We start from the raw sequence: 139390 nt of genomic DNA on the forward strand, positions 1-139390 counted from the left end.
TAACTACCTGCTGCTCCAATTTAAAATCTCCCTGTGCAACCCAGCTTTAGAAATGAAGCAGAAAAACTCATTGCAAAAAGCCAGAAATAGCTGTACCGCTTTCTAAGGAGCCAATATTTATTTCACTGTTCGCATTTTATTGCCACCGTTCCTGATTTCCTCTTTTAGGGAAAGGGCACACACACACACACACACACACACACACACACACACACACACACACACACACACACACACACACACACACACACACACACACACACACACACACACACACACACACACGATTGCTATGTCTGGAGGGATTTTACTATAGAAGTGCAATATTTAAACAAACTTATTTTGCATCTTCAATTGGTCAGAGAGATCGACTAAAATCTCACGGCAACTCAGCTCCAGGGAAAGCTGGGAAGAAACTGAGGGGTGGTTTTGAGTTACAGGTTTTATGGGCACAGAGGGGGGAAAAATCATTCTGGAGTAATTTGGACCAGTTGCCACTCTGTAGAGATTAAGAGCTGGAGATCCACCTAATTTAAATGGGGCATCTTACACTGGACACAGTGGGGCCAGATTCCCAGCTGGTTTAAATGGATACTGAGCCAGTGATTTCCATGTTGATCTGATACAAATACTTTAAAAAAAAACAGTTCTACCCAACTGTCCCACTGCAATTTTTATGGGCAAATTTTCTGAATTTAAGGTGTGTTTAGGCCTCAGAAAGAGACGGACATGGCTGCCTTGCCATTTCCAGCACACTCTGAGGCCAACCCTTAAGCAAGTGTTGAGGGCCCATCTGTGGTTCCCTTGCAGAGAAAGTAACGTCCACTTCCTACACATTTGAGGGCACGGAGACTGAACAGCACCAGCTTCAGCTCACCAGAGCTGTAGTTTCAGTTTATGTTAGATTAATTACAGAAGCACCTGGGAAAATTGAGATGTATGCTGTGCCCAGAGCAAGCTACGCACCCTGCCCCAAAGAGTCCACAATCCCCATGGGGAAAAATGAGGCACAGGGCAGATTAAGTGGCTAGACCACAATCACACACTAGAAGTTTGTAGCAGAACTGGGAATACAACCCCTGGCCAACAGCTCGCGCAGGTTTAAGAGGGACTCGTGTGGAGCTGGGTTTCTGCCGGGGGAGGCCCAAACACCAGAGTGAAGGCACAATAGGGATGGTGTGGCTGACACAGCTCAGCATCTCAATGCGCCAGAGTCCAAAGACTGAAACTGATCTCTGGGTCAAGCGATCTGAGCCGGGCTCCATACAACTTAACGGGGACAGATGCGGCGGGGCTGGCGGCTCTGTACCAGGACAATGGCTTTCCCCATGCCTGCTGCCCTCGCTCTGCTGGGCTGCCTCAAGGAGAGTTTGGCTGAAGCAAGGATTTGGCCCGGAAGACACTTTGGTTTTCACACTTAAAAGCAGGAAAATAGTTGGGTGTATTCCTGCTGCCTCTCTGTGGGTCCACACTGCTCCCTTCTGGCTAGGCGGGTGCGCGTGCAGATCCCCGTGCTGGCTAAGGAGGTGTGCATATGTTTGTACTGCCCTGTGCACGCTCCTGCCCCCTGCTGGCTAGGCTTTTGTGTGAATCTGTGTCCCCTCTAGTGCGCACTCCTCTTTACAAACACCCACCCCACTCACTTTGGTCCCGATGCAGGCCCAACCCGCCGAGGAACAAGTCTGGCGGTTAAAACCACCCAGAGCCAGAACCGAATGCCATCTGCATCATGACGGGGCTTGCAGGGCAGAAAGCCCTTTACCTGTTGGCCTGTGAGTACCTGGCCAGGACCACCACAATCAGTTGGGGGCACACAGCTTTTACAGACTGGGCCCCACTGATCCCTCCTGGCCTGGAAACTGTTGCTTAATTGCACGGGACTCTTTGAGTTCAGCTGCGTTATCCACCCCACTGTGCCTCTGAAGTCACTCAGGAATCCAGATCCCCAGCTGGCATCAATGGGCTTCATACCATTGGGGGTCAATTGGCCCAGATCCCCAGCTGGTGTCAATGGACATCGCTCCACTAGGGTCAGTGGACCCAGATCCCCAGCTGGTGTCAATGGGCCTCATTCCATTGGGATCAATGGGCCCGGATCCTCAACTGGTTTCAACAGAGTAGGGCCAAATTACCCTAGCTGGGGATCTGGCCCCACCCCTGTCAACCCCAGTGGGTCAGTAACAATTCATCCCCCCTACATACCATCCAGCCCCAGAAATATATCAGCATTGGTCCCCGGGCACGTGCAGAGCTGGGAGCGCTCCTGCAGCCATGGCTGTGAACCCCCCTGCTCGACCTGCGCTGTCACGTTTTCTGCGGGGTCTCTAAGGTGCTGCCGTTGATCCGCCTTGCACTGTGCTGCCCGGGCGCCGCCAGCAGCGGGTGGGTGAGGCTGACCTGAGCGTTGCTGAAGGAGGCGATCCGGCCGCTGCCCCCGATCTGGATATTGACGGTGGTGGAGTAGCTGGCCCGATGGGGTCCCGTGTCCCGAGCCAAGTCCACCCTTGCTTTGGGATACTCCTCCGGTGAGCCCGGCGCCCCCATGCTGCCTGCCCGGTCAGTGTATCTGGAACGCAAGCTGGGGACGTCCGGCCACTTGATGCCATCCAGTTCATCAGGGCTGGGACTGGCTGAGTTGCTAGAGGGTGCCCTGAACCCTGCCCTGTCTCCATCCCTAGGGAACGGGGGGCTCTCGGGGTTTCCCCTCGGCCTCCTGCCTGGCTGAGGTAACGTGGCGGAGAGGTGGGAGGTGGGCTGCAGGGGGGAGGAGAGGCGGAGGGTGGAAGGCTGGGTGGGGACGTGCAAGGGGGTGAAGGAGCAAGGCCGCAGGGGGGCGCAGCCACCTCTTCCCACTGCGGGGCGCTGGCTGGAGGGAGGCGGGGAGCACACCCGGGGGCAGGCTGGCGCTGGAGACTGGACTCTGGAGCTGGGCTCTGAAGTGGAGGAGAAGGGGGTGGGCTGCTTAGCCCGGGGGGCCAGGCACATCCCCGAGAGACGGTCGAAGGCCAGCAGCACGGCCGAGCCAGACACCAAGGGGATGGGCTCCCCCAGCCAGCTGGAATCGCGGCAACAGCCCGGGGCAGAGGGCGACCCAGGGCTAGCACAGGGGGAAGGGCAGACACTGAGCTGGGAAGGGTCCCGCTTGCTGGTACAATGAGACCAGGCATTGGCCTTCTCACTGGGGAATGGTGCAGATGGGGGTGCTGGGGCTCTGGAGCCTAGGGGGCCAGGGGGCAGTCTCGGGACAGCTGAGCAAGGAGGCAAAGGCCTGGTGGGTGCTGGGGTCTCTGTCGACGGAGTCTGGGTGCCAGGTGGCCCCAAGGGGCAGGAGGATGGTCTCGGGATGGCTGAGCAGGGAGGCAGAGGCCTGGTGGGTGCCGGAGTCTCTGCTGCAGGAGGCTGGGTGCCAGGTGCTCCCAAGGGGCAGGAGGACGGTCTCGGGATGGCTGAGCAAGGAGGCAGAGGCTTGGTGGGTGCCAGGGTCTCTGCCAACGGAGGCTGGGTGCCAGGTGGTCCCAAAGGGCAGGATGGTCTCGGGATGGCTGTGCAAGCAGGCAGAGGCCTGGTGGGTGCCGGAGTCTCTGCTGCAGGAGGCTGGGTGTCAGGTGGCCCCGAGGAGGCACCATTTCTCTTGGCCAGGCTCTGGCTGATGCAGGAGGCGGCGATGTACCTGGAGATGGCCGCGGCGCTGGAGGAGAGGCGCCGGTGTGCCGGGGAGGAGGTCTGGAGGCGTGGCAGAGCTGGGAGGGGGCTGCGATCCAGGCCGGAGCTGGGCGAAGTTGGAGCTGACCGGGCCACGGAGCGGCTGGGCTGGGCAGCTGCAGCTGAGGACAGCTCCGGGGATGGGTGTGCCACGCCCGTGGCCCGGGAAGGCAGGCGGGTGCCCCAGGACGGCAGAGCTGCCAGGGGCAGGGCATTGCTGTGGAGCAGAGATGAGGATCCTGCAGCACTGGAGGGTGCCGCCGGCGGGATGGGGTCTGGCGCAGGAGGCAGGGACGCCTCTCCTGTCTCGCAGCGGACAGGCCCCAGCGATGGTTGGGGGAGCAGCTCCTCAGTGCCAGGTGGGGAATCCCTGCCCAAAGCCAGGGCCCGCTCCTCTGGCAGCAGGACGGTGATGGGCCCACTCTGCTTCCCCGCTGGCTCCAGGGGGCCAGCGCCAGGGATGGAGGGGCCTGGCCCCAGCAGGTCAGGCTCGGCGGACGTGCCGACACACGCAGGCTGCCGTTCTGTCGCAGGGCTGGGGGAGGCCACTGGGACCGGCCCAGCCACCTCCGGCGCCTGCTGGCTCGGGGCTGCTTCCCAGAAGGGAGAGGAGGCTGCCGTCTCTGCGGAAACCTCCCCGGCGCTCGGCTCACCCCGGCGCCCACAGGCCGGCAGCCCGGCTTGGCAGCCCAGCACCGACAGGCACCCGGCTCCCTCAAAGTCCCCGGCTTCGGGTGTCATGCCAGTTCCACTGGTAGCATCGGGAGCTGGCGGGGGAGAGCTGCCCATGCCGGGGCCTTCCCCAACCGGATCGCCTGGGCTCGGGGGGTCCCCGCTGAGCTTCGGGGGCAGTTCCACCAGCGAGGGGGGAGGTGGAACAGCTGCCGGGGCGGGAAGCTCCTGCCGGGCGGCTCCCGGCTCCTCTGCCGGGGGCAAACCCAGACACAGGGAAGCCAGAAGAGGTGCAGGCCTGTCACTGTGCAGATCCAGGGCGTTCCCTCGGACGGCGGCCACCAGCAGCACGTTCTCCTGGACGCAGTTCACGTGCATGGGGGGCTCACGGATGAGCACATGGCCGTAAAGCCGGGGTTCGCCTGGGGGAGACAAGGGGAGAGGGGTCAGCAGCTCCCTGTCGGCTTACGCCCCTTATCCCCACGTGCAGCCTAGTGGGTAGAGCACAAGCATGAGCTTCAGGAGACCCGGATCCCGGTCTTGCGCTACTCCGGGGTGACCTTGGGCAAGACTGGTGCCTCAGTTTCCCCATCTGTAAAAAGGGGATCCAATTTAACCGCCTTCGTGAAGCACTTGGAGACCTGCTGAGGGGCCGAATATTATTCTCTCGCCTACTACAGGGCTGAGCACGCAGCCTCAATTGACCCCCAAAGCTAGAGGTGCAGGGATCCAAGCAGGACAGAGCCCAGGGTCAGACCCGCCCCCCTGCCCCAAAACTGGTGTGAACGGGTGTTAGGAGCCACAGAAGTCAAAGGAATGGTGCTGATTCCAACTGCCTGGAGATATTACTCCGGCGTTCATCCCAGCTGGGGACCCATCCTGAACTCCTTTGAGCAGGGAACTCCGCCCGTCGTGCGAGCGCACCCCATGCCAGCAGGGGGGCTGCGGTCTCTCGCGCACATCCATATACATTGCTCAGATGGTAGTGTCCCATTTCACCAGAGCCAACACCGCCCCCCACGCTCCGCTTTCCCAGCAGCCCTTCCCATCTGCTGTCAGGCCCCCGCAAGGAACATTTTCTTTGCTGGGCGCCGGTCCCAGGACAGCTGCTTTTGTTCTGACACCGGGGGTTGGGGTCGGGGGGAGGCCATGCTTGCAGGAGGAGCAGCCTGCAGGGGTTACCACCAGCTTTCTAATCTGATCCCCCCAGCAATGACTGTGTGTGCGTGCGTGTGACCGAACGGGACCCAGCTGCGCCTGCGAACGCTTCCTGCACAGAGCTGATGAGTTGCAGGCTGCAGGGATAGTCCCCACCCACTTAGGGGAATTGGGACTAGAACCCGCGTCCCAGCAATCCACCCCCCTACGCATCTACGGCTTGAGCAAAAGGAAAGCCTCACAAGCTGGTCGCTCCTCTTGCACCTCAAGCCCTGCCACAGCCGGCAGAAAGTCCCCTCTGCAGCTCCCTCCACCCCAGGCCCCAGGACAGCTTTGCTCAGGCTCTGCATGCCCATCTCCCTGGGTGGCTCTGCGCCGGCCGCACGCGGCAGGTCACGGCAGCAGGGACCCGTTATCTAGTCCTGGGACAGGCCGGGTGGCTCCGGGGTGCAGTTCGGCCTGCTCTGGTGTCCAGGCACCCGGGACACCAACACTCGGACAGCAGAGACTGACGTAAGGAGGGATCCAGATACACGGACCTGGGAGGCAGGGGGCAGGGAAAGCCAGCGGCCGGGGAGCCGGGGGCAAACAGGCCAGGGCTGCTGGAGTTTCAGATCCTGCCCCAATTTGGACTCCATGTTACCCCATTGCCCTGGGATCCATCATGATTCTCCACACAGCCTAGAGATTTGAAGGAGGGACTGGCTGGCTGGGGGGCAGGGAATGGGGGGCACGGAGCCTTTCCCCTCTAGGGGGCACCGGCTCTGATCCAGTCCAGGGTGGGGGACTGGCTGGCTCGGGGGGGTGGGGAATGGGGCACGGAGCCTTTCCCCTCTAGGGGGCGATAGCTCTGATCCAGTCCAGGGTGGGGGAGCGGCTGGCTCAGGGGGGTGGGGAATGGGGCACGGAGCCTTTCCCCTCTAGGGGGCGATAGCTCTGATCCATCCGAGGGTGGGGGAGCGGCTGGCTCAGGGGGGTGGGGAATGGGGCATGGAGCCTTTCCCCTCTAGGGGGCAATAGCTCTGATCCAGTCCAGGGTGGGGGACTGGCTGGCTCAGGGGGGTGGGGAATGGGGCACGGAGCCTTTCCCCTCTAGAGGGCGCAGGCTCTGATCCAGTCCAAGGTGGGGGACTGGCTGGCTCAGGGGGGTGGGGAATGGGGCACGGAGCCTTTCCCCTCTAGGGGGCGATAGCTCTGATCCAGTCCAGGGTGGGGGACTGGCTGGCTCAGGGGGGTGGGGAATGGGGCACGGAGCCCTTCTCCTCTAGGGGGCGATAGCTCTGATCCAGTCCAGGGTGGGGGACTGGCTGGCTCAGGGGGGTGGGGAATGGGGCACGGAGCCCTTCTCCTCTAGGGGGCGATAGCTCTGATCCAGTCCAAGGTGGGGGACTGGCTGGCTCAGGGGGGTGGGGAATGGGGCACGGAGCCTTTCCCCTCTAGGGGGCGATAGCTCTGATCCATCCGAGGGTGGGGGACTGGCTGGCTCAGGGGGGTGGGGAATGGGGCACGGAGCCCTTCTCCTCTAGGGGGCGATAGCTCTGATCCAGTCCAAGGTGGGGGACTGGCTGGCTCAGGGGGGTGGGGAATGGGGCACGGAGCCTTTCCCCTCTAGGGGGCGCCGGCTCTGATCCAGCTTAGGGGGGGAACTGGCTGGCTCAGGGGGCCGCGGAATCGGACATGGAGCGTGGAGCAGTGGGGAGAGGGGCAGCCACGCCGCAGAGAGCCTGGCATACAGAGTGACACCCTGGGGTGCCCTACAGAGGGGTGGAGTTCTCTGATACTGGGGCTGCCCCGGGCCCCTCCCAAGGCCCCCCTCCAAACAGTGCCCCAGCAGGGGGGTCCTACCCACCCAGCCACAAGCCCTGGGACTCACATAGAGGGAGGCAGGGCCCTGGCATCTCCTCCCGCAGGCTTTCCAGGGTGCCTATCCTGCTGGGTGCCAGGCGGCGCGGCCCGTCCTGCGTCTTCCGGGCCATCTTGGCCCGGCTGATCTTCTCGCTGTACATCCGCGCCAGGGCCTGGACCTTGCTGAGGATCCGCTCCGAGTTCTCCAGCAGGCAAGGGGCAGTGTCCTCGTACAGCCCTGGCAGGGGGGCGTAGCCGGCGGGCGGGACACCATCGGCCCGAGGGACCCCGTCGCCACGGGGCAGCCGGGGTGGGGCAGCCAGATCCGATTCCTCCACAATCCACAGGGGCTCCAGGAACGGTGGGGGCTCACGGGTGGCTGCCGGCCCTTTGCTGCCCAGCTTCATGCGGGGGGTGCGCGCTCCCAGGGCGTCCGCCGCCCCCCGCTCTTTCTCCCGCCACGCCCGCCGGATCTCCGCGCACGACTTGTACTCGGGATCCTGGCTGGCAGGGGGCGGGGCAACATGGCTGGCAGGCTGGCCCCGCCCCTTCTCAGCATCCTCTTGGTTGGCATCAGCTTCGGTGCCTTGGTCAATGAGCTGGCCCCGCCCCTTCCCAGCATCCTCTTGGTTGGCGTCAGCTTCGGTGCCTTGGTCAATGAGCTGGCCCCGCCCCTTCCCAGCATCCTCTTGGTTGGCGTCAGCTTCGGTGCCTTGGTCAATGAGCTGGCCCCGCCCCTTCCCAGCATCCTCTTGGTTGGCGTCAGCTTTGGTGCCTTGGTCAATGAGCTGGCCCCGCCCCTTCCCAGCATCCTCTTGGTTGGCGTCAGCTTTGGTGCCTTGGTCAATGAGCTGGCCCCGCCCCTTCCCAGCATCCTCTTGCTTGGCGCCATGGATGTCTGGGTTGATTGGCTGGCCCTGTCCCTTCCCAGCATCCTCGTGGGCCTCTTGGTTGGCCCCAAATTGAGTGTCTTGATCAAAGGCCGGGCCCTCACCCTTCCCAGAATCCTCTTGGTCGGCGTCATGAGGGGTGGTGTTCTGGTCAAGAAACTGGCCCCACCTCCTCCTAGCATTCTCCTGGCGGGCAGGGTGGGCCTTGGCCCAAGAAGCCCTGCCCCGCTCGCAGTCCATAGCCCCCTCCTGCTGGGGGAGACGGTTGAGGTGGAGCACAGAATCCCGCACCACCCCGGTGGGGGCGGAGAGGGCACCCTCCCGAGCGGGGGCGTCTGGGGCAGCCTCGCCCGCCTCGTAGTAGCACTTGATCTTCTCGATCAGCAGCCGGTCGTCTCGGGTCAGCGGCGAGTCCCGCGCTGACCCATCCCCGTATGGGGGGCAGGCCCCATCAGTGGAGCCGAGCTCCCCGCTGGACGCTTCCCGCCCTGCACGCAGGGTGTTATCCCCTGCCAGGACCTCTGGCTTGCCGGCGGCCTCCTCTGCACCCAGGTCTTCTAGGACACAAAGTGGGGAAGGGCCCCACTCCTCCTTTTGCTCCTCCTCCGATTCGCTCTGGGGGGGATGGCGCGGCGGGAGGGGTTGCGTCAAGCCGAGGCTGCCACAGCAGGGCTCGTCTCCCCCTGTGGCATCTGCCTCCTGAAACTCGCTTCCCTCGGCTCGTTCTTCCAGCACGGCTCGGCTCAGAGGCGGATCCTGGGGGATCAAAGCAGACAACAGCAGGGTCAGAGCCAGGCTGGGGGGATATTTCCCAGTAAAGGATTGTTCCGTCAGAAAACGGTGATCTGTCGAAAGCGGACTCCCGCTGGCGGGAAATGGACGCATTTCTCGCCTCAAAAACACCTGGGGGAAAACGTTTCTACATTTTTTAAATGAAAAATTCCAGTCTTCCGGTTCAAACCATATAACAAAAAATAGAAATAAAAAAAATGAGGTGACGAGGCAGTGGGTGGGTGAATCCTTCACTTCACTCTTTGTTTCCATCTTACAAAGTGTTACCCGGGGCAGGCAGGGCTTGAAAATCACCCCAAAATGCGTTACGTCATTTATGGAGAGTCCCGAGTTTAAAAAAAAATAAAATAAAAAGGATCAAAAGTAAAATGAAACGTTTGAAATGACCGGAAGGGAAACAAATTTCCAACTGGCGAAAATCTTTGAGATTTTGATTTTACGTCCCGATTCGGGAAGGGAAAATGTTTCAATCTCTTGACCCTGTTCCTAGAATGAGCAAAGCTTCCCGTCCAGGTCTAGCTAACAGATCCTTGCGGTTTCACTTAATAATCACACAGCTCCTGGAATCATGGGCTCTCGGGGGAATCTAGGCTTTCATTCAAAGCCCAAAAGGAAATTGCCAGCCCTCCTGGTTGCACAGAAAAGGGTGAAAATGTGAGCTCAGAGCAGAAGACAGAACCCTTGACTTTCATGATTTCTCAGGCAAAAATCACAGGATTTCTCAGCCAAATCTCAGGCTGGGCGAAAGGCTGATGGTGCAGCGCTGGTAGAATTTTCACAAAGCGGTTTTGGATACCAAGTCCCATTTAAGGGAACCGGGAAGAATCAGACTCCAAAGGGCCCAGTTGGATTTGAAAATGGGGCTTTCGCTCTTAACTCAGGTGCTTTTGAAAATGTTACCCATAGGCACGCAGAAGTCTAAGTCCCAGGCTCTGCTCTAACCACTAGACCGCACTTCCCTCAGCCAGAGACAGACCCCACGAGTCCTGGCTCCCAGACCCCCTGCTCTGACCACTAGACCTCACTCCCCTCCCTCAGCCAGAGACAGACCCCAGGAGTCTTGGCTCCCAGACCCCCTGCTCTGACTACTAGACATTACTCCCCGCCCTCAGCCAGAGACAGATCCCAGGAGTCCTGGTTCTCAGCCCAGTGCTCCCTCCACTAGCCAATGCCGCTTCTACCTTCTCTCCCATTATGCCCCTTCTCATGTACCTGTTCTGGCTGTGGAGTGGGGCTCCCAGGGCGCTGCTCCCCTTGCCCCCACGGCGTCTCTTCTGTCCCCAGGTCCCCACTCAGCCCCCTCTGGCTGAGTAGCTCCAGGATCTCCTCGGTGATGGACAGCGGCTCCTCGGCCAGGCAGAACGGGGGTGACTCGGCATCCTCGCCGGGGTCCGACTCCTCGGCCACGCTGGAGTCCAGCGTGCAGACACTACCTGAGAGTGCCAGGGGCGGCGGGGCGGGGAACAGCTCCCCCTCGCTGCCCGCGTGCTGAAAGGGGAACAGGCCCCAGGCTGCTAAGGAGGGCAGTCCTGGACTGATCCCACCCCCCAATCCCTCCCTCCACACAGGCCCCCCAGACCTGGGCACTGGGTGGGGAGAGGAAAGCGAGGTTATTCACCTGTTTTAACCCCCCCTCTCCTTGCCAAGCTGGGGATAGAACCCAGGAGTCCTAACTCCCAGCCTCCCCCCAATCTAACCAATAACCCTCATTCCCCTCCCAGAGCTGGGGATAGAACCCAGGAGTCCTGGCTCTCAGCCTTCCCCCCTCTAATCACTAGCCCCCACTCCCCTCCCAGAGCTGGGGATAGAACCCAGGAATCCTAACTCCCAGCCTCCCCCCCCGCTCTAACCAATAACCCCCATTCCCCTCCCAGAGCTGGGGATAGAACCCAGGAGTCCTGGCTCTCAGCCTTCCCCCCTCTAATCACTAGCCCCCACTCCCCTCCCAGAGCCAAGGAGAGAACCCAGGAGTCCTGATTCCCTGCCACCTCCCACTCTAACCACTAGATCCCACTCCCCTCTCAGAACCAAGGAGAGAACCCAGGAGTCCTGCCCCCACCCCCTGAGCTGGTAGCACAGCACACACCTTCCAACTTCCTACCCTGGCACTGAGACCCTATTGGCAGCAATAAAACACCAACCAGGGAAGGGAAACCTCAGAACACGCTGGCCCCTTACCTTCAATTTGGGGGTGGCTGGGAGCCCCCGACAGCGACCTCCGCACAGAAGAGAAAGAGACAAACCCAGAGTTAGACACCTGAGCAGCCGGCCCCGAAACCCACCAGCACGGACCCGTCTTGGCAAAACAAGGGCTAGCCCTGCCAGCGCCTCCTGGGCTCAGGTCCTGTCCCGGGCTCTTAGGAACATGGGAATTTTCAGATCAGATCAGACTTGGGGCCCATCTACCCCGGTATCCTGCCTGCATCAGAGGAAAGGGCAAGACTCCCCTCTAGTGGGCAGTGATGGGATAGCCAGTGACTGCCTAACCCTCCAGGAAGGCTGAGGTCCATAACTCAGGACTGGCTGCATGTTGGCAACGCAGCCAATTGAGGGGCCCGGTTGGGGGGAGCCCAGGGCTGGGATAGCAGGGAGGCGAGGGAGACTGAGGCGCACCAGGAGAGCAGAGGGAGAGCCCAGGGCTCAGTGGGGGCTGCGGGTCGCGACTGAGGGGCACCAGGAGAGCGGGGTGTGGGATACTTACCGTTCTGCTCCTGCCCCATCTGGCTCAGCTCAGTGGTCGGCTCTAGGGGGAGAGGAAGAAGCGTTAGCCGAAGTCCCCCGGGAGCAGGGAGAGGGCGGGAACACCTCATTAAGGCCACTCAGGTTCCACCCTGCCAGGAAGAGCTGGGGAGGCTCGGGTGACCCGGGGAGCTCCCCTGTGTGGCCCACCCTAGCAGGCGGAATGACAGCTGGGGAAACTGAGGCACAAAGGGGGGAAACTGAGGCACAAAGGGGGGACGAGACTTATACAAAGTCACAGGGGGAGTCTTTGGCAGAGAACCCAGGAGTCCTGACCTTGTTGTTTCCTGCTCTAGCCACTAGACCCCATTTCCCTCCCAGAGCTAGGGAGAGAACCCAGGAGTCCTGGCTCCCAGCCCTTCTTCTCTAACTCACCAGATCCCGCTCCCCTCCCAGAGCTGGGAGTCAGGACTTCTGGGTTCTCTCCCCAGCTCTGGGAGGGAAGTGGGGTCTAGTGGCTAGAGCAGGGGGGGCTGGGTTCTCTCCCCAGCTCTGTCTTTTACATGCCTCAGTTTCCCCATTGGAGGGCGGAGGGGCTCTATCTTCGTAGCCCAATCAATCCTTCCCCTGTCAGCTGAGCCACTGAGGCCCCATTTGCATGAGTTGGGAGGTGCCACCCCCCGCCAGTCCCCATAGGAGCTGGGCTGAGTCCCGGCAAACTCCTCTCCCGCCGTCCCGTGCTGGCTCAGGGGCACTCACCGGACTGCCTGCGCCCCCGGCGGTACTGAGTGGCGCCGTCCGGCTGGACGACGGGGCAGCTTTTGCGGGCTCTCTCCGGGCTGCACATGAATTTGGGCGGCTCTGAAACAGGACAGGAGAGCCCAGATCGGAGAGGAATCCAGCTGCACCCCTGCCTCTGGCTTCTCTGGGGCGTCAGTCAGCCCCCACTCTGAGCTGCAGGAGCTGGGTCAGGATTCCGCCCCCTCCCCCCCAGCTCGAGTGCAGCAGGGTCCTTGCACATGGGGGGCATTAGCGCCAGGACTCACTCCCTGGCACATGGTCCCACGCCCACCCTGCTGGTGTCAAGAGCCCCATGGCGTCCTGGCTCAGCTCAACGGGGCACTGGCCTGGCCTATGGCTGGGAACCCCCCCTTCGGTGCAGGAGCTGTTGCATCCCGCTTTCCCCCCAGCCCCTTCGTACCTGACTGCCGCCTGCCGCGGGGGAAGCCCCAGGCATCCTCCATCCTTGGAGAGGGGGCCGGCGTCTTCAGCGGCTCTGGGCTGCAGCGGATCTCCGGGGAGCCTGGTACAGATGAGGGGTTGGAGCGTCTAATGCCACCACCTCTGCCCCCCTCCCAAATCCTGTCCATGCTTCACACCCCGGCAGCCCCATGAGTCATGTTCTCTGCTCATACCCTGCCCAGTCCCTCCTCCTTCCATCCCCTCCCTTCCCCTCACTCAGCAATGGCCTCAAGGCTACTGGCCTACAACAGAGGTGGGGGGCTGGGAGTCAGGATGCCTGGATTCTCACTCGAGCTCTGGGAGAGGAGTGGGGTCTAGTGGCTAGAGCGGGGGGGGGCTGAGAATCAGGATGCCTGGGTTCTTACTCCAGCTCTGGGAGGGAAGTGGGGTCTAGTGGTTAGAGCCGGAGTCTGGACTCCTGGATTCTCTCCCCAGCTCTGGGAAGGGAGAGGAGTCTAGGTGGGCTGGGAGTCAGGACTCCTGGGGTCTCACTCCAGCTCTGGGAAGGGAGTGATGTCTAGTGGCTAGAGCGGGGCGGGGCTGGGAGCCAGGACTCCTGGGTTCTCTCCCCAGCTCCAGGAGAGGGGGCTGGGTGCAGAAAGCCACTCACTTACTTTGGAAGCTGTTCTCCAGCAGCACTTGCTTGGCCTGTAACAACAAGAAAAGGGGGTTACACACCTGGCTGCAATGCACAGCGCCCCTGTGGGGATAAGAGGGGAACGTGGCCTCCAGGGGCTACTGCACACCTGGCTGCAGCATGCAGCACTCCCTGCAGGGGTAAGAGGGGAGTGCAGCCTCCAACACCCAGTCCCTTGTTGGCCCCTGGCTGTGGCCGGCTGGGGGAAGCAGCCGGGGGCAATGGCTCCATTAGGGATAGGAGTGAGGTCTGAGAACAGACTCCGAGCAGCCAGCGGAGATCCCTTAGCTGCATCCTTCCCCTGCTCACCTTCTGTGGGATAGACGCTGGGTGGTTCTCAACGATCAGGCGCTTCAGGTAATGGATCCACAGCCGCTTCTCTTCCTGGTTCCTGGCCTGCAGAGCGGACGGGGGAAGTAACACCCATAGCTGATTTGCTGCCACCTCTGGGGCGGGGGGTTGGTTATACAGGGACCCCTCATCTGGTGCTGAGATGCAACTACCTCTGGGGTGGGGCGCGGGGGCTGGTTATACAGGGACCCCTCATCTGGTGCTGAGATGAAACTACCTCTGGGGTGGGGCTGGTTATATAGGGATCACTCGCCTGGTGCGGAGATGCAGCCGCCTCTGGGGTGGGGCACGGGGGCTGGTTATACAGGGACCCTCCCCTGGTGCAGAGATGCAGCCACTTCTGGGGTGGAGTGTGGGGGTTGGTTATACAGGGACCCCTCACCCGGTGCTGAGATGCAGCTACCTCTGGGGTGGGGCAAGGGGGCTGTTTATACAGCCCGGCGCGAAGGATCCAAGCCAAGGCGCAGAGGGGAAACCAAGGAGCAAGTGCCAGGGGATCTCCAGTAGCCACAACGTGTCAGGATCTCAGCTGTGTCTGTCTGGCACAAGGACAACACGCCTGACCACAACCCTGGGGCAGTGAGGAGAGCGCCCCCTTTTGAGCTACACCCCACCCGCTGCACGGCGCCCCCTAGTGCCGCATTGGGGAATTGCCCTTCGAACTCATTGCAAGGGAAGAGTCCCGTCCCCTCCACCACACACACACACTCAACCCCACTGCTGAGCCCCTGCCCCCTAGCGCTGCAATATCAGGGGTTGGGGGGCACTCACCTGCACCACGTGCTGCTGCTTGGGGATGGTGAGGTCCGAGATCTTGAAGCTCAGGGGGTCCTTGAGGCTCTCCGACAGGGCCAGGTTACAGCACTGGGGTGGAGGGGGGAGGAGAGCGCAGAATGACCCCCACTCTGGCCACCGGCCCCTCGCGGGAGCAGGAGACAACGCGGGGGTCCGGGTGCAATAGGGGGGAGCTACAGAGGGGGAACAGCTCAGGGGCCGGGAACCCCTCGATGGGGCCCACGTGGGGCTAGTACAGACCCCGCCCCGACCGCAGGAGGTGGCTGGGGAAAGCCAGCAGAGGTAAGCGGGCCCCCCCCGCCCTCCAGTGTATTTGGGGTGCCCCTCCCCCTGCCTAGCCCCCAAAGGATAGGGAGCCCCCGCCCCCTAAAGGAATGGAGTGCCCTGTCCCCTGCTCATCCCCCAGAGCACAGGGACCCCTCACTCGACCCCCAGAGAAGAGAGCGAGCCCTGGCCATGCCCCCCAGGGGATAGGAGTGTCCCTCCCCCTTTCCATCCCCCACTGGACAGGGCCACGCCCCCCGGGACGGGGTGCCACTCCCCCTTCCCCCCCTTTCCCCCCCTTACGAAGATGTGGCTCTTGTAGACGAAGGCCGGCCCGCGGCGCTTGGCGACCAGCAGCATCTTGCTGAAGAGGAAGAAGGCACGTTCCCGCCGCACCCGCTGCACCCGGAACTGCCCCTCCAGCACCAGCTCCCCGAAGGCCTCCAGCTCCGGCCCCATCCAGCCCACCAGCAGCCCCTGCAGCTCCTGGGGGGGACACGGCTGCAGATCAGCCCCCGCGCGGGCTGGGGGTGGGGGGCGGGCTTGGCTGGATGGGGACCCCGCCAAGGGGGTGATCCAGGGGGAAGGGTCCCTGGCATGGGAGGGCTCCGGGGGGGGAGGGAAGCTGGGGGTGCAGCCAGGAAGGGACCAGGAGATGGGGGAGACTAGCTGGGGTCTGCCAAGGGGGTGACCCGGGGGGGAGGAGATCCCATCTGGGAGCCATGAGGGGGTGTGGAAACAGCTGGGGTCTGACCAGGAGGGGCCCTTGGGGGGGGGGCTGAGTGGGGTGGTAGGACAGTGCCCCCCCCTCACCTGCAGCCGGGCGGCGTGCTCCTGCTTGCGCTTCATGTCGTTGATGTACCAGGCCACAGCCGTCATGGTGATGGTGGCTTCCTCCACCGCCTCGTAGCCCGCGCTGCTCCGCTCACAGTGCCGGGCCAGCTCCTGGGGGGTGGCAGGAGAACGGCCCCTCAAGCACCCACCGGCTCCCCGCATGGGCAGCCTGGGGGCCTGGCACAGACGCCAGGGAGAGGCTGAGCTGGGGCCTCCAGGCAACAAGGGCCATGCCCCTGGGGGAGCTCCCAGCGCTTCCAGGGCCTCTCCCAGCAGGGTGCAAGGGGGAGAGTTGCAGGAATGCTGGCTGTGGGGGGAGCTCCCAGTCTCTCCCAGCAGGGGGCGCTATGGGGAGCGGGGCGGGAGCTCTGGCTGTGGAGGGAGCTCCCAGTCTCTCCCAGCAGGGGGCGCTGTGGGGAGCAATGCAGGAGCTCTGGCTGCGGGGGGAGCTCCCAGTCTCTCCCAGCAGGGGGCCCTGTGGGAAGCGGGGCGGGAGCTCTGGCTGTCGAGGGAGCTCCCAGTCTCTCCCAGCAGGGGGCGCTATGGGGAGCGGGGCGGGAGCTCTGGCTGTCGAGGGAGCTCCCAGTCACTCCCAGCAGGGGGCCCTGTGGGGAGCAGGGCGGGAGCTCTGGCTGTCGGGGGAGCTCCCAGTCTCTCCCAGCAGGAGGCCCTGTGGGAAGCGGGGCGGGAGCTCTGGCTGTCGGGGGAGCTCCCAGTCTCTCCCAGCAGGGGGCCCTGTGGGGAGCAGGGCAGGAGCTCTGGCTGCAGGGGGAGCTCCCAGTCTCTCCCAGCAGGGGGCCCTGTGGGGAGCAGGGCAGGAGCTCTGGCTGTCGGGGGAGCTCCCAGTCACTCCCAGCAGGGGGCGCTGTGGGGAGCAGGGCAGGAGCTCTGGCTGCGGGGGGAGCTCCCAGTCTCTCCCAGCAGGGGGCCCTGTGGGGAGCGGGGCAGGAATGCTGGCTGTGGGGGGAGCTCCCAGTCTCTCCCAGCAGGAGGCCCAGTGGGGAGCAGGGTGGGAGCTATGGCTGCGAGGGGAGCTCCCAGTCTCTCCCAGCAGGGGGCTCTGTGGGGAGCGGGGCAGGAATGCTGGCTGTGGGGGGAGCTCCCAGTCTCTCCCAGCAGGGGGCTCTGTGGGGAGCGGGGCAGGAATGCTGGCTGTGGGGGGAGCTCCCAGTCTCTCCCAGCAGGGGGCCCTGTGGGGAGCAGGGCGGGAGCTATGGCTGCGGGGGGAGCTCCCAGTCTCTCCCAGCAGGGGGCGCTGTGGGGAGCAGGGCGGGAGCTATGGCTGCAGGGGGAGCTCCCAGTCTCTCCCAGCAGGGGGCGCTGTGGGGTGCGGGGCGGGAGCTATGGCTGCAGCGGGAGCTCCCAGTCTCTCCCAGCAGGGGGCCCTGTGGGGAGCAGGGCAGGAGCTCTGGCTGCGGGGGGAGCTCCCAGTCTCTCCCAGCAGGGGGTGCTGTGGGGAGCAGGGCAGGAGCTCTGGCTGCGGGGGGAGCTCCCAGTCTCTCCCAGCAGGGGGCGCTGTGGGGAGCAGGGCGGGAGCTATGGCTGCGGGGGGAGCTCCCAGTCTCTCCCAGCAGGGGGCACTGTGGGGAGCAGGGCGGGAGCTACGGCTGCGGGGGGAGCTCCCAGTCTCTCCCAGCAGGGGGCGCTGTGGGGAGTGGGGCGGGAATGCTGGCTGCGGGGGGAGCTCCTAGCCTCTCCCAGCAGAGGGCGCTGTGGGGAGCAGGGCTGGAGCTATGGCTGCGGGGGGAGCTCCCAGTCTCTCCCAGCAGGGGGCGCTGTGGGGTGCGGGGCGGGAGCTATGGCTGCAGGGGGAGCTCCCAGTCTCTCCCAGCAGGGGGCGCTGTGGGGAGCAGGGCAGGAGCTATGGCTGCGGGGGGAGCTCCCAGTCTCTCCCAGCAGGGGGCCCTGTGGGGAGCAGGGCGGGAGCTATGGCTGTGGGGGGAGCTCCCAGTCTCTCCCAGCAGGGGGCGCTGTGGGGAGCAGGGCGGGAGCTCTGGCTGTGGGGGGAGCTCCCAGTCTCTCCCAGCAGGGGGCCCTGTGAGGAGCGGGGCAGGAATGCTGGCTGTGGGGGGAGCTCCCAGTCTCTCCCAGCAGGGGGCTCTGTGGGGAGCAGGGCGGGAGCTCTGGCTGTGGGGGGAGCTCCCAGTCTCTCCCAGCAGGGGGCCCTGTGGGGAGCAGGGCAGGAGCTCTGGCTGTGGGGGGAGCTCCCAATCTCTCCCAGCAGGGGGCCCTGTGGTGAGCAGGGCGGGAGCTATGGCTGCGGGGGGAGCTCCCAGTCTCTCCCAGCAGGGGGCACTGTGGGGAGCAGGGCAGGAGCTCTGGCTGCGGGGGGAGCTCCCAGTCTCTCCCAGCAGGGGGTGCTGTGGGGAGCAGGGCAGGAGCTCTGGCTGCGGGGGGAGCTCCCAGTCTCTCCCAGCAGGGGGCGCTGTGGGGAGCAGGGCGGGAGCTATGGCTGCGGGGGGAGCTCCCAGTCTCTCCCAGCAGGGGGCACTGTGGGGAGCAGGGCGGGAGCTACGGCTGCGGGGGGAGCTCCCAGTCTCTCCCAGCAGGGGGCGCTGTGGGGAGTGGGGCGGGAATGCTGGCTGCGGGGGGAGCTCCTAGCCTCTCCCAGCAGAGGGCGCTGTGGGGAGCAGGGCTGGAGCTATGGCTGCGGGGGGAGCTCCCAGTCTCTCCCAGCAGGGGGCGCTGTGGGGTGCGGGGCGGGAGCTATGGCTGCAGGGGGAGCTCCCAGTCTCTCCCAGCAGGGGGCGCTGTGGGGAGCAGGGCAGGAGCTATGGCTGCGGGGGGAGCTCCCAGTCTCTCCCAGCAGGGGGCGCTGTGGGGAGCAGGGCGGGAGCTATGGCTGCGGGGGGAGCTCCCAGTCTCTCCCAGCAGGGGGCCCTGTGGGGAGCAAGGCGGGAGCTATGGCTGTGGGGGGAGCTCCCAGTCTCTCCCAGCAGGGGGCGCTGTGGGGAGCAGGGCGGGAGCTCTGGCTGTGGGGGGAGCTCCCAGTCTCTCCCAGCAGGGGGCCCTGTGAGGAGCGGGGCAGGAATGCTGGCTGTGGGGGGAGCTCCCAGTCTCTCCCAGCAGGGGGCTCTGTGGGGAGCAGGGCGGGAGCTCTGGCTGTGGGGGGAGCTCCCAATCTCTCCCAGCAGGGGGCCCTGTGGGGAGCAGGGCAGGAGCTCTGGCTGTGGGGGGAGCTCCCAGTCTCTCCCAGCAGGGGGCGCTGTGGGGAGCAGGGCAGGAGCTCTGGCTGCGGGGGGAGCTCCCGCCTGGGCAGTGCTGGGGTCTTTGCTCCGTGGATTCCTCCATCTCACCTCCCCATCACAGTCGCTTCATGCGGGTGCTCGTTCCCAGAGCCCTTTGCAGGGAACCTGCACACCCCACCTGCGCCTCTGCCCACCTGAATCTCCCGCAGCCCGGGGAGAGGGGCAGGGGGTGTCCTCCTGGCTCTAGAGCCGGGGCGGCGGGGCCCTGGCACCGTTGGGGATGTCACCCACCTGCAGCAGGAGATGGTATTTGAGGATCCTCTGGACGGGTTTCAGCAGGTAGGTCTCCAGGGGCAGGGAGTGGCACAGCGTGGCCTGGCGCTCCCGGAAAAACCCCGCCAGCACCTGGTTCTCCATGCACTCCCGTAGCACCGACACCGAGCTGGGGGGAAGACGGGCAGGCTAGCTGGGCACTGGACTGGTAGGTGGTGAGCAATGGGGGACGGTGCCTTCCGCCCCAGCGCTGGGTGAGGGAAAGTGCCCACTTGCCCTGGCACCAGAGGGTGCCCATCCTGGCACCGGGCGAGGAGGCCTGCCTACCCGCCCCGCCTGGCTCCTAACACCCCAGCCCCCTTCCCCAAGAAGGGCTGGGAAGACACACTCGGATCCCAGGGGCTCGTGCATCCTCTCCCTCCTCCCCCAGCCTGGGGGGGGTCCCATCGATCCCCAAGCCCTCCCCACTCCTGGGCTGGGGACACCTACTCACTTGGGGTAGTTCATGCAGTACAAGGTGTAGATGTCAAATTCCTCGCTCTGCAAGAGAAAACGGGGTGTTAGGGGAGGGGGCAGCGCCAGGGAAGGCAGGGATGGGACAGGAGTACGGGGCAAGCACGGTCAGGAGTCGCCAGCCGGGGAGAAAGCCGAGGTGCAGAGAGGGAGGAGGGTTTCACAGCCCCACTCCCAAAGGGCACCCAACTCCCCTGGTGCTCAGATGCGGCTACCTCTGGGGTGGGGCGCAAGGGTTGTTCATACACCAATCCCTCACTTAGCACTAAGATGCATCTGCCTCTGAGGTGGGATGCGGAGAGGCTGTTTATAAGAGATCCCTCACCTGGCACTGAGATGCAGCCACCTCTGGGGTAGGGCACCGGGGCTATTTTTATAGAGATCTCTCACTTGGCTGCAAGATGCAGCCGCCTCTGGGGTGTGGCACTCCCAGCCTAGACTCCGTCCCCACCTGTCTGCTCTACTTTGCTTGGCTCCTTCACAGTTCGTTCCCACCCCACTCTTCCAATCTCCCACTGAAGTTCCCAGACCCCAGATCGGCCCCTCTACTCTGGCTGCACCCCTTGGACCTCAGGTCAGTCCCTCCCCAACCCTCCTCCCTCCCCCCCATATCCCTTGATAACCTGCCCCCCCAACCCCACCCCCGGCAGGCATCGCTCCCAAGATCCCCTTAGTGGAAATCAGTTTGCTCCATCCATCCAGCCTCCCCCACTCCATTCATCCATCCAGCATCCCTCTTTCCCCCTCCAACCCCCATCCATCCATCTGTCCTTTATCCACCCAGCTCCCATCCTTCCACCTCTGTCCCCCCAACCACCCTTCATTCCTGCCCCCTCTCTCTCATCCTTCCTCTCTCAGCCCTCCCCCGCCACAGGGTCCCCCAACCAGACCAGGGGGGTTCACACCCCCTACTGCTCTGCACCAACTCCCCCTAGTTGGGAGGGGCCCCTTTCTCCTTGCAAAGGGCTGTGGGGGCTTAGATGACTCATCCCTGTCCCATCCCTCCGCACCTGTACCCAAAGTGGAACAGAGCTGGAGGGAGCTCATGCAGTACACACCTGGACACACTAGGGGGTGCAGGAGAGGTGGGGAGGGGGGTAGGGAGGGGCAGGACAGGCGGGCCCTTACCCGTTGCACGAAGCACTCAGCGATGGCGTGGGCACTGCTGCTGTTCTCCAGCTCTTCCAGGAGCTCACTGCACAAGGGGGAGAAACAGGGCAGGGGGTGAAGCCGCTGATGCAAGGGGCACACAGTGTAAAGGCTGTTTCTTAGGCAGGGGGATCTGTGTCATCGGGAGACCCCTCTGCACGCACCCAGAAACTGCATCTCCAGATTCCAAATGTGCATGTTGTTTGCATAATTGCACTCCTATACAGGTTGGCACTAGCTGGATTCGAACCCGTGACCTCAAAGTACAAGGTGCTGAGGCCACATCCCTGAGTTGTGCACCTTCCTTTCCTTTCAACGCAAGCAACAGATGCAGGATTTCTGCTGCAAAGGCCCGGTTCCCGCCCACCACCATCATGAAAGGAGAATCCTCACTAGCAATATACGGGCCATGACACACAGCGGGGCAGTGCTGATTAGAGCCAGTAGAGGGCAGAGGCACTCACACATTTAGCAGCCAGGCCAACCCTCTCTCAATGCTTTAAGGAGGGGGGGTGAATTTACACAACAGGTGGGTTCTCCGGATTCTGGACACACCAGGGTTTCACTTCTCTAGGGTGCCCCTGCTGGGCCACTGGGGTTAGGGAAAACTGCGAGGAGAGAGTGCCCCCCAGTGAGCCCTCCCGCTCCCAGCCGCACAGTGCTCCCACGCTAGAATCAGCAGCCCCACGTCCTGTGCCTGCCCCAGAGCCGGGCTCCCTCCCCCCAACCCCCACTGTTAACCCTACGCTTCCCTGGGGATAATGGCGGCTCTTTTCCGAGGGAGCCCCCCAGCCAGACCCCTGCCCTGTCCCTCCCATGGGCCCCCGGTCATCAGCACCCTGAGAACACCCACCCCCGCCCCACGCCCTCACACGGCCCCGCCAGGAAATGAGCTCCGGGAACAGGCTGCAGGGAAAGAAATCAAGCTGCATATGGCAGAAGGTGCGGGGGTGGGAGGGGGAGGGTTCCTCATTGATCCACCCTGCCCGCTCCAACCCCCCCAACCAAACACTGCCATGGGGGGGAACCCATCCCCCACCTCCTCCTTCCCCTTACTCGTTTCTGCATTCATTCCTTCCTTTCAAACCTGCCCCCACACGCACCCTAAACCTGGCTGCAGCGGATACCCTGCAGTTCCCATAGACCTGATTCCCAGCCCCTGCCCCCGCTCTAACCACTAGACTCCACTCCCCTCCCAAAGCTGGAAATAGAACCCAGGAGTCCTGGCTCCCAGCCCCCCTGCTCTAACCACTAGACCCCAATCCCCTCCCACAGCTTGAAACAGAACCCAGGACTCCTGGCTCCCAGCTCCCCCTTGCTCTAACCACTAGACCTCACTCTCCATCCAGAGCTGGGAACAGAACCCAGGAGTCCTGATTTCCAGCCCCCTCTTCTAACCACTAAATCCCCACACCCTGTATTGCAACCCCCGTTTGCACTCTAATGCAGTCGTCCCCCTTCCCCCTCCAAAACTAAGAAAACTGCCCAAGAAAGCGAGGATGCCTCTCCCCATGAAGAGGTGTCCTGGGTGGGGCCTGGGGTGGGGTATGAAAGAATGCCCCCCCCCATCACGCTACTGAGCCCCCGCTCGACATCCGGCTCCTTCCCCTACAGGGTTAAGCACCCCGGGCTCGGCTGTCGGCCCACGCAGCTGAAATACTTAAACAGACGCAGATGGGAGTTCTCGCTCTTACAGGAAACAACCTCCGCCCCCCCTTTCCCCTCCCCCACCCTGAGAATAGAGGTTGGGGGGGAGGGTGGCCCAGAGCCAGCCCTGGCTGCAAACCGAACGCGCCACGCAAACCAAGCGCCCGGCCCCGAGATGCTTCGTTCGCTGCCCCCCGCCAGCAAACCGCTGGGGCATCCTGCCCCCACCCAGCAAAGCGTTCGGATCCCTGGGGGAACAGCTGTGGCCTTTTCAGAGTGAGGAGTGGGGGCCTGGGAGACCAGACTCCTGGGTTCTATTCCCAGCTCTGAGAGGAGAGCAGTGACTAATGGCTAGAGTGAGAGGGGCTGGGAGCCAGGGCTGCTGGGTTCTCTTCCTGGCTCGGGGAGAGGGAGTGGGGCAGAGTTAGATCTCACCACACATAGGCTTAGAGGGGTTCCTCTTTAACCCCATTGTTACAGCAAAGGAGAAACTGAGGCACCCAGCTGGATGCCAGAGGCCCCTGCATCTCCAAGGATGCTGAAACACAGGGGCAGCAAAGCAGAGATACAGCAATAGGCCGAAGAGGGAGAAAGGGTGGGGGGCAGCCCACCCCTGCAGGGAGAGCATCAACTGAAATCTCACTGGACATTTTCCTAAAAGATCTGCTCTGGGAATTATCTGGGGGCAGGTCTCTGGCCTGTGCCAGCCAAGAGATCAGGCTACATGATACCAATGGGCCCTTCTGGCCTTTGGCATCTATGACTCTATGAATAAGCCACTCCCCTCTCTGGGACTCAGTTTCCTCACTCCACCCTTTGTGTGGGAACTCTTTGGGGGCAGGGACTGTCGCTTGTTCTGTGTCTGTGCAGCACCAGGCAGGATGGGGCCCTAGTGTTTCATTTCGACTTTATCGTCATTTGGGTTTGAATTTTAGATTGCATCCAAATATTAAATAAACCATATACCCCATTCAATAGAACATACACACATTAAAGATACTATATATACACGCATCCCATTAAATAGCTATAACATTACATTTCATATTTTAACATCATCTAAAAGTCAAAACATAATGAACTGAAACATTAACGTCAAAATTAAACCTTTCTTGGCATTGTCGAAACAAAACATTTCGACTTCTCCCCGTTGAGAAGTCACTGAAAGTGACACAGTGCCGCGAAACGTTTCAATCTCAGCGAAACATTCTTCAGTGGGAAAACTGTTCCATCGAAAATTCTTCTACCAGGATTCGTCCCGGTGTAGGTTGTGTCCGCCCAGGACAGGAGGGCTCCCTACATAAAGGATGTGGGAGAGCTTGTGCAATCGCCTTTTCTGTGAGCGTTTGCACGGCAGCCGGGAGCGTTTGTGAAAACGTCTCTGATCCCAAAAGTTTCACCAATTAAAAAACCGGCGAAATTCCCCCATGCAAAAATTAAAAACGTTGTGAACTTTGAGAGAGTTGTTTGAGTCAAAGCAAACCATCAGAACTGTTCAATCTGTCATTTAGCTCAAGGTTCCGCCCCGCGCCCGGAAAATTTTGACTTTTGGGGCATAATCTTGAGTTTCGGCCGGAGACTAAAATATTTCAAGTCAATAGTCTAGGCTAAGGTACCTTATGATCTCATTCTCTATGGGCCAGGCTCTCTGATTGGACTACATCTTCCATGATGCACCACTTTCTCCTCTCTTACTGAGGCCATGCTGCATTATGGGAGACCTAGATCCTGAGGTTGCAGGTTCAATCCCCACACGGGGTCACTGTTACCAAAGTTGTAGGGAACTCAGAAATCAACTCAATACCCCCAGTAAGTCCCTCTCCCGATCGTCTCCCATCATTCTCTCCCTGTCCAGTGGGTGCTAGGGGGCAGCAGACTCACCTGTTGAACTCATAGATGTCTTCGATGTTGCAGAACAAAGTGCTCACTTGCTCAGGTTTGAGGGGCAGGTGTCCATTGTCTATGATACAGCCAAGATAATCCTGCAAAACAGGAATGGGTCAGACCCTGGCATTCCCGGAACACCTCTCCTCCCGCAAAGCACTTTGCAGACATCGCCAGGCAACACTGCAGCATCATTTCATCCACGGTGCAGATGGTGGCTGTAGGGCGGGGCATGGCAGCTGTTTATACAGGCATTACTCATCCCAGCACTGAGATGCAGCCACCTCTGGGGTGGAGCCTGGCAGCAGATTATACAAAGACGCCTCACTCAGCACTGAGATATGCTCACTTCTGGGGTAGGCCAGGGCAGTTGTTTATACAGGGGTCTGAAGTCCAACCACCTCTGGGGCAGCACCCGGCAGTGGTTGCATAGCACACTGCACAGGGACCACTCATCCACAGTTGAAATACGATTGACCTTGGGTGGGACATGGCAGTTGCTTTACAGCCACGCAGCAACATTGCTCCGGGATGACACGCCCAACAGTGAAATGCAGAAACCTCTGAGGTGGAGCACGGCAGCTGTTTATACAGGAATCCCTCGCCCAGCAACAAAATGCAACAAACTCTAGCAACAGGGCTCGGTAGCTCTTTATACAGTTGTCCTTCACCCAGCACTGAGATGCAGCCACCTCTGGGGTGGAGCATGGCAGCTGTTCATACTCCCTCATCAAAGAGACACTGCACTGGCTCAGCCATGGGGAAAGACCATGGTGCATGGTGGGAGATGCAGTCTGGCCAAGGTGGATTAATGTTGCCAGCGGCTGGATTCAAGGGGTGGAAAGAGCTGAGCTGAAATCTACATGCAGCATGGACCGGGGCTCCTTTCCCTCCGGAAGGCAGCATGTTTAGGGTGAGGGACTGGGAGCCAGGACGCCTGGGTTCCATCCCCAGCTCTAGGAAGGCGTGTGATATAATGATCAGATGAGGACTCCTAGGTTCTTTCCCAGCACTGGGAGGAGGGGGAGGAGCCTGAGTCAGGACTCCTGGGTTCTTTCCCAGCTCTGGGAGAAGGGAGTGGTGTAAAGATTAGAAGGGAGGGAGGAAAAGGGGGCAGGACTCCTGGGACCTATTTTTAGCTCTAGGATGGGGATGTGCGGTTTGATGATCAGAGCAGACGCCAGGACTCTTGGGTCCCTTTGCCACCCGCTTTGCGCCTCAGTTTCCCCAAGTGAAATAACATTTCCTCCCATCCCCTGAGCATCACCATGCTGAAAGTCCCAGCCTTCGCCCACTCACCAAACACTGTTAATAAACCCGGAAAGAGTTCTGCTGAGACAATCTGTTAAATCATTCTCATTTCAGTGCCAGTGACCTTTCGCGAACTCCCCCGCCACAGCCAGAAAAACCCGCCTGTCCACGTGGAGACTCAGGGCTGGCCAGGACCCAGCACAACTCCAGCTGATTCACACCAGCACTCGCATGCAGGGACCTGCCCTGATCACAAGCCGCGCAACCGAGATTTCAGGGACTTCTGCTGGGATTCTGCCCTGAGAGGAACCCAGGCAAAAGGTGCTGCGCAATCGCTCCAAAAAGATCTACTTAGAGGAGGGCCAGAGGGAACCCCAAACTTTTACAGCCACAATAAGAAATAAAAAATAATCATAAATTTGCCAGATGAGCGGTTTCTCCTCCCCAAAACGCACACGCCGAATACGATTTTGGGGAAAGACCAGGAATTTTGGGAATCCCCGTTTGACTCGAACCGAATTCTTTTCCATTTTTCAGAACGGCCCGCGAACCAACAAGTGGCCCGGCTCTCGTGGCCAGCGCATTTTGGGGACTGGAAGCAGTTGCAACTCCTGAAAGGTTCGCCAAATAAAAAAAACTGGGACATTCCCCTGGGGGGGAGGGGGGAATAAAAAGCTTTGTTAAACGTGGAGAGAGCCATTCAATTCAAAGCAACTTCTCAAAACCACGAAATCACTCCATATGGCTCAACCACTCTCCATTTATCAATGCCCCCATCACTCTCAGTCATTTTGTACCCACCCCTACTCCCCATTATGCTCAGAATCTGTTAGTTCTAATCCAGCCGAGATCAGGGCCCCAGTGTGCTCGGAGCTGTAGAATCCTTCGGCAGAGCTCCCTGCTTAAAAGATGTTACAATTTCAGGCTAGACAGAGTAAAGATGGGAGAGACAGAGGACTATTATCCCCATTCAGCAGATGGGGAAACCGAGGCACAGCGCTTAAGGCCCTCCTTTTCAGAACTGCCAGTCATGGATGCTTAGCACTGCTAATTATTAGGCCTGGAGTGGTTTGCTCATGGTCACCCAGGGAGTCTGCAGGGGAGCTGGGAACAGAAGCCAGTTTCCTGAGTTCCATATCCTCTGCTCTAACCACTGCACATCACTCCCCTCCCCAACCTGCCAATAGAACCCAGGAGTCCTAGCTCCCATCCCTCCCCCCACTCTAACCACTAGATTCCCCTCCCTTACCTGGCAATAGAACCTGGTTCCCATCCCCCCCTGCTCTAACCACTAGATTCCCCTCCCTGAACTGTCATTAGAACCCAGGAGTCCTGGCTCCTGCCCCCCCACCACTCTAACCACTAGATTCCCCTCCCATCCCTGGCAATAGAACCCAGGAGTCCTGGTTCCTATCCCTCCCTTGCTCTAACCACTAGATTCCCCTCCCTTCCCCGAACTGTCAGCAGAACCCAGGAGTCCTGGCTCCCAGTCCCCCTTGTTCTAAGCCCCCATGCTGGGAGGGGAGTAGGGTCTAGTGGCTAGAGCAGGGGGGGCTGGGAGTCAGCACTGTTGGGTTGTACTCCGGGCTAATGCTTAAAACCAAGCACTGGGAGGCCTTTGGTCCAGCACCGAGTCCCAGGGGCCCATGATCCGTTTCTCGCAGGGAGCACGAGTCCAGCTCTGGGATGAGCCGTTTGCTGCCGGGACTGGAGTTACCAGTGAACTGGTCCCCTCAGCTCCCTGCCGGGGAGCCAGCCGCAGGCCTGGATCCAGGCTCCCGGCAGATGCTCCCCGCCCCCACCCGCCAGAGCTCGCATTTCAACCCTTCCTGCCGGAGGAATAACTGGGATTCTTTGGGCCTCTCTGGGGGCAGCTGGGGCCTGTCTGACCCACCAGGGCAGGCGCTGATCCACCGACACTCACCAGGCAGCTGAGCAGCAAATTCCACACACACACACACACACAAATCACTATGATGCTCACAGAGGTCCCTGGGGTCACCTCTGTGCTGAGACAGCGCTGCTGAGTGGCCAGGGGGTTGGGCTGGGCCTCAGGACTCCCCGGTCCTATGCCTGGCTCTGCCCCAGTTTTGCCATGTGACCGTGGGGAAGTCACATCCCCACTTTATGACTCAGTTTCCCCACCCTTTGTCTGTTTAGACTAGAAGCTCTTTGGGGCAGCGCCTGTCTGGGCAGCACCCGGCGCCGTGAGGCCTCGATCTCGGGTGGGGCCTAGAGCTGCTACTGGAAAATCAGTGGCAATTAATATTGTTTATTAATCATATGCATTAGCATAAAGAAACCCACAGCAAAATCGGGGCTCCATTAATTTGGGTGTTCTCCTCCTCCCCACAGCGCCTCCTGATGGGAGAGGTGGGGGCTGGAGCAGCTGAGAGCTCCCCCCACAGCCAGTGCACTGCCCCGCTCCCCACAGCGCCACCTGCTGGGAGAGGCCGGAGCTGGAGCAGCCAGGAGCCCTCCCTGCCCGGAGCCAGCACCCTGCCCTGCTCCCTACAGTGCCCCCTGCTGGGAGAGGCTGGGACTGGAGTAGCTGGGAGCTTCCCCCAAATCCAGCGCCCTGCCCCGCGCCCCACAGCGCCCCCTGCTGGGAGAGGCTGGGGTTGGAGTAGCTGGGAGCTCCCCCTGCTGCTCCCTTCGCTCACCTCCACAATGCTTCTCAGGTCCCGGACGTAAGCCTGCTCCGTCTCCACAATCTCCAGCACCACCCGGTCCAGTTGGGACAGTTTGACCCGGCGTTCCCTGGCTCTGGCATGCCCGGGGGACCAGGCACTGCCGCCGCCGCCACGCTTGGCACCCCCCGGGGGCCCCTCGGCCGGCCCCTCCAGCAGCGCCACCGGGGTGAGATCGAGGCTGATGTCGCTGCCGTTCTGCTGGGCGTCGGGCGGGTAGCCGGCGGGGCAGCCCCCGCCCAAGGCCCCGCTGCTGCCGAAGGCGCTCTGGCTGTCGGGCAGGGAGGCAGAGGAGGCGGAGGAGCTGAGGCTGACGGGCCGCTCGCCGTCCGAGCACACCGTATTGACCGAGGTGCAGCTACCCGAGATGGTGGCGGCGGCCATGCCGCCGGCGATCCCGCTCAGCGAGGACACGGAGGATGGTCTGGCGGCCACTGAGGGGGGAGAGCGAGACGGACGGGTTAGCGGCGCCCACTCTGCTGGGGGATGCCCCATCGCGCAGCGCCCCCTGCTGGAAGAGGCTGGAATTGGAGTAGCCAGGAGCTCCCCTTACAGCCAAGGCTCCTGCCCCGTTCCCCACAGTGCTGGAAGAAGCCAGAGCTGGAGTTACTGGGTTCGCCACCCTGCTCTCGGAGGGGAGTAGGGTCTACTAGTCAGAGCAGAGAGGTGAGTCTGGACTCCTGGACTCCCCCCGCACCGAGCTCTGTCGCTGGGTGACGTTGGGCAAGCTCCGCGCCTCCCCCCGTGCCTCAGTTTCTCCCTCTGTGTAAGAGGTACCCTGACACCCTCCTCCCTCACCACCGAGGGGCGTGCGCATGCGGGTGACTAAACTCATTCCGACGGGACACAACGGGGGAGCCAAGGGGCCACTGCATGGATGCCCAGAGCTCAAGAGGATTTCCCCGTGCCCGCAAGCAGCGGCAACGGCTGGAGGATCAAGGGATTGATTCCTCCTCCTCCCTCCACCTCTGTGGCTCTCCGGCCCAGCGTGGCCGGGAATGGCCGCAGATCTCTCTGTTCAGCCCTTCTCAGGCTGGGCCTCCTGCACTAACAGGAGACAGGTGCACTTTGTGAGCCGGGGGGGTGGCCTTTCTAGTCTCACTGTCCCTCCGGCCCGGAGCCCAATGAGCCAGCTCCATCGGGTGCCCCCGGCACCCGCCCGTGCATCTTGCAAACCACCCCATCCCGGAGCGGCAACCACATTGAGCTCATGCAGCTTCCTCCCGCCGCCCCGCATCCCCCCATCGTCACCTCCGATCCCGGCTCCGTGGGGCTGTGCCCCCATCTGACGTGGAGACGCCAGGGGGACCCGTCCCCAGCTGCACTTCACGCTCCCCGCCCCCGCTCCGTTCTCCAATGCTTCCTCGCCCGCTTTGCACCTTCGAGGCTGTGGTTTGCGTTGCATTGTGGCAGGAGAGGCTTTGTGCACGCTGAGCTCTGCTGCTCACGAAAAGGTTTGCACAAAAATATACATTCGAGACGGGGCCCTGGATTCAGCTAGTCCCTGAGCAGCTTGGCACTGGGTTCTGGTCCTGGGGCATGAGCCCATGTCTGTCATCTGTATTTATGCACTATATACACAGATCCCTCTAGGCACACGCATGCACACGCACACACACACACATCCCACTAAGCACATACCTCTATGCGCATGCATACACACCGCTAAGCACAAACCTCTGTGCACACACACATCTCTAAGCACATACCCCTCTCCGCGCGCACACTCCTCTGTGCACACACACCCCCCTCTATGCACATACCCATATGCGGGCATGCACACACACCTCTGTGCACAGACACACCTCTGTGCACATACCCGTGCGCGCACACATACACTTCTCTATGCACATACCTGTACGCGCGCACACACACCTCTGTGCACACAATCTCTATGCACATACCCCTGTGCGCACGCATGCACACATACCTCTGTGCACACATCCCTGTGTGTACACACACACCTCTGTGCACATACCCGCGTGCACACAAATACACCTCTATGCACATACTCCGGTGCGCACACACACCTCTGTGCACATACCCATTTGCGCACGCACACACCTCAAGGCACACAACTCTCTATGCACACCCACATACTTTGTGCATACACACACCTCATGTGCACGCACACACCCTCTATGCATGCACACACCACTGTACACACTCAGCCCTCTATGCACCCTTGACACATACAGACAGACACACACACACACCATGCATTCGTGCACAAATGAACTTTTCCTATGCACTCACCTGCCACTCACGCTCGCCCCTTGTGATGCGCACACCACGCACATATTATACAAGTGCACCACTGTTTAAACACACAGACGCACAAACGCCTCTATGCACACATTGCCCTATATGCGTACACGGCCGCCTCAGCCACACGCACACATGTGCACTCTCCCCATGCACACACAATTCAAGGCCACTTCATGCATGCGCCCCCACCCCTCCATGCACGCACACACTCACCCCAACCCAGCACCGTGCACACGCACCGGTGCACAAACACCTCTCTGCATGCACGGACACCCCACAGGTACCCACCCCCCATGCACAGAGAACAACGGAGAATTTTACACACACACGCACACCCAGTGGATTTGAACAGCCGCGGGGAGTGTCACACAGACAGCAGTATAACAATACCTCCCAGCTCTCATCATTGGCTGATCTCAGAGCACTCCGTTTTACCGAGGGGGAAACTGAGGCACAGAAAAGGGAAGGGACTTGCTCACAGGCCCCCAGTGGCAGAGACAGGAATGGAGCCTGGGTCTCCTGAACACCAGTCCAGCGCACTATCCACTAGGCCACACTGCCTCTCATCTATGGTGGCACAAATATACAGAACCTTCGCCCTCCCTCATTGCCCGTGCTCCAGGACGGGCCAGTAGGAGCAGGACTCTGGCAGCAGGAGGCCTGGGGTCAGGATCTGCCAGTCCCATGGACTCCAATGGAGCGACAACCATTGACACAAGCAGAGGATCTGGCCCCTTCCAACAGTTCACATCTCTCTGGTCCTTTTCGGTTCTGGCCAGCAAGCAGGTGATTCAAAACGAGCAGCAGCCACAGAGAGGAACCGACTGCACGCGATGCTTTGGCGGGAGGATGTGGGACATGAACAGCTCGCAAGCAGAGACGGTGGGGGGGCAGCACTGCCTGGCTGTCTCCATGCGCCCTGGCAGCGTGCCTTAGTTTCCCCTTTAAAAGCCCCATCCTGATGCTTTCAGATGGGGGGAGCAGCTTCAATGCAGACAACGGCTTTTCAATGCAGACACACTGGGTGGGGTGCACCGCTTGTCTCATCAGTTTCAATGGTGGGGGAAGGGTTAAATTCAATCCCTTAAAGGGCCCATCCACCTCTCCATGCACCAGGCTCCTCGTGCCAAGACTACCGGGAATGCGGAAGTCCTCGGACGACCTGTTTGCTTTTGTCTTCCCATTGGGGGCCTCCTCGATCCAACCAGCTGTGTGAAGCCTGGAGGTTTATTATTCAAATCCCGACCCCCAACTTGCTTGAAGGGAGGGGGGTGGGACTGGCGTATGCCCAGGCTGAGAGGCCTGGCTCCGGCATGGAGTCCGGGACTCCAGCTCTGAAACCACTGCCCCTCTACCACATCCCCGGTCACCTCCTCCTCCAGCTGCCCCCCTTCGGGCCGGGATCGGCATCTTTGGGCCTGAGTCAGCTGCCCCCCACCATCGCTGAGCTCTGGGCTGGGGTTGTGGAGCGGTCGCTTTGACTCCCTTTGCTCTGTGTGTTCTAGGTCCTGCCCGGCTTCCCGTGTCATTTAGAGCAGCCTCTGGGCTGCTCTAACTCACCCCCCCACACACACACACACAGCCCCTTCTACCTCTGGAGCCCCTCTCTTCCTCATCTGAGCTAGGATCGGCACCCATCCCTCTGCCGGGGTGGGTTATTCGGCTCTGAGAAGTGGTTTGCAGCCGGGGTGCGACAGAAAACCCCATTTGCTGCTGCTGTTATTACTCAGCTCTGTTTACGTAGGGCTGCCGCTGAGCACGGGGATCTGCAGGCACAGCTGGGAGATGCTCGTCGTCCGAGTGGACAAACCACGGGGCAGCAGTTTAGGGGAGGGGTGGGGTGTGGGGCGGGTGTCAAGAAAGGCTTTGAAGAAGGCAGGGGATGGCTGGTGGGCTAGGGATGGGAAGATCGTTCAGGGGCTGCAGGGAAAAGGGAATGAGAAAGAGTGTGGGAAGGAGAGAGACAAGGAGCCCGTGAAGCAAATCACAATCACTGTGCCCCTACCTGACAGATGGGGAAACTGAGGCATGGGGGGGAGATTTCCCCAAGGTCAGCCAGCGAATTGGTAGCAAAGCTGGGACTAAAACCCAGGAGTCCTGGCTCCCAGACCCCACCCCTCCCCCATCTGGGAAAAGAACCCAGCAGTCCAAACTCCCAAACTGCCCGCTCTAACTACTAGACCTCACTCCCCTCCCACACCAGAGAATCGGACCCCGTCTCTGATCTGTGCAGTAACCCACCCATCTGCGGGCAGGGCAGATCGTCTCCTCAGCCCAGGAGCTCTGTGTCCAGCCCCACAAGGGGTCACACTGCATGGGGGCCCCGGGCACCAACCTTGATTGCCTGCTTTCTTCTTGCTGCCCCGACGGGCTCCCTCAGGCATGGTGCTATGGTCTCCGACGGACGCCCTGCGCAGAGGGGGAGACAACGCCAAGTCAAAAGAGGAGTCTCACAACCACCTCGCTCCAACCCACAGTCCACACTCGAGTCGAAACATTCAGGTTTCGATTGGATTGGCTGATCTTCCGGGGAGGAGCGTCCTTTACCAAATTTCAGCTGGATACCGGATTATTCTTCCCTCTCGCACCTAAAAGATGCTCTCTGCACGATGGTTGTTAAACAGCTTCTATGCCTAACCCCAGAAGTGGCTGCATTTCAGCATCACGTGAGCAAGCCCTATATGAACAGCTGCAGCGCTTCACCCCAGAACAGGCTGCATCTCGGCTCTGCGTGGGGAAAAACAACCCCCGGGGCACAACGGAAGCACGAGCCACTCAGTGCAAGATGCACCGAGGAGCAGACCACTTTATGGCCCCAGGGCAAGTGCCTCCCCGGGCTCTGCCACCAGGACCAAGCCTCGTCCCATGCAAGCAAGGGAAGAACCCAAGGTGAATCCACGACCTCATGAATGCACGAGCACCTTTCCGCTGCAGACTGGGACATGCACGTGCCGGGGGGTGTGATCCTCGTGTCGCCCTTTCCCTGCACCGGTGCAAATGCAGCCTGGCTGATCTGGGCAGCCTTTTGCTCTGCTGATGTTGCCCCAGGTGCGGAGCGCCAGGGAATCAGGCCCCTCTGCCTGAGGCACATCTGGGCCTGGTGCTCAGCCACTAACTGCCACTGCCACCAGGAAGCTACCTTAACAGAGGAAGCAGTCCAGGCTGAGAACAAGGAGGATAATTGTACTTGCCTTTGCCTTCATGTGCAAGCATCATTACCCCTTGTGCAAACTGTGCAGTGTTGGTGCACCTCACGCCATGCAAACTGCATTGCATGGTCCTCGTGCAACTCCCCCTCGAGCAAACTGCATTGCACGGTGCTGGTGCAACCTTAATGATGCAAAACTGCATTGCACAGCATTGCTGCAAGTCCCCGTCATGCAAACTGCACTGCACGGTGTTGGTGCAAGTCCCCCTTGTGCAAATTGCGCTGTGCTGGTACATCATGCAAGCTGCTGGGGCAACCCTTCTTGTGCAAAATGCACTGCACCCTGTTGGTGCAACCCCCTCTCGTGCAAACAGAATGGTGTTGGTGCAGCCCGCACCGCGCAAATTCTGCTGCAACATGCTGGGGCAATCCCTCCTCGTGCAAACTGTGTGGTGTGGGGTGGATGCCATCTCCCCCTCGTGCAAACTGGTGCAAACAATGGCTTGCACCACCCCAGCTCCCCCGGGGCAGACTCTGGGAGCTCATCGGCGGGAGCAGAGGCCTGTCAGGAACCAGCCTGCCACGAGGAGTCTCACACCTCCATGCCAATCAGCCGGGCCTGGTTCCTGTTCAGCTCCGCTTGGCCAGGTTGGAGCAAGGTCAGGATTGCTCGGCTGCCAGCCGCCGCATGGAGGAGTGTATCACAATCATATCAGGCGGCCCTTCCGCCCTACCACCACCCCCGCGTCCTTCCCTCTTTCCTGAAGTTGCAAGAAACTGGCGAAAGCTGGCACCACTCACGCCCGCTGCCCGCCGGGCGGGCCTATGGCTTTAATTCCTGCACGGCTCACTGCTTCCCCCTATTCATCTCCATGGACCGGGGCACAATCAACACAGGCTGGGAACACAATGCAGCCTATTTTGAGCCCAGTGACTTCAGGCAGACCAAATCACTTCAGCCCTCAGGAGTTTCAACAGTTGTGCGCCACCGGCCGCTGCTGGGAGCAACAGGTGCCCCCAACGCCCGTGGCCCCTGCGATGGCTGGGAATTGATTAGGCAAGATACACCCCGATGATCTGAGCTGGTGACCCACGCCCCACGCTGCAACCAAACCCCAGAAACCATCTGACCAATTGTGAGTTGGGGTGAGGAGCCAAAATCCTTCCTGACCCCCGGTAGGTGGCTGGGTGAAACCCTGAAGCATGAGATTAGATTACAGTCATTAACGCCGAGCAGCAGGGGTCAGGTGCACGTTGAGGGCAATTGCAGCTCATCGATATCGAGACGTAGCAACAACCGTCCCCCTTAATATTCTAAATGGAAGGATCCAAAGGACAAAGATGGGGCGAAGGGGGCAGTTGATGGGACAAGACAGCCTCTCCCCGAAATAAACCCAAATACAAGTAAGTTCCCACCCCTGCCAGCAGACGCAGGGTGGCCTTGAGGTTAGAGCATGGGGCTGCCAGTCTCCAGCTCTGCTACAAACGTCTTGTGGAGTATATTTTATTATTTGGTATATTTTGGTAGGACTTAGCAGCCCCAGATAAGATCCAGGCCCCATCACGTCAGGTACTGCACAGGGTCAGGTCTGGGGTTAGTGGTTTGAGCATTGGCCTGCTAAACCCAGGGTTGTGAATTCAATCCCTGAGGAGACCATTTGGGGATTGGTCCTGCTTTGAGCAGGGGGTTGGACTAGATGATCTCCTGAGGTCCCTTCGAACCCTGATAATCTATGAAACTATTAGGTCTATTACAGTAGCACCTAGAGGTTCCAGCTAAGATTGGGGCCCCATCACGCTGGATGCTGCACAGAGCCAGCCCCGACCAAAAGAACTTCCAGTCCGGTCCACTTTGGAAAAAGGCACTTTGCTTGGTGCATGGGGAGCTACTGTATTTTCAGTCCACACCCTACCTTAATCTGGAGTAACTTCTCCATGTCGATAAGCCCTATAGACAAAGGAAGGATCATCCACCCCATGGGGAAACTGAGGCCCAGAGAGACACGAAGGGCCCTAGATTCCATAGTGAGTCTGTGGCAGCGCCAGGAATCCAACCTGGCTCTCTTCAAGCCCAGCCCGGGGCGGTAACCAGAAAACCAACCTCACGTGGAGTCCCGTCTGCCTCAGTTTCCCCACCTGTACAACGAGCATGAGATCCTTCCCTGTCTCCCACGGCAGTTGTGAGGAGGGCAATAGCAATCCCTAGCACTTTTCATCATAGAAACGTCTGGCTGGAAGGGACCCCCAGAGGTGATTGCGTCCAGCCCCCTGCACTGAGGCTGGACCGAGTTAACCTAGCCCAGCCCTGACCGGGGTGTGTCCAGCCTGTTCTTAAAAGCCTCCAGTGACAGAGATCCCAGAGCTTCCCTCCCCGGAGAGTTCTGAGTTCTCCCTGCTGCCCTGCACAGCAATACAGTTGCCTCCTTGGTCTAACTCTTGTTAGCAGTCACATCTCAAAGAACTATACCAAGGAGGTCAGTATCATTAGCCGCATTTGGGTAAACAGAGGCACGGAGGGGTCAGGGACTTTCCCATGATCACCCAGCGGAGAACACAACCCAGGTTTCCTGTGTCCCAGTCTAGCGCTCGATCCACTAGGCCACGCTGCTCCTAGTGCAACCCATGACTCCTGCCCCAAGGCAGTACCACACGACAAACAGCAACAGAAGAAGCGAGGGGGTTCGACGACCCCAGGGGCGGGCGTGAGGCCCAGCTGCCCGCCAGCAGGGCGGCGGTGGAGAGGATGCCTGCTCCATGCACAGAAACCAGGGTGGGTTTACACTCACTCCCAGCAGTTCCCTCGGGTCGGGTGCCAGAGTCGCATTCCTGAGCTAATGCCGCTTTCCAGATTCCCCTACCCAAATCCCCGGGCTTAAAACAGAAAAAGAGTGGGGGAAAATATCCCCTAATAAGGTCAAACAGGACACCCTCAACGGCAGAAAGAACATGGCCCAGTGGCAGGCTTTGGAGTGGGAATCCAGTCACTGCCGCGCACTCACTCCAGATTTCCGCCGAGACAGCCAAGAGCAAACCTGGGCTCGGTTGGGAATCGGTTCTTGGGTCTCTGGTTTTCACGGACTCCTTGGTGTGGGTTCTCAGTCACGCTCAGGTCCCCCTGGGAGGCTCTGGGGTGGGAACGGCTGCCCTGAGAATCTCCCACCCACACGGGGCCTCCCTGGTCTGCCGGGAGCTGGTGTAAGGGCCCTGCTCACAGCCCCTGAAGTAGGGGTGGATCGGGGCCGCAACCAGAGTGCCCTGCGCTGTGGCTATTCTCTGCTCCCCAGGGCCCAGAAGGAGCTCAGCATGCGTTAGAGCAGCCCTGAGGCTGCACCGAGTGGACCAGGCAGGGCTCAAAATACAGGGAATGCAAACGGGGCCCAAAGGGATCCCGCCATCCTTGCTCCAGGTTCCTAGGAGCTGCCACCTATGGGTCCAGGTGGGGGGGGGGGGGGAGAATAGCCACAACACAGTGCACTCTGGCCACATCCCTGAAGCTAAAACTGCATCTCTCTGGATCTTGTACAGCTCCTGACACATTGTTACAGCTCCTGACACATTGTCACAGCTCCACCATCAATGACAGCGACCAAGACGAAGCAAAACCTGTCCTTCCTGTCATTCCAAACAAAGAAACCCCAAGCGGAAGGATCCCATGCATAAAAAATAGGGAAGGTGCAGGTGAAAATATTTGGTGCTTCCCATAAGACCCGAGCTTCTGGAGTCAAGGGATTTCTTACAAATCTAGCTTGCCTGAGTTTCTAGCCGTCATGTCTTCCGAGAAATCCTTGGAAACATGGACTGAGCGTGATCCTAAGGATTACAAAAACCAGGAGGGAAGTAAAAAGAACCCCAACATTATTCAACATGAAATGTCTCCTTGGCCCCGAACTGAACATCCTCAGAATTCACGTTCCCTGGGAATTTCGTTCTAATGCAGAGCCAAGTTTTTCCCCCAAAAAAGTTGCAATTTCCCACAGAATAGAAATCTCGGGGATCCAGCCCGCTCTGAAAGCAGATCAGACCTGACAGCCAGCCCTACTCTAATCACTAGATCCCACTCCCCTCCCAGAGTAAGGATAAGAACCCAGGAGTCCTGACCCCCAAGCCTGCCCCTGCTCTATCCACTAGATCCCCCTCTCCTCCTGGGAGACAGGCCTAGAACCCAGGTGTCCTGCCTCCCAGTTCCACTCCTGCCACCATCTTCTCCACTTCGACCACCATCACAGCCCCCATCCTCTATCTAACCGGCCTGTGACCTCCCCCACCCCAGCCTGCCACAAGCTAACCTGCGTGTGGAGGTGCGTCCATGCTGCAGAAAGCAGCTGGGAGCCGTGGTTCACAGGGCTGGAATCAGGCAGGGGATTTCCGGGTTCACAATTATCCCTTCAGAGCCAGCGAGCTGGAAAGGACCCAAAGACTCAGCCGTGCCTACGGGGTTCTTATTCCAGGTAGGATCTTAACACCCAGAGGTCCCCAATGCACCTAGGGCTGCACACAGTGGAGAGCTACCCAGCCTCAGCAGACAAAGGAAACACTAGATATTTGCACAGTTGGCAGTGTGCTAATTGTATCTGTATCACACTAGTGACTCAAGCGAGATCGGGGCCCCAGCGTGCTAGGAGCTGCACAACACGGCATGAGAAACAGGCCCTCTCCCAAAGAGCTTCCAGGCTAAATAACCGAGACAGACAAAGGACAGGAGGGAAAAGAAAGATGCCCGTGGCTGCATCAAAACACTTCAGGTCTCATGGGTCCTAACTTCTGGTTGATCCACTCAAGCTAATTAGAACTCAATCCTCCCACTCCCTCAGCTGTGTTGGGTCTTATAGTATTATCCCCATTTTACTGATAGGGAAATTGAGGCACGGAGCTGTGATTCATCCAGTGAGGACCTGCCTACCAGGAAGCTGGTTCCAGGAAACATTGAGACCCCAAGACTGAGAGGGAGGTGGAGAATATCCATGCCTGCTCCTTCTCTGCCCATGGCTGAGCCAGGCTGCGGGAGTGGCGCTGTGATCCCCGGCCTGCCCTGCCTCAGGTCTGTACCGCTCCTAGCACCATGAGGTCTTGCTCAGAGCGTCTCCATGCTACCATAACGTACGCCACGTCCACACACCCTATAGCCCCTCGTCACTTTCTGGCAGCCCCGTGTAACCGGCAGGTGAGGGAGAAAAGGTCCAGCTGTCATTTAGCAACGCTTCCAGAGCGTGCCCCGCTCCGGACGCAAAGGGTTCTCGGATGGCGAACGCTGGGGCGTGGGATCAAACACAAACTGGGCAGGGTGCCCAAAATTACCAAACACACGCAATGCGCAGACATGCCTGGAACCGAGAGGGCAGGGAGATGGGGAAAACTTTCACTCCCAGAGGTTTGCATCCCATGAGCCTCTCACAGGGCTTCCATCAGACCAGGGTTGTTTTACACACACAGGGCCCAGGAGTGACTCCCTCAACGCCATAAAGAAAATCAGGAATAGCACCCAGCAGTCCTGGTTCCCAATCCCAGCCACTAGATCCCATTCTCCTCACAGAGCTGTGCAAAGAACCCAGGTGTCCTGACATCCAGGCTCACCCTTGCTCTCACCACTAGACTGCACGCCCCTGGGAGACACGGGAAGGGAAGTCAGCTCTGCTGACACGCAGCCCTGTGCCCTAACCACCAGGCATCATCCCTTCCCACAGCTTGGGAGTGACCTGAGACCTCCTGACGGTCCCTCTCCTGCTCTAGCCACTAGACCCCACTCCTCTTGGAGACAGAACTCAAGGCTCCTGACTCTTAGTACCATGCTCTTACCATTAGACCACTCCACCAGGGCAGCCTAGGGACCGACGTCAAGCGCAGACCCGGTTGGGTTGGTACCACCCTGCCTCCCAGCCTGGTACATTCACCTTCATTCCTAATCATTGCGCCACACAGCAGCTGGTGCACAACAGTCACCGCGCTCCACCCCAGAGGTGGCTGCTTTCCAGCAGTCACGCACACAAAGGCAAAAATCCTTTGACATCACGCAGAGGCCGGGGTTTTGGCTGCTGTCAGCAGGAGCCAGGTCAGAACCAGGCTGGTGAGGTTTGGCCGGCAAGCACTTTGGAATCCTCCGACACAAGGAACCGGACTCTGCTCCTGGAAGATGCTGGCAAACTGCATGTTGGCTGGCTCCTCCGGAGGATAACAACCTACTAGAGCAGCCAGCTGCGAGTTAGTCCTTTGGCTTTAGCAGCGGAGATCTGGCGCGCCTAGGGCCCCAGGTTCAAGTCCTCCGGCTGCGAGTCTAGTGGCCTCCCTCCACCCCCGACATGGGTCAACTCCACCGGTGCGACTTCAGATTGTCATCTGAAGTGTCCCAAAGCTGCCCCCACCAAAAGGATCTGGGAGGGCCAGATTTGGCTTTCAGGCTCCAAATCTGTTCCCTGGGAGAACCTGTCCCAGAACAGACCAATGCAAATGACTCCACTAGTGAATAGACCCTCCTCCGCGCTGGCTGCCCCTGGCGGATAGAGACAGACAAAGCGAGGGCAGAGTGGAGCTTCCCTTCCTTCCTTCCTTCCTTCCATGTCTGTGGCTCCTGCTGCGCCAGCCAAGCCTGACCTCAAATGAACCCGCTTTGCTCCAGCCCCTCTGGGACGGAGGGGTTGCTGGGGGGCTGGCCAGCAGCACACGTGCACCCTGCTAGGAGCCAAAGCAGCAGCTGCGGTGGGGAACCGGGCTGGCGTCAGTCTCCGGAAAGTGGATCTTCAGGGCAAGTTACTCCTGCCTGCCCTAAGCGTGCTGTGTCAGCCACAGGCATGTGACCCAGACCAGTGCCCCATGCCAGGGCCATCTAGCCCAACCCAGCACCCTGTGCCCAGTGCCCTGCATCCAGGACAGACCGACCTGTCCCCATGCCCAGAACCCCCCAGCACCCCACACCAGGGGTCACCCCATCCAGCACCTCGCACCCAGGAGCCTGCCAACAATCTCCCAACATCTCAGTGCCTCACGCTTGCCCCCCCAACACACACACTTGGGCACCACAATCTGGTTGCAAAGATTTTCCGGGTTTACGCTGCCCTGTCTGCTTGCTTTAATGATTTAAATACCAGGGAAAAAGACAGACGGGGAGACACGCGGTGAGACAGATTTTTCCGGCACCGCTCCCGGACCCTGCTGAAAAAATCGCTTCCTTCCAAGAATGGTAGCTCTTGGCACCGCTGAACCCAATGGTTAACAGCTGGGCTCAGCTGATGCCAGCTCATTTTCTCTCTATCACCCCCTGCTGGGACTGGCATCGCCACCCTGGCCCAGCCTGGAGCTAAAGTCCTAGATTTGAAGGAATATGGAAGGGAGCGACAGATTTCACATGAAGCGCTGGGGAGACCGAGACAGGGATACTGCATCTCGTTTTGGAGTCTACGTTTTAAAAAGGACGATGCAAAAAAAAACTGGGATGGGTGCAAAGAAGAGCCGCTGAAAGGTTCCAGGTCTGGAAAACCCGCCTCCCGGTCAGGGGTTAAAGGAGATTGAGTGAATGTATCCAAGGGACGGTTAAGAGGCGACTCAGTCCTGGTCCAGAAGCACCTCCACGGCGAGTTCTGATACCGGAGAGCAATTTAATTCAGCAGACAAAAGCAGAACGGGATCAAAGAGCTGGGAGCAGAAGGGAGACACATTCGGGCTGGGATGGAAATAGGGGGGCACGTTTTGAACAGGGAGTGGGACTGTCTCCCCAAAAGAGCCGCTCTAGCTTGACTATCAGGGGCTGGATGCAGGACTCACTGGGCGGGGGTCTCTGGCCTGCAAAGGGGCAGATTGGATGGACCCTTCTGGCCATAAGCTCTCTGAAACATGTGGCCTGACCTCCAGCATAGCACAGGATGACAAGTTGGCTCCTGCTCCTGTATATGCGGCCCCCTCCAGGCAGGGCACCAGCCGGGGTCGAATCCAGCCCCTCTGTGGCCACAAACAGCAGCCTCTGCTACCTGGGCGAAGGGACCAGGCCAAACCCCTCCCGTGACAGGGATCCTTCCATTCCCAAAAGTGAGGGCGGCCAGGCCAGACATCCCCCTCTGGGGAAACGTGCCTTTTGCCAGCTTGCACGGACTCCGCTGGACACAAGAGTCTACTCCCATTCCCATCCTAAGATGTTCTGGTGGTGCCACTGCTCGCCAGCTGCTCGGCTGCATCCCAGAGGGGGCTGCATTACAGTGGCAGGTGACGCAAATCCTCTCCAGCGTGTTGCTTCCTGTGTGACAAGGCCAAACCCAAAGGAAGGCCCAGGGCCTCGGTTCCCCTGTCCCCGCAGTGGAGACAGGGATGGGGGGTGGCTTTAAGTCCTCTTGGCATCTCACTGCCTGGTCCCCGACGTCAGCTAGAGCAGCCTCAGGGCTGCTCTAACTCACAATTCACCCCTCTATGAGTGCAGGGTGGGGGGCTGGGGGCAGAGCATAGCCACAGTGCAGTATGCTCTGGCCACACCCCCGAACCATCCCCTATGGACCCTGGGGGGCAGAGAATAGCCACAGCGCAGGGGGCCTCCAATTGCCCCCTATGCTGGGGGGCAGGAGCAGGGCCTTAACACCAACTGCACTCCCGCCGCGGAGGCCTCCGTGCAGTGGGAGATTCATCTCTAGGTTCTGTCCTGTGGAAGGAGCTTGGGGTGTGTGTGGGGTGCTGCCCCCTGATGGATGGAACTGGAACTGCTCTGCTGCAGGTCAAAGCCCCCTATGCGGCCAGCTGCCACTGGGGATTCCCCCGGAGTTCAATCCACCCCCACCCCCCGCTGTGAAGTTCTGAGTGAAGTGTCGGTCCCTCACGTGGGGGCAGCTGAGGGTTTGAGGCGGGGGTGAAGGGAAGGTGGGAGGGACAGGGCAGGGCTGACCCTGCACCCGGGACAATGGGAATGGGGTGCCGGGGGCCGGCCTGGAGGAGGGGGAAGCAGTCCAGAGTGAGGGGGGGCAGAAAAGAGCAATGCCCCGGAGTCTTTCCTAATGGGCTAGAGGCATTTGGACAATGCTGCATAGGCTCCCCCTGTTCTGGGGTGACAGCCCTGGCCAGGCCCCCCGGCCCTGGATCTGCCGGCTCCAGCCGAGAGGCCGAATTTCCCCCCCCACGCGTGTGGGTTGGAGGCAAAGTAGGGTCCTTTGGGAACCAAAGCAGCTGGATCATCCCAACTTTGCCTCCAACCCACGGGCAGAACAATGCAATGCAGAACACACATGGGGGGGCACTTCCCAGCCACCCCCTATAACCTCCTCCCCCCACTGTCCTGTAACAAAAATCTCCCTTCACTCCCGCCCCGAGACCACACACACCCTAGGTGACCCCCCATCCTGGATTTAGCCCCTCTCCCCCACAAGCCCCAATTACCTCCAACACCCACACAGCTCCTCCGCCCCCCCTGCATTCAGAACCACCCTGCACAGACCCCCCCCCCGATATCCTAGAGCAGATTTCCCACTCCAGTACACAGCCCCCCTCTGTCCCCAAGAGATTCCCTCTAGATCTTAGAGAAATTCCCCCTCCCCTAGTACGACCCACTCTCTGGCCAGGACCCCCCTAGATTTCCCAGAGCAGATCCCCCCACCTCAGTCACGGACCCCCCTAGATTCCCCAGCACAGCTCCCCTCTCCCTAGTCAGGGACCCCCCGCTAGATTTCCCAGCGCAGATCCCCCCTCCCCAGTCAGGGACCCCCCTAGATTTCCCAGAGAAGATCTCCCCCACCAGGGACCCCCTTAGATTTCCCAGAGCAGATCCCCCCTCCCCAGTCCGAGACCCCTCTCGATTTCCCAGCGCAGATCCCCCCAGTCCAGCCAGGGATCCCCACTCTCTGGAGCCGGGCTCGGGTACCCCACACCCGCAGCTCCGGCACACAAAGGCAGCCCTGTTCCTGCAGCCCTGAGCCGAGAAACTTTTCCGAGCCGTGTGTGTGTGTGTGTGTGTGTGTGTGTGTGTGTGTGTGTGTGTGTGTGTGTGTGTGTCTGTGTGTGTGTGTGTGTGTGTGACACTCTTTCCAGCAGGCCCCTCGCTGCCCCGGCCGGGGGCTCCCCCTGCTGCCCCCCAAGCCGGACTCACCTCCCAGGCTGTGCGGCGGCGCGGGGCGCGGCGCTCCCGGGGCCCGAGCGGGCTCGGATCCGGGCTCAGAGCGCGGCGGGCGCCCGGCGGCCGGCCCAGCCCATCAGCTCCGCTGGGGGCCGGGGGAACGGCCATGCGGACGGGCGGCCAGGGTGTGCGAGCGAGGGGCGGCCCCGGCCGGGGGCGTGCGGGGTGGGGGGGTGAGTGCTGCGCGCGCACAACTACAGCGGGGTGTGTGTGTGTGTGTGTGTGTGTGCTGCGCGCGCACAACTCCAGATGTGTGTGTGCAGCTAACAAATCTGTGTGTGTAGTGTGTGCTCCGCCCGCACAACTACAGCGGGGTGTGTGTGTGTGTGCTGCGCGCGCACAACTCCAGATGTGTGTGTGCAGCTAACAAATCTGTGTGTGTAGTGTGTGTGCTCCGCCCGCACAACTACAGCGGAGTGTGTGTACGTGTGCTGCGCGCGCACAACTCCAGATGTGTGTGTGTATGTGTGTGCAGCTAACAAATCTGTGTGTGTAGTGTGTGTGCTGCGCCCGCACAACTACAGCGGGGTGTGTGTGTGTGTGCTGCGCGCGCACAACTCCAGATGTGTGTGTGCAGCTAACAAATCTGTGTGTGTAGTGTGTGCTCCGCCCACACAACTACAGCGGGGTGTGTGTAAGTGTGCTGCGCGCGCACAACTCCAGATGTGTGTGTGTATGTGTGTGCAGCTAACAAATCTGTGTGTGTAGTGTGTGTGCTGCGCCCGCACAACTACAGCGGGGTGTGTGTGCATGTGCTGTGCCCGCACATCTCCAGATGTGTGTGTGTATGTGTGTGCAGCTAACAAATCTGTGTGTGTGTGCTGCGCGCGCACAACTCCAGATGTGTGTGTGCAGCTAACAAATGTGTGTGTGTGTGTGTGTGTGTGTGCTGCGCCCGTACAACTACAGCGGAGTGTGTGTGTGTGTGCTGCGTGCGCACAATTCCAGATATGTGTGTGCAGCTAACAAATCTGTGTATGTAGTGTGTGTGTGTGTGCTGCACACACACAACTCCAGATGTGTGTAGTGTGTGCATGCGTGTGCTGCGCCCGCAAAACTACAGACCTCTCTGTGTGTGTGTTGTGTGCACAACTACAGACCTGTGTGTAGTGGGTGTGTGCTGTGCCTGCACAACTACAAATCTGTGTGTGTGAGCTGCACATGCAGAATTACGGATCTATGTGTGTGCAGTGAACAAATCTCTGTGTGTAAGTGTGCAGCTAATCTCAGTTTTGTGTGTGTGTGCAAATCTCTCGGTGTGTGTGTAACCACAGCTCTGTGCTGTGCGCCACAGACCTGTGTGTAGGGGTGTGTGTGTGTGTGTGTGTGTGTGTGTGTGTGTGTGTGTGTGTGTGTGTGTGTGTAACTACAGATCTGTATGTGTGTGTGTGTTCAGGATGTAACAACTTCCCCCTCCAACACACACTGCCTGGGTCGCCTTCCCTTCTTCCCAAGCCAATGCAAGTCCCCCAGGTCGTCTTTGGATCCAGTTGGTAAAGAAAAGCAGGGGGGAGGGAGGTGACACCAGATCCCAGCTGGGAGGGATTGGGGGGGGGGCGGGGGCAGGGGCTGATGGATGCCCAGTTGAAATGTTGAAGGCTGGGCCGGAGGAGGAGGACAAGCAAAAACTCTCTCACACTCACTTTGGACAATTTCCTGTTCACAGGCAGATGCACTGCTGGGTTTTTAACCCCTTTTTTACGGGATTCTAACTGCACATGCACACACAGTCCAGGATCACACACACACACACAGAATGGGTACAGCCAGGCAGCAGGATCTCATACACTCACATGCACACACGGAGTGAGTAAAGGCCAGGCAGTGGGATCTCTCTCTCTCTCTCTCTCTCTCTCTCTCTCTCTCTCTCTCACACACACACACACACACACACACACACACACACAGAGTGAGTTGGGTACAGGCCGGGCAGCAGGACCACACACACACACACAAACACACAGAATGGGTACAGGCCTGGCAGTAGGAACAAACACACACAGAGAGTAGGTACAATCAGGCAGTGGGATCACACATATACACACACACACTATACTGAGATACAGCAGAAGCAGATCACATCCACAGAGTTTGTTGATAGGCTTGGAAGGGTTAGATTTTGATCAGTCAATGTCAGTAATCATCAATTTCATTTTGCACACTCAAAAAGGAGGAAAAAATATTTCCATGGGATGATCACTGGAATTTATGCAGAGGCAAAGTGAGAAAAAAACGCTGATTGAGAAGTAATGAGAGTTGGATTTAAGGACGGTGTACTTTGATGTCGACAAGTTGTGTTTTAATGGTGATAAAGCTTTCGCTTTTGGAATATCAGCTTCTGATTAAATAATTGTCCAATCCCCTCTATTGTCTGATCCTCCACATGAGTTCCCACAATGGTGATAGTTTAAATTGAAACAAATTGAAAAAAAAGGCTTAAAAATAAGCATCTCTATTAGCCACTGAAATGATTAAAACAATCACATTTTTACCCAGCCTAGTTATTAGACAGGCTGCATAATTTTCTCCCTGGAGCCTTGGGTTAATTGCCACTAGAAGCAAATATTTGTATTGACTCTGCAGTAGCATCTACAATTCTTTATTTCACACTGGGTCAAACACAACTACAGAGACAACCTCACCCACTTATTATTGTCCCTGGAGAGGGTTGAAAAATCCAATTTTATTTCAAACAAAAAAAAACGAACAATTTTTAATGACAAAATCCCAAATGAGGCTTTTTGGGTCGTTCCAAACTGACATTTTCATTGGCCACGCGAGTAAAATGTTCATTCCTTTCCAGTTTTCAAAACATAAATTGAAATGAAAATATTGATCTGAAATGAAAAAGTATGGGGGGGGGATTCGTGTGTGATGAAAATTCTAAAATTTTGTCTCAAAGAGTTTTCACAAAACATGTTGAGCTGGACTTAGCTGCATTTTTTATTGAAATAAATAAATTCAGTCAATAAATTTCAGCTAGCTCTAAATATCTGTGTAGCAGCAAGAGGCGCTAACTGAAATCAGGGCCCCCATTGTGTCAGGTGCTGCACAGACACAAAGTGACAGTGCCCACCATGCGGAGCTTACAAATATGCAGAGCACAGAAAGGGAAACTGAGGCACGGAGCAGGGACGTGACTGACCCAATGTCACCCAGCAGGCCAGGGACAGAGCTGAGAATAGACCCCAAGTCTCCCGAGTCCCACTCCAGTACTCTATCCGGGAGGCCACACTGCCTCCGCTGGAATTTACAATCATGCCACTAAAATTGAAACGTTAGCAAAGTCTCACACGGCGCTGAATGGTAGCAGCTAAGGACCTCGACCCAAATCGGAGACAAGGCAGGCAAAAGGGAGAATTGCTCTGCCTGTTTTCCAGCTGGGGAAACTGAGGCACGGGGGCAGGCAAGAGCCAGATTTCCTAGGGCTTGACCCCCACAACAAAAATGCCAAGCACCTGACACACTGAGCCCTATTGAAATATAAAAATCAAGGCCCAGGTACCAAAGAGAGGCCGGATCAGAGCCAGGAATGGACCCCCCCTCAGCCAGCCCTTCCTACCAAGCAGAAAGCCTTTATGATTTTTTAAGGGCTGACCACAGTTATTCGATGTCCCTGAGACAAAGCCCCCTGGCCCCTCCCCACCAGACCTTCAGACATCCTAGCTGCCAAGTCAGCAGTGGGTGGGAGAAAGGACCCATTCAAGGCTGCTGAATCACTAAAATGACGTCAGCTTCCCATCCTAGGCCTTCTCTTCCCCGGGAGGGGTGGCGAATTGGCTGGCGTAGCTATAACGCTCTAGCACTCCCTGGTATAACTGCCAAAGCGGAGTGATTAGTCTGGAGCAGAGCATGGAAATAAGGGGCTCTTCTGGGCTAGCCGTAGGAGCAGGATAATTATTCCAGGGTAGCGATGCCCATCGATTTCCCCAGGTAGACAGGTTCTCAGTGGGGATCGCCCAGGGGGACTCGCCCCCAGCAGCTTGAGGACGCTTGCTCCCAGCAATTACCGACTGATCGGCCTCCACGGAGATGGGGAAGAGGGGGGCAGGGTATGTTCCCACCCCGCCAGAGAAGATGAACGAATCATGCTTTAGCTCTTTCACCCAAGGATCTCAAAGCACTTTACTGATTATTATTATTTATTTTTATTATGGTAGCACCTAGGAACCCCAGGCATGGCCCCAGGCCCCATTGTGCCAGGTGCTGTACATTTTTATTGCTATTAAGTGTATTATGGTAGCACTTAGAGGCCCCAGTCATGGACCCAGGCCCCTATTGTGTCAGGTGCTGTACATTTTATTGCTATTCGGTGTATTATGGTAGCACTTAGGCACCCCATTCATGGCCCCAGGCCCTCATTATGCCAGACTCTGTACATTTTTATTGCTGTTAGGTGTATTACGATAGCACTTATGTGCCCGTCATGGAATCAGGCCCTCATTGTGCTGGGCTCTGTACATTTTTTTTGCTATTAGATGTATTACGGTAGCACTTAAGCGCCCCAGTCATGGCCCCCTGGCCCCCGTTGTATCAGGAGCTGTACAAACATGGAGCAAACAGACAGCCTTTGTCCCAGTGATCCAAGCCTGCCCAACCAGCTCAGGTGACTAACTTGAGCTGTTGCCTGTGTGGCAAAGTTCACACTGCTACTCTGTGCACGCTAGCTGGAGCCGAGCTAGCTCATGTCTGTCACTGCGGCAGGCCCCAAGCTGTAGTGTAGCCGTGCCCGGAGAGACAGCTGGAAGGAGCAGCTGAGATGCAAGTTGTCTGCCTCCTGCAGGAACCCAGGGCGATTTTGGGTCAGGGGAGCAGGCTGAAGAGAATGCTACCGGTGCCGTGAGCAAAAGAAGCTGCTGGCCGTTTTTGGATTCCTTCTGCATTCAGTCGTCAGTTCTTTGTAAATAAACAAAACTGCCTCCAAGAAATAGCCGACTGTCACCAACTTCTGTTGGAACACCCACAGGGGCCCCAGCTTTGACTTGCTGTTCTGGTCAAAAAGGCGCAAGAGTATTGTTAACCTCATTTCACAGATGAAGAAACTGAGAGACAGAGAGAGATGGAAAGTGAATCCTCCCAGGTTCACACAGCGGAGCTGGGAGTAGAACCCATGAGCCGGGGTTTCCAGTTCCCCCTTTCTAAGTACTTCTCAGTGCAAGGGACAGAACCCAGGAGTCCTGACTCCCAGGCCCCCCTGCTCAAACCACTAGACCCCACTCCCCTCCCAGAGCCAGGAATAGAACCCAGGAGTCCTGATACACAGGCCTCCTATAATCACCAGACCAGCCTACCCAATGGATCATTGTTCATTGCTGCTTTTGAACCCACCCTTCTAGTAGCTGGTGCAAAAGACCACCCCTTCCCCCCAGGTTCTTGTTCCGTGTCCATCTCCAAGCACTTCCCCAAGAAGGGGGATATCATTATCCCTGTTTTAAAGATGGGGAAACTGAGGCACAGAGCAGGCACTTGCCCGGCAGAACCAATAAAAGAACCAATATCTCCCGAGTCCCAGCCCAGTGCTCCAGTCACTAGGCTGCAATGCTGTGCATGGGACACCCGGCGGCTAGCCAGCATTGCTTGCACAACCATGAGCCGGATTGAAATCGTGAAGCCGGGGAAATGTCTCTGAACAAGGGGCAAGGGGCTGTAAAACAGCCAAACGTTGTAAAATCCTGCCCTGCTCTTGTCCCAGAGCCTCAGTCCCGCGGGGCAGCAGAGCATGTGATGCAACAGTGGCCGCAGTGAGGCAGTTCCCCTCCAGCTCCCCCCAGGCTGAGTTTGGGATCCCCGGCGCTGGGGAGAACATGGGCCAGAGCATCTCACGCTGCTGGGCGGAAACGGGGTGGAAACTTGGCAACGTGGAATCGAACCATCCCTGCTCAGCCTACGCCCTGGTGAGCGTTCAGTCCCAGCTAGAACTAAGCCAAGCCCAACCTGCTTAGCCGTGGGGGTCAGCCGGGCAGTGGCTTGTTGCATGCCCCAGATTTCCTGTTAGCCCCTGAGTGTGTGGCCCGGGGGCTGTGCCCGGGGGTCCGCAGGGAGCTGGAGTAGGGTGGGGTTTTATTCACTGCTTTTGTTAAAAATTGCTTCTGGTTAGAAGGTTACGGTGCCCAGAGGACTCCCAGGATCAAGGTCCCAGCCCAAGGGATCCCCACCTGCTGCAGGGATGGCTCGAGATGTGTGTGTGTCTGTGTGCATATGTTTGCATGCACACACGTGTGTGCTTGTGCCTGTGTGGGTATGTGCATATGTTTGCACACACGTGCACATGCTTGGGCCTGTGCATAGTATATGCAGAAGCCAGACTCTGGCCCCGACTTCAGCAGTAAAGCTGTTATTTGCTGCACTTCACCTGGTCCTGGAGCGAGAAGCCACTCATGGGATGCTGCTCCAGTTGTGGGAGTAATTGACAGACCACACTTCCCACTCTGCAGCTTCTGGTGTGGGCTGGAAAGCTCCTGCCGCCAGGGAGAGAAGGGGGAAAGGAAATAATTCACAAACTGCTCAGAGTCTCATTCATGAGGGGAAACCATCTCTGCTGGCTGGGACGGGTGCTGAGTAGTCCCAGGTCCCCAATGGCACCATATTGACCTTGGTTATACTGGTCTATAATAGCATGATATTGACCTTGGTTATACTGGTCCGTAACGGCACAATATTGATCTTGGTTATACTAGTCCGTAATGGCATGATATTGATCTTGATTATACTGGTCCGTAATGGCATGATATTGACCTTGGTTATACAGGTCCGTAATGGCAAGATATTGACCTTGGCTATACTGGACCATAATGGCATGATATTGACCTTGGTAATACTGTTCCATAATGGCACAATATTGACCATGGTAATACTGGTCCATAACTTCATGCTATTGACCTTGACTTTGGTTGCACTGGTTCATAATGGCATGCTATTGACCTTGGTAATACTGGTCTGTAATGGCTCGTTATTGACCTCAGTTACTCCATAGTGTGCCCTCACCATAGAATGCCGACACTGATCTGTAATAGCACACAATTGACGTCCACTACTTAGGCCTCAAAGAGTATGTTGTTGATCTTGGCTCTCCATGCCTCAGTTTCCCCATCTGCGAAATGGGGGTGTTGCTACTTCTCTCCTTTGTGAAAAGCTTTGAGATCTAGGGATCATTTGTAAATTGCCTTTGGCTGCTGAGCCACATATAGGTAGCATGGTGGGTGGAGACTGCCCAGAAAGCTGAGTTCTATCCCCAGACTCGAGTAAGTCCCCTCTCCCCCGCTCTGTGCCTCAGTTTCCCCTATTTGCAAAATGAGGGTCGCACCAATGACCCATCCCTGTAAAGTGCTTTGAGATCCAGGGAAGAAGGCTAAGTATCTCCAAAGTGACTGATGATTTGATGGGGATCCAATCTGACACACCTTAAAGGGGCCTGATCTTTGGCACTGGGCACCTGCCCCGCTGGAGAACCTGGCCCCTCTAAGGACATTCACACTGCCCTGTTGTTGTCTCCCCGAGGCACACAGGGAGCCCTTGCCAAGTGGCACCGCCACACTGGCCAGTTGTTGATTTCCCAGCCTGGAAATTAGCAGGCCGTGCCTTGGGAACCTTTACGCTCAGGGAGACGTCATGCCTTTGCCAGCGCCTCATTTCCTGTGTCCCATAAAACCCCAGACTTCCAGGCAGAGCTAAGCCACACGGACCCAGTGCCATAAACCCCCTGTCCTCGGGAGCACTCCCTCTGGGAACGGGCCCTCTGCCTGGCTCAGCCAATGGCCAGCCCCGCAGCCGACCCCCGCGGCTCAGGGAAGCACACAGCACAAGCCCGGAGCCTGGTTCTCAGTGTCGCTAGGCTCTGGAGTGACGCCCGTTTACACCAGCTGGGGATCTGGCCCTGCTGACTCCAACGGAACGAGGCTGATTTCCCCCAGCAGGGGATCTGGCCCGTTTGCACAGCTGGGACTGGCACCTTTCCCAGAAGCCTTTTTTTCAGAGCAGACGATATGTTCGGTGATTTATTTTCTGGCTTCGATCGGAATGGGCCCAAAGGGGCTTTTAAAGGGGCCCTGCCGTCCAACAAGCCCCAAACCCTAATGCTGAGGTCTTGACTCAAACAGCACCAGAGATGGGGTGTCCTGTCCCCCCCAGGTCTGCGCCCCAACTTTAACAGGGCAGTCCCTGGTGCCTCACAGGATCAGGCCCCCGGTTCCCACTGATTTCAACAGGCGCAGGCTGCCAGGCCAGGCTCCCCATCCCGTAAGGGGGCAGAGGGCTGGGGGAGAGGGAGCATTAGTGTGGGGTGGGCCCAGCAGAAGGAGTGTGAAGGGGGCCATGGGTCGGGGAGGACAGGAGGAGGGGCCAGGGGAGGGAGAAAGAAGGGAGGGAGGGGATCAGAGTGCTGAGGGGAGGGATGTATGAATGTTGGGGGGGCACAAGAGGAGGTGGGTGAGAGTTGGGGGGTCACGTGCATGGGTTGGGGGAGGGGTGCTAATGTTGGGGGGCACAGAGGCAGGGGTTTGAGTGCTGGGGCGCTAGGTGCTCGGGCTGGGGGAGGGGTGTGAATGTTGGGGGGCACAGAGGGAGGGGTGTGAGTGCTGGGGGGCCATGTGCTGGGGTTGGAGGAGGAGTGTGAATGTTGAGAGGCAGAGAGGGAGGGGTTTGAGTGCTGGGGGGGCTATGTGCTTGGGCTGGGGGAGGGGTGCTAATGTTGGGGGCACAGAAGGAGGGGTGTGAGTGCTGGGGGGGCTATGTGCTCGGGCTGGGGGAGGGCTGTGAATGTCAGGGGCACAGGAGGGAGGGGGTTGAATACAGGGGGGACTAGGTGCTGGGGGGGTCATGCCAGTCCCCCACTCCTGATGCGGCTGCACTGATTGGCACCGGAGCCCCCCAGCACAGCCAGAGCGAGCCCTGTGGCCTTTCCCACGCCCTGCAGCCTCCGAGCATTGACAGCTGAACTAACAACCACCCGGGCCCCGTGCTCCCTCCTCGGCCCTTGCCCCAGGCTGAGCCCGCAGGGCTGCACTGTCAGTGCTGCAGCTGGACCCCCCCAGCCAGTGCTCCTGCCCCGCTCCCCACAGCGCCCCCTGCTGGGTCTGGTGAAGCTAGGAACTCCCCCCACAGCCAGTGCCCTGCCCTGCTCTTCATAGCGCCCCCTGCTGGGACAGGCTGGGACTAGAGTAACCGGGAGCTCCCCCTCCCCACAGCCAGCGCTCTGCCCTGCTCCTCACAGCGCCCCCTGCTGGGACAGGCTGGGACTGGAGTAACCAGGGGCTCCCCCCACAGCCAGTGCTCCTGCCCCCTACCAGTGCCCCCTGCTGCGAATGGGGTACCTGTGAGCACTCCCTTGCTGACGCTGTCACTGTGCCAAGCTGGGAATGGCCCCCACAACTCCAGCGAGTGCCCCTGAGTCCCAAAACAAGAGGTGAGTCTCCCCGTTCGAGCAGTCACCTCAGCCCTCTTCCCGCCAGCCTCTGCCAACGCCTTGGCCGCCTCCACCCAGCACATTGCGCCTGGCAGTGCCTGCCATCGGCAGCACAAAGACCTGATTCTTCCTCTGGCAGGTCCAGGGAGCTGCACTCGGCAGCTGGGAGTTCCCACTGCGCCAGGCCAGCCTCCCCGAAAGGAAACCAGGCAGCAGCCTGGGAGCCAGGACACCTGGGTTCTCAGCATAGCTCTGGGGACTAGCAAATTCTAGTGGTCAGAGCACAAGGCTGGGGGCCAGGACTCCTGAGTTCTCACCCCAGCTCTGGGGACTAGCAACTTCCAGAGGCCAGAGCACAGGGCTGGGGGCCAGGACTCATGGATTTCTCACCCCAGCTCTGCGGACTAGCAAATTCTAGTGGCCAGAGCACAGGGCTGGGTAGGGTGACCAGACAGCAAGTGTGAAAAATCAGGACAGGGGATGGGTGGCAATAGGATCCTATATAAGAAAAAGTCCCCAAAATCAGGACTGTCCCTATAAAATCAGACCATCTGGTCACCCTAGCTCACTCCCACACCAGGTCCTGACCAGGCATGGGCCGGGAGTGGGGGAATGGAACCTGCGTGCCCCAGCATGACTCTGGCAGAGAGACAATTAACAAAGCGCTCACCAATTTCCTCGCCTTCCCCCCCGCCCTCAGACCGACAATCCTCCGGCGGGGTCAAATGTTTGCACAGAGCTAACTGCAACAGTTCAGGGCAAAACCAACACAGCAAAGCTATTTATAACCGAGCAGGGCAGGGCTCGTCAAGGGACTGTAATTGTGTCTTTGCAGGTCGAGTGCGCTTTCCAGGCAGGAAGATTCAAGTGCTTTCTAAGCCATGGGAACCCCCTCTCAGGTGAGGACGTACAGGGTTTGCTTTTGCCCTGGCACCGGAGCCCTGCTGTCACTGGGGTGGGGCAAGGCGACTATTTATACAACTTGTCCTTTGCTAAAACACAGCCACTTCTGGGGTGGAATGCACACACCTTTTATGTAGGGATTCCTGTCACTGAGATGCAGCCGCCTCTGGGACAGGGTGCAGCAGCTATTTACATAGCGGTCTCATACCCGTTACTGAGATGCAGCCACCTCTGGGGCAGGCAGAGCGGCTGTTTACACAGGAATCAATATCTGTCACTGAGATGCAGCCACCTCTGAGGCAGGGCGCAGCAGCTTTTTATCCAGGGATTCCTTGTCCAGCACTGAAATGCAGCAGCTTCTGGAGGAGGCTATGGCAGCTGGCTAGCGAGGGTTTGCTCACCCAGCAATGAGATGCAGCTGCCTCTAGGCTGGAGCAAAAGGCAGCAGTTTGCACAGGGGTCACTTAGCCAGTACTGAGCTACAGCTGCCCCTGGTGCAATAAAGATACGCCCCTCCCCTACACCTACCACCCTGATCAAACAAAGGAATAGCTACTGCAGGAGATTCAGCATTTGAGGCCTGAAACTGGCCTACACGCCCCTGAAAGCCTCAAGCCACGGCTGGGGCCTTGCATGGGTGAATTTCACTTTAAGAATACAAGCATGTGTGTATACACAAACACACACACACAGAGCGGATACAGGCCAGGCAGCAGCAGGGTCATGCACGCGCACACACATACACTCACACACACACACAGAGCAGATACAGGCCAGACAGCAGCAGGGTCACTCACTCACACACACACACAGAGCGGATACAGGCCAGGCAGCAGCAGGGTCATGCACGCGCACGCACGCACACACACACACACACAGAGTGCATACAGGCCAGGCAGCAGCGGGGTGATGCACACACACACACACACACACACACAGAGTGGATACAGGCCAGGCAGCAGCAAGGTGTCTCTCACACACACACACACACACACACACACACACACACACAGTGCATACAGGCCAGGCAGCAGCAGCGTCATGCGCGCACACGCACACGCACACGCACACACACACACACACTTAAAAGGATCTCAGATCATCACACTGGATTGGAAAGGGGGCACTTTGGCTTGGCTGGGCGCTGAATTTGGAGAGCAGAGATCTGGAGCCGGAAGAGTGAGGATACCAAACTAATTGGGAGAAAAAAAAGTGAGAGGGGGGCAGAAATGAGAAAGAAAAAAAGGGAGGAGTCAGAGATGGCCCAAATGCTGCCCTGCTAACAATGAGCTCCTGCCGTCTCGCGTATTCTTTTTCAGCCCCAAATGTTCCATTGTCGTAGCTGAATGTGAACTCATTGCTCAGGAATGCATGGGGGCCCTTTCAAAAATGTGATTATTCTCTTGAAAGAAAACACGTGTTGGCCCAATCCTGGGGAGCGGGGGCAGGAGGGGGAAGCCGGCATGGGGGCTAAGCAGAGCGATGCTCCGCTCCTGCCTCAGAAAACTGCTGCCGTGCAAAACTCACCACCGCCTTGAGCTGAGGTGGGTATAGCGTGTGAGCGTGCAATGCACACTCAGGTGTGCATATACATGTGTGTGTGTGAGAGAGAGAGAGCGAGCCAGAACACGACAGGGCCTGTCTCCTCCATACAGAAGAGGAGGAAACCTTGGCAGAGACTCGGCTTAGTTCTGGCTCAAGGCACAGATGTGATGATGTTAGCAGCATCTCAGCTGACGCCTGACCTGGATTTCTTCCTTTCCGAAGGATTCACACTGGTTCAGGGCCAGTGAAAGCTCACGGCACCCACGACAATAGCCCCAAGCTCTTATTGAGCACCTGGGATCAGCAGATCTCAAAGGAGGACGGTCCCTTTTTACAGATGGGGAAACTGAGGCACAGGGACTCACCCAAGGTAGCCAAGCAGGCCAGTGGCAGAGATAGGAATAGAACTCAGGTCCTGTGAGGCCCAGACCTGACCACAACCCACTGGGCCACATTCCCTCACTTCTCAGCTCTTGCTCACACCCACAGGGCTGGGCTACCATCACCTGGCACTGTGTATGGTCATCAACACCAGTGTAAAGCGGGTACATGCAGGTCTGATCGGGCAGAGTTTTGCACCCATTGATGCAAATGGCCTGCAAATTGCAGGGTGGCAGAGAATCAGGCCCGGTGCCTGCAGCCAATTCTTTGAACCCATTCCACATTATCGGTGGGTAGAGAGGGATGGTAGCACAGGAGATGGAACGCTGCAGCAGCTCAGATGGATTTCCAATCATGCTGTTTAAAACGCCCTGGGTTGTCTTCACATTTAACTCCAACGCCCAGTGAGCAGTCTGGAGAAAGGCCCTCTTTGTTAAATATGCAACAAACTGGTACCCTATTGGTGCTACCATAAATCAGCTGAGAGCGAGCTTCCCCACAGCAGTGCCCAGCTGTTCAGACTTCCTGACTGGTCGAACTACAGCCGAAAGTATCTGTCCCCCTCCCCCCATTCTGCAAAGACTTTGTTATATTGTGTTGCTAAAGAAACTAGATTATTAGCTTTCAAATGTAGACCCCTCCCACCTGATGTAGTCACCCCCTCCCCAAAAATAAAAATGTCAGTTTCAAATTTACCGCCTGCCCCCGCCCCCAACAACCCCGCCCCACCATAAAAAAACAGACATCATGGTTTCAAATTTAGCTGCACCCTGAAAATAGAAATCTTGGTTTCCAATCTATTCCCAGCCCTGCCACGTATCCTGGTGCCTTTAACCTGGATGAGACCCAGACTAGAAACCGCTCCGGCACATTTCTGGCACACGCTGAAGCTCCATGGACGAGCTATTCCCACAGACCCAGCCCCCGCCCCAAGCCGGCGTGAAAGGGTCAGGATTCTCGAGCGCTTCCCTCAGCCGGACGCTTGGGTTTTCCCCACCTTCCCTGGGCCAAAGCGAGAGAGGGCCGCGAATCCCACCCGACCACTCCCTCCAATGAAGCAACTTTCCCGTCTCAACCGTCGCTCCTGGAGTCCAGGGCTCCGTCTGCGGGCAACAGAATGTTTTGCCTTTTTAAGGCATGGCTGAGAGGGGACCCGCGGTCAGATTACTCACTCCTTGCTCTGGTGGCGTGGGAACCAGCGGCTCGGTCTGAACTCCACCAGTCCTGCTCCTTCCCCCCCCACCCCCTCTTCTCCCTGGGAGAGTTCACACAAGTGCTTTCAATTTAAGAGGGGAGAGAGAGAGAGGATCCCCTGCAGAGCAGACCCAGACGCGCGTGCACCCCCAGCTGACACGAGCTTGTCCCCAACCATGCTGCTATCCTCACTCACGCTACACACCCTGGTGGGCCAGGTGCTGCCCCGAAGAGCTTTCCTTCAACAGACTCAGGCAGAAGTAGCATCCTCACCGTTTGACAGATGGGGAAACTGAGGCACGGGGCGGGGGTGAGGGGAGCAACTTGCCCAAAGTCACCCCACCGGCCAGTTGCATTGCTGGGAGCTGAGTTGAGCTTCCCAGCCCAGGGCCGTAATCCTCAAGGTCAACCTGTCTCGCTGTTTAACCAGCGCTTAGCTTAATATTTCCTATGCACAGCCTGCACTTTGCGTGCTAACCACAGTGCATAGTTTGATAGCTCTCTCTCCCACCACCATGCACATCTGTACGGTGCCCCCTGCTGTGGGGAGTTTGTCCCAGCGGGTCAAACCCAACCTTCCTAGAGCCAGGGTTACAGAAGTGACCTTTTCCCCATCAAATCCAAGCCTGATTTTAGGGTGCCCAGACAGCAAGCATGAAAAATTGGGACAGGGAGTGAGGGGTAATAGGAGCCTATATAAGAAAAAGACCCAAAAATCGGGAGATCTGGTCACTCTACCTGATTTAGAGATTTCTGTTCTATCGCTGATCCATATCACCATACCATCTGGGCCCCTCACTAGCTATAAAGTATATATCCCCACAACCCACCCCCCTGGGGAGCAAGGCAGGGCTCTTATCCACCACTTTACAGATGGGGAAACTGAGGCACAGAGCAGCTAAGTGACTTGGCCACGGCCACACAAGAAGTCTGTGGCAGAGCCAGAAGTTGAAACCAGCACTCCTGAGTCTTCACCCAGCCATCTCTAATGGCTCTAACACTTGGGCTTCATGCTGATGGGGCTGCAAAGCGGGCTCCAGAGCCCCTCATCCATCAATGGGCTTTGGGGTCATTGGTAAAAGCAAGGCCTTGAAATGAGCAGAAAGAATGGGAGGGGGAGCAAAGGTTCCTGCCCAATGAGTCCCCACCCCCAATCTAGACCACCTCCAAAATGGCAGGGCTGCCTCAGGCCACCCAACTGCCCCCTGCCTGTGCAGATCAGAAGAACCAGGCCCTGTTCCCTTCCCCAAGGAGGCAGAGCAGACAGAGCTGTGCTGTTGCGTGAAATCAGGGATACAACACACACCCCCTGATGTCAGAGGTGGCAAAGCAGAGCGGGTGCCTCAGCCAGCTCCCCCGGGGGTGTCTTTGCTTCGCCAGCTCCCCAGAGTGGCTTCTCTGCAGACCAGTGAGCAGAGTTTGGGTCTGAGCTGGATCCATAATGATCCCTGAATTCAGGAAGGTTTGGGTCAGGGGTGTCCCCTTCCCCCACCCCGAGGCTGGGACTGGTGGTGAAATTAGGATCTGGGTCAGAACTTTTCCCAAAGTTCAGGGGTGTTTGGAATGGAACCCAGGAGTCCTGACTCCCAGCACCGCCCCAACCCACTAAACCCCACTCCCCCCCACAGCTGGTGAGAGAACCCAGGAGTCCTAATGCCTATCCCTCACCACACATACTCTAACCACTAGACCCCACTCCCTTCGCAACTCCTGCAAAGCAAACCCAGTAGTTCTGACTCTTGGCTGCCACTCCTGCCTCTTATCCCACTAAACCCACCCCTCCCCTCCCCGAGCTGGGGTAGAACCCGAGTCCTGACTCCTGCTCCAATCACTCGACCTCACTGCCTTCCCAGCTCCTGGGCATAGAACCCAGGAGTCCTGACTCCCATCCCCCCCATCCACCGTCCAACTCTAACCCACTAACCCCCACTCCCCTCCCAGAGCTGTGAATTGAACCCAGGAGTCCAGACTCCCATCCCCCTGCACCGTCCAACTCTAACCCACTAACCCCCACTCCCCTCCCAGAGCTGTGAATCGAACCCAGGAGTCCTGGCTCCCACCCCCGGTTAACTAACATTCTTTGGAAGGCAGGTGAGCCCAGCATCTCCAAAAGCCAGGGCCAGGGGATTTCACATGGAAGAGCTGGGGCCCATAGCAAGTGCTGCAGGGCTCGAGGCCTGGACCAGAAGAAGGTCAGCCAGAGGGGAAAGATGGTGAGGGGCTTGGGAAGTGTTTCGATTTCAGGCCCCATCGCCCTCCCTCCCTCCCGGGCCTGGGCCGGTTCCGGTCAATGTCGGCTGACATCCGTTTCGCCGGCCACACAAACCGTCCATGCCATGGCTGAGATTCGATGTTTGCAGGTAAACAACGTCGGAGAAACGCCGCTTGAGAACCCGTCCCACCTTCGTGCGTGTAAAAGGGGGGAGGGAGACCAGGTGTGGGCAAAGTAATATTTTTCTGGGACTAGATTTTATTTTGTTGGACTTTACTGGACAACCCACCTGGTCTCGCGAATATCCTGGGACCCACACGGCTCCAAACCATCAACGGTGCTGCGGTGAAGGCTACACAAAGCCCGTTGCTACAGCTCTGCTGACACAGCTGCCTTATAAAGCCTGCCCCAACCCTGTCATGCTTAAAAATAAACATTGACATTATCCCTCAACATTATGTTTAACAAAAGAAAAATCTAAATCCTCCAGGACTAACTGTTTCCCACTTGCTGCAGCTCTGGAGGTTAGTATACAGTTATATCTTACCCTCGTACCTCCCCGGGTGACTGAATCCCCACCAAACCATTGCCCAACTGAAACCAAGCAGCAGCTGAGGGCCACGGAAGATGCTGGCCTGCTTGGGACACCGCTTCCCTCCAAACTGCATACGTGTGTCCTAGACCCCCATACCGCATGCAGCTAGTAGCGATTCTCCTTTCGCTCAAGTGGTGGTGGTGGCCCTCAGGCACAGGAAGAGCTGGGTTCTGTCCCCTCTGCAGGCCTGAAATTTGGAGGGGTCGATGTACATGGGACCAGGGAGGAGATTCACAGGACCATGCCTCATTAAGGGCACAGGGTGGATAATACTCAGGAAGCGGTAGCGGGTGGATTTAAATCCAGGGAGAGAATTTTTGCAAAAGCTCTTCTGGTTATTTGTGATTTCTCCCTTGGTGCTGTGTGAGCATGGCAGGGTGTCCATGTGAGCGAGAGGACATGCAGGAGATCACCAGCATAGGCATGGTTATGAGTCCTTCCCACAGGGATGCGTTCAAATCTCGTTGATCGGCGTGCACTCCCCCTTCAGTTCACACAACCGTAAGCATAAGCCCCCACTTGAGACTAAAGGAGGGCAGATAGCAAAGCTGGACTGAATATTGGTTTGGGAAGGGGTAGGGGAAGCGAGACCAGCCAAAAATGAACAGACAAGAACAGAGACCGTAAAAAAGCCAGCAATAGCCTGCGAGCACCACGTGCTCCTGGAAAACGCCAGGGAGAGATATTTTTTTGGCTACAGAGGCTTGGGGCTGTGAGCTAAGGAACTGCTCCAAGCAGGCCTTCATACGGTCCTTGGAAATAAACAAGATCGCATGAAAGAAAATACCAGACTCTAGCCATTTCTATTTCCAGCGGAACATCCCCAGGGCTCTGAAATTGGACTAGCTGCTGGGGTCGAGAAGGGGCAGTCTGGAGATGAGTGTGAGAGAGAGAGAGAGAGAGAGAGAGAGTGTCCTTTTTACCCCAACACTCCTGCACTCCCTGCCGAGATCCATCCAGATAGCTGTAAATGAATGTTTCATTTCCTGGTTCTCTCGTTAGCTCTGTGAGCCACTCACCCATCAGCCTCTTGGCAGCCCAGTGTAACCAGGCCATAGGTGGAAGAGAGGGAGCAGCCAGGCCTGGGCTGAGGGCAGAGGGGGTTGTATGCAACTGAAAGACCCATTTACCTCCATGACCTACTGACACCACCAGGGACGACCATGATGTCAGATGTAGAGGGTGTGACCTCACGCTGGGTGACTGTGACATCACGTTCGGAGGCTGTGATGTCACGCCAGCTCATGCATGGCATCGCACAAGGTGGGGGTGATGTCATATGTGGAGGGGGTGATGTCACTCAGGGTGACTGTGATGTCACATGACCAGGTGATGGCATCATGTCCTTTGTGGAGTGAATGCAGAGCAGTGAGACTATGGGGCTGAGGATACGGCGTCCTACATGGTCCCATGGGATGGCCATGCCCAGAGGGTGTGATGTCACAGGAACGACAGTGACATCCCACGCAGAGGGCATGAGGTGGACAACCATGATGTCACGGAGAGCATGTCATCACTCTGGGGGGGGCCATGACCTCACATGTGACAGGAATGACACCACTCCTGGGGGGGCTGCCACAGCATGTACGGAGGCTGTGATGTCACCCCCAGGGTGACTGGGACATCATATGTGCAACCCTCTGTGGTCAGTTTTCTAGGAGTGCCGACAGTCTAGGGCTGAGAGCAGGGTGGCTTTCGCTGTGCCCTCGCTGGAAACCCCTGAGATCCCCCTTGCTGCCAGGGCTTGCTTGGGGAGCCAGACAGCTGGTACCTTGCTTTAGCACACAATAGCCTTGTCCCCAAATACAGGAGAAATGGGGCTTTCCCAAATTCACCCTTCATGCCACACGCTTGCGCAGGACATTGGCCCAGACGATCCCAGACGAAGGCCCCAAATGCAGTCTTTCCGGGTGCTGCCGGCAGCAAAAAGGGCCAGCTTTCATTTCCTAGGAGGTTCCTAGATTCAAATAACCCTACCCAGAAACCTGGGGAATGAGGAATTCTCGCCTGCACTGCGTCCAGGGCTTGAAAGCAAAGCCAACGTCACTGGGGAGGAGGCAGAGAAAGCGGGGAGACAACTGAATAAACGTGGAAAAGCACCCAATTAATAAATGAACAAATTCTCCAAGGTAGGTCTGATTTCCCACCAATAAAGCCAAGTTCAGACCCCCTGCCTGGCGAATAACTGATTTTTTCAGTTCGGTGGTAGGGCCGAGAAATCAAAAGATGGTCGGTTTGGGTTGAACCAAACCTATCGTTTCCCCAGAATTTTCGGTGAATTGGAAAAGTCCATTCTGGGTATGTTCCAGAGCAGGGATTTGACCCTGAGCTTTCCAAAGCTTGGGTGGGCATCCGAACCCCTGCACTGAAAGGTACCGGGGAAGGGGCAGTGGCACCGGTTTGTGAATCCGTGTCAAATTCACCAATCGTTTTGGCTATTCCAGCCGAATTTCCAGCAAATTAACTATTGGCCCGGGTGACAAAGTTCCTCCTCTACCTGGGTGGGTCCTGCGCTTATTGGCAGATTTGCTCACCTCAGTGATCTTCCCCACAGTCTGGATCAACTCCTCCTGTGTCTGATCAGGAGTTGGGAGGTTTGGGGGGAACCCAGGCCCACCCTCTACTCCAGGTTCCAGCTCAGGGCCCTGGGCTATTTCCCCATGGCCTCCTCCAAACACCTTCTTCATCCTCACCACAGGACCTTCCTCCTGGTGTCTGATAACGCTTGTACTCCTTAGCCCTCTAGCAGCACAGCCTCTCACTCTCAGCTCCTCGTGTCTCTTGCTCCCAGCTCCTCACACACACTTCCTGTCCTCTGGCTCCCCTCCCAACCCCCGTCTGATTGGAGTGAGCGCCTTTTTAAACCCAGGTGCCCTGATTAGCCTGCCTTGATTGGCTGCAGGTGATCTAATCAGCCTGTCTGCCTTAATTGGTTCTAGCAGGTTCCTGATTGCTCTAGTGCAGCCCCTGCTCTGGTCACTCAGGGAACAGAAAACTACTCATCCAGTGACCAGTATATTTGCCCTCTACCAGACTCTTGAACCCCACTGGCCTGGGTCTGTCACACCTGAAAAACATCACCCACTTCTGTCCCACTCCCAACCTGTGCAGCTCAGGTCGCACCGAATCTGAAATTTTATCCTGGTGCCTTGACCTCAAGAACATCTTCCCCTTAGCGGGTGACTTCTAAAGCAGAGGGGGCATCACGTGAACCCCCAACAGATGTGAGGGCAGGTAGCTAGTTAAGCTGCTAGATACCTGCTGTTTGCTTTAAATGGGTCAATGCCGGAGCCTGGGAAAACTGAGAGGGAAAAGGGAGAATGTCCGAAATGAGGAGTGTTCGGCATTTCCAATTTTGGTATGGAAAAAAAAAGTCCATTACAACATGAGTAATAAGAAGAACTGAAAGAGACGTATAAATAAATGGATTATTTTGGGCCCTGGCATTGTGAGTTTGTGACCTACAGCCCCGGCTGGGAAGCCGCGGGAAAGAGACACTTGTCTCGCTAACGAGGCTCTGTTCCTGTCCGAACAACCGGTGGCGCGGGCTGAAATTGGACAGCGGGCCCGATTCTGCCATCATTTCAGCTTCGTATACGGCTCATGGAGTCCAACCCGGAGAGCACAATCCAGTGAGCTTTACTCTGTGCTGGGCCCGCTGCATAACTGGGAGCTGGCTAGCACATCAAGTGCAAAGTACTTTGCTTGGGAAGAAAAAATCAAACACATAATGGCAAAATAGGGACTAACTAGCCAGGGGGTAGCTCCACGGGACAGGAGCTGGGAAGGCTAGTGTGGATGACAAAAAATATGAGCCAACAAGGCGATGGCATTTTAACAGAATGTCACACTGGGGGATATTAACAGGTGCCTTGTACGGAAGACACAGGAGGTAATTGTCCTGCTCTACTCAGCACTGCGGAAGCCACAGCTGGAGGATGGGGTCCAGTTCTGGGCGCCGCGCTGTAGGAGAGATGTGGGCAAATTGGAAACAGGCCAGAGGAGAGCAACAAAAAGGATCCAAGGTTCAGCAAACCTGCCCCAGGAGGAGAGGTTAAAAAACCTAGGCGTGTTTAGTCTGGAGCAAAGCAGACTGAGCGGGGATCTGAGAACAGTCGTCAAATACATTAAGGGCTGTTCTAGAGAGGACAGGGGTCAGCTGTTCTCCATGTCCGCTGAAGGCAGGACAAGACTTAACGGGTGTAATCTGCAGCGAGGGAGATTTAGGTGAGAGATCAGGACAAACTTCCTAACTCTCAGGGGAGGGAAGCTCCGGAACGGGCATCCAAGAGAGGTTGTGGGATCCCCGTCGCTGGAGGTTTTTCAGAACAGGTTGGACAAACCCCTGTCAGGGTGGGGCTGGGTTGACTTGCTCCGGCCTCAGTGCAGGGGGCTGGATGTGATGGCTTCTCGAGGTCCCTTCCGGCCTGGCATGTCTATGATCCTTTCTCTTCTAGGAAGGCAGCCAGTCTCCACCCGAAGAGCTCAAGAGAAGGCGAATGCACTGCTTCCCCTGGAAGTTGGTTCTGCTGGTTAAATCACCCTCACTTGTAAACATTCAGGCCTTATGTCCAACTGGAATGTGTCTGGGTTCAGCTTCCACCCATTGGTTCATGTTGTGCCTTTCTCTACTAGACAGAAGAGTCCATTTACCCATGGGCGTCAGATCCGGAATCACTCCAGTGATTTTGAGTTTGATCCTATGTACACACCACTGTGAATCCAGAGTGACTCCAGTGACTGACTGACTGACTTTCTCCCCCTGCCCCAACCCATGCCACCTGGCTTTCCCCTTATACTCATGCACACAGAGCACACTCCTGTTCTCCTGGAGTCACCTCCATGACACCTCCGCTAAACAAGGGGAAAAATGAACCAAGCCTGAATTAGGCCCAGTTGTTGCAACGTAATGATTCGAGGCCTCCAGTCCTTTGAAATGAACACTGCGGGCGGCAGGAAAAGATGCCATAGCAAAGACCATAAGGACTCAGGCCAGAGGCAGGAACAGTGTATGTGTGTGGGGTGGGTGGGTGAGTGAGTGTATGTATACTGCAAAGTGCATGGGGAGAGGTGTCGTGGTTATGTGTGTGGAGGATATGTGTGTAGGGTAAATGGTATGCGTGTGTATGGTTGTGTGTGTATGTGTTCAGGGTGTGCATGTGTCTAGGTTATACGGTGAGTGTGTGTGTGTCCTCTTGCTGTGCGAGCGTGCAGGGTAAATGGGGTGTGAACATGTGTGTTGGGCTAGGTTATATAGTGGGGAGGTGTACCCGCTGCTCCCTGCTGGAGCAACTGAGACTTTCTCTGTGTGTGTGTGTGTGTGTGTGTGTGTGTGTGTGTGTGTGTGTGTGTACGTACACTATATAGTCTATGTGGCCACTGGGGAGAGGACGAGGGAGAAAATGAACTGCACGTTAACAGGTGTCATTCACGTCGCCTAATGCAGGGCTGCGGGGGACGCAGATACTACACTGATGAGCCAGGGATGAGAAGCTCTATACATTGCAGGAGGTGTGTGCAAGTTGTGGGTATGTAAGATACATGGGGTCTACATGTGAGTTTGGGGGGGTGCATGTGCATGTACAACCTACATGCTGTGTGAGTGTGTGTTTGTAGGTGGTGCTGTGTGTATGTGTCTGGTGAATATGTAGCCTAGGCCCTAGACATTGTGTGTGTGTGTGTTTACAGATGGCGCTGTGTGTATGAGTCTGATGAATATATAGTCTAGATGTTGTGTGTGTGTTTGGTGTATGTGTAGGCTAGACGCTGTGTGTGTGCGTGTTTGGTGTAATAAGCCAAATGCTGTGTGTGTGTCTTTGGCATACAAATAGGCTAGACAAGTGTGTGTGTCTCTCTCTCTCTCTCTCTCTCTGGTGTATGTATAGACTAGACACTGTGTGTGCGTGTCTCTGGTATAGGCTAGACACTCTCTGTGTGTGCGCGTTTGGTGTATGTATAGGCTAGACACTGTGTGTGTGTTTGGTGTACGTATAGGCTAGAAGCTCTGTGTGTGTAGGTGGTGTGTGTGTATGTGTCGGATCTGAATTTTCACACCACTGTGGCTGCAGGAGAGGCGTGGGGTGTGTAAATCTGTTTTAGATTAGTCCTTCCCCCCCACCCCACCCCCGCCCCACAAGAAACTCAGCAAAACAAGCAGCCCCTGGAAAAGTCTCCAGGGTTTTTGCTGACAGTGGGCCTATTAGGCCCTCTATCGGGGAAAGATACAGTAGCAGAAGGTCTGACGTCCTTCCCTTGGTTTTCTACACAGGGGGAAATTTCATCTTAGAATTGGATGCGGGGCTGCGCTAAGATACCTGGATCCCATGACTACAGGTGGTGAAGAATCTGGTGATGAATGTTTTTTCTTCTGAAAATGCCGATTTATCGAAACTGAAGCTTTTCACGGGAAAGTTTCGGTTTCTGGACATTTTTCAAACCACTCCCCGGCCTGCCTCATTTTTTGCTGAACAAAAACAAAGTTGCAAAATTGTCAGAAACTTGGTTTATGATTTTTTCTAAAGGAAACGTCCCGATTCAAAATGGCTTTTTGTTTCAAAATTTGAGCTAAGTGCGATGGTTGTTTTTTTTAAACGGTTAAAACTGAAACAAAATGTTGCTCACTAATCTCAACGGAATGTTTTGCTTGACCCACCCTGAGTGTTTATTTCAGATTTTTGGTTGGTGAAAATTTGAGAGTCTGATTTTTGGGATGGAAATTTTGTTTTTCGATATCTTGAAAACTTTTCCAGGATGGAAACATTGTTTCCCGTCCAGCTCTGCCTGTGACTAGGAATCAGCCTTCTGGAGTCACATGACGACATAAGAATTTCAGGGTTTTTTTTAGTTAGTTTGTAGCCCACATGTCTGCCAAGAAAAGCTTGAAAATGTGTAATTGACTCAGTGACACTGCCTGAGTCTGCAGAGAGCCTGAGCCCATTGTTCTGAGAGGAGTAAACTGCACCTTGCATCTCAATGGGGTGTTGACTCTGTGACCCATACTACCGGGGCCTCAGCTAACCTCACCCCAGCAGCTGGGCTCCCTGCGCAGCAGGAGGAGAAGTGCATAGTAAGCCCAGGCCACCAAGCAGAGAGACCCCCAGATGCTGGGGCAAATTCTAATCAGTGCCTGCGGTTTTTTAACCTTTTTGGCTTTCCACACTGAGCAGATGTCTCCATCTACTGGACGCTTTCCTTAGGGCCTGTGATGAAGTGGGGGGGGGGCGGTTCTTGGTTTTTTCAATTGTTTGCATGCAGTGGGGGTGGGACACAGTTTCCCTGGGTGTTACTGGTTTAACGAGGTGATGGGAGAGGGAGTTTGTTGGTACAGAGGACCAGCGAGGGAACTTGGGACCCCAGCCAGTGACCTGGAGAATGGATACCCCAGTGACTGGTGACCGGGAGGCCCAGCTCGGGAGTCAAGCCAGTTCTGGCCAGTGGGAGGACAATGGGCTGCAGAGAGAGGACCCAGTTGACCTGACCAGCCGGCGCCAGCCAGAGGGGTACAAAGGACGGCTGAGAGGAGAGGAGGCTCAGGCGACCCTGTTTACCTGGCCAGAAGACAATGGACAGAAGTGGGGCTTGGGGCTGGTGATATCAGATGCCCAGCTGGAAAGCAGGGGGGCTCAGGGCTGGAGAGGGAGAGCAGGCAGAGCCCACCTGGATGCAGGGGAGACTTAGATGTACTGTGCTGAGAGAGGCCAGGCCTGAGGGTCCTGAGAGTTTCCTATGCTGTGTTCAGACGCTCAATAAACCCTCCTGTTTTACACTGGCTGAAAGTCGCTCCGGGCTAGAGATCAGGGTGGCATTATTCCCTCTGGGAGTGGAGGCCCTGCGGGTCCAGAGCGAGTGGACTCCCTGAGGGAGCCCACAGCAAGAGACAGCTGTACTAAGGCTCAGCGAGGTGCTGTTCCAGGAGGCAGAGGGGCTTAACCCCCAAGAGAGAGTGGACCCCCGAGAAGGGCTGTCACACTGAAGGGGGTTCTTCCCCCCAGAGACCATACGAGGCCAAGACATGACCCGTGAGTCTGTGACAGGACCCCTTTGCTGGGGCCTTTTTGCTTAGAGGATCTTACCATGTCAAAGGCTTTCAGCTCAGAGGAAAAGCAAGACAGCATGTTACAGCCTCCTGTTCCAACTGGAAATATCACTGGCACGTGGCCTGCACATGGGGCTGAGGGCTTATCTGCAAGGGAACGTTTTTCCACTCTAGGTTTTTCCGCTGTTATTATACTGGTATATATGTTACCGAAACGGTGCGTCCCCACCGCTTTGGTTAAGCCAAGCTTCGGTGACTTCCCTTGTGAGTCATTGCAGCTACATGGCTCTGCACTATGTCGAAATAACTGCACAGATCTCCCAGGGTGCAATGTTCTGCCACCAGGCTCAATACAGTCTGGGATTTCTCTCACATAACTCTGTGGGATACTTACTGGAATTCTGAGAGTTGGAGGAGTTAGACTCACAAACTCCCACAATTCCTTTCCTGGTATCCCATACTTCATCTGAGTTCTTCTCCTGGATCCCCCAAGGGAACTTCTGTTATGCTGAAAGGTCTGAATGGCTGCCATAAAAGGAGGACTTTGACCTACAGACAATCACAGACACTAGTTAAAGCTGATGGGCACACTAACCAAGCTTCTTTCAGGTTAAATGGAAGGAGCAATTAAGCCCCTTTATGGAGTGAGATAGCCGGAAATTATAGAAGCCACCACACAAAGCAATCGGCCACATGGCAAAGATAAGTGGCGTTATTCCATTTGGACAGAGGGGTTTCCCTGAGACTGATTGCAAAAACAAGGGATGGAGTGTGGGGGTTGATTCTTTGCAGCTGCATGTGAGCCAGTAGCCAGCAAGATAAGCAGTTGTGAGCATCATCCAAAAGGGATGAGAGCTCCTTGGGGCACGGGACGAGCTGGAGAGGCAGGTGTGGAAACTGGAAGTGAGGAAATTGCCTATTGTTGTCTGTTCCTTCTGCATTCAAGGAAGCAGGACCATGGGTGGGTCCCTTGTAAATAAATAGGCTTGCAGCAAGGAATAGACCTGACTCATATCTTCAGATCCTCCTCCTACCGGAAACAGTCCAGCAAGGCCCCGAATATTGACCATCCACCAGCTCCGGCCAACGATTCTGTACGGCATCACAGCTAAAGGAGAGACACAGCAGAGGTGGCATCTCATGCATCTATGTGACGTTAGGAAGGGATGCTGCTGGCAAATGGAACCAAGGGACCCCACCCCCGCTCCACCAGTGAGAAGCCCCATCCTGAGTGGATCACACAGCCATGGCTCTCCCCTGCCTGGCATTCGTTACAGCCGTGCCAAGCTGCTTTAAAGCACCAGTGCACGTATAAAGCTGCTGCCCTGCGTAAGCAGCTAATGCAGCTGCCACACTGGGGGGTGGGGGTAAAACGGGACTGAGATCGGGCCATCTAGCAGCCCCCTGGAGCTAGACCAACGCAAGGAAACCCTGCATGCACTCTGGGGGTGCTGGAACCCATGTGACGCCTTGCCACCTCCCTGGGGGCTGCAGAGAGGAGCTGGCCAGAATCTCAGGGACTGGCTCATGAGCAGTCATGCCCAGCGGTTGGAGCTGGAGTCAGTAGCCAGAAATGGGAGCCCAGGCTCAGAACTGGAGTCAGAGCCAAAGTCAGGAATTGGAGGGTCAGGACCCAGTGACCCAGGGAAGACCAGGAGCAGATGCTTTGAGCAGCCACTGAACAGCTGAGGCTGGGTGAAAGAGCCAGGCTGCTGATTCCCACCAGAAGGGGCAGGGTAGCCAACCAGGCAGCCACTACGGGCCAGCTGCGCTTGTTAGGTTGCCCGGAGACCGGCTCTGCGGCAGGCCCTGGTTCCTGACACCGAGTCTCCTGCCCTACCCCGACGCTGGCATCTCTGCACCCCTGAAATTTCAGACAGTTCCCAGCAGTTTGGCTTGGGCTCCCTCTGCCCTGTGTTAATTGGCAGCTTGCCCTGCCCCCTTCCCCTCCCTTCCCCTGGCCCTCCCTCCCTTTTCCTTCTCTGTCACTGATCCCCTCAGAACTCCGCCCAACCAAAAAACGTTTGCTGCCCTCCTGTTGGTCTCTCTGATGGTGTGTTCACCCCTTTTCTGAGTGTGTTTGGTCTATTTGGATGATACAGGGCAGGGACCATCTGCAACCCTGCGCACACAGCTCCCGACGCATGACGGGGGGAGGGGGAGGCCTAGCTGCTACCATACTTCACCTAATAGCAAGGAAAATGTACAGCACCTAGCACAATTGGGGCCTAGTCTATGCACAAGGCTTCTAGGTGCTACCATAATACACCAAAGAGCAATGAAAATGGAGAGCACCTCCCACAAGGGGGCCCCGCTACTGCCTGGTCCTTAGGCACTACCGTAATAAACATGATTAATAGTTAATCTGATTAATAGTTAATCTGATTAATAGTTAATCAAGGCTGTGGCGGGCTGTCTGTGGCCACTAGGCGCTCTGTCCCCCTCATGCGGAGGGTGCTGCCCATGTGGATCACCCAGGAAGGTTAATTTGGACAACCCGGCCTATGGCAGCAGATGTTCTCAGTGTCTGCTTGCAGCACGAGGCTGGAACGCAGGGTGCGGACGTCAGGAGTGGCCTGAGTGCCTCAGCTGCTCCCGTGGGAAACCCCTTGAACGTTCTCTCTCCAAATTGTGTTTCCTTCAGAATAAAACTTAAGGGCCCTTTCCTACTCTCAGGCAAACAGCACCCACTTACCCTGGGGCCGGCTCAGGGCACAACCGATCCCCGCGGTGACAACAAAGAGTCTCGAGGGAGCAGGAATGTTGACTTGGTGTGTACATGGGAGCAGTGCCCAGGCCCATCTAGCCCGGTATCCCGTCTCTGACGGGGCCCAGCCCCCAGATGCAACAGAGGAAAGGGCACGGACCCTTCAAGAACAGACAGGGGATAACCGGCCCTCCCACCCCCATGAAGGGCTCAGCCTTGTCTCTAAAGATTGGTTTAAGCTCTAAAAAAGGAGGTTTAATATCCCTGCCAAGATGTATGTTGTCGTGAATTACAACAATAAGAAAGAAAGAAAGAAAGGGGTGAGAAGAAAGACAGACAAAGGGGGAACTGGAAAGGGGAGATAAGAAAGGGGGAACTGGAGGGGGGGCTAAGAAAGAGGCAATAAGAAGAGGGGCTGAGAAGACAGAGAAGGGGGCTGAGAAGGGGGATAGGAAGGGGCAACTGGAGGGGGGGCTGAGAAAGGGGGGGATAGGAAGGGGAGATAAGAAGGGGGGCTGAGAAAGGGAACTGGAGAAAGGGGGATAGGAAGGGGGCTGAGAAGATGGAGAAGGGGGGAACTGGAGAAGGGGGGATAGGAAGGGGGCTGAGAAGATGGAGAAGGGGGGAACTGGAGAAGGGGGGATAGGAAGGGGGCTGAGAAGATGGAGAAGGGGGGAACTGGAGGGGCTGAGAAAGGGAACTGGAGAAGGGGGGATGGGCAGGAAGGGGGCTAAGAGGGGGGTATGAGAAGGGGGGAACTGGAGGAGGGAGCTGAGAAAGGGAGATAGAAGGGGGAATACGAAGGGGGGCTGAGGAAGGGAACTGGAGAAAGGGGGATACGAAGGGGGGCTGAGAAGATGGAGAAGGGGGGAACTGGAGGGGCTGAGAAAGGGAACTGGAGAAGGGGGGATAGGAAGGGGGGGGCAGGAAGGGGGCTAAGAGGGAGGGTATGAGAAGGGGGGAACTGGAGGGGGAGCTGAGAAAGGGGGATTGGAAGGGGGCTAAGAAGGGGGGCTACGAAGGGGGCCTGAGGAAGGGAAATGGAGAAGGGGGGCAGGAAGGGGGGCTGAGTAGATGGAGAAGGGGGGCAGGAAGGGGGGCTGAGAAGACGGAGAAGGGGGGATACGAAGGGGGGCTGAGGAAGGGAACTGGAGAAAGGGGGATAGGAAGGGGGCTGAGAAGATGGAGAAGGGGGGATATGAAGGGGGGCTGAGAAAGGGAACTGGAGGGGGGAGCTGAGAAAGGGGGATAGGAAGGGGGCTGAGAAGGGGGGATACGAAGGGGGGCTGAGGAAGGGAACTGGAGAAAGGGGGATAGGAAGGGGGCTGAGAAGATGGAGAAGGGGGGAACTGGAGGGGCTGAGAAAGGGAACTGGAGAAGGGGGGGCAGGAAGGGGGCTAAGAGGGGGGTATGAGAAGGGGGCACTGGAGGGGGGAGCTGAGAAAGGGGGATAGGAAGGGGGCTGAGAAGGGGGGCTACGAAGGGGGGCTGAGGAAGGGAAATGGAGAAGGGGGCAGGAAGGGGGGCTGAGTAGATGGAGAAGGGGGGCTACGAAGGGGGGCTGAGGAAGGGAACTGGAGAAGGGGGGGCTAAGGGGGGCAGGAAGGGGGCTGAAAAAGGGGACTGGAGAAGGAGGGGCATGGAGGGGGGCGGAGAAGGGGGGCAGGAGGGGGGCTAAGAGGGGGGGTATGAGAAGGGGGGAACTGGAGGGGGAGCTCAGAAAGGGGGATTGGAAGGGGGCTACGAAGGGGGGCTGAGGAAGGGAAATGGAGAAGGGGGGCAGGAAGGGGGGCTGAGTAGATGGAGAAGGGGGGCAGGAAGGGGGGCTGAGTAGATGGAGAAGGGGGGCTGAGTAGATGGAGAAGGGGGGATACGAAGGGGGGCTGAGGAAGGGAACTGGAGAAGGGGGGCTAAGGGGGGCAGGAAGGGGGCTGAAAACGAGGGGATAGGAAGGGGGGCTGAAAAAGGGGACTGGAGAAGGAGGGGCATGGAGGGGGGCGGAGAAGACAGAGAAGGGGGGATACGAAGGGGGGCTGAGGAAGGGAAATGGAGAAGGGGGGGCAGGAAGGGGGGCAGGAAGGGGGCTAAGAGGGGGGTATGAGAAGGGGGCACTGGAGGGGGGAGCTGAGAAAGGGGGATAGGAAGGGGGGCTACGAAGGGGGACTGAGGAAGGGAAATGGAGAAGGGGGCAGGAAGGGGGGCTGAGTAGATGGAGAAGGGGGGCAGGAAGGGGGGCTGAGGAAGGGAACTGGAGAAGGGGGGGCTAAGGGGGGCAGGAAGGGGGCTGAAAAAGGGGACTGGAGAAGGAGGGGCATGGAGGGGGGCGGAGAAGGGGGGCAGGAGGGGGGCTGAGGGGGGGTCTGAGAAAACGGGGGGAGGGGCTGAGCAGGCCCCCGCGCTCGGGGCTGTCCCTCTTGCCTCTCCCAAGATGGCGGCGGAGGCGGGGCGTGGGACCGCCCTGGGCGGGGCTTAGCGATGACGCCGCGCTGGCTGGTGTGGAGTCTCTTAAAGCGGCAGGCGCGCGCTGACAGGTGAGCGGCAGGTTCAGAGCAGGACTCCGGCGCCAGCCAGGCACCGGGCACGGTGAGCAGGGCTGTGGCCCGCCAGGCGGAAGGGGGCGCCAGGGGGGCAGGGGGCACAGTGGGGCAGGAGCCTGAGGATCGGGGCCATTTATCTCTGGGGAAAGTGCCAAGTGCCTGCCTTCTGTTCCCAGCCCTGGGAGGAGAGCGGGGTCTAGTGGGTGTCAGGACTCCTGGGTTCTATTCCCAGCTGTGCCATGGTTGACTGTGCGACCGCCGGAGTTAGGATGAGGCAAATTATTAGATGCCACAATGATGGGTGGCCTTTTGAGTGCTCCCAGTGAATACCCCTTTTGTGCCTCAGTTTCCCTATCTGTAAAACTGCTAATGCTCCCCTCCTTGGAGGGCATCTGCAATGTGAACTGCTCTTTGCCAAGTGCTGCGAGGTTCCCCAAGAAAAGGGATGGTAGATGGGAAAATCCACTCCCCAGCTTGGATGCTCCTTTGGGCCAAAGCTTCCCAGAGCGGGTCAGTGATTCGGGCTGCCCATTTTGGGGACTGAGCCCCCAAGGGTGCCCACTGGAGGGGGTGGCTTCTCAGCACCCCTCCAAAACTGAGGTAGTTGAAATCAGAGGCCGCTAGAGAAAAGTCTTGAGAGCCAGAGAATGCAAGGAGGGGCACAGGGGCAAAGGGGAGACTTGGCTGGTTTTCATCTGTGCCCAACCCAAAGTGTCTGTTCCTTGCTCGTGGGTCTGAATCTGGTGGCTGGACTTTCTTGGGGCACCGCTCCTGTGCTCATGCCCTAAGAAATTCTGGCGTTGATATCCCTTGCCACCCTGCACCGTCCCCTACTCTCAGAGCCAGGCAGCTGAGCTCGTCTGAGCTGTGATCAGAATAAGATATGGGGCCATTCCCCTCCAGAAGCTGTCGTTTCTGACCCAGCCCTGGAGCAGAGGACTGGCTGGCTAATGAGGGATGGGCCGTTCCCCTCTAGAGGGTGCCAGTTTCCATCCAGCCCCAGACGGACAGTGGTTTCAATAGCTCCTCATGCGATGGATTGGAGGGTTCTCCATCCAGCTCCGAGAGTCCTGACCCCTGCTGCGTGGGCACCACCCAGCCCCTCGACAGCTGTCTCAGCAGAGGAGACAAGCGCTGAAAGGGCTCTGAAGGTTGCAGCTTCCCTCTCACCCAGAGGCAGGATCCGGGAGGGCAGGATTGAGCCCTGCTAGCAAGGGGCTCCCTCCTTGCCCCTGCTGTGAGATGCAGGCTCAGAGTTTGAGGCCCCTGAGACATCATGCCCAACAAAGCAGCTGTCCGGAGTCTGCACAGAAAGGCTGGAATGGAGAGAACTGCCCGAGCTCCTTGCTGGCATGGAGCCGTGTAGCTGGTGGCATTAATCCGCCCTCCTGGCACCTGCAGCCAGGGAGCCCCAAAGTGCTACATGGATGCAGCAGGGGTGAGGGGAAGGAGTACCTGTAATGTACAGAGGGGGAAACTGAGGCAAAAAGAGCAGCAATATGACTGCTCCAGAGCCACCTACTGAGTCCAAGGTACAGCTGGGGATAGAACCTAGAAGTCCTGAATCCCAGCCCTAACCACTAGACTCCCCTCCTCCCCCAGAGCTGGGGATAGAACCCAGTAGTCCTGACACCAGCCCCTCGTGCTGCTAATACGAGATGCTTTCCCTGTCCAGAAATGGGAATAGAACCCAGGAGTCCTGTCTCTCAGCCCTGGACTTCTCCCACCCAGCCATCCTATAGGAGCAGTTTGACTTCTCCTGAAGGCACCCTGCAGTGATGTGATTTCTCTCCTTTAACACCCTTTTTCCTGCTCAGATCACAGCAAAATCAATGATCCTTGAGTTACGTTTCCTGTACGGCTCAGACATTTTGCTAGACCATGTGAGATTCCTAATATTCCCCTCCTGCCCCCCGGCCTTTCTATAGGGCCTTTCCTCTGACACGCTCTCAATTTCCAGCTTGCCTCTTTGAGCCATTATAAGTCCCTCTCCTGCTCGGTGCCTCAGTTTCCCCATCAGTAGAATGGGTTTGATAAGGCTTAACTACCTCCTACTGCAGCTGTAGGATGGGAGGAGAGCATTTTGAGCCTCTCCGCATGCCCCCCCCCATAATGAAACATAAAAAGGTGTTAAGCCTTTAATTCAGACTGGCTGGTATTTCCAAGGCCAGGAGGGATGGCTGTGATCATCTGGTCTGACCTCGTGTCTAACAAGGTGTGAAAGGATTCCTTTTTTTTTATTGGCAAACGTCGGTGCAGGTCGATTTTGCCGCACGCGCCCAAGCCAATGAAAAAATATTTCTAGCGATCACAATCAAAATGGACAAGGTGTCAAAGAAAGACAACTGCTGCGTGAGAACTGAGTATATTTTGGGCATGTGATGTTGACAGCTGGTGTTTTAATGCTCGTAAAGCTTTTAACTTATTTAATGACAGCAGAGGTTGAGATTCAAGAAGTCTACCATAAGAACAGGCGCACTGGGTCAGACCAAAGGTCCATCTAGTCCAGTATCCTGTCTCCTGACAGTGGCCAGTGCCAGGTGCCCCAGAGGGAATGAACCGAACAGGGAATCATCAAGTGATCCATCCCCAGTCACCCATTCCCAGCTTCTGGCAAACAGAGGCTAGGGACACCATCCCTGCCCAGCCTGGCTAATAGCCATTAATGGACTATCCTCCTGCCCCCCATCCCGCTGTCTGATTCCCCCCGCCCCCCTGTAATTTCCCACAATTGTGAACATTTAAATTGATAACAATTGAAAAAAGTCTTTAAAATAGCCACCAATATTATGTGTTGAAATTATACAAGAAAGAAAAGTGGAATTCTGCCCAGGCCAGGGTACTTCCCCAAAGCAATTCCTGTTTGAACCAGGGCAGATTTTTCTGGGAAAAAAATCCAATTTTCATCTAAAAATTGCCCATGCTGAGGCTAAAGGCTAGTCTGCCCTTGAAAGTGAGTTTGGATTCCCTTGAGTTTTCCCAGGATAAGCTACCTGGCACCCAGACACATAAGTTTTCCTGGCACCTCATTCCACGTTAATTAATCCCCATTGGAAGCAGCTTAATTCCTGTTTGAAACCAGCAATAAGCCAGACTTAGAGATTGTCAGCTCCTTGGGGCAGGGACTGTTTGTCCTGTGAACGTACAGTGCCTGGCACCATGGGGACCTGGGCCGTGATGAGTGCCTGAGCACTACCATAATATATCGAATAGCAATAAAAATGTGCAGTGCCTGGCACAGTGGGGGCCTGACCTATGACTGGGGCGCTTGGGTGTTACCATAAGACACCTAATAGCAATAAAGGTATACTATACAGCTCTTACCAGCTTTACCCGTTACTTTGGGGTATGCTCATTTATTAGGGTTACTGGGGGGGGGGGTTGGTGGAGGAGGATTCTGTATTTTTCTCAATGTACTGCCTGTGTCACTTGCGTACTCATGTGGAGGGCTACTTCTCCCCACTGCAGGTCCTCTCCCAATGGAGCTATCCCTGCAGGACCTCGGTTCCCCAGGGCTGGGTTCCTCCAGCCCCAGAATCAGACGAACACACGCACATTAACAGCGCGCGTCTGAGAGAACCGGGTCAATCAGTCCTCCCAAGCTGACCCCTTTATATGCCCCTGGACTCAGCAGACTGGGTCAAACATCACCTCCAAGCTGTCACCTTCATATGCCCCTGGACTCAGCAGACTGGGTCGAACATCACCTCCAAGCTGTCACCTTCATATGCCCCTGGACTCAGCAGACTGGGTCGAACAGCACTTTCAATCTGCCACCCTCGTGTGTCCCAGGTTCAGCATGTCCCTATCCCCACTTTCACGTTACAGTTGTTCTGGTAGTAACCCACCTGATGAGCAAACAGCACAGGATTTTTGGGCGCTGCAGGGATCTTTTAGCTTAGGTACGAGGAGCGATGCCGCAGAACGAATGAGAAAAGGTGGGATTTGGCTCGAAACAAAACACAGACTATTCCCCTGCTGACAAAGATCAAGCTTGGGAGATTTCGGGGTGACGGGTGTGTGACGTTGTGCAGTCTATATGGTTTTTTAAAAATGTAATAATAAGTGACTATAATGTAACTGAGATGCTTCATGCAGTTGTAAGGTATCATTACAAAGCTTATAATCTACTGAGTGTGATCATCCTGTTTGTATGAATGTACTGCTCTTGTATCTGAAACTAGAAATATGAAATATAACTCTGACGGCCTAGTGTAATTATGCAAAGTGTGGGCCATTAATGGTGGTTTGGAATCTTGATGACTCCCATTAACCAGGACAATTGACTGCAGATGGCTCTGTTTAATCTGTCAGTCTTCCTGTGTACGTGTATGCCGGCAAGTGGGCAATGATCATGTCACCTGAACCGGAATCCATCTTTAACCTGGTGTCTTTCCATTGAGAAGGAGGGGGTGGGAACTCACAGAGGGACAAAAGGATTCCCGCCTTATGCAAAAGATATATAAAGGGGTGGAAGAGAACAAAGAGGGAGAGGAGCCATCATGAAGAATCCCCTAGCTACTACCTAAGCTGGGACAAGAGCTGTACCAGGGGAAAGAATTGTGTCTGAGGGTGAGATTATCTGTATTCAGTTTGATTAGACATAGATTTGCGCGTTTTATTTTATTTTGCTTGGTGACTTGCTTTGTTCTGTCTGTTGCTGCTTGGAACCACTTAAATCCTACTTTCTGCATTTAATAAACTCATTTTTTACTTATTAATTAACTCAGAGTATGTATTAATACCTAGGGGAGCAAACAGCTGTGCATGTGCATCTCTCTCTATCAGTGTTACAGAGGGTGAACAATTTATGAGTTTACCCTGCATAAGCTTTATATAGGGTAAAACGGATTTATTTGGGTTTAGACCCCATTGGGAGTTGGCATCTGGGTGTTAAAGAGAAGTACACCCCTGTGAGCTGTTTTCAGGTAAATCTGCAGCTTTGGGGCAGGTAATTCAGACTCTGGGTGTTAGTTGGAGCAGACGGGAGTGTCTGGCTCAGCGAGACAGGGTGCCGGAGTCCTGAGCTGGCAGGGAAAATAGGAGCACAGGTAGTTTTGGCACATCAGTTGGCAGCTCCCAAGGGGGTTTCTGTGATCCAACCTGTCACAGCGTGAACTTACAATCAAGCTGTTCTGCAAGGGCCCAGGACGCAAAGCCTCGTGATTGAACAAAATGCTTCCACCTCTGGGGCGGAGCGTGGCAGCTGATGGATGGTGAAGCTGCGCAAGGATTTAAGGTTTGATGTGCAGAAGAAAGGCATCCTCGGTGGACCTTAGCAGAGGGGTTGGGGATTTTGAGAAGGCAGGATGGAATTCGGATGCCAGAATCTTTCTCCTTTGGGGAGGAGAGTGGCTTGGAAGATGCTATGACTCCATGATTCATTTAGGTCAACTTAACCACGTCACTCAGCGGTGTGAAGCACTCTGACGCTGTTGCTTGGAGTTCACAGCCCCTCAACTCGCTCTCCGCCCCCAAATCCCCAGCATGTTTTGAATACGCTACCCTTCCCGCTAGCCCACCTTTGCAACCAGACAGGTCTGGCTCCACCTACCACTGCTCAGCCAGAAAAGTCCTAGACTGGACGGCGGAAGCCCAGCTATGGAGTCACTGCCTGTTTATTCGGGTCTTGCAAAGGAGATGCAGGATGCCGGGCGACGGGGAAGGAGCTGTGGCCGTCCTACCAAAAGGCAAAGCAGACCAGTGGAAAATGCTTCCCACACCTTCAGCTACTGTGTGGCACTGCGTGCCATGGGTATATTAAAGACCTCATCAAGGTCTGTCTACACGGCATGGTAAACCCGGATCTGCGGGACCTGGGCTTCTGGACTTGGGGTTTTCCAAGCCCGCTCGTGAGCGTCCGCACTGTGTCATTTACAGCCGTTGGATCCAGATCTCACGGCCGTTGTAACGCGTCTGTACGGCGCTACGCAGCCCTTCTGCCGTGGGGCTGCAGCTTGCGCTGTGTCCGCAGTACAAAATGACGGCTTGAATCCGGTCACCAGAGTCCCAGGACATGGGTTCTGTGTGCTTGCTGACTCAGGTCAGGCTGATTTGGGTGTGGACTAGGGTGACCAGACAGCAAATGTGACAAATCGGGACAGAGGTGGGGGGAATTGGGGGCATATGTAAGAAAAAGACCCAAAAATCGGGACTGTCTCTATAAAATCAGGACACCGGTCACCCCAGTGTGAACGGAACAGGGCTTGGGCTCAACCCTGAGGCAGCGCCGGGGCTTAATGCATGGTGCAAACGTCCCCTCTGAAAGGTGACCAAGCCAGCAAGGTGACTTGATCGCGGTGCCTAAGACCGTGGTTCTCGGCCCCTAGGCTGCTTGCAGCCCATGGGACATCCTAGGGCCATAAGGCAGTATATATAGTGTGTGGCCACAGCCCACATTACGCAGAGAGAGCTGCATGTCCGGCCTGCAATGGTCAATAGGTGGAGAACCACTGATCTAAGACCTTCGCAGGAAGAAGATACCAGGTACTAACGGGATCTTTAATCCAGAGAAGAAAGGCCAAATAAGAAATTTAAAGCTGGACAGATTCAAACTGGAAACTGGGCACCAACTTTTAACCACGCAGGGGACTAACCAAGGGAAGCAGCTCCCCAGGGCAGTGGTGGATTTTCCCTTCTCTTGATGGCTTCAAATCAAGGGGTTACCCAGGAGTCAGACTCGCCGATCTGACCTTTAAACTCCATGACCTCCTTTGGCACCTGTTGGAGGAGCTGGTTTTTCCTCTGCCACCTCTCAGCGGTGCCCGCCCAGGATTTGGCGGAGATTAGCAGGGTAGGTAATTAAAACACAACCCCTCTCAGGATTTTGCTGGGGGCGGATGCTGTTTCTTTTGGCTCGCCCTGGCTGCCGACGATCGGCTCCTCCTTATATTAGCAGCTAATCCGGGACGCTGGGCACTGTGAGTCACCTGGTCGCTCGGGCAGATCCGCCCGCCTGGCAACAGTTGGAGTTGGCTTCAGGTTCCAGGCAGTTAAGCAATAAGCCACGTCCGGAGGTTTTGTTATTGTATATGGTGGTGCTGGGGCCAGCCCCGCTGGGGATGTGCCTTGCGGACAGGGGAGGGGGGAAGACTCCATTTTTGCTCCTCTGCTGGTGATCTGCCCTGGCTCCCTGACCTTGGGTGAAGTCAATGGGCCAGACTCCTGCTCACGCTCAGACCTCGCCTCAGCCCTGCGGTGGGGTGGGAACGGGCCCCTCAGCACTCCCCCAGGCTGGTGTGGAAGGGGTATAAATGGCTGAGGCGGAGGAGGGGCCTGGCCGGAGCGCACTGCGCTGTGTGGGGCTAGTCTCTGCCCCCCAAGACCCCGTAGGAGGCGGATCAGGGGCATGGCCAGAGCCGTGCTTGGTGGTGATCCTCCATTCACGAAACAAGCGCTCTGCCTCCTTGCCCTCCACCGGGGAAAGATTCAGAGTCTGTCTGGGTCTCACCGCGGACACGTGGATTGGCTGGTCTACACAAGAAAAATCCATCGAGCCAGCTGCGGTGCTCAGGGGTGTGAAAAACACACACACACACCACACACCCTGAGTGATCAAGTTAAGCCGACCCAAGCCCTGGTGTAGACAGCACTAAGAATTCTGGCGTCAGTTGTTTCTATATGGCAGCGGGGCAGCTGTAGTGTTTCAGGTGTGGACGAGCCCTTGGGGCAGCTGATGTCTAGATCATGGGGTAGGCGGGGTCTAGGATGCGTGTTGTGATTTTTTTTAATTTTTTTTTCTGTGTTTACCCTTTGGTTCCAGTCTTTCTGCTGGCTGCCCTTTGAATCTCTGCTCTTTGGTGAATAAAAGGATCCTCGCGTTCTCTACAAGCCAATCTAAGTGCTGGGGGTGGAGCAGAGCCCTGGTCCAAGGCAGAACGGGTACGCTGGGAGTGTCCTGCACCTTTAGAGTTGGGAATTTGAGGAGTGGACCAGGGTCTGGGCGATGTAGGAAGGTGCCCAGAGGACTTGGGAGTGCGTGGGGGAGGGGGTCGGCATTTGCCGATAGTGAACCTGCAAAGGGAGAGTGAAGCCGGAAGGCAGAGCTTGTGTGGCAGACGCTGGTAGCGGTGGAAGACTGACCTCAGCTTCCTCCTGCTGATCCAGGGGTAGCGAAGTGCCTTGCAAGCTTGGGTACCCCCACAGAAGCATCACCCACATCTCTACCCCTAGCTAACCCCCTGCTGAGGTTGGCACAGCCCTGGTACCCTGCCCACACACCTGCTTGCAACTGTTTCTCCCCTCCCCCCACCACTTTCACTGGCAGCCTGAGACTGCGCGTGGCAAATCTTATCGCCGAATGGGCCTGCTCTAAGCACTAGACACCAGTCCCCTCCCACAGCTGGGAAAAGAACCCAGGAGTCCTGGCTCTCAAGCCCTCTGCTCTAACCACTAGGACCCTCTCCCTTCTCGGAACTGGGAATGGAACCCAGGAGTCCTGAACGCCCCTCCCCGCTCTAACCTCCTAGCTCCCACTCGCTGTCGCTGGAGCACTCTTGCTCTGTGTAGGTTCCCTAGGATCCGAGCCCCTCCAGCCCTTACAACCCTCTGTTGCCCTTTCCAGTGCTGCCACCCCACTAATGCACCCCCCCCATGTGCCACTGCCCACAGATCCCGCGCCATGGGCGGCCGGGCCGAGCCCCTGAGCCTCTTGACCCGCTGGTACATCTACGCCATCCACGGCTACTTCTGCGAGGTGATGTTCACGGCCACCTGGGCCTTCGTGGCCGAGCGGGACTGGAAGTTCCAGGGCGTCACCAGCGTCTGGGCCCTGTTCATCTACGGCACGTCCAGCCTGGTGCTGGAGCGGATGTACCTGCTGCTGCGGGGCCGCTGCCCACTGCTGAGCCGCTGCCTGTGTTACACCCTCTGGATCTACCTGTGGGAGTTTGCCACCGGCTACCTGCTGCGCCGGTTCGACGCCTGCCCCTGGGACTACAGCCACTTCCGCTACCACCTCATGGGGTTGGTGACGCTGGAGTACGCCCTGTTCTGGTTCCTGGGCTCCCTGCTGCTGGAGAAGCTGATCATCGGGAACACCCTGCGGCTGCGGCTGGAGAGGCCCGGCCCCACGGCCGCCCCCACCGGCCGCTTCGCACCCCGCAAGGACGCCTGAGCGCGGCCCGGGCTGGGCCGCGCCTGCCCCTCTCCGGACTGTCCTGCTGCAGCTCCCGGCGCGGCCTGACGCTAGACGGGGGCAGCCTTGCGTGGGGGGTGGCCGGGCGGAGCGGGGCGAAGCTCTGACCCTCCCATCCTCCCCACTCCCGAGACCCTCCCGTTGCCCAGTCCCGGGGGGATCCATCCTCCAGTGCCAATGCAGGGAGATTCCCCGGGGACTGGTCTGGCAGCACGTACCCTGGGCCCAGTTCTCAGCCCCCCACTCCTACATCCCTGGGCGTGACGGCAGGAATGGGGTGCAGGTGGCATTTAGCCGCCGTTGGTGCTCCCCCTGTTCTGGGCCCTGCAGCCGGGGTCAGCTGTGTTTCTCCACGACCGGTCCCTGAGATCTGCCTGACACAGTATAGAAGGCAGCAAACCGGTCCTGGGTATAAAAAGGGATGGAGCAACCTTGGGGCTGATCTGAAAGACTCTCTGCGCCCTACGAGCCCTGGGAGGCAGAGAATAGCCACCGTGCAGTGAGCTCCAGCCAGGCCTTCAATCCCCGCCCCCCATACACGGCGGAGGACCAGGTGGAAAGACCCTCTTTAGGGGGTGGAAATCTCAGAGGTCGGGGAGCTCTGTTCCCCGCAGGGCTGCATAAAGGACTCTTGGCTTAATTAATCTTTGCCACCCCTTCTCTTGGGAGCGGGAGGAAACTGCTCTTCTCAGGTGTCGCTGCTACGGTGACCAGATGTCCCAATTTTATAGGGACAGTCCTGATTTTTGGGTCTTTTTCTTATATAGGCTCCTATTACCCCTGCCCCCACCTCCTATCCCAATTTCTCACACTTGCTGTCTGGTCACCCTAGTCCACACTCAAATCAGCCTGACCTGAGTCAGCAAGCACACAGAACCCATGTCCTGGGACTCTGGTGACCGGATTCAAGCCGTCATTTTGTACTGCGGACACAGCGCAGCCGGGGTCCCCTTTTGCTGCTAGCTGGTTCTCATGATCATGGCTCTGTGGGGGCCAAAGCCGCCCCGCAACGCAGGGATGGACCGCGGTGCCATTCGCTCAGGTGCTGGGGACGCAGCCTGTCATTAAAAAGTTCTTTTGTTTCTCTATTATTGCCGAGTGACCGATCAGTGATTAACGCACTTCCTCAATCTTCTACTGACCCTGGCCCCACCCTGAAAACCAATTATTTCCCCCCCACCCCCCGCACCAGCAGCAGGCCCCGGGGCAGAGCACACAGACAGGGTGAGGAACTCCCAAACAGGATCTGCAGCAGATTGACAGGGTAAACAGGCGCTGGCAGGCTCAGCTCCCACCTACCCAGTCACGGGAGGAATTTGTGGCTGGGATGAGCTGGGTGGAGAAGAGAGACAAATGACCCCCTTTGAAGGCAGACCAAGTTGGCAGGGAGGTGGGAAGCCAGCTAAGGAGAGCAGGGATGGGTCCTGTTTGGTTAGTTGCATTAGGATGGTAGCTGCAGGCCTTGATGGAGAAGGGCATTCCATTGTGCCAGGTGCTGCCCAGACCCCGACCGAGATCAGGGCCCCGTCGGGCCGGGCGCTGTCCAGACCCCGACTGAGATCAGGGCCCCCTTGCGCCGGATGCTATCCAGACCTTGAATGAGGTTAGGGCCCCCCAGTGTGCCAGGTGTGGCGCTGAGCTCGAGACGGTGCCATCCTCAAAGTGCTTCCAAATTCAAGAGATCAAGGCAGGGCTCCCATCCCCACAGCCCCTACTGGAGGAACTACCGCGCAGAGAGATGCGAAGGTCACACAGGGAGGCTGCAGGAGACCAGGGAATAAAAACCTCGACTCCTGAGGCCCTGCCCGTGCTTTACGGAGAAGGCCGCCCTGCCTCGGGTTAGGTCAACGCTGGGACAGCTCATGATCTGAGCACCGATGACCTGGGGCTTTTGGGAGAGGGGTGAGGCTGGTTCTGGTAACCGCCCTTTTGCAATCCCCCAACCTACACGAAATTTGTCCGTGTGTCTGCAGTGAACCAAGCCACGCCCACCGTGCAGGGTGCAGCCCATGCAGATGGCTTGGGGGTGGGCACACCTTCGACCCAGCAGAGCCCGGAAGGCATTGGGCGATAAGAGGATTTTGTGCTGAGTTGGACCTGCATGGCTCAAGCAGGCTACGGCAGGAATGAGCCCCCTCCAAGCTGCTGTAATGGATGGGGAAACTGAGGCACAGAGTCCACGTGTGATTTGCGTAGGCTGCCTACCCTTCCTCTTTCACCATTGCTACCCTCAGCCCCTTTCCCTGTAAGAATGCAGCTGCTGAAGCCAGGGGACGGGACACCGGGCTAGATGGGCCTGTTGGGCTGACGGGGAGCAGGGGGGACAGGATACCGGGCTAGATGGGCTCGCTGAGCTGACGCGCAGCAGGGGGGATGGGATACCGAGCTGGATGGGCCTGTTGGGCTGATGCGGAGCAGGGGGGACGGGATACCGGGCTGGATGGGCCCATTGGGCTGACGTGGAGCAGGGGGGATGGGATACTGGGTTAGATGGGCCCGTTAGGCTGACGCAGAGCAAGGGGGACAGGATACTGGGCTAGATGGGCTCGTTGGGCTGACGTGGAGCAGGGGGGACGGGATACTGGGTTAGATGGGCCCGTTAGGCTGACGCAGAGCAAGGGGGACAGGATACCGGGTTAGATGGGCCCGTTGGGCTGACGCAGAGTAAGGGGGATGGGATACCGGGTTAGATGGGCCCGTTGGGCTGACGCAGAGTAGGGGGGATGGGATACCGGGTTAGATGGGCTTGTTGGGCTGACGTGGAGCAGGGGGGATGGGATACCGGGTTAGATGGGCCCGTTGGGCTGACGTGGAGCAGGGGGGACGGGATACCGGGCTGGATGGGCTTGGGCTGACGCGGAGCAGGGGGGACGGGATACTGGGTTAGATGGGCTTGTTGGGCTGACGTCGAGCTGGGGGGATGGGATACTGGGTTAGATGGGCTCGTTGGGCTGACGCGGAGCAGGGGGGATGGGATACTGGGCTGGATGGGCCCGTTGGGCTGACGCGGAGCAGGGGGGATGGGATACCGGGTTAGATGGGCTTGTTGGGCTGACGTGGAGCAGGGGGGATGGGATACCGGGTTAGATGGGCCCGTTGGGCTGACGTGGAGCAGGGGGGACGGGATACTGGGTTAGATGGGCTCGTTGGGCTGATGTGGAGCAGGGGGGACGGGATACCGGGCTGGATGGGCTTGGGCTGACGCGGAGCAGGGGGGACGGGATACCGGGCTGGATGGGCCCATTGGGCTGACGCAGAGTAAGGGGGATGGAATACCGGGTTAGATGGGCCCATTGGGCTGACGCGGAGCAGGGGGGACGGGATACCGGGCTGGATGGGCTTGGGCTGACGCGGAGCAGGGGGGACGGGATACCGGGCTGGATGGGCCCATTGGGCTGACGCAGAGTAAGGGGGATGGAATACCGGGTTAGATGGGCCCGTTGGGCTGACGCAGAGTAGGGGGATGGGATACCGGGTTAGATGGGTCCGTTGGGCTGACGCAGAGTAAGGGGGATGGGATACCGGGTTAGATGGGCCCATTGGGCTGACGCGGAGCAGGGGGGACGGGATACCGGGTTAGATGGGCCCGTTGGGCTGATGCAGAGTAGGGGGATGGGATACCGGGTTAGATGGGCCCATTGGTCTGATCCTCCTACTCCAATCCCACAGCCAGGAGCAGGGAGCAGGTTTTGAAGCATTTTTCGTGCCTGTCTGGGACTCCCAGGTGCTGCTGTAATACACCTAATAAACACGAACTGTTCTTTTCTCTTCCACTCCACGATTATGTTTCATAACTTGTTTATCTGAGGAGCCGACCTGGCAGTTCAGCTGAGGCGAACAGGATGCGACGGCTTACAGGTTTTTGTCCCCGTACCCAGCTCTGGTATCTGAAATCAGCATGAGTCACGGCAGCTGCGATCTTGTACATCCCTTTAATGATACTTTGCCCTTTCCGCAAGAACTGTCCCTTGAAGATCCCAAAGCCTTTATGCCCATCCATTAATTTAACCCCGACAGCTCGTCCTGGGACGTTAGGTCAGAATCATTGACCCCATCCTACAGGTGGGGAAACTGAGGCATAGGGAGGTTCAGGCCGTTGCGGAGCCAGGAATGGAACCCAGGAGTCCTGATTTCCCAGTCCCCTGCTGTCACCAATGGAAGCCCAGCTGAGCTTGTCCATGAAAGCTCCCCCCCAAGCTGTGTGGAGAACAGGGCTCTCCACCACGCCCCACTCCATTGACCCGATCTCACCCCACACCCCATTCAGAGACAGGGCAGCTCAGCCCCCTCCCCAGTGGTGTCTCCAGATCTGCACCGTAGCCTCTACGCTGAGACAGGACAGGGGTCCCCAAACACAGGTGCAAACACACCTTTGCAGCGAGCTGGTGCACACGACCTGGCTTCGCAGGGACCATAACGGTGACTCTGGTATAAGGGGAGCTACCCGCTTTTAGGGCACAGGGGGCTCCTGCTCCAGCAGAGTCAGATAATGACAGCTCAGGCAGGGACTGAAGCCCAGCAACTGGCTGTGGACTAAATGCATGAGCAGCGTGGCCTACTGGGTGGAGCGGTAGCCGGGATTCTAGTCCCAGTTTGCTCACGCAAGGCCCTGTGCCTCAGTTTCCCCATCTGTAAAATAGGATTAATGACCACTCCTCTGCGAAGGGCTTTGAGATCTAGCAGCAATAAAAGTTAGGGAGGATTATTATCAGCAGGGAGGGTAAGCTGCGATCAGGACAGCACCACACTCTGTCAGGGGCGGGAGGGCGGGTGTGTGAATCATCCCATTTAAGACAAGAAGGGACGATTACAGCATCTAATCGGCCTCCTATATAGCACAGGGCCTTTGGGTTCCCCCCACTTTCCCCTGTCGGGGCCCAGTAACTGCGGTTTGGCTCGAGCATCTCTTCCAGAAACACAACCAGAACTGATTTGCTTCTCTGATTGTATGTATGTGTTTTTCTGTGTGTGTCTCTCTCTCTGTCGTGTTTGTGGTTGTGTGTGCATCTCTCTCTGTGAGTCCTTGTGTTTGTGGTTTTGGATGCATGTTTGTGTGTGTCTCTCTCTGTGTCCTTGTGTTTGTCGTTGTGTATGCATTTTTGTGTGTGTCTCTCTCTGTGTCCTTGTGTTTGTGGTTGTGTATGCATTTGTATGTGTGTGTCCTTGTGTTTGTGGTTGTGTGTGCATCTTTGTGTGTGTGTCTCTCTGTGAGTCCTTGTGTTTGTGGTTTTGGATGTGTCTTTGTGTGTGTCTCTCTCTGTGAGTCCTTCTGTTTGTGGTTTTGGATGCATCTTTGTGTGTGTCTCTCTCTGTGTGTCCATGTATTTGTGGTTGTGTGTGCATCTTTGTGTGTGTGTGTGTGTCCTTGTGTTTGTGGTTTTGGGTGCATCTCTGTGTGTGCATCTCTCAGTGTGGTCCTTGTGTTTGTGTTGTGTGTGCTTTGTGTGTGTGTCTCTCTCTCTTTGTGTCCTTGTGTTTGTGTATCTGTTTAGCTGGGTGTATGTGTCTGTTTTTGTGTGAGTCTCTCTTTGTGCCCTTGTGTTTCTGTTTGCACAAGTCTGTTTAGCTGTGTGTGTGTGTGTGGTTTGGTGTCACGCTCATTGTGTCCTTGTTTGTGTATCTGTGTGTGTGTGTGGCTGTAAGTGTGTGTCGCTTTGTGGCAGTGTCTCTGTGTGGGTATGTATCCGGTTGTGTGTCAGTTTGGGGCGTTGTGTGAATCTCTTGCTTTGGGTGTCTTGCTGCACGTTCCTCTGGGGCTCTCTGTATCTTGCACTTTCCTTGTGGCTGGAGCAGACGATTGCCCAGTTGCCCAGACCCCCAGCTCTCTAACACCCCAAGTGTCTCCATATCGCACGCTGCTTTCCAGCCTGGCAATGGCAGGGATAGACCCCCAACCCCCCCTGCTCCCCACGTCCCACCTCAGCAACCGGCGACTCACCCAGCAGCTGCTGGCAGGGTAGGGGTCTGTGACCCACAGACAGCAGTCCCAATTCCATCCAGCAGAGGGCAGCAGTGTACCAATTAGCAATAGGCTGTAGCCAGTCCAGCAGAATGTTTTTATCAAACAGATGCCAGCTAAAGGGATGAGGAGGTTGACCAGATGACCCGATTTTATAGGGACAGTCCTGATTTTTGGGTCTTTTTCTTATACAGGCTCCTATTACACCCCCCCCCCCCCCCGTCACGATTTTTCACATTTGCTGTCTGGTCCCACTGGCTGAGCTATTAGGGGGTGGTCGGACCAGCCAGCCCACCCGTCCCTGCCTCTAGGGGAGATCAGTTCCCCTGCTTGGGGCTAAGATTCAGCCGAGACGGGCCACTGTCTCCCTTAGCTAAACCGGATGACTGCGCCAGCCAGATCCCCGGCCTGTGTAAACTGGCCTTGCTCCATTTGGGTGTCAGAGGAGCCAGATCCCCGGCCCATGTAAACCGGCCTTGCTCCATTCGAGTGTCAGAGGAGCCAGATCCCCGGCCCGTGTAAACCGGCCTCGCTCCATTTGGGTGTCAGAGGAGCCAGATCCCCGGCCCATGTAAACTGGCCTTGCTCCATTCGGGTGTCAGAGGAGCCAGAACCCGGCCCATGTAAACCGGCCTCGCTCCATTTGGGTGTCAGAGGAGCCAGATCCCCGGCCCATGTAAACTGGCCTTGCTCCATTTGGGTGTCAGAAGAGCCAGATCCCTGGCCCATGTAAACCGACCTCGCTCCATTCGGATGTCAGAGGGGCCAGATCCCCAGCTGGTGTAAACTGGCCTCGCTCCATTCATGGGTCAGAGGGGCCAGATCCCCGGCCTGTGTAAACCGGCATCGCTCCATTTGGCTGTCAGAGGGGCCAGATCCCTGGTCAGTGTAAAACAGCCTCGCTCCATTCGGGTGTCAGAGGGGCCAGATCCCCAGCCAGTGTAAAACAGCTTTGCTCCATTCGGGGGTCAGAGGGGCCAGATCCCTGACTGGTGTAAATCGGCCTCACTCCTTTGGAATCAATGGCCCATATCCCCAGCTGGCTCAATCAATGTTGTTCCATGTAACTTAGCATTATTTCTTAGGAGGGTGACATTAGGACCTAGAAACCGCAGCTGAAATCCAGGTCCCATTGCACTGGGGGAGGGGATGCACAGCCACAGAGTGAGAGACAGTCTCTGCCCCCAGAGAACTTCCAGTCGAAATAGGGAGGGAGGGGAAACTGAGGCACCGAACGGCGACGCAACTTGTCACCCAGCAGTCCAGTGGAAAAGCTGGGACGAGCAGCTAGGTCTGCGGAGTCCCAGTTCAGAGCCCCTCGCCTGCACGTCAGAGGAGCAGTGTCAGCCTACGCCAGCTGAGGATCCGGCCCCCATGTGTTTTGCTGCGGCCCTGGCACTCTGGGGTGAAAGGAGGGAAACGGAGGGAGAATGTGGCTCAGGCCAGTCCCCTAATAGCCCATTGGTCAGCAACATGCAGCGCTGGGGGGCGGGGAACTGGTGTGTTCCCTCCTGCAGCCCCTCTCCTGGGAAGCCGAATCCTCGGGGCTCAGAGCAGCAGCTGCTCCCAGAAGGGCTCCCGGCCTTTGTTGCTGTTCCAGTCTGCTTAGCAAGACCCCGTCCCCTCAGCCCTTTGGTAAAGCCCAAATCCCACCCCCTTTAAAATCACGGCCTCCTCCGCCTTCGAAATAAAACCCAGAGAGCGGGAAACTTTCCCTTCAAAGGCACTTTAGCTGGGGAAAAGCCTGCGGCTGCAGGGGATGCTGCTTTGTCCAGAAAGAAGTGGCTGGCCTGGATTTTATGGGGATGGGTTGGGGGGGGGGGGGCATTCATAGCCACAACCCCCTTCCCCCACTGTTCTAAGGGTTCCCCCTCCCCATGTGCTTTATAGGTAAATCTTTACTCCTGGGGGAGAGATTCCCCCCCTGCTGCTTTTCTCCATCCCTTTAAGAGGGGGCCTGAAGTGGAAAGAGGAAAAAAAATCCCTGTTTGTCATAGGATCTTCGGCCGCCCCGGTCACTGCCGGCATTTAGGCGGAGGGAGCTGGGGCAGGGGAGCGCGGGGAGGGTCGCCTGCAGCAAGTAAGCGAGGGGGCAGCACACAGGGCTGTTTCACTGCCCCGCCTCCTCCCCGAGCACGCTGTGGCTGCTTCACTTCTCCCACCTCCCAGGCTTGTGGCACCAATCACAGTGCCAATCAGCAGCGGTGCCCTCAGCTGGCAAGCAGCAGGATTGTCCCTCCTCCCGCTGCAGGGCCAGTAAACAGCCTCAGTGGGGGATTGCCCCTGTAGCCCCCCACCCCCACCACTGGCTGCATCAGCCCCCCTATCCCAAGCCAGGTTACTTTAGAACTGAATCTCATGTTGGTGAGGGGACTGGGTGTCAGGACTCCTGGGTTCTATCCCTGGCTTTGGGAGGGGAGTGGGATCTAGTGGTTAGATCACGGGGGCTGGGAACCAGGACTCCTGAGTTCTCTCTGCAGCTCTGGGAGGGGAGTGGTGTCCAGTGGGTAGAGCAGGGAGCTGGGAACCAGGGCTACTGAGTTCTCTCTCCAGCTCTGGGAGGGGAGCGGTTTCTACTGGTTAGAGGGGGAGGGCTGGGATTGGTGCCACAAGCCTGGGAGGCGGGAGAAGTGAAGCAGCGATGGCGTGCTTGGGGTGCTCGTGCGCAGAGCAGGGGTGAGCTGGGGCGGGGGGGTGCCTCAGGGCAGAGGGTGGGGGCTGGGGAGCTGCTGCAAGGGGGGCACCTCAGGGCAGAAGCTGCCACAGTGGAGGGGGGCGCCTCGGGAGGGGCCGCTGGGGGGGGGGGCTGCAAGGTGGAAGTTTCGCCTAGGGCGCGAAACATCCTTGCACTGGCCCTGGTAATTATATCTGCAGCCCCGGACCGAGGTCAGGGCCCCCTGTGTTTCAGGTACCGCAGAGACCTCAACTGAGATCAGGGTCCCATTGTGCCAGGTGTGGCACAGACACATACTGAGAGCCAGCCGCTCCTTGAAGTCTACTTAGGCACTGAAAGGGGAAACTGAGGCACAGAGAGGGGACGTGACTTACCCAAGATCACACAGCAGGTGGGGTAGTAGAGCTAAGAATAGAACCCAGGAGTCCTGGGGGGCCCCAGTCCCCGCCTGCACTAATCACTAGACACCACTTCCCTCCCAGAGCTGGGGCTAGAGCCCAGGAGTCCTGACTCCCAGTCTTGTAGAGCTCTCGTGTGCTTTTCACCAGCGATGCCCATCTTCTAGCCATGTGTGAATTTTGCCTTCCTCTGGATTGTCCAGTTCAAGGTGATGGGGGACTGGGCGGGGCAGGTGAGTGGGTCCCTGCCCCAAGCTGGGCTGGGAGAGCTCCCCAGTTCCCACACCCGAGCACTGCCTTCAAGAAGGGGGCATGTGCCTTCGGCCCTCGTATGCATGTCCTTTGCCATGTGTATTTCAGTATTTCAGGCGTGCGGTGTACTGGACACATGTGACCCCTCACCACACTGCTCTGGAGCAAAGGGAAGGAATTCTTCCCATTGTTCAGATGGGGAAAATGAGTCATCACCAATCGCACAATGGGGAACAGAACCCAGGAGTCTGGGCCGGCGGTTTCCTTCTCTAATTCAACAGCCTCACATGAACCAAGAGAACCTAGGCATCCTGACTCACTGCGCTGACCACTAACCCACACTCTCTTCTTCCACGTTGAACCCAGGAGTCCTGATTCCCAGCCCTCCCCCTCTAACCAGTAGAAACCACTCCCCTCCCAGAGCTGGAGAGAGAACTCAGGAGTCCTGGTTCCCAGCCCCCGTGATCTAACCACTAGATGCCACTCCCCTCCCAAAGCCAGGGATAGAACCCAGGAGTCCTGACACCCAGTCCCCTCACCAACATGAGATTCAGTTCTAAAGTAACCTGGCTTGGGATGGGGGGGCTGATGCAGCCAGTGGGGGATGGGGGGCTACAGGGGCAATCCCCCACTGAGGCTGTTTACTGCAGCGGGAGGAGGGACAATCCTGCTGCTTGCCAGCTGAGGGCACCACTGCTGTATTTTAGCAGTCAGTGATGGCGCACAGGGGTTAGCTCACGTCAGGTGGCGAATGCACTGGGTGGTCTCCAGGCCTTGCCCGAGCCCAGGTCTGCACGGCTGGGGGTTTTGGTCTGGGCGGCACTTTGCAATGGCGCCAGGAGAACAGCATGGGGCTGAGGTGGTGGCTAGGCTGGGCAGCGGCGAGAGAACCCAGGAGTCCTGACTCCCAGCCGGCCCTGTTCTAACGCCCAGATGTCACTCCCTTGCCAGAGCCCGGGGCAGACCCTCTGGACCTGGAGGGAGCAGGCAGATCAGAGCCCCAGGGGACAGGCGTGGCATGTTGTTAGTCTCATGTGTATTGTGGTAACACTCAAAGAGCGGGTCTCCATCCTTCTAACAGGGGGCAGCGTGTGAGTCCACCCCCCTACACACACCCATCCCTATGCCGGCCCTCCAGCACGGGCGGACAGAGACAGAAGGTCTCCGGGAGGACACCCCCACACACCCATCCCTACGCTGGCCCTCCAGCAGGGGCGGACAGAGACAGAAGGTCCCCCGGAGGACACCCCCCCCAAATCCCCACATCCCCACCCCCAGTAGGGCCAGCCACACACACGCCAGGCCTCCAGCAGGGGGCAGCTTTGCACTGGGGTAACTTGACTGTAGATAAGTGGCGCTAACTGCAGTGACTTGGGGGGGTTCTGATCTGGAAACTAGCCCCTCACTCTGGAAACCACTCTCCCCTGCCACAAGACACTAGTGCAACGTGGCTTGCCCCAGTGCCAAAAGAACCCCCAGGGTTTGCTCCTCCGTTGACGCCCCCAAAGTCATTCACACCAGCACAAAGTGCTTCTCATTCATCCCGCTTTGCACCGGGTACGAACGACCCAGCCAGGCGGCTAATAAGTGCCAGGGTTAGACAAGCCCTGAGATCATCGCAGGCTGCAGGGTGCTGGACAGACAAGGGTGGGAGGGTCCCCCTCTGCACTCATCCATCCCGCGGGGTATTGTATAGTTCCCATGTGCACCAAAGGCATTTTCCCAGCCAAGCAGACAAAGCCCCTTTCAAACCGGGCGGCCTCCCCTTTGAGCCCCGGACAGATGTTCCGGCTCGGCAGGGGGCCGGCAGAAATCCCATCTCCAGGCCCCTCCCCGCCTCCTTCCACAGGGGCATCTGAGTCTCTCTTCTGCCGCTTTATTTGGGTTTATTCGCTCCCCCCGCTGACCCTCGGGGCCTCACCCAGAAACAGAGGAGTTGGGGGCAAGCCCGCCTGGCGACTCCCAAGCACGGACGGTCAGACCAGTTTCGTCCACTGTTTTCCCGGGGCGTCATTTCAGAAAATTCAGGGGGAGGGAAATCAGGGGAGGGGGCAAAGTCGTGTCAGGATCTAAAACATGGTGTGTGATTATTGTGATACCCGTCGGGGGGGGGGGGGGCAGCGAAGGGGAGAAGCATGATGGGGCCTATAATGGGGCTATGAAAAGTCTGGAAGGGGAAACCAACATTGGGTGTTGGGGGGCAACTGCTCCCCCTTGTCCGGTAGCATCTGATGCTCCGGCAGTTTTCCATTAATTTGGAGAGGCAAAGGTGTCTCAATGTCGATGGCATTTGGGGGGTTTTTGGAGGGGAGAGGGGGAACAGTTCAAACCTGTTTTGTAAATGGCCAGACCTCCCGCTTGGATTTTCTGTTTTTTTCAAATGCCTTGATTTCAGAGTGTAAAAAAAAGGACAAATCTGAAATGGTTTCGATTAGCTGGAACCAAACCCAGCCAGCGCTCACATGTGTGTGTGTGTGTGTCTGTGTGTGTTTGTTTCAGCAGCAGAAGTGTGTGTGTGTGTTTCAGCAGGGGATCAGTTGTGTCTGTGTGTGTGTGTGTGTGTGTGTTTCAGCAGATCAGTTTTGCCTGTGTGTGTGTGTGTGTGTGTGTGTGTGTGTTTCAGCAGGAGATCAGTTGTGTGTGTGTGTGTTTCAACAGGAGATCAGCCGTGTGTGTGTGTGTGTTTCAGCAGATCAGCTGTGTGTGTGTGTGTGTGTGTTTCAGCAGCAGATCAGCCGTGTGTGTGTGTGTGTGTATGTGTATGTTCCAGCAGCAGATCAGCCGTGTGTGTTTCAGCAGATCAGTTGTATGTGTGTTTCACCAGGAGATCAGCTGTGTGTGTGTGTATGCTCCAGCAGCAGATCAGCCGTGTGTGTGTGTGTGTGTGTTTCAGCAGCAGATCAGCCGTGTGTGTTTCAGCAGATCAGTTGTGTGTGTGTGTTTCAGCAGCAGATCAGCCGTGTGCGTGTGTGTGTGTGTCTCAGCAGCAGATCAGCCGTGTGTGTGTGTGTGTGTGTGTGTGTGTGTGTGACACCCAGGTGACACTTGAGTCACAAGGAGGCTAAAACCTGTGACATGATGATGATGAAGAAACTCCCCCTCCCATATTGACTTTTTGTCCCAATTTGAGATGAATCCCCTCCCCTACCCCCTCGAATCCGCCGTCGGGCCAGTTCTCCGAGGGGCAGGGGGTGGGGCTGCCAATGGCTGTCCGGCCAGTCGTGTCCCATTGCATTCGCCGGCTGGGCGTTTCCTCCTGCAGGGGTGTGTCCCATCCCCTGCAGTGCCGCACGGTGCTTCTGTCGCCCTCTAGCGGCGGGTGGTTGGTGCGCCTGCTCCGGCCCTGGCTAACAGCTGGGTCGTCTAGCTCCGGCTGCGGAGGGTAAGAATCCAGGGGTCCGGGGCGTTACAGGGGCGTTACAGGGCACGGGACCCCTTGGCTAGTCCGACCTGTAGTCAGTGCCGGCTCCGTTGACTCGGTGTGATGCTAGGGGGCGCTGTGCTGCAGGAGAGCCGGGCGGGGGCTCAGCAGGGGGCGCTCTCCCCTCTGAAACCAGTCTAACTCCGCCACCCCAGTGCGGCACTAGGGGGCGCTGTGCTGCAGGGGATGCTTGGTTCAGTAGGGGGCGCTCTGCCCTGGCAGTCCGTGCCAGCCCCAGTGTGGCACTAGGGGGCGCTGTGCTGCAGGGGATGCTTGGTTCAGTAGGGGGCGCTCTGCCCTGGCAGTCAATGCCAGCCCCAGTGCGGCACTAGGGAGCGCTGTGCTGCAGGGGATGGTTCGTTCAGTAGGGGGGCGCTCTGCCCTGGCAGTCAGTGCCAGCCCCAGTGTGGCACTAGGGGGCGCTGTGCTGCAGGGGATGCTTGGTTCAGTAGGGGGCGCTCTGCCCTGGCAGTCCGTGCCAGCCCCAGTGTGGCACTAGGGGGCGCTGTGCTGCAGGGGATGCTTGGTTCAGTAGGGGGCGCTCTTCCCTGGTAGTCCGTGCCGGCCCCAGTGTGGCACTAGGGGGCGCTGTGCTGCAGGGGATGCTTGGTTCAGTAGGGGGCACTCTGCCCTGGCAGTCCGTGCCGGCCCCAGTGCGGCACTAGGGGGCGCTGTGCTGCAGGGGATGGTTCGTTCAGTAGGGGGCGCTCTGCCCTGGCAGTCCGTGCCAGCCCCAGTGCGGCACTAGGGGGCGCTGTGCTGCAGGGGATGGTTCGTTCAGTAGGGGGCGCTCTGCCCTGGCAGTCAGTAACTGTGCGGGATCAGATGGTTCATTCAGAGGGAGGGACAGGAGAGTGGGGTGAGGGTGGGTTAAGCTGCCCTTCCCAGAGCCCAGGGGACCCCAGGTAACGGATACAGCCAGTGGGAATAAACAAGATTGGGAGAAAAGGAGGGGAACCGTGCTAGCTCCAGCATTCCAGTTAGGGCCCAGCTGCAGGCCCCCATCCCTGTCTCCCCAGGGGACCCCTATCTGGGAGAGTAATTGATCCCCACTTCATGGGGGGGCATGGAGGGGTCTGCCCAGCAGTCTGCAGATCCCCCCTCCCCCACCCAAACATTGGCAGCGGGGGTTTGGGGTGGGCAAACTGATGTTACCTCCTTCCTAGCCTGCCTGAGCCCCACAGGGCTGGAGAGTTGGACTTGTGTTCCCAGGTCTGCAGGGGGTGAGAGGGGAGGAGGTCACACTCCCCTAACAGAGCCTAATGTAGAAACCAGGAGTCCTGACTCCCATCCACCCCCTCTACTCTCACCACGAGGTTCCCCTCCCTGAGCTGAGAATAGAACCCAGGAGACCTGGCTCTCAAGCCCTGCTCTAACCACTACACACCACTCTCCTCCCTGAGGCTGAAGGAGAAAACCCTGCTCTCCAGGTGTAGCTGGAAGCAATAGTGGAGGAAGAGATGACATAGATGCGCTGTCCCTTTAAAAGAGCCAAGGTCTGTGGGCCAACTGATGGCTATGAGCCAGGCCAGCACATGCCTTCAGTGCTGCTGGGAGGGGGCCCGAGGGAGTCACAGCCTTTGCTGTTGCCTGGGGTGATGAAGAGGGATGTAGGGGAACGGTACAGAGCCCCAAGGCAAAGCCTGGGAGAATCCCAGCTCAGCCTCACCCACATGGCCCCAATGAAGCAACCGGAGCCGTGTGGGGTGCGTGTGGTCCTGCCACATCTGCCCAGCCACTGGAGACATGTGCAAGGAAAGTGCCTGGCTGCAGGGCCGAATTCCCATCCCCTGGGCTCCTCGAGTCCCGGCAAGGGAACAGGGCATGCTCACAGCCCAGAGCTGGGGATGGAACCCAGGAGTCCTGGGTCTCACCTGCCAGGCAGTCTGGAATAGAACCCAGAAGTCCTGATTCCCAGCCCTGCTTCACCACACTAACCCACCAGACCCCACTCCCTTCCCAGAGGCAGGAACAGAACCCAGGAGTCCTGGCTCCTAACCCCCATTCTAACCCACTAGACCCAATGTCCCCTCCCAGAGCTAGACACTGAACCCAGGAGTCCTGGCTCAGAGATGCCCCCCCCCACCTTTCTTTTATCCCCTAGCCCTCACTCCAGTAGAACCCTGGAGCCCTGAGTCCCATGTGGACTCTCTTAATTCAGTTTAGTTTAAGCCTGATCCTGATGGGGGGAGGGGAGGGGCAGGCGGAGGATGCAAGGAGGAGAATGAATGCTGGAGGAGGGGAGGACATGGAATCCCCCCTCTGGGGGAACGGGGGCAGGGGGTTATCGGTGCAGGTGCCACAGAGGCAGCGGTTGGCCTGAAGCCGTTGGGTTCTGCGGTTGAGCTGGGAAACCCTCTGCTCTAATCAGGAAGCGCCGGGGCCCGGCTGGCACTAACTGCTCTGCAGCTCCCCGGGCTCAGAGCCAGAGGCAGAGGGGCTGGGGGAGTGTCTCCTGCCACACACCCACCTGAGCCTTGGTGCCACCCTGCCACATCTGCCCAACAGCTGGAGATGTGTGCAGGGAAAAGGCCCGTGATGGCCTCCAGGCCCAGGAGTGAGTCCTGGCACTTGCCTGGGCAGTGGAACGAGGGGGGCTGCCGCACCCCTGGCTTGAAATGGTTTCCATTTTATGCAGGGTTTACAGTTTACTTCAATGGCTCTCGGCTTCCTCATTCCAGTCCCCCTGTGTACTTGTGCTCTGCTGTGCCAATCCTACCATGCTCCAGGGCTGGGAATGCAAATCCTGCACTAGCGACCTGGTGTGCAAATCTGCCTGAATGGTGGGTGTGCAAATCCTGGCACTAGTGGCCAGACATGCAAATCTGCCTGTTGGTGTGCAAATCCTGCCCCGGAGAACTGATGTGTGAATCTGGCTGCATGATGGGTGTGCAAATCCTGTCCTGGAGAACTGGTGTGCAAATCTGACTGCATGATGGGTGTGCAAATCCGGGCACTAGTGGTCAGACGTGCGAATCTGCCTGTTGGTGTGCAAATCCTGCCCTGGAAAACTGGTGTGCCAATCTGCCTGCACCTCCTGGCACCAGTGACCTGGAGTGCAATTTGATCTGCACTGTATCTGTGCAAATCCTGGTGCTAGTGAGCTGGTGTGGCAAAACCTACTATGCTCAGGGGTGGCTCTAGACATTTTGCCGCCCCAAGCACGGAGGGTCGGCTGGTCCCGCGGCTTTGGTGGACCTCCCGCAGGCGTGCCTGCGGGTTCAGCAGAACCTCTGCAGGCACACCTGCGGGAGGTCCACCGAAGCCGCGGGACCAGCGGACCCTCCGCAGGTGTGCCGCCGAATGTACCCTCCCTGCTGCCCTCGCGGTGACCGGCAGAGCGCCCGCCGCGGCTTGCTGCCCTAGGCACACGCTTGGAGCGCTGGTGCCTGGAGCCGCCTCTGACTATGCTCCATGGCTGGGAATGCAAATCCTGCCCTTGGGACCTAGTGTGCAAATCCACCTGTACTGTGAGTGGGCAAATCCTGGCACTAGTGCCATAGTGTGCAAACATTACTGTGCTCAGGGCCTGGGAGTGTGCAAATCCTGCTGCAGTTGGTGGCTGGGAGCGCTGCGACTAGGCCCTAGCACATTTCACTCGCCGGGAGTGTAAACTCTGGTGCTAGTGCATGGGTGTGCAAATCCCACCATGCTCAGGGGCCGGGGCATGTGGATCCCAAGCACTGGGAGCATGCATCTCACGGCCCACAGACCAACCACACACCAGCGGTGCAAACATACAACACTTCCCCCCCGCCCCGAAACCCCGGGAGACTGAAGCTGAGCTAAACTGAGCAGCAGATATACCCCAACGCTCTCGCCATGCATCCTCCGAGGCTGGGTTGGTTCCTCTGGCCCGTTCGCCCGCTCCTGTGGCTATCAGCTCAGCCCAGCTGGCAGGCAACGGGCTTGTGGGGGGAAGAGCAGGAGAGATAGCGGGACTATGACACGCTGTTTATGTTCTGCCGGCTCTTAGCTCCTCCTTTCCCCTACTGCTTTTGGAGTGCTCAGCAGCTGCGCAAGGCTCCCGGGGTTGGGGGGGTGTCACCCCCTAGCTATGAAGCTTGGGTTTGGTGAGCAAGGGAGACAGGGACACTGGGTCCATCTAACTTGGCACCCCAAATCCAGACCAATGGTCTGGTATGGGTCTGGTATCACCCCCATCGGTCTGGTATCACCCCCTCCCTTCTGCCCCGGCTCCGGCCAGAGTGGCTTCTACTTCAGTCACTCCCAGGGGACCACCAGGGGGTGGGGAGGAGGGTTATGGGTGGGCAAGCCCAGGACAAAAGGACTCAGCACATTAACGGTGGTAGCGCAGGTTAACATACTCCATGGTTAGAGCAAGGTGGGCTGCGATCAGGTCTCCTGGGTTCTCCTTCTGGGTCGGGAAGGAAGTTGAGCCGAATAGTTTAAAGTTGGGGGGTAAGTGGGGTCAGGACGCCTGGGTTCTACTCCCAGCTCTGGGAGGGGAGTGGGCTATAGTGGTTGGAGCAGGAGATCACCTAGACCCTCACCACTCCCCTTCCAGAGTTGAGGATAGAACCCAGGAGTCCTGACTCCCAAAATGCCCTGCTCTAACCACTGGATCCCACTCCCCTTCCAGAGCTGGGGTAGAACCCAGGAGTCCTGACTCCCAGAATGCCCTGCTCTAACCACTGGACCATGCTGCCTCCCAAGACTTTCTTCCCAACACTGCAGCAGCAGCTGCACCGGGGATGCAGCAGGGCGGGGCTTGGTGCTGTTTGTGACCGTTGCCTGAACGATTTTATAGCGGCTGGTGCCAGGCACCGCAGAGTCATGGGATGGGAATACCCGAGCTGGCAGCTGTTGGCCAGGAGGGGAAGCGGTGGGGAAAGAAGGGGATGGAGAGGGGAGAAGTTACGTGGAGGGTGGCACAGAAGGGTTGTAATAAATTATTTTGCCTAGAGACGTTGCCCACCGATGCCAGGGGAGAGGGCACTGGGGTTTGCATCATCAACTGTATTTTCAGGCTCGCGGTGAAAGAGCTCTTGAGAAAGAGTCGGGGGTGTGTGTGCGTGTGCACATGCGTGTGCTATCTCCTCCCAACAGCCCCCGCTCCGCGTCCCAGCCGGGAGCTGCTCGATGCAGGATGCTCAACCCCTGTTCATGCTTTTATAATGCCAGGGAGGCAGGATAGCCCGGGGTTTGGAGTGCCAGTCGGGGACATAGAAGACCCAGATTCAATCAGCTGCTCTGCCACAGACTATCTCCATACCCTTAAGCAAGTCACTTAGCTGTGCCTGAGTTTCCCCCAGCTTAGTGGTTTGAGCATTAGCCTGCTAACCCCAGGGTTGTGAGCTTAATCCTTGAGGGGGCCATTTAGGGATCTGGGGCAAAAATCTATCTGGGGATTGGTCCTGCTCTGAGCTTGGGGTTGGACTAGATACTTCCTGAGGTCCCTTCCAACTCTGCGATTCTATGATAGCACAGCTCTGCCACACAGGAAGGGTAAAGACAACAGCAATGGGAGCCATCCAGCCCCTGGTCACAGGGGGCTATTTGCTCCTGCCTTGCCCCTCATGCCATCACTGCCACTGCTGGTAAGTGGGCAGCAAGGACACCTGGCTTTGACCCAGAAATGTTTTGTGCCCGCTTTGCCCTGAGGTAAATGACTGAGCCAGGGACAGGGGATCAGGCCCAAGATGCAGGAAAGGAGGAGAGGCCAAGGGGTGAAAACACCTGATTTACTGGCCCTTGGCAAAGCTCCACTGGAGTCAGTGGCATTTTTCCATTGCAATTAGGCACCCATGGCTGGCCCGTGCCCACTGACATGGGCTCTGGGACTGTTTTATTGTGGTGTACACATTGTGACTCAGGCTGGAGCCCAGGTTCTGGGACCCGCTCCCTTCCCAGGGTCCCAGCCTGAGCTCCACCCCAAAAAACGTCGACACTGGGATTTTATAGCCCCCCCGAGGCCCGCGCCAGCTGACACAGGCCAGCCTGGGCGTTCTTTTGCAGTGTAGACATACCCACTGGGGCCAGATCCCCAGCTGGGGTCGGTCGGCCGTAGTTCCATTGGAGTCACTGGGGCCAGACCCCCAGCTGGGGTAAGCCAGCCTGGCATGGATATCAAAGGAGCAACACTGATCTACGCCAGCAGAGGACATCAGTGCCTTTAAATGTGGGCAGGATGACATATAGGGCCCATACAGATCTCAGAGAGTTTTTGAGGGGTAACGCAGAGCTGCCCCCTCTCTACTGGGGGTATGGGTAGCTAATTTTCCCAGCTACAGCAGGGTTAGAACACACCATCCCCAAGTCTAGGCAGCTCCATCATTCCGGCTGAAGGAGAATCTCCATTTGCAGTATAGGGGGACTGGCACACAGAGGCACAGCTCTGGTTCCACTCGGAAGAAGGCAGCAGTTCACAGACACGCCAGCCAGCCAGCCAGCTGCAAGAGGCTTCCCATGCAAAAAGCCTGAAATGTTTTACAAAGAGAGGGACCCACCCAATTTACAGGTGGGCAAACTGAGGCATGGGGAAATGATATGGTAAGGGTCACACTCCAGCTCCAGGAAGAGAACCCAGAAGTCCTGGCTCCCAACCCCCCCACTCTAACCACTAGACCCCACTCCCTTCTCAGAGCTGGGGCAAGAACCCAGGAGTCCTGGCACCCAGCCCCACACTCTAACCACTAGACCCCACTCCCTTCTCAGAGCTGGGGCTAGAACCTAGGAGTCCTGGCACCCAGCCCCACACTCTAACCACTAGACCCCACTCCCCTCTCAGAGCTGGGGCTAGAACCCAGGAGTCCTGGCACCCAGCCCCACGCTCTAACCACTAGACCCCATCCCCGCTGGGGCTAGAACCCAGGAGACCTGGCACCCAGCTCCCCCCGCTCTAACCACTAGACCCCACTCCCTTCTCAGAGCTGGGGCTAGAACCCAGGAGTCCTGGCACCCAGCCCCACACTCTAACCACTAGACCCCACTCCCCTCTCAGAGCTGGGGCTAGAACCCAGGAGTCCTGGCACCCAGCCCCACGCTCTAACCACTAGACCCCATCCCCGCTGGGGCTAGAACCCGGGTGACCTGGCACCCAGCTCCCCTCGCTCTAACCCCTAGACCCCACGCCCAGCCGTGGGAGAAGAACCCAGGAGTCCTGGCTTCTCGCCTCAGCCTCCACTGTGGCTGCAGCCATGCATGGGAATGTTGCTGCGTGAAACACCCCTCGCCCCGCAGACACACGCCCCCTTCCCCGGCTCACCATAGCCCCGCCCACCCAGCCATACGCCCCGCCCCTTTCCCGGGGGGCGGAGCTAAAGGGCCGCGCGCGGCTGCAAGCGCTGGCTCTTTAAAAGCCCTGCACGCGGGCCCGGCCCAGAGCAGCAGGAGCCAGCTGGGGCCCGGGGAGGAGACGATGCCCTCGGATCTGCTGACCCCCTTCGTGGAGCTGGACGAGCCTCTGTGCCAGGTGGGGTTGCCACGTGCAGGCGGGGGGTTCTCTGCTCCTCCCTCCTGTTTTCCCGCCATCCTGCCCCAATGGGCTTTTGTTACCCCCCACCAGTGCCTGGCCGGGGGGGGTGATCTCCGGCTTAGGGAGGCCAGGCCCCCTGAGCGCCCCCTTTAAAGGCGGGGTGCAGAAGATCCTGAAGCAAGAAAGTTCCCCGCCGCCCCCAAGAAAGTCTCTGCTGGGTTAGTTACGGTGCAGCCTGATCTGGTTCTCCATGTGCTCCCGGGGTCGGGGGCTGCCCTTGTGTGAGTTGAGTTGGGGCGGGGCGGCGGAATAAAGCCTCTTCCTCCAGCCCCCCTCTGGGAACTCCACTGCTGGCTGGAAGCGCTTTCTCGCCTTGCCTCGATTTCCCCTCCCCCGGCTGGATTGCAATGGAAAGCCGTGACCAGGCAGCCGTTAGCTTTGCTTTCAGTTTTATTGTGTGGGTCACTGGGCTGGCTGCTTGTTCTGGAGGGAGGATTGGGCCCAGCATGAGGGGCGAGAAACGGTGCTGAGGTTTGTAAAAAGCCAGGAAGGATTTGCACCTAGGTGTCCAGGCAGCAAGGAGATTTAGTTGGGGGTTGGCCCTGCTTTGAGCAGGGGGTTGGACTAGATCCTTCCTGAGGCCCCTTCCAACCCTGATATTCTATGATTCAAGCTGGATGGGTGCTGGAAACAGGGGTGCCCCCCTTCCCCCCAGCTTCAGTGCAGGGTTTGCAGCTTGGATCAATGGCTCTCGGCCTCCCGCTCTCTACAAATTGTCCCCTACCTGTGGCTCCTAGCACTGTTGCAGCTGCTCAGAGCTGGGATGGGTTTTTGAGGGGGGGTGTCTCTTCCCTCCCTAATCTGCCTGCCGGAGGCTAGGCCCTCAGTGGTTGTGAGCTGGGTCAAATAGGACACCATCTGGGGATCCGACCCTGGCTTTCAGAGATTCACACCCACCCCACCCCTCTGGCTTTCCCCTAGTTTCTGGGGTGCAGCAGCCCACCAAGGCAGGCCCCTCTGCTCCGGGCAGTGGCGCTCTGCTTGGGGCAGAAGGGGATACAAGACACCCGAGTGCTTTATTTAATGCCCAGTGTGAAACTGGAGCGCAAAGCACCGGTAAGAGGCTCTGGGACAGAGCCAGGCTGGGACTGGCTCCCGGCTAGGAACGTCAGGCGTGTTCGCTGCAAGGTTTCAACCTGGGGGAGCTGGGAAAGTAGGAACCATTTTCTCCTCCTGTGGCGTGTCCTGGTGTTTCTGGAGCATGGGAACTGGCTGACGTGGTGGGGGCCCCCTTTGTTCAAACCGTCTCCCTGCTGGGACCTGGGACTAAGCCCAGCTCGGGGGCAAATGGTCCTAACACCTACTGACTTTGATCGGGGCCACGCCTGGAACGGTGAGCCAGCATCTGGCCTCCCCTCTGGACGAAGCCCTGGTAGAAGCCAGGTTGTGTACACCCTGCCCCCCCCCCCCAAAGGGCCTGGTGCCCATCTCTGCTGCCTAGAGCGCTCCATAAAAGGTGGGTCTGCTTGTATTACATGGGATATGGTAGCTGCCAAAGACCTCAGTGCACAGCCCCTGAAAAGGACACCGTCTCAGACCTGTTCACCAGTACATCTCCAGCGGTGGGTGCTCTCCTACTGGAATGTTGGGGTCTGAACCAAAATTTAGATATGGGGTGGATGAGGAAACTGAGGCACAGGGGTGGGGACAGGACTTGCCCAAAGTGGCCCTGGCAACATATCTGAGAATAGAACCCAGGAGTCCTTGTCTGGCACACTCCCTGCTCCACTCCAGTGCCCACATTAATGCTTCATTAGCTAGGAGCACTATGGAGGGGGGAGCCCTCCCCCCACATGTACCCTAGATGTCCAAGCTTCCCACCCACCCTGGATGGGGGAGCAGCTCCTTGCTGCACCTCTAGTCAATGATCCTTCCCTGCCCCATCGGGAGCCACAGTCTACAGTCCTGCAGGCCCCAGATAGGGTAATTGGCTAATTGCATGAGCTGGGCAGTCCAGACAGAGCCCCTGCAGATGTCTGAGCTGGCGGCGCATGGCTCAGCTCCTTCTCCCAGGCCTTAATCAGCTGGGGCAAGTGCATTGTGGCCTCCTGGTGTGGCTCCTGGGTCAGAGCTGTCAGATCCGACCCCTAAACTGTTTGGCTGCTAAGGTCTCTGTGTGGCTGGCTCCCTGCCATGAGCCAGGGCCTGCTGAGAGCAGCTGTGGGGCAAGAACCCCTCCCCTCCATGTCAAAACCCCTTGGAAATCCTTGCCAGCAGCCTAGGGGGTCTAGGAAACACAGCTGCACCTTTCTGATTCCATCCAGCAGAGGGCAGCTGTCAGTCATGTCATTCTCTCCCCCCTTGCACCCCCGGGTGCTTCCCACAGTGAGTCCGCCCAGGCAGAGTCCTGGGGAAGCCAGAGGGTCCTGTCCCCCACTTCAGTCAGATGTGACTCGTAGCCAGCCAGTAGCACAGAGGTTTAGTCGATGACAGGAACATGGTTTAAAACAACTTGTAGGTACAGGAACAGGACCCCTCAGCTGGGTCCATTCTGGGGGGCAGTGAGCCAGACATCCACGTCTGCCCTCACTACTTGTCCCTAGCCAGCTTCAAACTGAAACCCCCTCCAGCCCCTCCTCTGCTGAGTTCCTTTCCTGGGCCAGGAGGTCACCTGACCTCTTCGTTCTCCCACACCTTTAGCATCCCCTTGCAGGGCGGAAGGGCCCTCCTGGCCATTAGTTGCCAGGAGACAGTCATCCAGAAACTGAGGCACCCACCCAGTATTCAGAGGAAACATTAAGAACAGTCCCACTTTGTCACATCAGTGTGCTCACCTCCTCCCATGCCCTGCGAGGACCCCCCAGTGTCTGTAAAGCACTTTGCTACCAGACATCCCTGCTGTGAAGGTGGGGAAACAGAGGCACAGAGAGGGAGGGAAGTGACTTGTCTTGTGTGAGTCAGGGGTGGGGGTGGGGGCATGGAACCCAGGAGTCCTAACACGGCTGCCTGGCCTGTGCTCTAACCACTAGGCAATCCAGCCTGCTGCTTCACAGCTCACCAAGGAAGCACAAACTAGTGGGTGGCACACTGTTGGGGTCTCCCCACCATCCCCAATCAACAGGGTTTTCTGGTTGCTGATGCTTAGGACGATGCCTGAGGTTTGGCTTCGTTATTCACAAAGCACTTGCGGGGAGGGATAGCTCAGTGGTTTGAGCATTGGCCTGCTAAACCCAGGGTTGTCAGTTCAGTCCTTGAGGGGGCCATTTGGGGATTGGTCCTGCTTTGAGCAGGGGGTTGGACTAGATCTCCTGAGGTCCCTTCCAACCCTAATAATCTATGATTCATCAGCGCAGGCGTGCAGCCGCCCTTGTCCTGGCATATGGGGCTCAGCCAGGGGCCGTCTGATCTGTTTTTTGGCGGGGGGCCAGGGTTTCACCCCTTCAGCTCAGCCTGTTTCTGCTGATGGCCGTCCCCAGCCTCGCAGTTGGTGGTGTGTTGCCTCCTCTAACCGACTCCCCCGCCTCTGCCCTTACAGGCCTTCCTGAGGCTGAACGTGGGGGAGGAGCCTGGCCCCGCGGCGAGATGCCCGGTGGGATACCAGCGCGCCTTCTCCGCCTGCCCAGCAGCACCGTCCGGCAGCGCTGATCCCCTGGAGGATGCCCTCGGTGCCTCGGATGCCCTCTGGTCTCTCCCCGGCCAGTGGGGCTGGGCCCCGGCGTTGCCCCGCACCAGCCTCCAGCGCATCCCATTCCGGGCGGAGCGCTCGGCCAGCGTAATCGAGGGCTGCCGGGAGGGGGCAGCGGCCACCTCGTCTCGCTACAAGACGGAGCTGTGCCGCACCTACGAGGAGAGCGGGGTCTGCAAGTACGGGGCCAAGTGCCAGTTCGCCCACGGGGCCGGGGAGCTGCGAGGCCTGAGCCGGCACCCCAAGTACAAGACAGAGCTGTGCCGGACCTTCCACACGGCCGGCTTCTGCCCCTATGGCTCCCGCTGCCACTTCATCCACAACGCCGACGAGCAGCGCCAGCCCCCGCGCCTGGGGGGCCGCTCCCCCTCCTTCTCCCGCAGTGCATCCCTGTCGCCCTCGCCACCCGCCCCCGGGTCCTGCCACTGCCGCCGCCCTGCCAGGGAGCCCCCCTTGGCCTTCCCGGCCACCGCCACTCTGGGCCAGGACGGAGCAGGTGGGGCCCCGGCTGCCCCCGATGCCTTCGTCTTCCCCGGGCAGCTGTTGCTGCAGAGGAGCCCTTCCTCCGACTCCCTCTCGGATCAGGAGGATTCGGGAGGCAGCAGCGGGTCGGAGTCCCCGGGACTGGGGCCCAGCGGGCGCCGGCTCCCCATCTTCAGTCGCCTGTCCATCTCCGACTAGCGGGTGTGCAGCGACCCTCCAGCGTGGGCCCTGCCCCCCACCCGCTGCTGGGGCTAACACAGGTCGCTGCCTCTCTGCCTAGAGGCTGGGGCAGGTGGGGAGCTACTGTATCAGGTCAGAGCTGAAGGGGTTAATCGGTTCCAGGTTGAGCGTGTTGGGGCAAAAACCTTGGCCCTGCCCCCCTCTGGGACCATGTGATCAATAGCCCATGGGCCAGATCTTCTCCTGGTGTAAATCTGGGCTCATTCCATTCTACTCCCAGAGGAGTCCCACCCCTGTATTGCAGAAGGGGAGAGGAGAACTAGGCCTGGGAAGGGGGGGATGCTTCTCTTCTCCCCCCCCTGCCCATCACATGCCTCATACCATTGCATCTACCAGTGCATATTGCTGCTGGATGGGACCAGGGATAGTCTCGTAACCAACAGTGCAAGGAGGAAAAACCTCTCCCCGGCTTTCACTGGTGAACACAGTCAGTCAGGGCTATTTTTGCTTGGGGGCGGGGGAGGCAGAGACCTCCTGACCTCCACATCTCTGCAGCCTGGGTCTGTGGGTAGATTCTGAGTCAGATCTCCTGACCCAGAGGCCACTGCTGGAAACTCAGATGCGTGGGACCTTGTCTTCCAAAACAAACAAAAAAAACACTTTCCTTTTTTAACACAAATAGTTGCTATGATAGGGGTTTTTTTGTGTGTGTGTGGGCCTGATTCTGCTGCTCTGCATCTCGTGTGGGTATTTCCACCGGAGCCGGACGCTGCTGTGAGCTGCAGAGCTGGTGTGAACCGGTAGCTCCTTCTGTAAGCTTTTGGGGAGCCTCTGGTGCCCCGGCTTTGGACCAGCACAGGAGGGTGGATGTGAAGTGAAATGGACGTGGTGTTGAAGCTGACAGGCCTCATGTCTCTGAGTGGCCTAGGGCAGGGGAGGTGGGGAACCGAAAAGAAACCGCTTTTCATTTCTCATTCCCTCAGGGTGGGCTGCTGGTGGTAGGAGGGTTGTAGTTTTAAACAGATCGTGACCTGTATCTGAGAGCCCTTCTGAATGTCCTGAACGAGCCGTGTGGCCTTGCTGACCACCAGTTGCAGCTGGGGGGATTGAGTCTGCCCACTTGGTGCTACTCTCCCTCAGGCTCGAACACCCAAGTGCTATTGATCTTGGAGGGGTTGGTTGCCACCATGTGGGGCTTGATGTGACTTAAACTTGCCTGTCAAACTCCGTGCAGGCTGGCTCGCATCTTGCCAGCAGAGTGTGCTAGGCTCCAACAAGGAAGAGGGTGTTTGGATCGTCTCCCGCCCTTGGTGTCCAGATAAGTAAACTGGGATGTGATTCCCCTCCTCTCCTCCCACCCCCATGACATCCCAGGTTGGGAGTCCATGTCCTGAGTCTTCCATTTGGAAAGTGATTTCTCCTCCCAAATTCATCCTAACTTGGCTGGCCTGCCAGATTTCTGCCCCCAGCCCCTCTAATCTCCTCCCGAGTGGTCTGGATCCTCGTGGCTAGAAGGTAGAGCTGCCTCTTTGCATGTCAAGCTGGTAGAATATGGCAGGAAATTACCCAGTCTGGGGGGCTGTCTGGGAAGAGGCAGAGCTGGAGTTCACCCTACCCACCATCTGTCCCAGGCCAGATTTCTCCAGATAGCTCTGTTCCTGCCCACATTCTAGCACAAGGAAGGGACAGATTCTTGCTCATAAGTCGTCTGCTCTGAACTAAGCTGTTCAAACATCCAAACTCAACGGCCAAAACCTGCCTGTTTGGGAGCCGAGACCTTCAGCGAAGCTGACCCGGAGCTTATGGCCTGAATCGCTTTAGGGCCAGATTCTAAAAACCCAAATGGGCTCCTGAATTCTCCCCCTCTGCCCCCAAACACATCCCAGCCCCCTCATGTTTCAGATCCATCTGCCCCTCCTCGCTGGGCTGGGAATGGGGCAGTGTTTAGACTAGGGTTTAATGTCCCAGTCCCTTCCAAGACGTAGGATGGAACCTCATCGGCTCTGCAGCATCTGCCTGCTGGCTGGCTAATCTAGGTGCCTTTCCCTGTTTCAACCCCTTCAGTTATTTTGAAGAAAGCCACTAATCTTTCAAAGGTAGAAGGCTTCCTCTGCTAGGATAGCATTGCTGGGCTAGTAGCTAAGGCAAGGAGTTTTCAAAGATGCCTTGTGGGTGGATTTGACTATCCCACTCCAGTGGGAATAATCTGTTTTCCACGCAGCTGATCAGACCTGGGCATCGAAGGCCTGCTTTGTGTGAGGAGGTGGAAATTGACAGAATTTCTCCATGTGCGGATGCTCTATTCTGGAATAATTCATGGGCTTCCGAAGCAGAGCAACCGTTCTGGAATAAAATTCATTCTGAAATGGAGCAGGGACATGAGTTATTCCAGTCAATATCCACCCCAGACCAGCCCTTCGTCAAATTTAGGTTTGAAAAGACTCGATCTGTGTTTTTGTTTTAAGTTATATTTTAAACTATTTATTGTCTTTTTTTTAAAAAAACCCTATTTCTGATATTTGGAACCAAATCTTTCTAGAGGAGCATAAACTTATTTTAGTTTGTTTGTCCTGTGTGCTGGAACTTCAGGGCCAGCGCCTGCCTTAAGTATCTGACTGTAATTGTGCTGAATCTAACTTATTGCAAAATTGGTTTCCTGTTTATTTATAGTGGTTTCACTCTGCCTTTTTTATAGATCTATAAAATTAATATAATGGGTGATTATTTTTTTATGGATTGTATCTATTTCCTGACTGTAATAAAACTCTCTTTTTGTGCATCTGGGTCTCTGCTTAATCTTTTAAGCTGAAGGCTGGCTTTGTTTTTTAACAACTGTTTAGTATCACAGTAGCACTTACAGGGGAAGAATCATGCCAGACTGGGCCCTGATCTTGCACGTGTTTAACTTCAAGCTTCTGGCACCAAGCCCATGTTAAACTTTAAGCAAGCATGTTAAAAGTTCAGCAAATCCCTGACTCCTAGGTTCCACTGACTGCACTGTTGCGCTCTGTGAGCAAAGACGTTGTATATAAAGACAGTGAAACTCCGTTGGTGGCTGACGCACAAGTTGCTGCCCTGCCTCAGTTTCCCGGCCTGTCAAATGGAGATGTTGATACTCCCCTCCTTTGTAAAGCACTTTCAGATCTGCTCCGAATGCTAGGGGTTGTTGACGGTGAGGATGTGGCCCTATGTTGAAAACGCTCATTTTGACAAACATCTTGGGGGGGGCGGGGGATTCCCCTGAAATTTTAGTTTCAACAGACTTTCTTGGGGGCGCATGTCTCCTCCTCCTCCACCCCCCACCCCTTGGACAAGTAATGGACTTAATTCCAGAGTGGGAGAGTTTTTTTTTCAGAACAGGAGTGAAGTGTTTTCTTTAACGGGTGGCCTCCCATGTTCTAGAATTTCCCCTGATCTAAAAACAGTGGCCGTTCAGTCCACATTGGGGTGAAAGCAATCCCCAGTGTGGATGTAATGGTGTGAGGCTGCTGCCCCGTCACAGACACAAGGTGCTGAGTTTTTTTTCTTGGGTACCCGTCGGGTACCCGTCCGGTGCCCTGGCACCTCCCAATCTAACCCTCCCCCCCCCTTAGCCTCACAACCCCACTGCCAGCTAGGACAGGGCTGCTAGTCCTGTCTTCTCTCCAAGTGACGTCTCTGACATGCATGTTATTGATCCTTCCCCATTAGCCACCGGCCTGGCTGATGCTATTTCCGATGTAACAGGCTTCCCTGCCGCACCCCCTGTTTTGGCCTGGAATCTTGCCCAAGAGCACAAGCAGTTACAATCAAGCTGCTCTGTGACCAGCCAGCAATGTGGCCACAGAAAGACAAGAGCTGCCATGCTGGGTCAGGCCAGTTTTGCTCAATATCCTGTCTCTGCCAGGGGTTCTGGGGGAGTGTACAGAACAAGGCAACTATGGTGTGACCCACCCCTGTCTTCCACTCCTGGCTTTTGGCAGTCAGAGGTTTAGGGTTACCCCAAGAAGGAGATTGTGTCCCTGGCCTTCTTGGCTAATAGCTAGTGATGGACCTATCCTCCAGGAACTTCTCCAGTGTTTATTTTATTTTGGAGGGGGGATTGGGGTTGTTTTTTAACCTAATCCTACTTTTGGCCATCACAACATCCTGTGGCAATGAGTTCAACAGGTTAGTTGTGCATTGTGTGGGGAAATTACTTCTCCTTGTTTGTATTGTTGCCTATTGGGTGACCCCTGGTTTTTGTATCATGACAGAGTAGCACTCCTTCCCCACCCACACACATACTATTTTACAGACCTTTATCTTCCCTCATTCTTCTCTATTTCCCAGCTGAATAGCCTTGATCTCTGTAGTCTCTCCTCATAGGGCAGCTGTTCCAGCCCCTTAATTGTCCTTGTTGCCTTGCTCTCAACCTCTTTTCCAGTCCCGCTATATCATTTTTTTTGGATGGACTCATGAGAAGTGGGCACAGTCTTCAAGGTGTGGGTGCCCCAGGAATTTCTATAGTGGCATTATATATTCCATCCCTTTCCTAGGAGTTCCTGGTGGCCTTTTTGACCCCAGCGAGCACAAGTTTGCCGAGAACTATCCACAGTGATGCCAAGATCTTTCTTCAGTGGTAAGAGCTAACGTAGACACCGTCGTATGTACAGCTGGGATTTTGTTTTCCACTCGGCGCTACTTTGCACTTCTCAACAGGGAATTTCATCTGCCGCTTTGGCACCCTGTTGCGTGAGATCCTTTGTCACTCTTCCCGGGCAGCTTTGGCCTTCACTATCTGGAATCATTTTGATCTGCAAATGTTGCCACTTCACCTCCTTTTCCAGATCACTTACGAAGGTTGACCAGCACGTGTCTTAGTACAGATCAGTGGGGGATCCTACGATTTACCTCTCTGCACTGTAACGGGCCACTTATTCCTAGCCCTTTCCCTAGCTTTTAGCCAGGTCCTGATCCATAAGACTACCTTCCCTCTTATCCCATGACTTCTTAGTTTCCATTAGGTGAGAGACCTGCTCCAAACCTTTCTGAAAAGCAACCCGTACGGGGTAGCTAAAATCTCCCTTTTCTTACCTAGGGTCTCAAGTACTTGTGCACCATTCTTATGTTACAAATGGGGAAACTGAGGCACAGGGAGAACTAGGGGCTTGCCATACCCCTAGACTTGCTTTCCCAGCACCCTCCTTCCCCTGCCCATTCGGGTCAACAGGCCCCCAAGGCCGGCAAGCCTGTATTCGGCCCCTGCTGGGCCTGTTTACGGCCACACATCCTACAGCTGGGGGATATGGCAGGCTTGCAGCAGAGGGATGGTTTCCAGTCACATGTAGCTACAGGTTGGCCCTGGCCAGCTGTGCACCATGTGATCATATTGAAATGTCACTCCTTGCCCCGGGAAGCTCACATGCTGTGATGGTTCAGAGCGGCTCATGTGAATGGACTCAGAGCTGTTCCTGTGACTAGGAGCACCCGCCTGTGGGACTGGGGCCAGGAACTGAGCCTTCAAAGTCTCCAAGCTCCTGCTCCCTTGGGGTAGGAGTTACGGCAATGCAACATGAACTAGACTGGAATGTTCTTGTTTGTATTCGACAGGAGCCCCAGCGGCGCGCAGAGTGCCAGGTGCTGCACGGCCTGATGGAGATGTGGAGTCACAAGTGGAGCAATTATTCTGTGGATTCAGGTAGTTCCTGCAGGCCACCAAAGGGGGCCTGATGAGTGCTCCACTCAGAGCTTACCATTGAAAGAGATGATGAGAGGGGAAACTGAGGCACAGAGTGGGGCTGTGATTGGCCGGCGGTCCCCAAGGAGAGTGAGGGCCATCTTCATGACACATCAAAGGGGTGTTATTAGCAGACCCAATGCAAGTCCTGGGAGAGTTGCAACTGAGTCACCGCACCCCTTTATATCCTAGCGAGGCCCATGGCTCCTGCCTTCCTGTGCTGCTCTAGCGGTCTGCCCTGATGGCAGCCGCGAGCGCCGGCTGAAGGGGGAAGAGGGCTCGTCCCTTTCTTGTTTGAAAACCCAGCCTGCTGTAGGGCACTTAAATTCCCTCTCTCCCTCAATGTATAAATTTTAAAAAGAAAAACCCAGTCGCCTTCAAAGCTTTCCCATGACATTTCAAAGGCCTCTGCACCATTCATCCTCACCAGGCCAGCTGATGGAATTCACCAGCTGGGCCCTGGCTGCCAGAAAAGGGTGGGTGTCTGGGGGAGTCTCCACCAGCCTGCAGTGATCCCATCTCCCCAGCAGAGATTAGGGGCAAGCGAGCTGGTAACGGGGGCGGCGGGATGGCTTTGGGCCCCATATGGCCCTGGGATCTGCCAGACAAAACCGCCAGCTCTCAGTGACTGCCCATCAATCTCTTTCCCCCCCCCCCCCGACAATGGCTCAGTTTTAAAGGGCTTATGTAGCGGCTTCTTTTTGGGGGGGGGAAGCAGCTGTCCTGTTTGTATAGGGGCTGGCGGCCCCCTTTCGCTGTTTGCACCAGTGCTTTGGCAGCTGGAGCTGCCCTGCTGGAGATGGGGTGGGATGTGGGGTTTGCACCCTCGGTGGGGGTGGGTTTTTAGCAGGGGTAGGGTGGAGTTCTGCGAACCAAAGTCGGGTGTAATTCTGGAGCCGTTCACACGGTTGATCCTGATTTCTGGTCCCCAGCCCCCTTCACCCATCTGCTCACAGGCCCCTGTGGACTTGCTAGTGCAGGGTGCCCCCTGCAGGTTGCAGTGGGGAGTGCAGTGGGAGAAATTTGGGAATCAGGGAAGGGCCCGGCTTTCATTTTGCTTTAGCCCAGCTGCTTTGAATTTTCAGGGCTCGATTCGCCGGGCTGGTGCACCTGGCCCAAGAGGATTGTACTTCCATTGGAAGCTGTCTGGGGCAGAGGCCATCTGTGTGTTCTGGGTCTGACCCAGTGGAAGCCAGGTCTATAAGTGGGGTGCGTAGGTGCTACCATAGTGCACCTAATAGCCATGAAAATGTACAGCGCCTGGCACAATGGGGGTCTAGCCCATGATGGGCTGCCTGGGTGCTACTGTAATACACCTAATAGCAATAAAAATGTACAATGCCTGGCACAATGGGGGTCTGGCCCATGCTTGGGTCTCTTAGGTGTGACTGTAATTCACTTAATAGCAATAAAACTGTACAGCACCTGGCACAATGGGGGTCTAGCCCATGATGGGCTGCCTAGGTGCTACCGTAATACACCTAATAGCAATAAAAATGTACTGCACCTGGCACAATAGGGTCCTGGGCCACACCTGGGGCTCAGGAAAGAGCCCTGGGAGTGGGACTGATTCACAGGCTGGGAAACCTGCCTTCCAGCAAGAGACTACAGGACCTCTGTGCGGCCTAACGGATCGCACACGGCATGGCGGCTTGGCAGAGTGGTGTTCTGTGCCTGATGCGGCTGCCGGGTGACCTTGGCAAGATACAGCCCTGCTCTGGGCCTCAGTTTCCCCATCTTTAAAATGAGGATCCTTATACCAACCTCCTTGGCAAAGCGCTTTGGGCTCTGCAGATGAAAAGTGCCAGATGAGATGCCAGTGGGAGTTAGGACCCTGAATAATTGGAGGAGCTGAGCTTAGCTCTTGTTATTGATTATTCTGTTCAGGCTGAGGCCTAGAAGAGGAGATTTCTGCTAGCTGGGAGCTCTTAAATCCACCATGCAGCAGCAATATGAGATCCAGGGGCTGGGAGCGGAAGCCGGACACGTTCAGACTAGAAACGGGGGCAGGTCCGCATTTTTAACAGGGAAGGGGCTTGACCTCTGGAGCCGCTCCCCAAGGGACAGGGCAGCTTCTCCATCTCTGAGTTTTTAGCTGAAGACAGGCTGCCTCTCGCTCACACCCGCACTAGCCAGGCGGGATGGGCTGACCTGGGTTCTGCAGTCTCTGGTCCCGTCCCCATGCAGCAAGAAGCTGCCTTTTCCACTATGGGGGAAATCGGGTGCTGCTTCTGCTGGTGTGTGGGGGTGGTGTGAGGGAAAATATGTTGCCCGAGCAACTCCTGCAGCTGGTCCCAGCAATGTCGGACCTGATCCTGGTCCAAGCCAGGTCTCCAAATGACCTTCTGCTGGTTGAAGAGACAGAAGGGACTGACCTGGTCCAGGCCAGAGGATCCAGGGCTGGGGTGCTCTGCCATCTGACTGCTGTTATACTAGAATCAAGGGGCCCCGTTGTGCCAGGCGCTGCACAGCCACAGAGTGAGAGACAACCCACCCCCCACCACAAGAGCTCCCAGAAAGGCTGAGAGGGGAAACTGAGGCACAAAGAGGCAGCAGCGACTTGCCCAAGGTCACTCAGTAGAACCAAGGTGAGAACCTATAAGTCTTGACTCCCAGTCTTGTTCTCCTCCCGCCACACATTCCAACCACTAGGCCCTACTCCTCTCCAGCAGCAGATCAGCCGTGTGCGTGTGGATTGCAGCAGAAGATCAGGCGTGTGTGTGTGTTTGTATTCCAGCAGCAGACCAGCTGCATGTGTGGAGCATGTGTGTGCACATGGGGGCAGGTCCCTGTGTGTGTGTGTGTGTGTGTGTGTGTGTGTGTGTGTGAAGGGTGTGTGCGTGCATAGGGGCCAGCAGCAGACCAGCTGCATGTGTGGAGCATGTGTGCACACAGGGACAGGTCCCAGTGTGCGTGTGTGTCTGTGTGAAGGGGGGGTGTTTACATAGGGTCCAGCGGCAGACCAGCTGCATGTGTGGACCGTGTGTGTGCACGTCCCTGTGTGTGTGTGCGCGCGCACAAGGGCCAGCAGCAGACCAGCCACATGTGTGGAGCGTGTGTGTGCACATGGGGGCGTGGGTAGGTCCTGGCAGCAGATCAGGTCTGCACTCTAGGGTTGGCTTAGGGCGGGTGGGTGTTTCTCAGCTGGGGGGGCGGGGGGGTGACCCCCACCGGGGGTGACCAGACTGACACTGCTCTGCAGACAGAGCTCTGATTCTCAGGACGCTCAGTCCGGCTCCTTCCCTCCCTCCCCAGCCCCACGTAACCAAATCACTCCTTGCACTGCCCCGGTGTAAATCAGGAGTAACTCCACTAGTGTCAGCCGGGCCCATTTCCCTCGCCCTGGTGTAAACCAGGAGGGAGATGCGTGTGAGGAGAAAATCAGGCCTCTGCCATGCATTCCCCAGACACCCCAAACAAGGGTCAATGAATGCCCCCAGGCACCACCACTAACAGAGCAGCGTGATGCCCCCTTTCCTCCAGCGGGGGGCGCCCTTGGCCCACTTTGCTGTCAGGTGGCAGCCTCCATCTCTTTGCTTGAGGGTTTCCATGGCACGAGGCCAGGAGCGAGTTCACACCAGTCTCAGCCCTAGCTCGGGGCACGTTTCATCGCTCAGGGCTGCCTGCCCCACCCCGCCTGCTTGCTGCGCTTGTCTAGCTGGCACAGAGCCCATGACGGTGATTCACTCCCGCGCTCCCCCCTCCCTGCCCCTGAAAGATGCCTATCACGTCTTTCTTGGAAATGAGAGGCACAGGTCCCTGAGTTCAGCCTGCATCGGCCCAGCCCCACTCCTTGGGAACACAAACAGCCTGCAGTGAAGGGGAGCAATGGGTAGAGGCAGCTTCTAGCTCCCCTCTGGCAGAGGGAACCCCCCAGCCAGACCCAGTAGGGCATTAGCACGGCTATGTACAGGTGTCCGACAAAATGCAGTGCATACAGACCCCAGCTGAGATCAGGGCCACATTGGGCTGGGTGATAGACAGATGCCGACCGAGGTCAGGGCCCCGTTGTGCCAGGCGCTGCACAGACCCCGACCGAGATCCTGGGTTCTGGATCTAGCTGGTTTTAAAGACGAGAGCCAGCTACAAAGTTTAGATCTGAATTTGTGTTTCCACCAGCCCAAAGCTCAAGGCGGAGCAGAGCTGGGCCCATGCACGCTGACGGGGAAAAAACCAGGCCGCAAACCAGGTCAGGTTTTAGATGGGGAACGGGGCAGGTCTGCCAGATATTTGTGGGGGAAAACATGCAGTCAGGACCCAGGAAACAGCGAACTGAGCATGGCTTGAGCTAAAATGCAGTCTGGCCTTGTGGTCACAGCATGGGCGTATTGCTCAGGCTGTCTGGTTTCTAGTCCCGGCACTGCCTCCCTGTGTGACCTTCGCCAAGTCACTTTCCCTCTCTGCCACTCAGTCCCCCTTCCCCAATCCTTGCTCAGTCAATATTGTTGGTAAACTATCTGGGGCAGGACTGTTGTGGCTTTGTCTGTCTCAGTCCTGGGGTTTTCCCTTAACACCCTCTGTATCCCCCTGCCTCTGTCAGCCTTATGTAGGGAAACAATTTCTAAGCTACAGAGTTCACCACAAGGCATCTGGTAATGAGTATTGGACGGTTCTCCAACCCCCCTCGACTAGCCCTGTCTCTGCTCGGTCCCCTTCATCTCTTGTGTGTGATGTCCCCTAAAAAGTCCCATGAGCCTGTGAAACTCTTACACTGCGGTTTGAAGGGCATCTGCACGTGGGGCTTCCATCAGGCCTGCTCCATCCACCCCGGCGCACCCCTGGCCAACGCGGCCACGCCGGCAGAAATCTGCAGCGTAGCTCCAGCCCTAGATTTCAACCCCTCTCCACGGCCCCGCTTGGCAGCTCGCTCGGAACTTGGCACAGGCTGCAGTTAAGTTTTTAGTGACAGCTGGTAACCTCGTTCTTTGCCTTTCTTGCCGGCTGAGTCATTCAAGCAGTGCAGGCTAGTGCGAGATTCAAGTCTTGTTTTCATTTGACTCATTCGCTGCCGATTGGAGCACGCTGACTTGAATCGAATCTCACGCTTCAGGGTTTCACCCAAATCCCCCTCTGTTGGGCCCAGGGACTTCAGTTCCACCAAAGAATATCAGGCCCCCAGCGATCAAATTATTCTGTGCTATGGGCAGAGAGCAGGAGAGACCGTGGCGCTGCCGACACCCAGAGTCCCTGCAACGGCAAGGAATTGCTCAAGCAAGATATCCCAGCTGGCGACCTGCGCCCCTGAAGAGGAAAGCACAACCCCACCCCAAGACCTCTGCCAATCTGAGCTGTAGGGGAAATGCCCTCCTGACTCCAAAGCTGGGATCAGTTGGATGCTGAGCGCATGAGCTAGACCCACCAGCCAGGCATCTAGGAAAAATAATTCTCTGTATTTCCACCAAGCCCGCCTTGCCCTGTCTCCAACTGTGGCCCATCTCTGATGCTTTAGAGGAAGGGGAGAAAGCCCCCAAGTTCCAATTGTGCATCAGGGGGGTGGAGAGAGAATCCTTCCTGACCCACATGGGTGACTGGATGAAGCCCTGGAGCATGAGATTGGATTCTAGTCATTAGCAGACAGGTAGACTCAAATGAGTCAGAAGAAAACAATGAATTATAAAATTCTGCTCTTATTTGCTCAGTGATCTGGGCAGCAAGAAAAGTGGGGACAGAGGGAAGGGTTTTTAAAACCTGACACTTTTCCACCTGCCCCTTGTTTGAAAGGTTTGAAGGAGTCAAACCTTGTCAGGTTGGTCTACAAAGTGTGTGATTGCAGCAAGATGAAGACATATTTGAGTTAGCTTTGATCTAACTAGACTGGTAGGCAGGACTCCTGGGTTCTATCCCCAGTGGTAGGAGAGAGTGGGGTCTAGTGGTTTGAGGAGGGGGACTGGGATCCAGGACTCCTGAGTTCTATCCCCAGCTCTAGGAGAGGACAGGGTCTAGAGAGTTAGCACAGGGCTTGGGGAAGATGCTGGGAGCCAGGTCTCCTGGGTTGTAGCCCCGGTTCTGGAAGGGGACTGGGTGTAGTGGTTAGAGCAGGGGGCTGGGAGCCAGGACTCCTGGTGTCTCCCTAGATCAAAGCTATGTGGAGTAGCAGTGGATCCATGGGGCAGGCAGGGCTAGACCATGCCCATGCTGCCCTGGCATCACTGCTGTTGTTACTTGTGCCAGCTTTGCTCCAGCAGCAGCATGGCCCCACCTCAGACAAGCGCCCAGCGGGGCCTCTCGGGGCAGAGGGGAGGGAGCGCAGCAGAGGCTGCTGGAGGTGTGAGCTTGGAGCACGTTATGAGGTTAGCCTGTGGTTGAGCCATGCAGGGATGACTAACCCGGCACCGTGGGGCCTTTGGGTGCACATGCTTGCCCTTTACCAAGGTGGGCTTTCTGCACCCCTCCAGGCCGATGGCTAGTGAGTCATGGATCCCTGCTGGGCAAATAGCTCGGAGCCCAAGGGAAGTCCTTCCGAGGGGGCATGAGAGGAGGGACACCTGCTCCCTGGGAATTCTCCTGTCAGAGGGGAGCCAGCAAACAGCTCTCCAGTGGGGCCGGATCTGGATCACGTCTGACTGCAACGAGCCAGGGCCATAGAAGACCAAAGCTGCTGCATGCTGCTCCCCCCACCGCCCTGAGCCAGCCGCACCCCCTACCCCACACACGCCCTGGGTCTGGATGGGGGACAGTGATCCCTAGACAGGAAAGGCCCTATGGCCCGTTCCTCGCCCCCTGTGAGCCAGCCAGTACCCTGCCCTGGGGCCAGGGGAAAGCTGGTGCCCCATAGAGGAGAAAGGCCCCTTCTCCTTTTCCTGTCCCCTGAGCTACTTCCCTGATCCCAGGTTTCTGGGGCTCTGCTGGCCCCCACTGACTTTCTGCCTGTCTCTGGGGCTCGCTGATGTCTCCCCATGGAATGTCCCCAGCTCTCTTCTAAGAGGTGACCCCCCCAGGGCTGTCCTGGGCTCTGTCCTGACCTCTCCCCTCCCCCACCTGCCCTCCGCACGAGCTCCCATCCCCACCTGGCCAAGCCATCGGGCTGCAGGGCACAGAGGTCAACGCACAGTCGGGGAGAGGGCGAGATCTCCCCAGCCCCCAGAAGTCGGGGCACACTCTGGGGAGGAAGGGGGGCATGTCTAGCCCCTGCTGGGTTCTTCCTTAGGTCTAGATCTCAGCAGATGCCTCCACCATGCCCGGGGCTGGGGCAGCGGAGTGAGGGGGGGTAGCCGAGGACACATGTTGTTTGCCAGGAACCCGGTTATTTGATGCGAGGGTTTACGATGGCCGGTTGAGATGGAGATCGGGTGTCACTGGGCAACGGTCTCCAGTAACTAGGCAACGGGAGCCTGTAGCCCCGGAGACTGGCCAGGCATCCCTCCCCAGCTGGCTTAGCTCCGGGCCTGGTTCAGCTCCTTCCCCACCTCAGCTTCCTGGCCCTACAGTATCCTGCTGGGCTGGGCCCCCGCTCCCTGTGCAGTGTGAGAGACAGCCAGGAAAAGGTTAACGCGGGAGAGGGGAGTGGGGACTAGTGGTGAAAACAAGGGAGCTGGTAGCCAGGACACCTGGGTTCTTGTCCTGGCTCTGGGAAGGGAGCGGGATCTAATGGTTAGAGCAGGCGGGCTGGGAGCCAGGACTCCTGGGTTCTCATCCCGGCTCTGGGAGGGGAGCCGGATCTAATGGTTAGAGCAGGAGGGCTGGGAGCCAGGACGTCCCCTCTCTGTGCCTCAGCTTCCACCTCCTGTGAATCGGTCCCTTCCCAAGCTCCAACCAGTGTCTCTCTCCTGTTCAGCTGCGGAGAGGCAGGTGAGGGCTGGCGGGCAGAACCCGACCTCCAGGCCAACACAGGCGCGTGTGGGGAGAGAGAGGGCCCCTAGTGTCGGCAGCTCCCACAGGGACGCCGGCTGCGTCAGCGCCCCAGCTGTTTGCCTGCCCGAGGAACTCTGCTCTGTGCCACTCCATCTGCCCTTGACTCTCGGCCTGCATTCCACAGGCGGCTGGCAGCCCATGGCTGTGACGCAGGCTGCACAAGGCCGTGTCCCTGCCAGGGGCTCAGAGCCAGCAACAGGCACGGGCAGCCAGTCGCTTGCAGCCACTTCTGGGCGCCCACCGGCCTCACCCTCGGATCGTCTACTTCCTTTCTTTCCCATTCCTCTCCTCTCCTGTCTTTCTATCCCACATCCTGCTCCCCTCAGCCCTGCCTGGGTGGGACACAACATTAAGTAACGCTCAGAAAGCCCCACATGATGTTCCTGTTAGAATTCAGGGTTAGGCCCCATCTGGGCTTGGACAGAGGGACTCTTGCCACAAAGTCAGCGGAGTGCTCAGCCCTGCCCCTGGGGGGCGCCGCCCTGCAGGAAGCAAGATGGGTGGCTCCCATCGGGGTTGGGGGGGCACTCTGTCTTCAGAATCACGCCTGACCCAGTTCCCCGGTGGGGCAAGGGAGGAGCATACTTGGCTTCTGTCTCTCATGAGTCTCGTGCTCGGCCCAACGTCCTCTTTAAGTGGAATATAGAGTTCTCCTTCACTTCCTGTCCTAAACTAGTCTGCTGCTAACCTGGCGCTGCGTTCAACACCTGAAGTGGCTGCATCTCGGCTCTGAACAGACACTCCCTGGGCTGCGCAGGCCACACGGCCTTTTAAGCAGCCGCTGGGCCCCGCCCCAGAGAGAGCCATAATCCCTGGGCAGCTACACCTACCGCAGTTGTGCTTTTTAACCCACTCCAGGGGATTTAGACACAATGTCTTTCATGATTTACCCTCCTGCTATAACACAAGAACACGGGCTGATCGTGAGAAATACAGGGCCCCTGCTGGTGGAAATCAGTCAGAGGAGCTGCGTTGGTTTGAACCAGCAGAGAATTTGACCCGCTTCTTTTTTAATTAAACACAGTGCAAATTAGCAGGTGGAACTCATTGCCACATGATGCCAAGTGAGGCTGGGACTTCAGCAGGGTGCAGCATAGATGCGGCTAATAAGACTATCCACGGGTACTTTAGACCAGGTAAACATTTCCACAGAACTCCAGATCTTGACACTGTTCTGAACATTGAACCTCAGAACCGGGGCTAACGTACACCTTAAATCCACACAGCGAGTTGGACTTTGACTCTCTGGTAATGTTCCCTTTGTTGCTGCAGCCTTTATCAAGATCAGAACCCTCATCGTGCCCGATGGTGCCCAGGCACAGCTCCCGCCCCAGCGAGCAAACAGTCTATCGAGACTAAGAGTAGGGAAACTGAGGCAGAGAAGAAGTGAATTGCTTGGGGGTCAGCCAATACAGCCAGGAATGGAACCCAGGTGTCCTGACATGCTGGCTATGCCTGTCTGGGCAAGATCATGCTGTCTCTGCAGCAGGGGTGGGGAGGGCACCCCGCTTGCTGTGAACTACGTAGGTCTTCCTCCCTCCTCCCCCCATCCAGTGACTCTGCTGGTGTCAGTTCCTCAAATTGCCTTTTATGGCTGGCCAGCTGGGATTGCGTGGGAGGGAGGGCAGGAGAGCAGGAATGAGAAATGCGGCAGCGGGTGGGGGGTGGGGGGGGGAATCCTACTCTGCAGTCCCTGTGGGCCAGGAGTGGGGAAGCCTAGGGCTGCGTGCGTCACATCGCTGTGGTGGGTTTGTTTGGGGGAGGGGGTCATCCTGCAGGTTCGGGGCAGAGGGACACAATGTGTTCTGATACCCTCACCTAAGCTGACCAGACAGCAAGTGTCAGAAAGCAGGACAGACGGGTGGGGGTGGGGGGGGAGATAGGAGCCTATATAAGAAAAAGCCCCGAATAGCAGGACTGTCCCTATAAAATCGGAACATCTGGTCACCCTACCCCCGCCCCCATCCTCAGCCTCCACCCTTCCCCTCCCCACGCGGGAGAACAGGGTTGAGCTCCCACCGGGGTGTGCCAGAGGGTGAGGCAGCTCAGCGGGTGGTGTGGGGCACCCCCCCACACAATGGCCCCCCAACTTCTCCCTATTGGTTCCACAGCCACCCCAGTGCCCCCCACCTCCCCGCACGTTGTGGCTGTGCAGTAACACCCACACCTCCACCCCCCACAGTCGCTTGAGTTTCCTACCTGGGACGTCACTCACTGATCTGCAATAGAAAAATAGAAAAACCACCAGTCAGAGCCAAATATAGACACCACCAAGTGCTGGGCTAGGGAGGGCAGACGCTGGGCCCTGCGAGGAGGGGATTTCTCTTGGGGTTTTGACACCCCACAGCCTGTCCTCGGCGTGGGAACGGCCCCAGAGTGAAGGGGAGGGCAGCGTTTCGGGTGGTAGCCAAGACCCAGCTTTTTATAGATTGTAAGGCCAAAGCGCCCACACTCACCTCCGAATAACACAGGCCAGAAAACAGCCTCCAGATAACGCCTAGGAAAAACCAATAATCGCCGGTGGTGGAAAATCCACCACAACCGCCTGGTCAATGGTTCATTACCCTCCCCGTTAAAAACACATACCTTATTTCCAGGCTGAATTGGTCCAGTGTCAACTCCCAGTCGTTGGCGTGTGTCAAACTCAGCCCACTCTGAGTGGGGAGGGCTCCCAGGTGCTTAGACCAGGGGGGGCTACAAGTGACGAGTCCTGAGTTCTCTCCCAGCTCTGGGAAGCTAGTGGGGACCAGAGAAGAGGGGGTGGGGGTCCCGTCATCTGGCTCAGGTTCAGTCCTCTGTTCAGCCACAGAGACCTTTCGCCGCTTGCTGCCTCGGTTTCCCCACCTGGCCAATGGGGTTAGTGGCCCTGCCCTGCCCCACAAGCTGGTGAGAGGATAAACTGCTTCCAGATTGCGAGGCACCCAGACACCGCGGTCCGTGGAAGTAGCTAGGAGAGGGGAGGGCAGTGACCGTGGCTCATTTGCACCTCGGCTTGGGGATCCCTAACTGAGTTTTATTCCCCTGTGCGTGGCAGGGACACTCGGAGCCAAGCTGAGCCCAGCTAGACTCGTCTCACTCAATGGAGTTCGAACTGGCGACCTAGAGGCACCCCATGGAAGTGGGAGATGGTGCTGAGCAGCATCCAGTGTGAGAGAAGGAGGCATTATAAGCGCAGGAGCAGGGTGGGGGGAAAAGGCACCCCCAGAAGGCTCAGCTTTCTTCTATGCTGCAAAGGAGAGTCCTGTAGCTAGGCTGGCATGGGACAAGGGCCCTGAACCAGAGAGGGTCCAGGGAATGGCTGGGAGTCCCCCCAACACACGCCTGGCTAGTTAGACTTGACGTCCCCAAGCCCAGCTGGTTTCAGTGTGTCCCCCCGGCCCAGCCGATCCCTGTGTCCCATCTCCCCCAGGCCCAGCCGGTCTCTGTGTCCCGTCCCCCTGAGGCCCAGACGGTCTCAGTGTGTCCCCCTGGCCCAGTTGATCTCTGTGTCCCCACCCTGCCCTGGGCCCAGCTGGTCCATGTGTCCCGTCCCCCTGAGGCCCAGCCGGTCCCTGTGTCTCATTTCCCCCAGACCAGCCGGTCTCTGTATATCCCCCTGAGGCCCAGTTGGTCTCAGTGTGTCCCCCTGGCCCAGACAATCCCTTTGTCCCATCCCTGAGACCCAGCCAGTCCCTGAGTCCTGTTTCCCCCAGGCCCAGCCGGTCTCTGTGTGTCCCCCTGGCCCAGCTGGTCCCTGCATCCACCTGGCCCAGCCCAGCCAGTCCCTGTGTCCCGTCCCCCTGGCCAGGCCAGGCCAAGCGCCGCAGTTTCCCACCGCAGATTGTCCCCTAGCAAGGAGCACCTCACCCCTGCCCCACTCCCCAGCTGTGCCGTGGGGCTGGCATGAAACAGGCCAGCAGCTCAGCCAGTCACCTTCCCTCGCCAAGGCAGCTCTCACTCCCCAGCCCCCCACCCCTACCATCCACTGACAAGCCCAGTTCCCCCCCCCCCCCCCACCCGCAGCCCTGGCCTGGCCCTGGCCCGGCCCCTGCAGTTGTGCCATCACAGGAACTGAATGTGACAAGCTGCTGCAGAGAGAGCTGGGGGCCACTTCCCCTTTCCATTGCACAGGGGAAGCTGGGGAGGCCGCTCGCAGCAGGGCTGGGGGGGGGGGGGGTGTGTGCAGCAGAAGTCTCTGCACAGAGGACTTGCATAGGGTCACGTCACTTTCTCTGGCCTGGAAAAAGTTGGCAGGTGGTAAACACGAGCCCCACGGGCAGTCAGGGCATCTGGGTTCCATTACTGACGCTGGGAGGGGTGTGCAGGCTAGTGGTTAGAGCGGGGGGGGGGGTTTGACAGGGGCTAGGAGACCGGACGCCTGGGTTCTGTTCCCAGCTCTGGGAGAGTAGGGTCTGGGTATTAGAGCAGGGGGACTGGGAGTTGGGACTCCTGGATTCTGATCCCAGCTCTGGGAGGGAAGTGGGGCCTTGTGGTTAGAGGGTGGGGGAGCTGGGAGCCAGGACTCCTGGGTTCTATCTCTGCTCTGGGAGAGGAGTGGGGGCTAGTGGTTAGAGCAGGGTGGTGGAGGTGGGGGAGGTCCTGGAAGTCAGAACTCCTGGGTTCTATTACCTCCAAAGCTCCCGCACAGTTCAGGCATGGTCTTCCAAACAATATTCCCACAGGGACCCTGCCAGCTGGTCTGGGAAGCATCCCATCCCATATCTCACGTCCTTCAACACTCACTCACACCATGGCCACATCATGACAGGCCCTCTGCAATTGACACGGCCCGTCTGGCTGTTCCTGCATGCTGGAGACATCTGCAGCTGGCTGGGTCTCAACATGAGCAGACAGCAGGTGAGTTTAACTCCTAAGTAAACACCCCAGTAAGAGTTAAACTCACCAGCCAGGTGAAAGAGTGGCCCAGACCCAGTGGATCTGCGGGCATGTTAGCCTTGTCACTCAGGAGGTGAAATTTGCCACCCAAACACGTCACTAGCAAAGAATCCCAACAAACTCCAGGGCCTCCTCTGTGCAGCTCCTTGCTCCATCCCAAAGGGCTGGACTTTGGGGGTGCTGCTTCGGCCCAAATCCCCAGAATTTCTGAGCCTCCCCCAGTGCTGGGGGGCTGAGGTATCCCTGAGTAACTTCACTTTGGCACCATGGAAGGAGAGAGAGCGAGAGAGATGTGCGGCAAGAGGAAACATAAGAATGGCCCTACTGGGTCAGACCAAAGGTCCATCTAGCCCAGGATCCTGTTTTCTGACAGTGGCCAGTGCCAGGTGCCCCAGAGGGAATGAACAGAACAAAGAATCATCAAGTGATCCATCCCCTGTCGCCCATTCCCAGCTTCTAGCAAACAGAGGCTAGGGACACCATCCCTGCCCAGCCTGGCTAATAGCCATTAATGGACCTGTCCTCCATGAACTTACCTAGTTCTTTTTTGAATCCTGTTATGGTCTTGGCCTTCACAACATCCTCTGGCGAGGAGTTCCACAGGTTGACTGTGCATGGTGTGAATAAATACTTCCTTTTATTTGTTTTAAACCTGCTGCCTGAAAAAGAAAGAAAGAAAGAAAGAAAGAAAGAAAGAAAGAAAGAAAGAAAGAAAGAAAGAAAGAAAGAAAGAAAGATGAGCATGTTTGGAGATAGATAGATAGATAGATAGATAGAGGAGATATATGGGGATATGTATATATATATAGAGAGAGAGAGATTAGATAGATGAGGGGTATGGGAACAGATAGATAGATAGATGGTGTATGGGGATCGGGGGGTGTATGGGGATAGTATCTATCCCTAGATAGATAGATAGATGTATGTGCTGGGATGGTGGATGGCTGCAAGGCAAAGAGTGGCACACAGTATTAATGTGGTGGGAGCGTGTGCAATGCATGCGAGTCAGGCAGGAGCAGAAGGCGTCCCTGTACTTTGATTTCCTTCCTCAAACTTTACCCTCTGACCGAGCGGTTCACACTGCTCTGAGCCAAATTGCCCCGCTGGGCAGATGCCAGGCACTGCCCTGTGCTCGGGAACAGGCCGAGAGGACGGGCCTGTGATAGTGGATCAGACGTTCCCTGTTTGCCAGAGAGGCTGGGACAAGAGAGAAAGATGGCATGAAAAACACCTTTATTCCCATAAAAATCACATTAAAAACGATTTAAAATGCTCTAAAATGACACTATATACCCCCAAAAGATAGGAGTAAAATAAAGCACAACATGGCGTAAGTTCACCCGAACAATTGTTAACGCACCAAAAAGTGTCCAGGTTACAAGTCAATTTATAAAAGGGGTAATCGACCCACAACCAGGCCACAACCGGGCCTGGCACATCCCATCACTGTACCCCGAGGACGGGCTGTTCTGGTGAGATTTCTAAATGGCTAGTTTGCCTGACCCAGCAAAAAGGGAACCAGGCAGGAAAATGGCCAGATGCGAGCTCTATATCTCAGTCTATGAAGGGCTGAAAAGCTGCTGCAATACACAAAAAGAGGAATCAGGCCTGAGCAACGTAGGTGTTGAAAGCCGGCTAGAAAGGGAACCCAGCGCAGACACCTCCGGGGTGAGAGGGTACATGCCGCGATAAGTTGCTGCCATGTTATGCAGGCCCCTCCATTGCGAGTCACCGGAGAGCGGGAGGTTTGTACATTGCCCGAGCTGCAGACAGAGAGTCACCCAGGAGCACCCTCCAGCCCGTATCAGGGCGATTAGAGAGGGTGGCAAACTGCCCCACATGCTGTAGACTTGCTTCTTGGTCATGGGTGCAAAAGGAACAGTCACCAAGCCCTTCCAGGAAAACAGTCTGCCTGGTTGCACAAGGATCTTGTCCACAGACAGGGAGAAGCAAGCTAGTGAGGGGGATACCCCCTAGAAGAACAACTCCTGCAAATACTCAGCAGTCCACTGAACTGGAATGGTGGCAGTAACTATTAAAAAAAACAGTTAATATCCCTCTGAATCCGGTGCAAAAGGCCTGGGAGAGGGTCCAGCCACATTAGCCGGTGCCTCGACTCTGAGGCCACAAGATGTTTGGCACACCAAACCTGTCCCTGAAAGAAGAATAAAGGCAGGAGGCAGCACCATTTCTGCAGGCCGCCTTGCATAGGGTGGCCAGCCCTCCAGGATTGTCCTGGCATCTCCAGGAATTCAAAATTAATCTTCAATTGCAGATTATGTCTTGTGCTGAAACCTCCAGGAATGCGTGCAACCAAAACTGGCAACCCCATCCGGCATGGAAAAGCCAGACAGACGGCTTCTGAAAGGTGCAGGAATGGCTCCAAATGAAGACCATGCAGCATCCCAGCCAGAGGACCCTACTGACCAATGCCTCTGCGAACTGGGAAGCAGCAGCTAAGAGCCCCGTTAATCTTTAAGCCACTCAAACCGTTATGGTCCAATAAAGAAATATAGGACGAGAACGCTGGCCCGATCTCAACAGCTTCTAACGTCTGCAAAGGACGATGACGGGTCAGTGTATCACAGGCCTTCTGCTGGCCCTTTGAAATAAGCCCCACCTCCAGCAAACAGCCTTTGCTCATGGTTAAGACATCCAGGGCCGGCTCCAGGGGTTTGGCCGCCCCTAGCGATCTGTGGCAATTCAGAGCAGGAGTGAGGGACCCTCCGCCGAATTGCCGCTGAATACGTGAAAGTGCCGCTTCTCTCCGAAGTTGCAGCCCCAACCACCTGCTTGATAAGCTGGTGCCTGGAGCTGGCCCTGAAGACATCACCAATTAAAAATAAATGATCAGACAGGCAGAGGTTAGCAATGCAATGTGTGGGATTGGGGTGCATCAAGGACTTCAGCCAGAGGAGGCCCTGGGTAAAACCTTATCATCAGAACAGAAGAGAGAGAGAGAGAGAGAGAGAGGTCTTCCTTGTTGTGAGTCGCAGAGATTCCCCCTTTTTGTACGGTAGGGTGGTCGCTGCCCTGAGGAAACGGAGCGCAACTCTTTCTCCTGGAGACAGCATGGCTTTTAAAAAATCAGGACCGATAAGGTGCCAGAGGCTTGTAGAATTCAGTACCTGGGGCCTGGCCTATAGAAAGCTGCTGGACTGCATCAGAGAACTCCTGCCATGCCAGTGGGGCATCTAGGCACTGCTAGTTCCTCACTGGTCAGACAGATGTAGCTCCCCCCCGGTGCCAACACAACCCAGGCTGCAGGGACAGAGCACTGCACAAGGGAACAGCTGCTTTCTGGATCTCAGCCGGATCAGCCGCCAGCCAGAGGCAAAAAAATAAAAATCTGCTGATGGGCCGTCGACTTTGACTCCAACCCGAAAAAGAACCTTGTGGGAGCCTCAGTTTCACGCAGTGGAGAAAACTGGGCCAGGGATCCTGGCACCATCTCTTCCAACAAGCACTTCAAGAGCTGGGACTTCTCCGGGAGGTCTAAGATCTCTGGTTCTAGGGCCTGATGGCAGGCTGGGTATGCGGATTTGGACCTGTCTGGGTGAAATTCACATCCTGTAATGGTTTAGTATGAAAGAACCAGTGGGACGCACTGGCAGGGAGAGGGAGAGACACAGGCAGAGCCCTGATGATGCTCAGACAAATGAGTGGGACACGGAAGAACAAAGAAACACATTCACACTGGCCTTCATGGTCTCTGCCCGGAGGAGCCGGCCCCGTGCCATCTCCTGCACAGAGAGGATCCGTTCCCCTGCACGCCGGGAAAAGAGAACCGCTTCCCCAGCCGACATCAGGGCCATGACCCAAGACAGCATCCCCTTCCCATGCGTCCCCTTCCCATGCCGTCAGCCAGCCCCCTGGCTTAGCGGGGTCTGAGCGCCTCTCCTGCAGAAGGACGAGATCAGCCCGTTCTGGGTGGAGAATGTCCAAGAGTTGTGCCCTTTTATGACCACCACGGCCTCCGTTAATATTTCGAGAGGCCTTCGAGGCTAGACAGAGGGGGCCAAGGAGCAGGGAGACGCAATGGTGCGCGGCAGTACTTCGAACAAAATGGGCCCCGGGGAGGCCTGTATATCTTGGCCACACCCCATGTGCTTCCTCACCCAGCTCAATGACGCTTCCCACGATGAGCCATAGGCAGTGACGACTCCGCGGGTGCCCCGGGGCTGGAGAACCCACGGGGAAAAAAATAAAAAAAGCGATCAGCTGTGCGGCAGCGGGTGGGAGGTGCTGGGAGCTGGGGTGGGGCATTAGAAGCAGGGGGTGGAGTGGAAGGTGGAAAGAGGCGGAGCCTTGGGGAAAAGGGGCTGAGCACCCACCCAGGAAAATGAAAATTGGCGCCTGGGTGATCAGCTGAGGTCTCTCTCAGGACAAGGGCAGCGGGGTGAACAGAGCCCTGGAAGTCAGGGAATTAGGCCTCAGCCTCGACTCCCCGTGTCCCTTTAGCGCGACCCGCGACATCGCACGTCTCCTGCATGCCAGCCGCACGCTTCCTAGCCAGCTGATGGGCTGGAACATAAGGAAGAAACAAGGAGTCAGAGACACCAGCATTGTCCGCATCACCTCCCTCGGACTCCACCAGCTCAGAGGACCCACCGAGCCCGCGCTGGAGTTTGTTTACAAACAGCGCTGGCTCAATCCAGCTCCTCTGGCTGTTCACCCCATCTCTAGGGCCTGTCTCTGCTCCTAAGCCTCCAGGACATGCCCTGGAGATAGGTCATTGTGAAGGAAGTTGCCAGGGCAGGGGGGCATTGGAAAAAACGACTTCAGCTGCAGGAGTAGACAAGGGAAAAAACAGGAACCCAATGCTCCAGAGTCCCTCCTGTGCCAGCCGAAACAAACTGGTCTTGAGCCAGGAAACATCCCCGTAGATTTACCCGTTCGAGAGGCAGATTTTTATAGTCGCACAGGAAATAGCCTCCCTTACACGCAGCAACACGCCCGCCACAGTGCAGCAGCCGGCAGGCGTGCTCCAAGCCCCTGGCTTGCGGGTCAAAGGAATCTAGCTGCAATGAACCCCATGGAGAACCCCCCTTGGCCCTCGGGGACCAACATCACAAAGAGCAAACCAAATCCAAAGCCAGCAGAACGGCCCCGCAGCCAGTACGCACGGAATGCAGCCACGCTCCCAGAAGCTTCGGCAGGCCCTACCAAGAGTGAGATCCCGGCGGTCGACTGACCCCGACTGAGAAGGAGCAATGCAGCTGCCGTGAGAACCCAGCTCCCTTTCTAGGGAGAATCCCTCCAGCCGGGCTGCGGAGAGGGATTCCAACGCGAAGCCACCCCCTACTCTAGCCAATTGTGGTCAGAATCTGTGCAGCGCCTGGCACGATGGGCTCTGATCTCGGTCTGGGTCTGTGCAGCGCCCGGCAAAGTGGGACCTGGATCTCAGTCAGGGTCTCTCGGTGCTTCCCGAACATCTCTGCTTCCTATTGATACCACAAGGGCAGCACTCTCTGCCTTGTGGGGAGGTCAAAGCAGATGATCTGGGTGTTCCCTTCTGGCCTTAACATGTACAGGTCTCCCAGCGCTGCCTCTGCCCGGATGTCAAGCACCCGCTAGGGCAGGCCAAGTTTGGCACGGGGCGCCCATGGGATGAAACCGATCATGAGGGAATCAAGCTCCTGGTACCAGTGTTCAGGGCCCCACCTTGGGCAGCTTCTCACACAGGCCCAACCACCCAACACTCCCCATCGGCTCAGCCAGGGCCTTGCTCAGCTGGGTGCTGGCGGGCGCGGTTGGGTTTCCCAAGCTGGCTTGTTTACCAAACTCAACAGGCCGGTTCCTCCAGTCTGGGAGGGGACAGGGCCTTGTGCAAAGAGCTTTGTTGATGTGTCCTTGGCAGGGACCGGCCGCACCCTGCTAACGTCAGCTGTGACGAGAGCAGCCGGTGAAGAGGGGGAAGGAAACACGAATCTGGACTGCGCTCATCACCTGGGGACGTGCCACCATTCATGGCAGGCCCGAGAAAAATCTAAACTGATCAAGCTTCTCAGGGGGAAGACGGCAGCATACATACCTGTGCTAGCTTTAACCTAGCCAGCCCAAAGCAGCGAGCCACAGGCTTCAGCACGGAGTGGGCAAGCTCGTCCAGACCTCAGGGTAATTACTTGTGGTCATGCTGCTCCAGGCCTTCAGCTAGCTTGATTAAAGCTAATTGGAGTAGGTCAGTCCATAACTACACTCCAGGCGAATGGATGATGGGAATGGAGAGAGATGTGCCACGCCAATCCGGGCAGGCCAGACAGTTTTGTGATTAAAAAAATCAATCCCACTCCTGGCACCTGTAAAGTGCTTTCTTGATCCCCCTGTGCAGCTGGGAAGATAACTCCCTTACTAGAACAATGGGGTTACATGGGCAAGTGATTGTTCTTCCAAAGCTTATTTATGGAAGCTAGAACACTCCCTTCAGACTAAAGGAAGGAGGTCCTGACACCCAGCTCCTCAAAGGGATCTCAGCACCTAACCCCTGGGCCATCCTTCCTCTTTATTGAGCCATGCCTCAGTTTCCCCTATCTTGTGTGGGTTTAGATTGGTCTCTGCCCCACACTGCTTCTGTCTCCCCTTCAGCCTCTGTGCAGTTAGGCCTTTGAAGATTTCCCCTCCCCACCCATTCTTATTAAAAACCCTACGTTTTGGGAGATACTCAGACAGCAGGTAGGGGGGAAGATATGACACATCATGTGTTAGGCATCTTAATGGAATTTCAGCCCCATTGTGCGTGTTTTGGTCTATAGTCTTCAGATGAGATGAGGAGGGACTTGCAGTAGGGATACATCGAGCCATGACAGTGTCCAGGCTGTAGGCCCATCACAAAAAACACACACACCACACAAACACCAAACCTGTCCAATCTCATAGCTTTCTTGGTTTTATTTCCACCATTTTTTTTTTAAATCCTCAAGATTCAGTAATAAAACACCACAAAGATGATTAAAAAAAGCATTTGTCACTTATAAACATATCGCTTCCCGGTTACATCTGGCTGGGCTGTTTTTCTCCAATTAACTTCTTAATAACACAGAAAAAATATATATTATTCGAATATTACAAAAAGATAAATATAATATAAAATTCTGTCTTGAATAAATAAGGTTCCATAAATAATTTTGGTTTCTGGTCTATCATTAGAAAGGTAAACATCAGCTTGTTTTCTGCTTCCAAGAGCAACAGTTAAAAAGCAGGGGAATTGTTAGCACAGAAAACAGAACATGAAAGATCTCACTAGGCCTCTGAGCTTCAAAGAGGGCATCACACGCTGCCACAGCGGGATTCGGAGCTTGCTACCAGTGTTGCCAAAGTCGTGTGATGTTTAGTGCGGTTCTGAAAGCCCAAGCTTCAGGAGTCATGTGATCAGAGCAGAATCTTTACAAGAAAAAGCAAGTTTTTATCCTGTGGGCTGGAGTGAGGAGCACTTCACAACCTCGGCTTTGGGCAAGGAGGCAGGCAATGCACACTTAGCCTCTCCCGCCCCCCACCAGTTCACAGAGTTCTTGCTACATGGCAAGGGCTGACAGGTTTAACACTATGGCTTTGGAGACCAACTCCCCGGAAAGTTTAGCCACCTCTTTCAAACTGTGTGTGTGGGGAGAAAGACAAAGACCCCTCCCTTCCCATGACCTTCTTTGGACTCTGGGGGGTGGGAGTCAGGGACAACACACCACATCTTCCTTGCAAACTGCACGATCATATCAGTGCTGCCTTCCTGCTCCGCCCAGAGATATTGCCGGCTCAGATTGCCTCATCTTCCTCTTTAAGACACTGGAGCTTCCCTACTCTGGATAATTCCTTCCCCCATCAGTTTCACCCTTCCTTTTGCAGCTGGTAGAATTGCCATAAATACTGCAGTAACGCTACCGTCTTTGGCGATAAATACACCCTATCGCCAACTTAAAGCAAGAGCTGTTTCACACCCATTAAGTCCAGTCATTTTTAACCTGTGGTCCACTAACCCCTAGGGGCTGCAGACCATGTCAAAGAATTCCAAAGGGATCTACACCTCCAGCCATATTTTTTAGGGGTCCACAAATTAAAAAAAATAAAATAAAGTTGAAAACCACTGACTGAAGTGAACAGAGTTACTCCATTCTCGCATACTAATGCTGGGGATGTGCTCCAGTATCGAGCCAGCTCCTTGTGAAAGGGGGCTAAACAGGAGGACCTTCACCCTCTACCCCTCCCCCTACAAAAAACTCCCCACACAATTCAGGGACCCCTTCCTGAAATATTCACAGCATGAAATAAGGGTAAAGGCGGAGGAGGAGAGCAGCACCATTAGAGCCAAATTTATCCCACCCAGACACTCCTATATCCTGATGTGGTCCACCCCAAAAACACTGCTACATATGGGGCATAAAACAGCCCCCTCCCCACCCCATAGCTCCAAGTTAGTCCATTTTCAGGGCTGCACGCCGGCCCCATGGGGCTTTTCCCCTCACCCTCTGTAACGTAGGTGAGTCCAGTGGAAAGCCTGACTTGGGGGAGGCGCGGAGACCAGCAGTCCTTGACTTGAAGCAGGCGAGCATTCCTGGACGGTGGGGGTTGGGCAAGGCACTTCAGCGGTGTTATCTGGCACTTTAGGATGAGCAGGTGGAGGAGCCCTATACCGAGGGGGCAGCGGCCCCTGCTAGTCGTGCCCCAAGCACAGGTAGCGAGAGCAAGTTACTTAAAAAGGCATGGCTACATCTGGCCAGGCAGGGAGCTTGCCTTCCCCAGCTGGCATCTCCATCGTGCACATCTGGATGCATGTCCCCCCTTTCCCTCCCCCACTGTGGGGAGCTCATGTCCCACACCAGGGGAGGCCACCCCAACCCCCTTCCACCCCCAAGACAGGAGCAGCTCCTGCCAACATCTGGCTGGGGAGCTGCTGGCCCCTCCTCAAACATCTGGACCAGCAGCTGGAGGGGCCATGGGGCAGTGTCTGGAGGGCTCTTGGAAGCAGGACCAGGGGGTCACCCTTTGCTCCAAGAAATCGATTGCAAGCCCTCCCTCTTTCTCCACCCCATTAGATCCCCTCCCTTGGCCAGGTTCCTATTCCAAGCCCTCCCCGTACTCCGACACGGAGATGCGGTTGAAGATGGGCAGACGGCGGGTGCCACTCCAGGTCCCACTGGCGGGCAGCATCTCGAAGACGGGCGATTCGGAGCCACTGAGGCTGCCCGAGCTGCTGTAGCAATCCTGGTCGGAAAGCGAGTTGGAGGAAGGGGTCCTGGGGAGGCCGGACGCGACGGGCGTGCCCGGGGCGGCAGCGTAGTAGTCCCGGGGGCTCTCGAAGGTGCCCAGCCTGGCGTTGCCACCACAGCGGCAGGTGCAGCGCCCACTGGGGGTGGAAGAGGCCAGGGCTTCTCCCAGGGTGGCCATGCGAGGGACGGGCTCTGAGTTGAGGCGGGCGAAGGGCGGTGAGAGGAGGTCACTGGCAGGAGGCGGGGAGATGGAGGGTGCCCGGGTGAAAGAGGCTGGGTCAGAGATGCCAGGCGGTGGGGAGCCCTGGCGGGCAGCAGGCACCCCGGTGTAGCTGAGGCTCTGGCGCAGGAGCTGCGGAGAGGAGGCCAGCCCCCGCTCTTCAGGATAGTGGACAAAGTGGCAGCGGGAGCCATAGGGGCATTCGCCGTGGAGGTAGAATTTGTGGCACAGCTCCGTCTTGTACTTGGGGTGACGACTCAGGCTCCGCAGCTCCCCGGCCCCGTGGGCGAACTGGCACTTGGCCCCGTACCGGCAGCGGCCCGTCTCACTGTAGGTGCGGCACAGCTCCGTCTTGTAGCGGGCCGAGAGGGCGGGGGCTGGTGGGGGCTGCAGCGGGGGGAAGCCGGGCGGGGGTGGTGGCAGGGCCCGGCCCTCGATCAGGCTGAGGGAGCGGTCGGTGCGGAACGAAGGGCGGGGGGCCGCCGGCTCGGGCAGGGAGCGCGTCTGCTCCGTGCTGGGGCTCCAGACCGTGCGCAGGGGCCAGACGTGGGAGTCGCCGCCACCCCCCAGGGGCTCAGAGCTGGCTGAAGCATCGCGACCCTCGCTCAGATTCAGGTTCAGGAGGTTCTGTGGGGTGGGGGGAGAGAAAAAGCGGGGGGGTTAATGCCTAGCTCTGACACCCGCTCCGGCACGGCCACTTTACCTACAGCGAATTTGGCATCTGGCTCTCCCCAGCACTGGCTTTTCAGGGGAAGGGGGGCCGAGGCTGCGCTCGGTGGTGACTCACAGGCCCCGGGATGGCACAGGGCCCAGGGTTATTTATAAAGTCCTCGGGCTGGGCCCGGGAGGGGGAAGGTTTTCTACTGGCACAGACCCCCCGCCCCCATCGCCTTCCAAAGCAAAGGGCCTTCCGCCAGCCTGCTGTATGGGGGCTGGCAGGCGATTGCGGGGCACCGGGAGGGGGGAAAAGGTGAGGTGCCCCCAAGAAATCCACAGGGGGAGGGGAAGGAGAAGAGAAGTGACAGAACTGAAGAGGGGGCAGATCCCCATGGTGTGTGTGGACCCCACCCTGGTGTAAACCTAAACGGGGAACTGCCTTCCCCCTCGACTCTTTCCTTCCACCCACCCCCCCTCACCAAGGGGGTCCTCCACCGACCCAGAGAGGAACCCTGCTCAACCCCCCCCCACAGCTCCCTAAGCTGCACCCCCAAAGTTCCCACTGCCCCCAAAGTTGCTATTAACCCCCCCCGCCTGGGGGCGGCCAGTCCCCCCCCAGCAGCAGCAGCCGCCCGCTATGGCGGCGGGGAGGAACGTCATTCTAGGGCAATTTAACCCTTTCCTGACCGCTGGGAATTTCTCCCCCGCCCCCCCAGTCGGGGCGGTGGACACCGCTAGCGTCGGGGCCCTGTCCCGAAAGGCTTTTGGAAACTGACCCGGCCGGCCAGACACTCAATCAGCCCCGGATCGCGAGTCCCCCTAAACACTCGCAAAGAACCAAATGGAGCCGAGTTCCCAACTCCGGATCAGACCTGCTTTAGCAACTTTCGGTCCCTTTTTCCAAAGGTGTGTGCGGGGGGGGGGGGAGCAGACAGAGTGGAGATCTTTTCGGGAGGGCTCCTTTCTAGCCCTCCCCCTCGATTTTTGATGCGATGCTGTGCAATCGAGTGCCCCCTCTGGCTCAGGGCACAATTTTTAAAGGGGGGGGGAGGAAGTTCACAGCTGTGAGTTTTGGCAGGAGAAATCACCCCCCGCCCCATAAGTCAGTCTTAGCCTAGTTCAGGGGAGCCGGGCCAGCCCAGGAAACTCAGCCCACCCCCCAGATCGCCTCTTACCTCGTACAAGGTTTTCACATCCACCATGGAGCTCATGGCGAATCAGGAGATGAGCGAGGAGCAACGGGGGAGAGAGAGGAGTGAGCGAGTCTGTCTGTCCGTCCGCCTGTCTTCCCCAGGGTGGGATCGGCTCTAACCCACCAGGGCTGAGGCTGAGCTGAGCTAAGAACCAGCTCTAGGAGCAGCTCCTTATATAGGCGTGTTGGGAGGAGGCGGGGCTTCTTGTAGCCCCGCCTCCCATGAGCTCATCTTATTAAAAAATAAGTAACTTAAAAAAAGCCCCCCCTGAGAGTTGGGGTGGATAGATGGGCGTGGGAAAAGACCAAACCAAAGGTGGCGGGGGGGGGGGGGCAGGGGAAAGCCAAGGAGGACAGAGAGAGAGAGGAATGAATGAACAGATGGCAGGAGCAGGGGGAAAGAAGAAGGGGGGCTGAGAAACAGGCCCCAGAAGGGGTCAATGTAGGGTGACCAGACATCCTGACATTAGGGGCTTTGTCTTATATATGCAACTATTATCACCTCCACCCCCACCCCCCCAAAACAATTTGCTACCTGGTCACCCACGAAAGCTCATGCTCCAAAACGTCTGTTAGTCTATAAGGTGCCACGGGATTCTTTGCTGCTTTTACAGGTAAATTTGGTCACCCTTGCTAAACATCAGCTGTCAGGGGGTGGGGGCGCTGTTTGGCTTTGCTGGGAGCCAGATCAGCCTCATCTGGGTGATAGGATTTGTTCCCATCATCCCGGGGGGGAGCCTGGCAAGGTCAGAGGCCTGGTTGAGCTGAAGAACAAATTCAGGAGGGTTTCCGGGCCAGAGAAATCAAATTTCCCATCAGCAGCTGCACTTTTCATTTCTTCCAACAGAGGTCGCATCCCATCGTCCTTTCAGGCTGCTTCTCGGTCCCCAGCCAAAGGCCACAACCCGCTCCGGCTGGATCTGAGACTGGCAGGCCCCAGGGCAGCTGGCATGGAGAGCTGGCACCCTCCCTGCTGCAGCACGGCCATGCAGGAGACACCGGGCACTCACGTTTCCTGCGGCACTGTAGTACGAGCCGGGCCCCTGGCTGCTCACACGCACACCGGGGTGGCCTTTGGGCTGCTCTAACTCGTGCCCCGCGCCCTAGAGATCAGGTCCTGTGTAACTTGCAATGTTGTGATTTCTGGGCAATCTGGGACATTAGCCCAATGCCGTGATTTTCTCAACAGCAGGAAGGGCCATCCCCTGCTTCCACCTCGCCGATAGGGGAAAAGTCATGGCCTCGGGCTAATGTGACCCTTCTCACACACCTGCTGGGGAGTGGGGCCAGGCTGGGGCACCTAATCGCCCAGTTGTCAATACCCCTCAAGAGGCAACATTGGCAGAGGCATCTGGTGACACTCCCCATCCCAGCCCACCACTTCCCTACTAATGGACGCTGGGGGGGCAGAGAATAGCCACAACTCAGTGCATGCCAGTCACGCCCCCGATCTGCCACCTATGGACCCTAGGGAGCAGAGAATAGTCACAGCTCAGTGTGCCCCAGCCACACCCCCAGCCTACCCCCTACCCTAGGGGCTAGGTGCGCTGGCCTGAGTTACGTCAGCCTTTCAGTTCTCAGTTAGCTCACCAGAGACTGTTCACGGTGCCCCTCGCCCTATAAGTCGGGGCTGCGTCAGCACCCGGGAAGCGGGCAATTTCCGGAAGCAGCCGGCACACTCAGCGCAGCAGCTGCTCCGGGTTCCCCTTTCTTGCAGCGAGGCGCATCGTCAATGCAACGCTTTTGGGAAACAAACCAACGAGCAAGCAGGAAGTTTCCCACGCACCCACTCGCGTGCCGGCGCACCCCTCTGCAGAGAGACAGCAAAACTGAGTCGGCCCCCGAGCCTCAGGAAATGACAAACCTCAACCAACCGGCAGGGCAAACCTAGACCGTCCTGTGCAGTCATTGCAGTGTTATGTCTCTTTCCAGGGCTTTCACCCGTCTGCTTTCAAACAGGCCTAAGCCAAGAGCAGCATGGTCCAGTTCCTGCTGTGGGTCGGGGAGTGGGGTCTAGGGGTTAGAGCGCAGGCTTGTGAGGCAGGACTCCTGGGTTCTATTCCTGACTCTGAAAGGGGACCATATGGCCTGCTGGTGACCGCAAGCATCCCAGGACTCCTGAGTTCTATCCCCAGCTCTGGGAGAGGAATGGGGTCTGGTGGTTTGAACTAGGATGACCAGGTAGCAAGTGTGAAAAATCGGGATGGGAGTGTGTGTGGCCAGGGTAATAGCTAAAACAAAGCCCCAAATATTGGGACTGTCCCTATAACATTGGGACATCTGGTCACCCTAGTTAGAACATAGGGACTCCCGAGTTCGATACTTGGCACTGGGAGAGGAGTGGAGTCTAGTGGTTAGAGTGGGAGGTGGGCAGGTAGACAGGATGCCTGGGTTATTTGGCTTCTTCGCTCATTTGTGGCATAAATAAGGCAGAATCTAGCCTCCTGTATATTCAAGAAGCCATCCTGGCAGTGTTACAGTGCAACTGTCTCTGGGGAGGAATGTAGCAGAGGTGAATAACAGCAAGGGGTGAGGACAGGTCATGGCCAGGAAACCTGGTTTCACTGGCTACCCGGGAATCCCCAACAGCATGTTCCACAGCTTCTGTTTATGCTGGC

General features: G+C 57.3%; 4 protein-coding genes across 5 annotated transcripts; 2 read left to right on the forward strand and 2 right to left on the reverse strand.

Annotated features, from left to right (window-relative positions):
• Positions 1-285: 285 nt before the first annotated feature.
• On the reverse strand, positions 286-33117 carry PLEKHG2 (pleckstrin homology and RhoGEF domain containing G2). The gene is made up of 18 exons (XM_050928332.1): positions 33060-33117; positions 28430-28890; positions 24513-24613; positions 20964-21030; positions 19816-19862; positions 19341-19491; positions 15841-15972; positions 15331-15513; positions 14740-14832; positions 13927-14013; positions 13595-13628; positions 12940-13041; positions 12498-12599; positions 11761-11802; positions 11238-11275; positions 10272-10547; positions 7406-9023; positions 286-4796 (listed from the first exon to the last, which is right to left on the reverse strand). Exons 1-18 carry the CDS (start codon positions 33106-33108, stop codon positions 2305-2307), a joined length of 6075 nt encoding a protein of 2024 aa, XP_050784289.1. The 5' UTR covers positions 33109-33117; the 3' UTR covers positions 286-2304.
• Positions 33118-39911: 6794 nt separating this feature from the next.
• On the forward strand, positions 39912-109861 carry LOC127037117 (mRNA decay activator protein ZFP36L2-A-like). The gene is made up of 3 exons (XM_050928614.1): positions 39912-39918; positions 102664-102731; positions 106270-109861. The coding sequence occupies exons 2-3, from the start codon at positions 102678-102680 to the stop codon at positions 107098-107100; spliced, it is 885 nt and encodes a 294-aa protein (XP_050784571.1). The 5' UTR covers positions 39912-39918; positions 102664-102677; the 3' UTR covers positions 107101-109861.
• On the forward strand, positions 73403-82576 carry LOC127037155 (transmembrane protein 229B-like). 2 transcript variants are annotated; one of them, XM_050928674.1, is made up of 3 exons: positions 73407-73502; positions 81219-81337; positions 82067-82576. In XM_050928674.1, the coding sequence occupies exon 3, from the start codon at positions 82077-82079 to the stop codon at positions 82569-82571; it is 495 nt and encodes a 164-aa protein (XP_050784631.1). In that variant the 5' UTR covers positions 73407-73502; positions 81219-81337; positions 82067-82076; the 3' UTR covers positions 82572-82576. The 2 variants fall into 2 exon arrangements, with proteins under 2 accessions (XP_050784632.1, XP_050784631.1); XM_050928675.1 differs by lacking the exon at positions 81219-81337 and having other exon boundaries at positions 73403-73502.
• Positions 109862-132369: 22508 nt separating the features above from the next.
• Positions 132370-136935, reverse strand: ZFP36 (ZFP36 ring finger protein). The gene is made up of 2 exons (XM_050928597.1): positions 136756-136935; positions 132370-135550 (listed from the first exon to the last, which is right to left on the reverse strand). Exons 1-2 carry the CDS (start codon positions 136789-136791, stop codon positions 134552-134554), a joined length of 1035 nt encoding a protein of 344 aa, XP_050784554.1. The 5' UTR covers positions 136792-136935; the 3' UTR covers positions 132370-134551.
• Positions 136936-139390: the final 2455 nt, after the last annotated feature.

The sequence above is a fragment of the Gopherus flavomarginatus genome, chromosome 18 (genome assembly GCF_025201925.1).
Source record: "Gopherus flavomarginatus isolate rGopFla2 chromosome 18, rGopFla2.mat.asm, whole genome shotgun sequence".
Lineage (NCBI taxonomy): Eukaryota > Metazoa > Chordata > Testudines > Testudinidae > Gopherus > Gopherus flavomarginatus.

What these genes read in the sequence shown, in the direction of transcription:
- PLEKHG2 (XM_050928332.1), bottom strand. Translation starts at nt 33,108, where the DNA reads ATGCCTGAGGGAGCCCGTCGGGGCAGCAAGAAGAAAGCAGGCAATCAA. An exon ending in CCGCGGCAGGCGGCAGTCAG is followed by an intron (nt 12,600 to 12,939) that starts GTACGAAGGGGC and finishes GTCCTGTTTCAG; the next exon opens with AGCCGCCCAAATTCATGTGC. An exon ending in CCACTCCACAGCCAGAACAG is followed by an intron (nt 9,024 to 10,271) that starts GTACATGAGAAG and finishes TTGATCCCCCAG; the next exon opens with GATCCGCCTCTGAGCCGAGC.
- LOC127037155 (XM_050928675.1), top strand. Translation starts at nt 82,077, where the DNA reads ATGGGCGGCCGGGCCGAGCCCCTGAGCCTCTTGACCCGCTGGTACATC.
- LOC127037117 (XM_050928614.1), top strand. Translation starts at nt 102,678, where the DNA reads ATGCCCTCGGATCTGCTGACCCCCTTCGTGGAGCTGGACGAGCCTCTG. An exon ending in TGGACGAGCCTCTGTGCCAG is followed by an intron (nt 102,732 to 106,269) that starts GTGGGGTTGCCA and finishes CTGCCCTTACAG; the next exon opens with GCCTTCCTGAGGCTGAACGT.
- ZFP36 (XM_050928597.1), bottom strand. Translation starts at nt 136,791, where the DNA reads ATGAGCTCCATGGTGGATGTGAAAACCTTGTACGAG. An exon ending in ATGTGAAAACCTTGTACGAG is followed by an intron (nt 135,551 to 136,755) that starts GTAAGAGGCGAT and finishes CCCACCCCACAG; the next exon opens with AACCTCCTGAACCTGAATCT.